Raw genomic sequence first — 144,179 nt, forward strand, 5'->3', positions numbered from 1 at the left:
CTAACTTGGTTCTGATTAAGTTGGTTGATGTTTGTAATATATAACACGATTGATTTAGAGTCTAGGTTTCGGGAAAATTAAGTGTCTTAGATCCACAATGAAAAGTTATTGAGTAGCTTCAAGGAGCCATCATCTTTGTTCAAAGAGAGGATTTTCTCTTTAAGCAGTTTTGGGATCCTTCATTATTAAAGGGGAAAGTTTTTTTATTATTATTATTATTATTTTTTTTTTTTTTTGGCCTGTCCTGCCAGATAATGGAGATACTTGACTGTAAGCAGGCAAGATAGAAGATGTTGCCATTTAGGAGCCAACATTTGTTGACTGCTCCAGCAGTGGCCACAACATATGCTTCAATGCCAGAGTAAAAGCAGCTACGGTGGGTGCTGATGTGCCAATGACAAAGGCATTTCTTCCAAAGCAAGGAATGCCACTGATTGGTCTGCGTCATGAAGCATGAAGGACTTCAACTGGTGTTCTAGGTAACGATAACCTTAAGAGAAAACTTGGGAAGTTCTGCTTATCTTTGGTGGTATTCTCTCTGTCTTTCCCCTTGTATACATCTTTCACTGAATCCCTTGTTTCTATTTCTTGTTGCTTCGAAATGCGTGGGAACAGTGCTTCATTGGCAAACATGCAAGGAGATAGGAACAGAAATAAAAATTGCCAGGTCAGGATCATCCTAAAATATAGGGTGTGTGTCACTACAGATGGTGACATCCCCAGACACCTGGTTGGCTCTGCCCACACTGGGTATGTGTAGCAGGGAAGAGGGATGCATGAAAAGTGACTTGGTCATCAGCTGCCACCATGTTTGGGTGTATACAACGTTGGACCTCATCAGGAAGAAATCTCTAAAGTCCTGTGAACTGTCTGGTGCTCTAACAGCACCTAAAAGCCAGTGAGGTTGTGGGTCTGGCTGGGATAGAGTTAATTTCCCAAACGCCCCAGAGCCAGCAGGTTGGGAGTGGGCAGGAGGTGGGGAGGGGACATCACCAGGGCAGCTGACCTAAACTGACCAAAGGGATATTCCATGCCATGGGGTGTCACACTCAGCAATAACAGGTGGGAAAAGGAAGGAGAGGGGGGTCTCTCGCTATGAAAATGTCATTTCATACCACTCAGAACAGCCCAGGCTGGCTTTGGCCTCTTTTCTCCTTGCAGTGACAAAACTGAGTTTTTGCCTGTGTTGCTGAGAAGCTTTGTGGTGGCTCTGGATATATAACATCAGCCTTTCTTCCTGCAAACTGTAAATGCTAACGAGTAGGGAAGGACATCATGGAAATCAGCCTGATGAGCTTTGGGGTTATTTTGGTCCCCTTTTCTCTAAGTGTACTAATTGTGTGAAGGGTTGCATCAGAAAAGTTTTTAACCAGAGCTCAGACTTCTAGGTGGAACTAATATGTTCCTGGGGTGCATCAAGCACGGCATTGCTAGTCAGTTGGGGAAAGTGATTGTCCCGCTCTGCTCTGCGCTGGTGCGGCCTCACCTCGAGTACTGTGTGCAGTTCTGGGCACCACAGTACAAAAAGGACATTAAACTGTTGGAGAGTGTCCAGAGGAGGGCAACGAAGATGGTGAAGGGCCTAGAGGGGAAGACATATGAGGAGCGACTGAGGTCACTGGGCCTGTTCAGCCTGGAGAAGAGGAGGCTGAGGGGGGACCTCATCGCGGTCTACAGCTTCCTCAGGAGGGGGAGTGGAGGGGCAAGCGCCGACCTATTTTCCTTAATCACCAGTGATAGGACCCGCGGTAATGGTGTCAAGCTGAGGCAGGGGAGGTTTAGGCTGGACATCAGGAAGAGGTTCTTCACCGAGAGGGTGATTGCACACTGGAACAGGCTCCCCAGTGAAGCAGTCACTGCACCAAGCCTGTCTGAATTTAAGAAGCGATTGGACTGTGGACTTAGTCACATGGTCTGAATTTTTGGGTAGACCTGTGTGGTGCCAGGAGTTGGACTTGACGATCCTTATGGGTCTCTTCCAACTCGGGATATTCTATGATTCTATGAATATCTTCTGGACATTTTGCACTGATTTTTGGGTTGTTCAAGGAGAACATATTTTTAAAGTAGGATTTGATCATTTTGAAACAGGTATTAGAGTTTTTCAATTTGAAAAGAATTTTGGAATTCCTTTTGGAATTTCTTTGACTATGACTAAAACCTGTTGTATCCAATTAGTTTAGGAAATACAATCACTTGAAGACAAAATAAAATGTTTTGTTTTACTTCAGTGGATTTTGTTTTTGTTTTCAAACTTCAGTCAGGACTTTAAAAGAAACACCTCTCCTACCTAATAATAATAAAAAAAGAACACCACCACCACCACCAAAAACAAATCTCTTTACTTCAGATCGACCTGTGATGATATTTTTTGTCTTATTTCTCTGTTCAAGCAATAACTACAACATGATCAGTTATTCAGACATTTCTGCACAGACCTTTATGATTTGTATCAGTGAGCTAAGGTGCTGTAAGATTTTGTCTTTTGAATGAGAAATGAAACTTGTCTGCAGCCTCCGTAGGCACCACAGACACTGGGTTAAGCCTCACTCTCATCCCCAGCGTTTCCCCCTGCTCAGAGCCAAAGTGCCTGGGGATCCCATGGGCTCTGTAAGGAACCAGGGCAGGTCCCTTCTGACCCAAACCATTCTGAGATTCTTTGATGGGAACACTAAAGAGACCAAAAGGGTTTTATACTATAAAATGAGGTTTTTATATAAATGGAAACAAAAAATGGATATTGTTTAAAATAGACAAACTCAAATGATGGCGTGAAACAACAGAAATAATAACAATAATAAAAGCAATAATAATAACAATAACAGCAATAATAAGAATAAAATTGCCCTTTCAGGACATCTCCTTTCAGGAGATTTTGATGCCAGTGCAGTGTGCAAAGGTTTTGCCAGACTTTGATGTTTTCCTTTTTTTTCTCTGGGTTTTGAAACTGGATTATTTGAAGCATCGGGCAATATCACATAACCTGCAACTGTGGACATCCAACAGAAAGCTGTAAAAAGCTTTCAAAAAACAAACCAAGTGAAATACAGGAATATCTGGAACATTAAATGGGGCTGGAACTCTGGAAGGCCACGTGCTTTTTTTTTTTTTGTGTGTGTGTGTGTGTGTGTGAAAAACCCACAAGCAAGTGGCTTTCAAACCCCCTTAGTATTCATAACATGTTCTGACACAGACATTAGGTCATTTTCTCAATAGTGCTATTGAAATGAATGAAAACTCAGGGACAATAAGATCCTCACCTGCTATAAATTAGCTTCAGTGATGCCAATTTAGATTTTAGGGGTGTGGTTCATCTGACACAATGCCTTTATTTTTGGTGTAAATTTTGTGATCTGAACTAGCTGTGTTAGACCTTGCTTAGAGAGATTTATCTCAGTCTAAAGTAGCAATCCAAGGTAAGTTAGGGGACTTGAGCCCACTTCTGTCCACAAAGGGAGGTTGACTGTCTCATAGGTAGTTATCTATATTCTAGGCAGTGGGTGTTAGGTGAAGTAGATCTGACCCTGATTGTTGCTTCCCATAAAAACTGAGAAGAAATTCTCTCTGCCTTGGGCATTTTTAAGATGCTCATAAAGATGATGTTGATGCAAGCACATTATGATCAGACACTTTGACCTTTTGCCGTACTGTGAACTGCCTCTTAGTCTAAAAAACAGCATACAAAACTCCCATGAATGCCACTGCCCAAGACATCCTCACTGGTGAACACATGGGTATGCAAAAGAATTATTCATCTACCTGTGAGTAGGAATTTTAAGAACCTCTGTGTTTAATTTTTGCATTCAAAATAATGACTATTTTCTTTGCTGGTTCAGCCCTTAAGACTTGCACCGTTCCAGAAATGTGTAAAAACCTCTGAAAATAAAGGAGAATTGGGCTCCAGAGAACTTCTGCATCCAACACCATGTATCTCTAGTCTCTGCCTTTCAAGCCTGAGTGGTGTTGCCTTTGAAGTCAATGCGACTTTTGCTATTGACCTTAGCTGGAATGAGATCAACGGGAACAAGCCCTTAGGTAAATATGCCCAGACACATTAATCAAAGGTGTGTTTGTTTCCTTAATGACTTACTGGACCCAGCAGAATGGGGGACTTCAGATTGTTTCAATAGAGTGAGCGTGGCTTGCAGAGAGCAGCTATAAAAGCCAGACTTTAAGCGTATTTTGCAGTCCTCTCAGTAGCCACTGTGTGTGTGTGTGTGTGTGTGTGTCTTGAATTGTTTGGTTTGAATGCAAAGGTCACCCCAGAGACATGTGCAAATGTCTCCTACATTTCTCTTTTGTAACTTTTTGTGGTCTCCGTAGCGCTCCAATTAACTTTCACAGCACCGGTGATGCAGGCAAACGGAACCAGCTTTGTTTTGGCTGGAGGTATAAAACAGTCTTAGGTAATTTTCTGACAGATTTTCTTCTCTCTCTTTGCCAACCTAATCTAAAATCTCTCTGCTTTTTCTATGCTACCAGTCTACTCTGTGCATAACGGATTTAAATCATGCCAAATGGGTGAACCAGTAATCAAAATTTTTTTTTGCTGATACCTCACTGAGATGCAATTAGACATTTTCACTTTTGGAAATTATCCTGCATTTTAAAAACAAGAGAAGCACTTGAGATGCTTTAATAATGTGCTTTTTTATTACTATATGTTTTTAAGGAGAGGAAATTTGTACTTGGCCCTGACAAAGCATCCATCACAAGCACAGATTATGTGCAGTGGATTTAGTAACACAGGCACACACTCATACCCACCTAAGTGTACACATACATGCTTAAACTGTAGGCTTTTTATCCTTTCTACCTCCCCTGGTGTTTAGGGAGGACCCCTCAGGTGCGTGATGACCTTGAGGGAGGAAGAAACAAAAATGAAACCATGCTGAAAAACTTTTATCTCTTTATTATTGGTGCCTTTACATTAATACTGCTGTTTTGTGCTGAGAAAACCAACCTGTTACACGTAAGGTAACTGTAATATACAACATAGAAATGCAGTCTAAGTTAATTACAACAAGGAGCTACAAAAAAATTTTGTAGGAAAGAAGTCACCTAACATTGCAACTGTGCTTGCAACAAATCACTCCCTTACTGCAGGACTATGCACATTGTGAACCATGGCTATTTACACGTCCCTTACAACCGTTAACAACAGAAGGGCTAAAATCAGTCTAAAAAGTTCCAGAACATCACTATATACTGTACAATCCTCAAAAATAATTTATTACACTGTTTCTAAAAAAAGGTACTAGTCTTGTTTTGTTTTCTTTTGTCTTCTGGTGTTTCTGGAGTGCACAACATGTGCAAAATTTTGCCTAACAGTCTAAAAACTCAAGAACTGAACCGCAAGTCACAATCACAGAGATGAGGTGGTGGAGTCCAGGACTTCCCTTCCGTTGCAGACGGTTGGTACGTACATACTAGCAGATGCTGAAAGAGAAAGAGAGGAGAAAATCAACTGACTTTGGGGGCGACAGAGGATCACAACGCATAGGATTAGGATCTGGACCATCTGGACCATCTCACCCAATTTAACCAAGATGACCATGACAAGTCATGGGCAGAGGTGACTGTGTCAGCCGTGGGGCTGCTGGAGGTGTGCTTGCACCTCTACGAGGTAATTCAGATCTGAGGCTGAGGCACCCTCTGGAGGAACCTGATTCCTCTCTGCTGAGTGTTGAGAGAGCTTAGGGTGACTAAGCTTCACTAAGAAGTGTCTGAATAAGATGCATGAAGTTTTTTTTTTTTTTTCCTTTTTTTTTTTATGATTCTGGGCCACCAGGTCTCACATTACAGCATGTTGCATGGTAATGTGAGCTAATGTAGCTTGAGTGGTGCAAAGGTGTCTTTGTAGAGTAAAATGTGAGCCTGTGGATTTTTCATTTCTTCTTGGCACGAAATTATAAAGTCTGATCCTACATTCCTGAAATAAAACGTATGCATTTTTAAATCCAGGAGAGAATCCACCTCTACACATTAGGGCTGTGTGTTAATCTATTTTTTAATAACAACAACAACAACAAAAATTCTATGTGCATATTGGATGGAATAAAGAAATTTTTGAATACCTGAATTTGAAAGCATAATTATTTCTCACTTAGTTCCAGAATATTTTGTGGCCATAATCCCCTTGATTTCTAGGATCTCTGGATCAGGCTCCAATGTGCATCCAGAGGTAAGGGCTAAATTCTGTTTCCCTTATCTATCTATATTGCCTAATGCTTTTTTCAACAAATTTTCATTGCTTCAGTGATATGACAATTGAATCTGAGTAGCAGAATCTATTTCTAAATGTAGTTGTATTTTGACTGTAGGATATATTACCATTCTGCCAAAGACAGGTGGTTTTTAATTCAAAAGCAAGCTGGTTTGTCCATCTTTGTAAAAATTATCCACTGGGCATCAGGAATGTGTTTTCCAATGCTCTGTGACATCTCTGCTTACAGCACCTTAAAGCTGTTTTTTGAAAGATACATTAGGTTAATGACAACAGTGACCCCGAGAAATGTGATGCCTTCATCAAAGAAAACACACAGCAAGCAATGACTTAGTAAACTCAATCATCCAGTGTAAAAAGCAATTTACGTAGCTGACAAGGGCATGCTCACTCTTCCAAAACTGGTGCTGGCTGCAGTCTTGGTTGCAGACTGGTTCTCTAAATACTGTCAGCATCGTTTTCAGAATAGATCATTATTTCTTCAAATAAACTCCTATTTCTAATTCTTTCATCGATGGAGTAAATATTTCATGGAAAATAGAACTGCTTTAACATGACAAATTTAGAGGCACCCCTGGACTAATCTGTTACTCAGAGAGTGGGGCATGCCCCTAATAAGCAGAAGAAGCAAGAATGAGCCCTGGCTCTGAAGCAGGTAGATGGAATTTCATCTTTCACAACTTGTATCTATGCTGAAATCTGTAGGTAGAAGGGGACAGGACATCAAGTCCAGGATTTTATGATAATTAGCTATCAGGTTCTATATTCAGTTTTTAACTGGAGGTATTCTGGCAGTACACTGACCTGAAGTTTTTCTTATTGTTATTTTTATTACCGCTTACTGTAGGCAAACAGAAAAATCCGTACTACTTAGGAGACTTGTTTCAAACCCTAATTCTTCTCCAGTACGACTACAGGCAAAAACATTTAGCTTCTATCAACATCAGTCGCCCACCCAGAACTTTTTTAGCTTCAGGGGTTCTTTGAAGTCCAGCCCACTAAAGAGTATGAATAGCACAGTAAGTGGGTCAGGAGGATGCCAAAACTGGACGGAGAAATATGGTGGTAGGCGAGGAACAAGTGGCCTTGCTTTTTCAGTCCCCAGGCTTTCACAGCATGTGAAAGCGCTTCTCTTGTAGTGCCGGCAGGCAGGTATTAACTCTGCCAGGTGGAGTAAAGGGTTCACACTGAGTGTCCAGCTCTCTCAGTTGTCTGAACAAAAGATTTTACTTTTCCTTACAAACCCTGGCGATCTTAAGCACTGGCACTGTAGAGTTCTGAGCTTCATGCCACATAGCAAGTGAGGGGTCTCCTGAAAGATCGGTGAACCTGCTAGGGACTCCTCAGCTCCATTTTGCCTTGTGTTCAGGCCATGCAGAAATGTAAGACAAGACCAGAAGTCTTGATGCGCCTGCATTTCATGCTTTTCATAGAATCCCAGAATGGTTTGGGTTGGAAGGGACCTCAAAGCCCACCCAATGCCACCCCCTGCCATGGGCAGGGACACCTCCCACCAGCCAGGCTGCCCAAAGCCCCATCCAGCCTGGCCTTGGGCACTGCCAGGGATGGGGCAGCCACAGCTCCTCTGGGCAGCCTGGGACAGGGCCTCACCGCCCTCTGAGTGAAGAATTTCTTCCTTATAGCTAATCTACATCCACCCTCTTTTAGTTTAAAGCCATTCCCCCTTGTCCTATCACTATCTGCCCAAGTAAAAAGTTGTTCTCTTTTGATCTCCTCTTTTCCAGAAGTCCTTCAATTTTGATTAGATAATCCAAGAAAAAGACTCAGAGCAAAACCACAAGAGCTCAGCACCACCATAGGCACCTTGCACCATACCTATACAGTCAGGCAGACTCAAACTTGCTGGGTGCAACTTCCTCTACTTATGCTCATAAATGGACAGCTGTGAGTTAATTATGTATAAAAGCCATATATTAGTGCTCGTTTGGAGCTAGGGCTGGGCAAAGAAGTTATGAGAGAGAAAATTTACCAGCTTGGCTGTAAACAGTAGTTTCAGTTCTTCTTCTGACCCCTGTGGAGGACACCTGGAGGAGCTGACATCTGCGTGCAGCTCTCCATGGGGACATAAATGGAGGTAATGACACCTTCTGGCTGTAAAAGCTCAGCCCCCACCATGTAGGTGCTTAAATCAGTCCTGAGTTCTCTAGGAAGGTTTATGAGTGCTGATCGCCTACCTTATGGAAACACCTTTCCTGTGCCCCATAAAACAGTCCCCAGGAAAACTGGGCAAAACTCTGGATGGGGGAAGCAGAATTTGTGCTCTGCCAAAGGTGAAATTCCAGATCCAAATAAATGTGTATGGATATAAATAAACATTTCAGAGCATGTCATGTACCTACGTACACATATATCCTACTTCTTAAAAGTCTCAGCGAGTCACTTGCTGTTCGTGGCCCCCTCAGCTCATGGCATTAATGACTGATAGAGTGAGGAGGTGGTGGCAGCCCCTAGCCAGCAGAGATGGGAGGCCATGGGGGTAAGAAACACACTACCTGTTCAGGCAACTGAGCTGCATAAGGGTGTAGGGGAACCTCCTGTTCTCTGAAGCTCTGATAATGAACAAGAACTGGCTGTTTGGACGTTGCTGACACCAGAATGCCCTGCAGCTAATTTTGATCAGCCTCATATTAAGCAGTTTCTGACTGAAGAAAACACCATCAAGACCAAAGGAAAAACAAGCTGACAGCTCTGGGACTGATGAGAGGAATATTTCAGATTCCTTTTTTTTTGAATAGATGCTGTGTGGTTATTGATGTTGTCTCACTCTCCTCCTGCTGCCGCTGAAGGAACGTACCCAGTGATGAACGGGGTGCAGATAGAAGTAGGCTCGTAACAGGCATGGAAAGGGCCGTGGTATGGATTAGAATCCATTTGGAAGACAATAGTTTTGGAGGTTTATGAATGACTACACAGTTAAAAAAATGCATTAAAAACTTAAATAAATGGAAAGGTGTGAGTGCAAAAGTTTTTAAGGCTTGATCTTTATACTTCCATTAATGTCTTAAAGATATTTACAAACTTGAAAAAGTGAGCTCTTAATCTAAAGGTATACACTGAGGATCTCTCAGTTGCATTCATGCACACATACATACCCATATTATCCAGCCATTGCCATAATAAAAAAAAAATCAAATTCCAAAATGCAGTCCTGTGCAAAATTGTCCATGAATCAAAATGGTTTCTGACTTATCTTATTTAATAATATGAGGGAGTTAAATATATATATGTCAGAAAAAAAAAAAATCTTTACAAAATCTGTAAGGGACAAAAATAACCACACGAGACTTACCATTTTGTCAGAGGGCCAAACTTCTAAAGGTTTTTGGGAAACCATGGGTCTTGCAAGTCCAGCCCCTTTTGGAGTGCTCTGCACTTTGGACACTTAGGGTCATTTCATCTCTCTTTATTTAAGTTTTCAGAAACAGTAAATAAATTTAGTTTCTGGAGCCTGGGCTGGATGAGATGGAGGACGTGCAGGGCCACAGGGCTGCTATCTCTTGTTAAGGGACCCCGGGCATGCCTGGCACAGAGTGGTTTGGGAAGGGAGAGGCAGGGATGGCTGGGTTCCCTTTACCTCCTCACCCCTGCCCACCTGACACACTGCAGGGTCTATAGCTCCTTCCACATTCTGTCTGAAGCTTGTTATACCAAATATTTCTAGAAAATTTTGAAATTTAAGTCACACTCAAAAACCTGAGGCTAGATTAGCGTGAACTTCCTGGCAAGCCTTGCTCTGTGCATCCCCACTTTCTTCTCTCTCTTATACCTCGCCTCTCTCTAGCTGCAGTGTGTTTTTCAACAAGCTCTCCAGGTTAGGCATGCTGTCTGCAGAGCTCTGTTAACAAGGTGCTGTGTGCTCCCATCCTTGCCTCGTTAAGTTTGACAAGGAAAAAAAGACACACATATATGTGACCTATTTTTTTTAAACCCTAAAAATCTCTGAATAACACACCCAGAAGAAGAGTGACAGCCTCATAACAAAATCACAGACATGAATCTACTTGGGATGAAGGCACAGGGAAGGAGGGAGGCCGAGCAGGTGAGCTCTCCTTGCAGCCCAGCACCAGTTGCTTTTCCCTTCTGTGGCATTTACAAAGGGTGTTGCTTACACTCAGCATACAGAAATGGTTTCTGGCATTCCTCGTATGCGCTTGCTGCAGAATTGGAGATTTTCCTTTTTAAGTCAGGTGATAAAAAGCATCGAGAGAGAGCTGCATTGTGGCCCGGGTCCTGCCAGAGTGTCATTTTGATGGGAATACTCCAGGGTAATCTGTTCCTGGTGCTGCCGCCAGAGTGACAGTGACAGCAAGCAATGGAGCCTCCTTGCTTTGTGCTGAACAGGCTGAAGTCAGAGCCCGCTGCAAGCTCTCTGCTGGCTTCAGTAAGCTTTAGATCAGGCTCCGAGCTCATTCCCATGGGAGGAGGAGGAGTTTTTCTCTCCAGACACAAACAAAGAGATGCTTCCATGGGGTACACAGCCATGCCTACAAAAGACTTTTTGTTGCTGGTGAAAAAGCATCCTCTGCCTTTACCCCAACCCACTGCAACCCAGATCCTTACAGAAAGGCAGCAGTTTTGCTACTTACACTGGGAGTAGGTGGTCCCGGTCCCACTGACACTGAATCTGTTGAGGTGGAGTCTGTGAGTGACCACATTCTTCTGGGGCTGGAAGAGGATGATGTGCACCTTGGGCGCGAACAGACAGCCCAGCACAACGAAGCCGCTCAGACTCACGGAGATGCACATGGTGGTGGTCTGCACCTGGGAGAGAGCGGGGGGGCAAAGGGCCAGGTTTCAGTGTGGAAAGCTCGGAGATTCAGAGTGTTAGAAGCATCATCATCATACAACAGTAGGAATCACAATCAGCACTGGTACAGGCTGGCTTGAACATCTGTTTCATCCCTATCTTCCACAATCCTAGGATTGTACAACAGAGCTGCATGGTGCTGATGGTGCTCTGTGTCTCTGCATATTATCAAGGGGTGCTTGACCAAGTGTGCTCTCCGTCAGCTAAGCACAAGATTGAGAACAGTCTCTTTCTTTTACCCCCATACCGTTGATTCCTAACTTGATCAGGAAGTCCTCTGTAAAGCCTGTAATGCTACAACTGAGCAAAGCCAGCTACACTGGAAACCAGGCTGCAGGCACAGTGCTTCATGTGGGGTAACATTTGATGCTTCATGAGAAACATCCATTTGAAACCCTTTTATCCTCCAGTTTCCATCCTAATCAGAGAACCTGATCAATCCCTTACTGAGACATAGGTATGAATTTGAGTAAGCCTAAGAACTGGTGACATTTGCCAGGCTGACCCTGAAAGGTGCCCTGACTTTGAGGCAGGAACCCTTGGGCTGAGAAATGAATTGTTTGGAAGGCTACAGGATTTCGGAGTAGTTGTCTTGGGCCATTTGTTAGCATAGCTTTTCTGTCACTGTCTATCTTCCTTTTTTTCACAACTAGGTGCCAGTTTACTGCCTCATTTTCAGTTTATATTTTTTTCTTCCAAGCAGATTCCTTAATTAAGATGTTGAATTAAACTGCCATAAACTCTACTGCTTAATTTGAATGATCATACATCCATGACTCGTTTTGCCTTAGTCACACTCCTGCAGTCCTTGGAGATTAGCCTTCCTCCATGGGAATGCTTCTCACGTCTCCTCGTCAGAAATAGTTGTTGCAAAATGAAAATTGGAGTAGTGAATGGACTTTGTTGCTTTATATATCCACAGAGCGCCAAGTGTGTTGTCAGCAGTGAGTATAATTTGTGTGATCATATAATTAATTATCACATATAATTAATAATCACCAAAGGTGGATGTGGCAAGTATAATGGAAAGATGCTCGGATCTCATGAGGGGAGGGATCATGGAAGACCCTATAGGGACAGCAAGAGAAAGGGACACCTTAACATTCCCAATTGCACTTTCTAGGTCACCAGTCTGTCTTTGGTCCCCAGGCCTCTGCCATCACTTCTGAGCAGGTCTTGAACCATGCACTGTACAGGTGAAATAGGACTAGGAGTTTTCTAATAAAACAAACATCCATCCAGTATTTTCAAGATATGGTCTGTGCCTTCGGGGGTAGCTCAGCTGTGCGGACACAATTACACACCTGATCAGTGAAATGGTTTGGGATAAAAATAGTTCCCCCAGGGTGTCTTGTAACCCGTGTCATTCAGAGGCTCCAGGTGTAACCTGGCCCCACAGACCCCAGTGCTGGCAGAGCCAAGGCAATCCTGCTAGAGCAGGCAGGATCTCCCAGGCAGGGGAGTGAGAAAGTGAAGAAAAGGCAGGGAGAAACTGTCTATACAATAGCAACTTCTGACACACGATTTCATTATAACCAATCTAACTCCCAGACTTTTCTCTTCCTGTGTATCTGCATTTCTTTAGGTTTTGTCTGAGGTAATTGAGTGAAAAAAAAATCCCTCAAGTGTGCTAGGTATTGGAGCTGCTGTGAAATATGTGTGCTTATTAGTCACATCAGGTTTCTTTTTATCTTTGATTCTGAAGGATAACGCCTCAATGAAATCAATGTGGACCTCTGCATAAAAAAAAAAAAAAAAAATAATCTTTTCCAGAAGCTCTCATTTAAATTTCTGAGAGTGCAGCCACCAAATGCAGCAGTTTCTGGGTTCTGCTTCTGGGACTTTCTGGGAACTAGTTCCGGGATCATTGAGGGAAGAATCCCTCCAAGTCCTCCCTTGGGAAGTCTCCAAGGAACATCAGGGTGTCTTGATGCTGCTGGGAAAACGATTCTTGTAGGAAGCTGTGACTTCTACCAACCTCCAGCAGCTCCTAAGGAGCTGTCAGCTGCCCTTGATCAAAGAGTGCTGGAGTTTGTGCCCCAGGAAGGTTGGGCACTTGTGTTGCAGGTGCTGGGAGGAGCCCTCTGTAAGAGCTGGGCAGCTAACAGGTTCAGCATGCAGAAGTGTGCACAGAAGAGGGTTAGAAATGATGCTGAAGGCTATATTTGTGTGCTGAGTGATGGTGATGTGCCGCAGGGCATGGTCCCCAGCTGGGACAACTAAACCTGGCACATCAGAGGGCTCAAACCAGACTGAGCTCCTGAGGGAGGATGCAACTCTGCAGTGCTGGAGCTGCAGGGATGCCTGGGGAGGACTGGGGAAGACTGGGAGGTGGTCTTCTTCCCCGCAGAAGGTGGAGGATTTCTGCTTAACCAACCTGATCTCCTTCTACAACAAAATGACTGGCAGTGTGTGTGATGAGAAAGTAGCTGGTAGTTGTCAATGTCTCCCATAACTTCCTCATTGACAAGCTAATGCAGGAAGAACTAGAAAAGTGGGCAATGAGGTGGACTGAAAACTGACTGGGCTGCTGGCTCAAAGGCTTTTGATTGGTGGCACAAAATCCAGCCAGAGGTCAGTCAATAGTGTCATACCCAAGGGGATGATACCAGGGCCAATGCAGCTTAACACCTTCATTAACAGCTGGGATGATGGGACAGAGTGCGAGTGCACCCTTAATAAGTTTGGAAATGAAACAGAACTGGGAGGAGTGGTTGATACATGAGATAGCTGTGATTCAGTAGGACCTCAGCAAGCTGGAGAAATGGGCTGGTAGGAAACTCATGAAGTTCACTGAAGTGAAAAGCAGAGTCCTGCAGCTTGAGTGGAATAACTCCATGTACCAGTATGAACTGTGAGCCAACTAACTGAAAAGGAGCTTTGCAGAGGAGGTACTGAGGGCTGTGGTGGACAGCAAGTTGATCATGAACAAGCAAAGTGTCCTTGCAGCTCTGGGTAGGTCAATGGCCTCCTGGGCTGCATTAGGCAGAGTGTTGGCAGCAGGTCAAGAGAAGCATTCCTTTCCCTCTTCTCAATGCTAGTGAGACACTAGTGAGATGGAGTTGCTCAGCCTCAGAGAAGAGAAGGCTGAGATGGATCTTATCAGTGTGTATATGTACCTCATGGTGGGAGAAAAGAAGAGGGAGCCAGACCCTTCCCAGTAGTGCCCAGTGACAGGACATAAGGCCATTGGCACAAAATGAAATAAGGGAAATTCTGTTTAAATATAAGGAACTATGAAGATGGTCAAACGTTGGTACAGATTGCCCACAGAGGCTGTGGAGTCTTCATCCTTGGAGATATTCAACACCTGACTGGCCACAGTCCTGAGCAACCCACTGAACGTAACTCTGCTCTGAGCAGGGAAGGTTGGTTGAGACGATCTTGAGAGGTCCTCTCCAACCTTGGTGCTTATGGGAAGACAAATTTTGTGTGGAAAAATCCCAAAGCTGACCTCATGATTGAATCACCATGAGTTCAACTGTAAACTCTTCTCTCAGAATTTCATTTGCTGGTAAAATTTATTTTATTCTGGGAAAAAAGAATATTGGTCTAGAAAATATAAGCAAGCTTAGTCTAGAAATAAAAAACACAGCTATACCATAAACCCTTCTCAAAGTAGAGGAGGCCTTAACTAAATAGCAGGACTTTCTGGTGGATAGATCTGTAAGACATAAAGATGTATGCCATCCCAGCACATCTAACATGCTGTCTGGTGCTTCTCATACAGGGTTCATACAGGGACATTTCCACATCATTACTGGTAGGGATTAGTACTATATCTATCTATCTATCTATCTATCTATCTATCTATCTATCTATCTTTATTGTTATTTTTGAACTACAGTGAGGCCAACACCAAGGATACGTTTCTAGGAGTTCTCCCTCTTTTTTCCAGAAGGGTGAGTCCTAGTAATGAATCTCACGCCAGTCAGCATTTACTTTTTTCTTTGCTAATATTATGTTTCTAAGACTGGTCATTAGTGATACCACCAGTATCAGTATACATTAGGATGGCACAGGTTAATTTGTAGTCTACATGTGATACTTCATGGAAAGTAAACGAAAGATTTTCAAAGGAAAGCTAAAAATGTAGGCATAAGGAATGGGATTTTCAAAAAGTTCCTGACATGTCATGAAAGTATCAAAAAGGTGTCAAATTAATTTTCTGTTATCTCAGTAGGACCCAAGTTGGCTTATTTGGAACCTTTTATTTAAATTAAATCCCCATGGGTGCTGCTGAAAAATCCCACTCAGGAGACGAGGCTAAAAATATTGCTTGAACAATCATCATTCTCCTCTTGACCATTAGTGCCTGTGCTGCCCACTTGTGTGACAGTCTGCACCAATATTACCCTCCTTCTGTGTCTATCTTTCTGATTACTTTGAGTGTCAGGAGCTTTTCCCCAGTGCCCACCTTAAACTTTTCTTTCATTAGCTTCAAGTCATTACTCTCCATTCTAACTTCTCCTGAGACTGAATAATTCTTTTCTCTCTTTTTGTTGCCTTGAAATTATTTATAGTCTATGATCATGTCTCCCTGGGTTTACTCTTGTCTAGACTAAATATATTTAGCTCTTTTACTGTCACTCTGCATGTCTTACTGTGGTCGTTTGTTATCTACCCTTGTTTTCTCGAGGTTTTCAGTACCTAAGCTGAGAAAAATAGTACTAAATATACTGGTTCAGGATGGTCACACTAAAAGCATGTTAAGTGACATTATTAAGTCTCCAGTTTTACATGCTATTTCTTGTACATACTACTGTTAATAATTGCACCCTAAGTTAGTCTCCTACCCTTCTTCTGGACAGAAAGTTGAATTAATTCAGTATAATTTGTTGTAGGGGCCAACTCCATCAGTCACTTCTCACATCATAATAACTGTGAGATTTCCAGTGGAGCAGATCAGAATCTTTTTCTGAGACAATTTCCTTCTGTCCAAAAATACAATTTTATTGAACCTGAAACTTTGCAAGAATATGTGACAATTTAAACAATTTAGTATTTTTTAAGGTTGTTGGTGAAGTCTGACCAATATTTTCTGCTCAGTGAGGTATGTGTTTGATCTTCCACAAAGTGGAGAGAAACTAAAAAGTTCTATATTAAAGCATAAAATCTGTTAGAAATTAAAAACAAAAAATAAAACAAAACAACAACAAAAAAAGAAGGGGACTAGTTGCTTCAGTTTTTAATTTAAGGCCCACCTCCACCAAATAACTCATTATGACTCACTCTAGCTTGTGATCTTGTTTTTTCTGGTGAGACTATAGCTTCACATACTGATGTACTAGTATGAATATTTAATTCCTATGTTATGTCTCTATCACAATCAGACTGATAGTATTAATCACGTCCATCCCCAGACATACATACACAGTTCAAAATGAGACCATCTTTCTTAGAAATAAGCTAAAATTTTGTAATATTATTGGGTGGACATTAACATTGAAACAGAGTTTGTTTGTGAGGGATCCAGGGAACAAAGGATGTTGAGAGAAGCTATTAGTGAATGAATGATGACAGGGTCCTCTAAAGTGGTGCACATGATTTATGGAAACACATATCCAAAGACTTACTCTGTAGTCACTGGATGTCACATAAAATATGGGGAGAAAGGCCAGCCAAATGATGCACGTTGTATACATTGTGAAACCGATAAACTTGGCTTCGTTGAAGTTCTCTGGGCATTTCCTTGTTTTGAAGGCATACACAGTGCATAAAACTACGAGGATTACATCATATGTTAAGGAGATTAACATACTGGAATCTTTAACATTGCATTTCAATATGACAGTCTCTCTCTTCTCAGGAAGAGTGTACCTCCTGGTGCCAGGGGCCTCCAAGATGAGCCACACAGACACCACCACAATCTGTACCAAAATGAGACTCAGGCATATGAAGACCTGAGAGCTGGGGCTGATGAACTTAGGCCTTTGGGCACCGTTCTTAACACCATCAAATATTCTGGCTATGCAGTTTGTTTTTGTCAGGAGGGCAGAGTAGCAGACAGCAAAAGAACTTCCTAGCCCCAGACGACGCAGGGTGCAGATAGCTGGAGAAGGCTTGGCTATGAAGAAGAAAGTCATGCTGTATGACAGGAAGACCCCAAAAAGCAATATGTAGCATAGTTCACGGCCAGAGGCTTTGACAAGGGGAGTATTGTTGTGCTTGATAAACACTGCAATGACCATAAAAGTACAGATAAAGCCCAGGCATGCAATGGTAACAGGACCTATTGCCCAAGCATCTTCCCACTTGATGTAGTCTTCTGGTAGGTCATAGCAGCCAGTCAGGTCAGCTGTGGGCCATTTTCCTGGCCCGCAGTCTGCACAGGTAAATTCATCAGCCAGGTACTCATATGTTTCACAGGGAATGCAAATCCAGCAGCAAACGTCTCCTGGTTGCATATTCTTCATCTCGTTAGGAGCACAGGGATCACTGCACTGCGAGACAGGGACAGAGCTCCTCGACCAGTGGATGGAGTCCACCTCAAGTGACAAGGTTTCTGCCCAGTGACCAACCTTCACGTAGGAGTATCTGTCTCCAGTGTACTGGAAGTTGAACACGTTGTATCGGCCTATCCCATCTCCGTAGGCATCAAATTTGACCATACTGTCTGCAGCATTGGGCGGGTTGAATGGAGCTGTGAAGGAAAAAAAAATGAGAAAAGAAAAAAAAAAAAGAGAATATTAGTGTCAAAACAGCAGCTGACTTTTTTATCTCTTTGGGAAGCATAGCCACCAGGCTGCTTACAGAGTCCAACTCAACTGCCAACAGGTAAGGCAAGAGGTCTGTATCTGTCAGATTTTTTTTTTTTTTGCATTGTTTGAACTTGGAAGAAACAAAGAACTCAAATAATAGAACTCTATTTCACTTGATTGAATGAGAAATAGTTGTGCATGTGGAGAGTTATGTTAGATTATCAATGTCCTTATCTTTTTATTGGGTACAAATAAATTATCCAATGTTTTCCCCCCAGCATGCACAATCATGACCTTTCACATTATTTCTTGAAACAAAGAGGTCTGCTTCTAACTCAGACTCAGAGTTATTTGGTGAAATTCAGCTATCATAGAATAAGAAATATTAAATGGTCAGATCCATAAACATCAGTTTTTAGACCAACAGTTTGAAACGAAGTTGAATAGTGTATTAGTGATGATGATGATGAACTAACTATGAAGTCCTCAACAATTTCTTATTATGTCTTCTTAACTTCTCCCTATGTTGTAGGAATTCAAGAATCCCTTCTACTTTGCTTCAGTTTTCCCGTCTTTTGTCATTTCTTGTCTGGTCTGAACTTCCCAGCATGTGCTGCTTTGGTCTTATATCTTGTTTTGGGAATAGGCGATAAAAACACAAACTGGATCTGTGACCTTCTGTGGGAAGTCAATATTGTAACACTTCCAACTGGTAAGCTCTGTAGAGTTTTTATTTTTCCTCCAGCTGAGGTTCATGCAGAGAATGAAGAATTATTAAAAATGTAGGAGGAAATTGCATTTACCATGTGATTTATTGGTTGTTTTCTGTAGCATCAAAGGTGAATGGCTTTATAGGCAGGAAGCAAAAGGGTGTTGTGTTTTTTTTTGCCATTGATGAGCAATAAAGGTGATTTCATTCCCAGTGTCTTTGGTTACAGAAGTGGTTCCACTGTCATTGCTGGAATAAATCTTTTTCCCTGCATCTGTGCCCATGCTGTGCTTGAGCACCAGCAATATTGTATATGGATGTAATATATTCCTCCATTTCAACCTCCAGATACTCTGGATTTGTTGCAGTAGATTTATTTAGCTTCTATAAACCACTGAGGCCAAATTCTTTCACCTTTTTATCCTACAGAGCATTACCTTACTTTGCGGCACTCCTACTAAAGTCAGCGAAAGGGACAGTGATTTTTTGGCACAGAAGCCCTGGTTAGAGGGTTCATACACAAGCTGGACCTCCCCAGGAGCTATATCTGGAAGTGTGCTTCTTCCTCAACCTTCTTTTTACCTTAGGGCAAGGTAGGAAAATAATTTATTTCTATGTATAGTCTTCTGGTTTTGAGCCAAGACTCAAGACTTTAAGTTCCAGTTCTTATCCCTGCTCTCTGTTGCATTTTGCCCCCTCACTTGTATCCACTGCAGTGGTGGACAGCCTTGGTTTGCAGGATTACAAAATAAGTCTGGGTAACCCAGGAATATGTAAGTGGACTTTTTTTTCTCTCTCTTTTTCTTCACTCTTGGCATCAAGTTGTACCACAGTCTTGCCCAACAAGACCTCTGAGTACATAAAAATTAAGGACAGCATAATACTCCTCCAAATGGCCAGTCCTCCTGGAAATAACATGCTCTAAATTAAACAAGTAGCTAAATTAAAAATATAGGTCAACAAGAAGAATACTAAGCAGCCTCCCTTCAGTCCCTCCTCCTCCTCACACATACGCACGCAAGCTCTCTCAGCCAAAAGCAGCATTAAATGAAATCATAATGCAGCACTTAACAGCTCTTCAATAATGTGTTGTCATTGCCAGTGTCTTATTTCATTATTCATAACACTTACATAGATTGTAGAAATTGTTAACACAGCAGCCCAGTTTTAAGAGGCAATTTATTCACTTCGGTGTCATACAGGCCACGTCCTGAGGTGTGCTGAGAAGTGGTGACTTCTGCTGGAACCAGTGGAGCTGCAGGTAACTCTGCTAGAGTATTTGTCATTTATACAGAACTAAGTATTTGCCTTCGATTTTGCAGGTAGGTCCAGAAGGCAAAGCAGGTAATCTCACATACAGTTAGCTCGAAGCTCCCATATATTCACTTTCCATGAGGCTGTTTCCACACTAGAAATACGATGAAAAGATTTTTGTAGGACAATTTGTTTTAGATCAACCACAGCTTGTAGCTGGAAATGTTCATTTTTAGTGGCTGCTGATAGAGGAAAATAAATGGCACTCTCTCAAATGGAGAGGATGAAGTCATTTACCCAAACAACGATGTATTAAATTATATTATGGTGAACCAAAGCATACAAATGAGCCCACTGGGTGGCAGCAATTAATATACCTACTGATTTTATGTAAAATCATTCAGGCATTTTAACTGATATTTATCAACATATTCTAGATCCTGTAACACCTCTTCCAAAAAGACATGTTTTCAGAAAAGTGGATCTAAAAATTATAATAAAAATAAGATGTTTATATGCAAGAATACAAATCCATAAGAAAATAAGATTTTATTTTCTAGGTTAAAAGAATATTTTTTTGTGTGTATTGGCAGATGATCTTCCCAGAGATGAAACGTCAAGGCTATGTCACATATCACTCAGATTTTTTTCATAGCTAGATTTCAGTTTTGTAAGTAAACCTGTGATCTTTAAAACAGACATTTCTGCCAGAACTTTTTCAGAGTTCTGGCTAAGGTGTTTTGTTTTCTTCCCTTGGGAGATGAGAGGCAAGACCCTCTGGGTCTATCCATGCTATCTGATTGACAATACAAGCTTCAACTCCTTTGAGCAGTATCTTGGAGTCTTCTCCTCCCCATGCAGTTCTTGAAGTGAATTATCCTTAAGTAAAACAAGTTATCCAGGAGAAATTATATAAAAGAAGTTGTCAGGGAAAAGAAAGGGTAATTAAAAATGACTTAAAGGTAAACCAGTGATGCTTTGTACTCCAGCTTGCGGCAGTTTTGCAATGAAGGTATAAGAGCAGTGACATTTATGAGAACAGGAGAAAAAGGTACACATAGTGCAGAAGACAGAAACCTATGGAGCCATGGTGCAGGCAGCCCACATCTGTCGGCTCAGTGAAGAAATCCTATCAGAGGAGAAAGATGCAATTATAGAAGTGGGGGACAAAACTCCTTCAGGTTCAAATAACAGAGGAAAGACTGTGCAGCTTTATGACTATTTCAGTATCAGGTATGGATAAGAACATGGCATAGCTTTTATATAGTAAATTATATAATTTCATTTCTATCTTCCTACGTTGGGATCATCTTTTCTATCACATAACTCACGAGTATAAAATCATTATGTTTTTGCTTATGTGCAGTTAGAAGCAAGTCAGTCACTTTCATTTGGAAACCTTTATAATTTTTCATGTCTGTGCTGTACAGCTCTTGGTGACATGAAATAATTTGGAAGGAAAGTTTGAAGGGAGGATTAATTTAATTATTGAGTAAAACATTGTTTTAAGAGGCAGTATGGGAAATCTTTTCTGAAATGTATCTGAATGCAGTCATTTGTGTCAGTTGCAATGCAGAATGTGTCAGTTAGTTGAAAAATACTTCAGGATCTTTCAAGCAGCGATGAGTAGGTGAAAAAAAGCAAAGCAGTTTAAATCCTAATTAGGCACAAGGAAACTGTTGAGGGACAGGGCAGCCTAGGAAAAAATGAGCGTCATCTTAATGGGTTTGGAATCAGACAGAGCTTTGTTTGCCAGCGACGTCTTTGGGCCAGGAAGGATGTTTTGCATACAGGCTCTTGCATGTGTCTGGCACAGAGCTGAGTGTATAGATGTTGTCTTATAGAAAATAACATCTGTAACGCTTCCTGGTAGAACGAAGACACGTATGCCTACATCTGAGAACATCTTTCATAGCCGATAAAACACGCATCTGTTCCGTGCTTGCAGAGTGCATCCTTTCAAAGCAAGGTGCAGATCAGAGGCACAGCTCAGTAGCTAGGAGGCAGTTCATTAATAACAAGCCTTGATGAAGGCTCTGCAGTTTTTCAGCTCGACAGCTTGCAAAGCTGTGGGATTTCACAAGGTACAGAAAGAAATGTAGGAAGGAATATTTTGTGCACCGAAGGCACCTTCTTCAACAGCCTGTTGGCCCCAAAGACTTTCAGCCAATAGACTCTAAGGAGATAGTGGGATTAAAAACAAGTGCAAATGTAAAGAGGGAACAGATGGGAGTTTCTGGAAAGTTGAGTAAAATCTTTTCACTCTCACTAGAAAGTGCTGCAAAAACTCTGAACTTCTGATTTAAGACAGCAAAACAAGACGTTTATGTATTCAATGGAAAAATAGTTTTGCTGCTCTTTGCCCCTTCCTGTTGCATATTCTGGGCAATGCCTTATTAAAACGCTGTAAGAAAAAAAAAAAAAACATAGTAATAATATAACAACAGGATATGGTGTGTTTGTTCAACAGACTCATCTGCATGTATGATGCCTTATCTTGAAAAGTATCACAAAGGACCACAAGAATCCATATATCTTTTAATTTTCTTTTAATTTTAGCTAGATGTTGTTTGCTGAGGTCAAAGTGACTTATTCCTTCTTGGCTGAACATTCAGACCGAGTAATGGAGACCTGATCCGCCCACTCCCGTTTCTATCTCAGCATAATGCAGCTGGTTTCACACCTGATTGGCAGGACAGACACTGAAATTTGGCAATTGGAAAGTTAGTGTAAGGAATACTCAGAGTGAGGTGTCACTGGGTTGTACCTCTCCGCAATTAATAATGAATGGGCTTAAAATATCAGCTTTCACACAGACGAGCAGTCACTTATAACCTCCACACCATCATTTCTGGATATGTTTGGGTCATGTGTAGTATTGATTTTTCTCATTCAAAAAAAAAGATGCATAAGCATTTGAATGCCTTATCTCTTGGCTCAGCTTTACTCAGAAACAGCTTAGGCAGGATGGAAAGGTCTGGTACATGAAAATGTGTAGAGACATGAGCAATGTCAGGATATATTGTGAGAGGGGCATAGGATTGCAGCTGGTTACAACCACCCCTGATTAGTCTTCTGCAAATGTAATTTTCCTTTCTATGTCTACCTGTTTTCCATTCAGCTCTATTGCTCCTCCCTTGGGTTAGAAAATCACTTGCTGTAGGGACTTCTAACACATCATAGACCCTGCTAGGGTTTGCAGCAGTTAGACACAGAAATGTTTCTCCGGTACTAGTTGCAAAGGTCTACCACTCAGACATCTTCACATGAATTAGGTATCCCAAGTTCCTATCCTAGAAAAGAGAGGTATTTCTAGGGTTCATCTAGAGTCAGCTGAACTGTACCTTTTTTTTTTTTTAATGATTATTATTATTTTTTCCTGCAAACCATGAGAGTGACTAGTTCAGATACACCCACAGTAAAGGTGTCCAGGTGAGATGTTGGGTTGAGTGAGTAGGGTGAGATGAATATCACCCAGTCAGTTGGACCAGAAAGGCCTACAGCTGGTCGAGCCAAGTGACAGCAGCTTGTATGAGCTCTCTGCAAAGTACCTGGGAAGATGTATCTCCTGCAAGCTATCCCCACAGGCTGCTGTGACTGCTGCGGGGACTATCAGAGAGAACAGTCCAGGAGAAAAGTAAAGTGGAGATTGGCAAAAGAAACTAAGAAGGGTCTGAAAGATTAGAGGAATTCATTTACCTTGTCATTCTCCTCAGTTTGGCTAAAGGTGAAATTCCCTAGCTACCTTTCTTATGAAACACTTCCCCTGAGTGTAATGCTTTACAGCTTCAGGTATGTGTTGTGCCCTTGCTTGTGCAGCCCTTGGGCATAAGATTTGTCCTTAAGTCTCAGGGAAAACGAATTTGATGTTAAGTTACAACCCTTCATTGAGGAGATGTTTTTCATTGGTAAATCACTCTTGTTTTTTAGAGAATTAAAAAGGGGATTTCTGCTTAATTAAAGGATTTGTGTTTCACTGTTTTGAGACACAGAAGGCAAAAACTTATGAATACTTAACAACCGCTATATTTCTCCATTAAAAATACAAAATATATCCCCTGAAATTAAAATTTCTTGAAGTTCTTTCATTAAAGTTGCATTAGAAACTAGAAAATAAATCAAGAATTTGAAAAACAAAACAAAACAAAAAAACAACATCCAAGCTGTCTTTTTTTTTTTTTTCCCCCTTATGTGTACTTGGTTGATAACTGATATGAATGAATTTTGAGATTCCAACATAGCAATGCCTTTTGATTGATACCACTCTTTTAATTTTTAATTTAAGATTATCCACTTTAGGAAATGGCTGGCACGAGAGGCAAAACGCATGCAGGGTAATTTATACTAGCAATCAACTTGTAATTACAAAGGAAATTAAACCATGACTTTAAACTGTCTAACTCCTCCCTCAGGCCAACTAGTTATTTTGTAAACATAAGCAAGAGGAACCCAATCCCATTATGAAGAATTATGACCATGGTTAGGGTGACAGAACAAAAGCTTGGGAGCTGGAACCACAAGTTCTGGGCTGGCCTCTGGTATCTTTTGAAATGCCCTGGCAGTTATCTGGCACTTACTAGAACATTAACATTGCATTCAGACCTTGAGATTATGGTTGAGACTTTCTACATTCTAGGGGTTAGGAGTTCCCTGCGCTTGATGTGGACTTTTGGGTGAAGCACATTCTCATTTAACCTGAGCAATGGGAAGTTGTGATGTGCCTTACACTTTGCTTCTCAGTGACTCTCTGGTGTGGCTGGAGGAGTTTGAGGCTGCATTTTTATTTATTTATTTATTTATTTATTTATTTTAAATTCACTTGCTTTTGGACAAACTGAGGTATTTGGTTAAGTTACAGGGACGTGAATCTTACTGGTTTTGGAGGAACCATTCTGTAACGTGCTAATTGCACCCCCCGGATTGCATACAGTAGCTGGTGGATAAGGAAGTGTTGAATAGCTAACAAATTTTTTTTTGTCCTTCTTTGTCAGCCTGAAGGAAACATGAATAGATTCAGTTTTTAAAATATTAAAGGAAGGTGGTTAAAACATTCACTCCTCTGTGGGGATTTGAGGATTAGAGAGGTGCTTCTAGACAGTGCTCTGAATAATTCAGCTAGATATTTTGCCCTTAGAGATCAGAACCAAATGAACCTTGAAATAGACCCTCTGGCAGTTTTTTCCTAATTGACGCGATATGAAAACACTCCCAAATCAGGTGGGTTGACATAAATTTAATTACTAATAATGCTATAATTGTATTTAGTAGTAGTAATGCTGTAGATGTGACGGTCTAAAATTCAAGAAATTTCAAGCTTGTAATAAAAGGCAGTGTTTTTTCATTAGACCAGTCTATAGATGGAAGAAATGCACAAGCTTTCATCCACAAGGTAACTCCATTAGGTCATCAGAAAAATTGCTCAATAAATTTGAGCAATAAATTTGAGCAAATATTTTGAAGGAACAGCTCTGCTTGGACTTCAGTATATCAGGTTTTTATTTTGTTTTTGGAAACACAATTTCACTTTGCAAAATGTCTCATTACTATCTATTTGGAAAGTGATTGCTTATAGCTTTTTGTTTGCTTCTTTAAAAATATATAGTTTGGAAACACAAGGCCCTGATGAAGATGCAAGACAAGACACAACAAAGATACAGTATGCCAAAAGCTTTTTTTTTTTTTTTTTTTTTACAGCTATGTGTGCAGTCTAATAAGAGTATTGCCTCTTCCTACAAATCTTATGGCTCTATGCTATTATTTTTGTTAAAAAGCTGCTGAAAACTCTCAGCAATCACCCTACAAATTGCTAATAATGAGGCAATTTGCCAAATGAAATTGTATTTCCAGTAGGAAGATAAAACCATGAAGCAGTGAATTCTAAGGAGAGCATCTTTTTGAAATAACTGAAGCTCAAATTTATTGAACCTTTTGTGGAAATAAAGGAGTGGTAGGATTGTTAAAAGCTTGAATAAAGAAGCAATGCTATAGTGAAACACAAATAGCAACCTTTATGCTCAGATATGTTATGCAGCTCAGGTATAACATTTGGCACATCTGGTGGAAGACCAACAAAGAAAACTTGGAGTTCAGCTGGAAATGTAAATGTTTCATGCATCCTATGGTTAAGATTCTGCAGAGGATCAGATATTTCTCTGTGAATGTAATATGCATGTGAAAAAAGTGGCTTATATTTATTTAATTTAAACTTAATCAGGATGTTTACATCGTATGTGTAGTTTTACAGAGCTCCTAGAATCAGTGGGGAGAAATAGGCACTTCCAAAGGCGAGCTCTGGCTAAACTGAGTTACCATTAGGAAAGTGGGGAGCTTTCTCCATTAATATTTCTCTTATTAGGGCAAAAAACTAGATATGTTAGGGAAGATATGAAAGCTGGCTGAGCTGAATTTTGGTCAGTGATGGAGAAATCATCCAAGTAATGCTTTTGGTTAAGCCCCCTATGTACATCAAATGTGATTTATCTCCCTTTGTAAAATTTGATTCTGGATTTTTCTTTTTTCTGATTTCCATATAATAATGCAATAACTAGAAATGCACATCTAATAAAAATGACAGGTTAAGTCAGCATTCAACAGAGTGTGTCTCATGAATGGACAAATGCTGACTCAGCCAATCTAGATGTGAAAGCGGGTGCTCAAAACAATGAATTTCAGTAAAGATAGTGAGATAAAGGATAAGAACAGCTGGATTTTGATGTTATTCATGCATATCACACACCAACTATGCAGGAACCACATCACCTCTCCCAGCATCATCAGTGTTCACTGACGTGCATTACCCTATAACATGCAAGCTGCATGTCCTATTAATACTTGCAAATTCTTCTGCTTTCAGGAAGAAAAGGTAAAACTGAGAGCACAGAATCATTTTTGCTAATGTTTTGCTCCACTGAAGCAGTTTAGCAACAGCAATCACTGGACCTCAGGGGAAAATGTAAAAAGAAAATGTTGATTTATTTGCCTGTTTAATGGTTGAAGCAGAGACACATTGATAGGCTTAGACTGATAAAGTGTTTCCAAGGTCTAGAAAGAATACTAACAGCACTGCCTCAAACCCTCATCTGACTAGAGATATTTTCCTTTCTAAAGAACCTTTAAGATTTTTTTTTTTTAATTATTCTGTCAGTTACTGGACTGGACTTTCAGTTAGTAGCCACTACCTATTTATTCAAATACATGTGTAAATGTAATAGAGGAAGTTTAGCATAGTTTTTTCAGTACTTTTTTTTAATTATTATTTTTTAATCAGTTCCCAATAGCAGCTTCATAACAGTGTCTAATTTGCCACTGTCTGGTGGAGGTCTATCATTGCCCAGTGGAAAAATCTACTGAACTGATATCAAGATTTGGAGCAACGATCAGCTGCTCCATCCATCAGGGCCATACATAAACGCCATGGAAAAAAATTAACTTTTGGAGATTCTGTAGGTAAAATTTGCTTGTTGCCATATCTTTCATCCTCAGGAGCATGAGGGCCACATAATGTATGGTTACTTACATCAGTGGAACATTGGAAGGGATCACAAGAGCCCAACTTTCTGCTGGTGCAAGCAGCTATGTCATTGCTGCCTAGACTGGAAGAGTTCAGCATGCCCAGCTGCATTTTCATACAATCAAGCATTTTCTAATGTTTTGTAGTAAATTTAAGATTAACTGTAAAAGGTAAAGAATCACAAAGAAAGTTTTCCCAAAGGAAGAGAGTAGGAGAATTCTGTAGCTGAAGCACAGGTAGATGCCTGAGGCTCCAGATGTACACACAGAAAGGATCTGTTGCTGCTCACTAAATGAATTCAAGCTTGGAAACAAGACAGGATTTTTTTTAGGATAATCAAGAGAAAGAAGAACATATATACAGCATATGCAAAACATCCTGTGTATGGTGAAAAGACAAAGACAAGAAGAAAACAAGAAGTTACAAGGACTTTAAAGTCTTCTGGAAGAAAGGGAGCAAAGGAAAAGTGGAGAGAAGAATTACTCTATCTCTTGGGACCATCTCCTGGTCATGGATGCCCCAACTCACCAGTGTTGCTACTGAAAACTAGGAGGTTCTCTCCTCCCCTTCTGTAGGAAAAGATTGCTGCTTTTGGATTTTCTGTTTACTACATTTTGCTAATACAAGATCAGCAATCATACATGAAGTAATACTAATTGGGTTAAGTAAATTAGAATTTTAAAGAAAAGTAAGTGAGCGTGTCTGTCTCCTGATGCAACCTTCCCATATGAGAATGTGGTTGATAATGTGGCACGGAGTCAAAATGACATCAGATGCAGCTAACACAAATCACTTTCCACCCCAAAAGTCCGTACGCTCTCAGCTGCAGGATTACACGGGATTTCTGGGACACATTCTGTGTGAAGACTTTGTTCAGGGCTGTGCTTCACCCAGTTTTCTCGCACTAACAGATTCCCTGTTTCCTCTGAGCACAGAGCTTTTCTTTCCCTGGCTAAGACTAATGTGTCTTAGCTGAGATTCGCATTTCAGCCACAGAAGTGGTAAATATTTCATATGTACAAAGGAATTGCTGCATTAGCTTATTCTGTTGTCCAGCAAATTGTCTGGAATCTGTGTGTAGCAGCAAATAGGAAAATGTACAGCATGAAACCTCTGTTGAACTGAGGACTGATAGCACATACACATTTAGAGATTGTCTCTCAGCTTTCAGAAGTACTTTTGAATTTCTTCAGCAGGGAAAATGATAGATATATATGTGCCATTAGACTAAGATGAGATGATTCATGAATTGGCAAGTAGAAAGACGGGCTTGTAACGAGAAAAGCAAAACTGTAGGAAATGAAAAGTGGATGTGAGACTGGGGTGGATGGGTCCTTCAGAGTGGGAGGCACACAAACCTCTGCTTTCTGTTTACTGGGTGTTGGCAGCCACTCTTCACATCACCACTGCTTCTGGCTCTGTGCTGTTCTTATGGACTGAAGAATTAGTGAATTTGAGTGCGTAGACCCTACAAGACAACTTAATGATCTTAGTATTTATATGCCTCAAGATTAAAGACTTATATCTGGAGAAATCACCACTGTGGCTTACCACTGAACCCCTTTGCATCCCTATGGTGAACAGCTGAATTGCTTTTGACTTACTGCTCTGTGGCTGGAGCAAGAGGCGAGAAAACGAATCAAAGGATGTTTTCTGTGACTGAGCCATGCTCCAGCTGCGGTTTTGTGGCCAGTTTTTTAGAAGCTTCTCTGCTCTGATACCCCTGTGCATGAGTATGTGTGTTCTTCCTGCTGCCTTGAAGAATTTTAGCATTCTTTAGTATTCACTTGTTACATCCTCAGACAAAATGTGTTTTCATGGCAGGAAGAAGAAAACACAAGGAAATGACTCACCCAGATAATAGCAATGAAATATCTTTTTACATTATATCCTGTATCTGCTAACAAAATACCCATAAATATTGCAGTGATGCCAAAGCAGACATTCTCTGAAATGGTTTTAGAGGTGTTTAGAAATGTGGATCTAACAGATGAGGAAATGAATGAAAGTGACCCTTGAACACATTTCTCTGCCAGCTCCATCGAGTTTGCAGTTGATGGGAATCATGTGGAAGGTCAGTTTGTGAAGAGTGTTCTTACAGAAAAGGAGTTTCTGCCCCATGAAAGTGCAGAGATGGTTGCTTTTAAGAATTCAGTTTTAGAAGGTAGGTGGGATATATTGGCCTGAGTGATTTTTTTTTTTTTTGGTAAAAATGTTTGCATGAATAAGAAAGGTAAATTTGTGTTAGGATCTGCAAATCCCTTCAGTCATTCCTCTGAAACTAAGTAGTTCTTTTGATTCACTAGATCATTTACACAAAGGGAAAGGGTATATAAATTATATAAAATAAAAATTTTTGAGAAAAAAATATGTGTTAGTGCAACAAAATCCCAAAACAATGCACAAGGGATGTTTTGGGGTTGGGTTGAGTTCTTTTCTCCCTTTTTAAATGATTTTGTCTTGCAGACAAAGAAAAACGACTGTATCACTAAGCCAATTATTTCTGTACTGAGTTGGAAATAGGCAGAGACAAGCTTGAGGTGAATAGCTCAGGCTTTGCAGAAAGCCAGAATAGATTTGCGTGCTCATCTGGGCTGTAGTTTAACGAGGACAAGTACAGCAGTCAGGTTGTGGCAGGTTTACCTGGAAACGTGCTATGTGAAAGTGATGTAGGATTCAGGATCTATGTCTAGATTGCAGCACCAGGCTACTCTGAAGGTTAGTGTCACATTAATGTAGCTGTGATGGTTTGGTACCAGATCCCCTTTAGTCAGTTGAGCCTCAGAGTATCTTTGTAATGTACTCTAACAGGTGATGCAAAAGTCTTCCAGGAAAGAAGTGATAATAAGTTATCGTAGGAGAAAAAATATTTTTCTGTACAAGATGCTTTCAATTCTGCCTTTCTAGCACAATTATTAGCTGTCAAAAATAGAGTTTTGGTAAAAAAATAATGTAACATTTAGTTATTTTTGGGACTAGTCATCTGAGTTTGTGACTTTCTGTGGTTTTCTGCATCATCTTTTGAAAAGACCTTTTTCTATGGGACAGTGGAAGTCCAGGACACACCTGGATTGCCCAAAAGAGCAGTTTGTCACATTCCAGTGTGTCACATTGTCCTGTTGTGTCCCTATGCAATTTACTTATGTCCTTGTCCTTGTCCTCATCCTCATTAATACTGTCATTGTCATGTTCTGAGTGCAGCCCCTGCCTTTTCTAGCCACTACAACAGCACCTTACCATGAGAGTAATACTAACTGAGATTACCTCTGGAAGTGCTAAAGTACTCTTCTATAGGAGGTAACAACAGAATGTGGTCATCCTCTGAGCTTTTCAGAGCCAAATTACATATTAAAATGTAAGGAGCAGGAATCCTGAACCAGACTTTTTTCTCACGTGATACCTCGCTCTTCCAGGTCACAAGAAGCAGCCCCGACAGCTTGAACATGTGAATTCTTGCACAGGCAAATCTGTATGAAGAATAATATCATAATCCTATGGTATTTCCAGGGCTGTGGAGACATGTGGGACTGGAAAAGTGAGTGTGTTTGGCTGGGGGATGAAAAGGCTGCCTGAGCCCTCCTGCTCCTCTGAGCACTTTTGCTGTGCAAGGCCCAGGTGCTTGGGATTCATATGGCATTTTCCAGTGAAACAAAAGATGAAATAATAACTATTATAAAAGAGACAGCAGGCAAACACATAAAGTCTGTGATTTAGAGAAATTAGGTTACTGAGCCTTCTGTCTCTCAAATGTGTGATCTGAAAGAAAAGCACTGCTCAGTTTTCAGTCATGCATTCCTCTATAAGCACAGGATGTTTAATCTGATTCTCATTTACACGCCGGGGCATCCTATAGATTTATAAGATGTTCAATAATATGAACAAAGCTGACTATAAGTTGCATGCAAAGCAGGGGCTAGTTAACTTCTTGTTCATTTTTTTTCATAGTTCAGCTTAACTGGTGGCTTTTATAAATATTGGATTAGAAGAAACCGAAATGGAGAACTGCTTGTTATTTTAGGGATGTCAAGACACCTTCACCTAAATATGCTGCTATAAGAATCCTGGGGCCAATGCTGGACTGTGGCTTCTGCAGACTTTCCAGGAACGACACCCAGCTGGGTTGAAGGCCAACGGCAACATCCTCCCAGTCTTCCTGAGGACTGCAACAAGTTATTGCTGCTCTGCACCTTGCCAACACTGCATTTCCCATCTTCTTGTCCATGGGAGCTCAGTGCCCAGGTCTGACAGCAGAGTGGTGGCAGGAGGCAGAAATACCTCGTGCTTGGGAAGCAATGTCCTGGCACACCTCAGCCTCTGCTGCTGGAGCTTGTCTCAGGAGGCGAGAGCAGAATTCCACCTCTGCTCCTGCTCACTCAGGCCAATTAGTGTTAAGTGGCACCAAATGAAATCATGAACAGGCCACATTTTATGATGGTCTCTGACTACTGACACCATTAACAGGTAGGTTGCAGACCTACTGTCATAGCAAGAGAAATTATAATGGAAGTTTTATTTGGGAGTTGTGCCCTAGAGGTGGCAATGTCTGCATCCTGCTGGCAGTTCACCAAGTACACAGCTTACATGCTATGGTGCATGGCACAGAAGGTATGTGGAGTGCAGATCTGATTGTTTGCTATTGTGATACCTCCAGTCCAAGCTAGAGGACTAAATGTTTCCCTGGCAAAATGGTTAAATTTTATTTTCAGCCAGTTTACATCTGTAAAGTCCTGAGCAATTTGGTCTGATCTTTCAATCAACCTTGTTTTTAGAGGGAGGCTGGACTAAAGACCTCCTGAGGTCCCTTCCAACCTGATTTATTCTTCAACTTTATGCTTCTATAAATTACGAGTCTACAGTATGCATACATAAATATATATGCAAGTTAATACACATGTATATAAACAAATACATATATATATATATGAATATACACACATATTGAAAGCTTTAGGAAGAGTTAAGCAAAAGATTTCTGCACAGATTCCTCTTGGAGGAGTAAATTAGCAAAAAGAAAACACAGCAGATCCACATGGACTGACTGACTGTGTGAGAGGCAAAGGGGATCTGACCTGATGAGCAGGAGCTCCTTGGGCGAGATGATGGAGCAGCAGGGCTGTCTGCTGCAGAGTCTGGGATTGTGCTCTAGCTTTAGTCTGTGTGTCTATCAGCGGGTATTCTGTGCTGTAAACACGCATCTGGCCTTTGAAGTTTGTGCATATGTAACTGCATTCATATAATTTGTTCATCTGTACTTCATGCAAGCCTTGTAGGACACCGAGCTTCAGAGGGGACTTCTGACAGAACATATTTAAGGCTAAATCCCAGAGCAGGGACCTTTGCAGTGTCCTTGCGCTCTGAAGTAAGGTGACATCTGCCTGTTGCAGAACATGACTTTTAAGCTCTTTCCTATTTAAGTGGAAGGATTACCAGAGAAATGGCCTGTGAAAGTATTTTCCCACCACAGAAGTCAGAAGTGTTCAAGAGAAAACAAGAAGGCAAGTTTGTGTTTCAATTTCATGACATTTGTATGTGAGTGGGGAGGCAGAAAAGAAAATAAACCTCACAGAGAAATGTAGGGTCAGGCAGGAATAAAAAAATTGTCATAAAGTCCAGTGGGTGAAAGGGGACAAATCAGACCTGACTTTTACAACACTTTTCTCATTTTAAGTGATCATTCTGGTTACCCACAGGAGAGGATGTTGCCTGATATGAGCAAGGTTTGACCATGTAGCCTTTGTCCTGGAGGAGCAGCTAGACCAGGAGCAACAGGCAGAGCACATCTATACAGTTCCCTGTCCCTTTTTCCTAAGCAGTGACACCTCTTTCACACTGCCTGTGCTAATGTTCCATGTCCTGGCACGCATCAAATACTGAGGTTCACTATAGTAGCTGTGGGCAATGATAATACTGCTTTTCTGTTTCATTCTGGTGGCTTAAAGGAGTTAAAAAAATTAGTGGAGCTGGTTTCTGCTTATGCCTCTCCATCTCTCAGAGGGAAGGGGATTTCTAGATGCTTGGAGCTCTGCCGTGTTTTGGTGCTCATCCCTGGATCACAGACCTCTCAAGAGCCCCCTGTGCACTCCTCTCCACCAAGAAGTGTCTGGGCACCTGTGAGAATTTGAGTTTACTCCATGCTCTCTCCTGTGGAGCCCTTTGCTTTTGTTCAGCACTTCTTTGTTGTTCTGGTAATACAAGCTAACAGCCTCTTGAACCAGCATCTCTCTATCAGCAGAAGAGCATCATGATTCAGAACATCAAGTGCTGCACTTGTGCCCTTAGGAGGGAACAAAGAGCATAGGAAGATCAAGTAGATAAACCAGCCTACATCTCTTTGAAAGTCCAAACAGGCAGAGAAGGAGTGAGTATGTTTATCCATGGGCTGGGCTTTGTGTTCTCAGGTCCTGCTGCGGGAACTGGGGATCAGGCATACACAGCTTATATGGAAAATAAGCTGTATAATAATAAATTACAGCTGTATAATAATAATATACATCTGTATAATAATAAATTACAGAAAATATTCAGGATCTCATATTTGTCACATGCATCTTATTGACTTGCAAGAAAAATAAGTGCTGAGTATATCTTACAAACAACAAGGAATGAAATCTCAGCGTGCCTTTGTGCCACATTTCAGTTCCATGGAGTTACTTCAATTTAAGGAAAAGGGAGAAATAAGTAGGACCCCAGAGATATTCGTGAAATACCTGTCACACAGCATGTCAGTGGTAGCAGTGGCATGGGAGTGCACAGCTCCTGACCAGTCCTATTCTCCAATCAGCTATTAGCTGATGCTGAGTATTTCTCTACAGATCCCATTATTGCTGTGCCTGAGAGGCTTACCTCAGGCTTTCAGCTAAACAGTAAGTGGGAATCTCAGTTGCTCTAAGCTCCTTCTGTAGTCAGTTGAAAGAGATATAGGGGCAAATCATATTTCATGTGGGCCGAATCTCCCTCTGTGAGTGCTGATCCTCTCCGAAACCTATAATTGGAAAATGACTAAAACTAGTTAAAGTGTGGAAGGTTAAAAAATGTCTAAAATTGCACAGTCTCACACCAGTCATATAATTGCAACCTGTTATTTGCCCAGACCGGTGTGTTTGAAATGCACCATCACATTGGGAAGCAAGAACATATTCAGTGACTCTTAAATGTCAGATGTTGTCATGTTAAGTTGCAAGGTGATACCTGCTGCAGGTTTATGCATGTGAGGCTCATCTATCTGTACCTGTTGTTTTCAGCACAGGAGACATTTGTTAAATAGTTATTTGTGGGTGAGCAAACACGGTTATCACTTTTGTTCTGTTTATTGCCTGATTCCTTGTGGTGAGTGTGCAGTAACCTGTTTTAAAGAAGTGAGAAAAACTGCAATCTCATTTGGTTGTAGTGTAGCTGATGGGCTGGTAGCATCCATGCCGTCCTCTCTCTGCACTGATCATTTGATCGTTGACCAAATGTAGCATGCAGGAGGATCCTGAAATTGCATTAACAACACACGCAGAGACTTTCTTCAACCAGAAAAGAGCAAAAGTGAATTCTTGGTCTCATGGAAATTAATGACAAAACTTGTGTGGACTGAAATTTCACACCTTACTGAAAAGAAGTCTTTGGAAATTTGCTGATTCTTTCACTACTTGAAAATCAGTCACCTGGTTTCAAAAACTGCAGATATTAAAAACATGGATTCACATTATAATGGGAGAACTGATAAAAAAGAAAAAGGAGATGAGCAAACCATGTTCTAAGCTAGCAATAATACATATGGAACAGGGTCATTAGAAAATAACTCACTGGGATTTTAACATTTTAATTTGGATATGAAAATTAATAGAAACCAAATCTTTTCAGAGTTTCAAAGACTTCCATGTTGACTTTTAAAATATTTCACTTGATTCCAAATAGTATTCTGTTTCCAAAGTTGCAAAATGATAGATTTTGAATTGTTGTTATTATTTATTTAGCTTGGACAGCTTCAACTTCTAATTCATAAAAAGTATAAAATATATTTTAGTCAAAATTAAAATGAAAATTTCTGACTGCATCTAAATGAATTTTTGCCTGGAGTTTTGGTCAATCACAAACATGGATGTAGATATTTTGACTTTATTTCTAAATGCTGAGTGGGAAAATTCTTGGGTGTTAAAGAAGTGCATGATAGAAAAATTATTAGCAATTATGTACTGTAACCAAGATTGTTTAGCAACAGACTAAAGCTTAAGTCTTTTGAGAAGGTATGCATCTAAACTCATTAAGATGCCAGAGAATGTTTCAAAATTATAAACATTTAAGTTACTTAATTGACTGAACGTACTGAATGGGTAGGCTGCTACTATCCTTACTGTCTCTGGCAGGGGCAGAACTGCTGAGGCATTGCTCACCACTGCCATCCCTTCTAAGCAATCTGCTAGTACCTAGCCCCTGTAAATTGCGGCGCTCCTAAATCCTTTTTGTTTCAGCAACTTCAGGACATTTAAGTATCTTTGAGGATAAGTGTAAGCAAATAAGAAAATATTTCCTATGTATTGTGTGGTATGGAAGGGGAGGAGAAACGGTGCTTACTTATTTTCCATAAAGTCTAAAAGGTTGATTCTTTAGTCTAAAGACTATTCCTTAGTCTAAGGTCTAAAAGGTTGTCCCTTGCTGTATTCTTTGACACATGAAGTTAATAAATGAATGAAATACAATTACAGTACTTCACATGGTATATGTACATTGGCTATGCATCTATATATGAGATGGTATACAACTATTCTTTCTCATATAGCAGTCTTTAGGAGTAGACAAAACATAAGCATCATGTTGCTTGGGCCAGTTGTTGCTGTGCCTTGCATGCAACACTCAAATGAGGGTTTTGAAACATCATTACCAGATCACCCAATCCCTCTCCACAACTCATCTGTGAACCTTTAATCTAGCTTTTTGTACTTGGTCATAAAGCTTAAAGATCATGGAGATCTGTAACATAGGTAATGGCTCTGTCCCACATACTTAAATATTTTATAATAATCTGATTCTGTGGCAGGAATTGTTGTTTTACTGTTGCAAGGACATTGGTCATTGATCAGGGTCCAATTATTATGTAAATTCTCATAACAAATGAGGAAGAGAAGGCCAACTCTTGGCATAGGCATAGCAGGCTGTTGCCCAGCTTAGCAGGTGGTGAAATGGTCACTGGCCTCCAGACATGCCTAGAAAAAGACAAATTGGCTATGAATGAAACGGAGGTTGGTGTACAGAAGTGTAGAGGATGGAGAGTAACATTTCCAAGACCAGCTGTTGCCATCTCCACCTCTTCCTTCTGCTGGAAGCTGCAAGAAACCTATTTTCTTTTTGTAGGGCCCTCATCATGCTCCCTATCCCTCTTCTTTCTCTCTTGTGACAGGAGTGGTCCTGACTGGATATGGCCCTGGCTTGAACTCTGATATTAGGGGCTACTGGGAATTCAGCTGGCTTTTACTGTGACCAATGAACATTTCATTAATTACAATGACATTCCGTACGTACTGAAAGCGTAGTTATTACCTGTAAAGTTCACTTTCAAGAGGTAATCTTTGTACAGCTTCTTGCCATCCAGATGTTTCATGGCATCACAGAGCTTGGTGGTGTTTGGACACAGAGTCCGCTGCATCTTATGCAAGGCATGGGCCATCGCGTACACAGCATTCACAACAAACATGATCTTGGATTCTTGCTCGTAATTGGAACTGTTGATGGTGAAGTGCTTGTCACAAGTCTTTTTATGTGGTTTTCTGTTCTGGAGATTACACTGGAATTTTTGCTCCCAGAAGTCCTTGAACCAGGGGTTACGCCTGTTATTGTAAGGACTGAGGCTTTGGAAATACCTGTCAAACTCTTTAACTGGATGGGAAGCAAGTTCCAGGGTTATTGCCCCAGAAGCTATGTGCTCATTACCTTTGACAATACTCTCTTGTGCTCCCCATCCATCGCTGGCAATCCAAGTAAAAGAAACGTTGAAGCGGTTGGCAGCTGCAATGAGCTCCCGAGAGTCATCACCTCGCATGAAGAGCACCACCACTCTGGCATTGGGCTTCTGGAGCAACTCTCTGATCACGCCGTCGTAGGATTTCCTGATGTTGGACCGTCCCACTTTCTCAGAGGTGGCAATGCAGATGTTGCGGAGGCGAGCTTCCTGCTCGAAGGCTTCGATCCCTGTCTCCCCGTAGTCTCCTTCCGAGGCAACCGTTGACACGTAGGTCCAGTTGAAGAACCGTAGGATCTCAGCCATGGCTTTTGCTTGGTAGAAGTCGGGCGGCACCGTCCGTGCGAAATAGTCGTAGCGGGATTTGTCGCTCAGCTTGGCACTGGTGGAGGCATAGCTTATCTGGGGGATCTGGAAGAGTCTGAGCAAATTTGCCACCTGGAAGGAAGGACAAGAACATGGAATTTTAAAGGTGGTATTTATAAAAACATATAGAAAAATCTAGGGAAAGTCAGAAAATAGTGTTTTTTAATAAGAGGTGTTGGGACAATCAAAGATTAAGGATGTTGATAGAGGATGTTGATAACATTCTTCAGTGAGAGCAGTGCACTGTGGATGTGCAGAATAGCTGTTCTGCTGCCCACCTAATTCCCAGAATCCTTCTGGGACTGCAATGGCTATTTTACTTCTGTCAAACTGAGTCTGTTTAAACCAACAGAGAATTTAACAAAAATGGCTGATATATTCAGGCTCATCCTGTGCTCTTTACTAAGGTCTGGGGATTTGCGTGCCTTTTCCTCTTCATAATGTGGTTCTTCTTCTCCAAGAGTCAAGGTGGTTGATAACCAGATGCCCGTAAAATATGCAAATTTTATGCAAATATAACAGATACACATGTACAAGCCTCTTCTTTCACAGAGTTTTCTGACCTCACTTATTCATATGCTTAGTCCCCACTTCTCCTACTTACTTTTTTTTTACTCTGATTTCTGGACTGTTCTGACTGCTCTCCTCCTGAGATGGCAAATATCTTGCATGCTAGTACTCCTCTTGAGCTGCACAATGTCATCAACAGTTTTTCACAAATAATAAAACTTTCTAAAAATCTCTAATTGTCCTTCTTGTGTAATTTATATTGTCCAAATTATTCTTTTTTATATGTCCCTTGTTTAACCATTCCCAAATCTACTTTGTTATTCTCATAGCACTCAAGCCCCTGGAAATTAATGAAAAAAAGCTATGGCATTTTTTCTCTATATTTGCTTCTTAAATGACAAAGGGAAGATTTTGGAGGTCTGCTCTCGGTGCATGGAAATTGTGTCCAGTAAATTAAATTTAAAGCTAATTTTGGAGTACAGCCTGACAAAATCATTTGAAAAGCAACAGTATACTTGAGATTCTGAAAGGAAACATTGAAAGTTGCCCAATCATTTAATTTTTCACTTTTCCCCCAAATAGTTCCCTGACCACAGACTACAGAATTCAAAGGCAAAGGACTTTTCTTTTTGTGAAAGAAGTTTATGAAACAAGACAATTTTTAAAGACTAATGCGTCAGTAGCAACATAGACAATGGTAAAAACAACCCAAATAATTTTATTGCTTTTCAGTGACCCATATCTCTTGGGATTTTATGGAGTCAGATTTTGTCTTTTCTTTAATGCAGACACTGAACCAGCCAAACTCTTGCTGTGGCTTAGACTCCCACTGAACCCTGGTGCTGTCTGGACCAGCATCTGCTGCCTTTCCATATGTGCCCAGTGACTTCCACAACCCCCTGGGCTGTCTGAAACATGGGACCTAGGGACACTCCGTCCTCCTGTCCTTCTGGGACACCAGCAAGAAGCTGGCATCTTAGGTCTCTAGATGTCTGTATGTGGGGAGCTGAGCCATGCTTGGTAAAAAAGACATCTGGGAGTAGTTTGCTTTAGTTTAAATGAAAGTAAAGCCTTGTCTATACTGCTTGGATGGTGTGTCCTGATGGGAAGCTTGGGATAATGCCCTGTGGTGTTGCCTAAGGGTGTAGGTACATGGCTGGGAAATGTTGTGGCTGAACAAGTTACTGTCCTTCAGAAAACAGCTGATACATTCCTAACCACCCTGCCAAATGGTAACATGCATTAAACTGCTTTTTTTTTTTTTTTTTTTTTTTTTTTTTTTTTTTTTTTTTTCCTGGAACTGAGGGATTTGATTTTCATTGTGGTCATTTAAACTAACAGACATAAAGCAATGGGTTGGGCTGAGAGTCTTGTTTTGTCACCAGGGTGCAATGGATGGTCTGGGAGCATCATTCAGCCTCTGTGGCTCTGTAACTTTTGATTGCATCCATATATTCACATGTTCACATCTGCTAACTCAAAAAGAGCACTTTGATTTGGTGATAAGAATGTCCTCAGTGTAGCTATTCCAGAACATTTCTTGCAGAACTGTGTGGGCTGGTATTGCTATTCTTGTCTCAGTTTATTCTAGCAGGAATTATTTTATTTGAGCTAGACCATAACAAGGATATGCACACATATCATTCTGCAGTTTTTCCCCCGATTTGTCTAAAAAAGAATTCAATTTTCTACGTAAAGTAGTGTTATTTAGTGTGTATAAGCCTTCAGCACCCCTGAAAAGATAGTCCTAACAAATATAGCAGTTTTTCTATTTTTATTTATTATTATTTATTTATTAGTTAGTTTAGTTTAGTTCAAACAACAAAACTACCCCAATACAGGGAAACAGAACTACTTCCTGATTTCATATGAGGCCGTGTGCCATGAAGGTCATTATACTTTCAGGGCCACTGCATACTGCTTGCAATTCTGCTTCCTGTGCTACAGGGAGAAGTAAGCTTTCCTAATGCAATGTTGTTTGCTGCAATGCTCTTTAGGGCTGTCTGGATAGTAGGTTCTTCCATAGCCAAATAAAAAATAAATAAAATAAAGAGCCTGATTAATCACAGAGGATAGTGACCCAGAGCTACAACTGATGATGGAGCTCAGGTAAGCTGTATCTGGTATTAATTGCAATCAAGAAACTCCTCTGGAAATTTTGATATATTTTTTTTTCCCTGCAATATTTTAACATTTTGATTTTAAGGACTGATTTTTCAAAAGAGCCCTGGTCACAGGTTTTTTGGTGACGCAGCCAGTTCCAGAACGGTCCCACCTTTCCAGCCATTTCCATGCTGATCTGAACGTCTGATTCTGAAAATCAGACCCAGATAAAATGACTAGCAAGATAAAGACAGAGGCAACAGGTTCAGAGGAGAGCTGATGCCTAAGGCTATGTCTATTCTGCAGAGTATCGTTGTAGTACAGGACAGCATAATATGAACTAGAATTACCTGTACTAAGCCTGAACCACTGCAGGCATACCTACCCTGTAGCTCCACGTTGCCTCGGGTTGCGTGCTACAGAACTGCAGTGCACATCTAGCTTTTGTTAAGTGAAATAATCCATTTTGGCAAACCTCCAGGCAGCAATTTAATCAACCCATGGTGCATGAAATGCATGCGTTGGCATTTAAATAAGCAATAGTAGCTTTTATATATATGTGTATAATATATATATTGCTGTTGAAAAACTGGTGGGTTTTGCAGGTGCTTAGCACCTTTGAAAATAAGGTTGGATCTCTGTAGCTGCAATCTTAAAGCAACTGATTTGTGCAGTTTGCTGTGAACAAAGCATGCTGATACAGTCAGCTTCCAGAGTGATGGGAAAACTTTATGATATCATGCTGCTGGATTTATTAGTATGGATGCTCTTCTATGTTAACGCATCCACTTCCCAAGCAAATATGTTTGTTCAACCAGCTGTCATAAAGAACTGCCCAACATGTGCAGGGCAGAAAGTCCAGTGGGATCCATGTCCCTTGGTAGGAACAGGCTGTGTTGGAGCCACATCTATATCATGGTAAACTGTCAGTGTAGTTTACAGCGCTGAATATGGCTTCATGATAACTGCCTGCAAGGGGCAGTGAATTAGGTACAGCACTCAAGCACATGAATCTGTTTTCCCAGTGTACTTCCAGCCATTCCATAGTCCTGATGATAGATGGCATCAGGTAGGTAACATCCATGTGTATCAGAAACCTTGGTTTGTCTTCTGATTTGTTGAAGATTTGTTGAATCTCATCAAGCACTTTGCCTATCCTGTGTAGGACTTTTTTTTTTTTTTTTTTTTTTTTTTTCCCCAGTAATAAGATTTATTCCATTGTTTCTGGTTAAAAATCCCCATCGTCTTAACAGCCCAGAGGCTGCTACATGGGCTGCTTGAATGTGTGTAGGTTTGAGGAATACATAATACACTTTGGAAAAAAGAAAAAAATCTCATAAATGTAAGAACAGATAAGGTTTCTTTGACACGATACACAAGTGGGCATCGCACACTGGTTGGACAGAGGAGTGCCCTTGTTACATCACAGTGCTCTGCACTTCTGAAACATTTTCCATGTGAGAATCTCATGGTACTTAACATGGCTTAATGAATCTAATTTCACAGAACTCCTTTGAGACAGAGAAGTACTGCTGTGGTTGTTTTGAACAGACAGTAAATTAGGCTGCTGAGCAGAATGGGAGAGAGGTAAAGGAGGACTGTCTCCACTGAGAAACTGGAGAAATCCCTGTCCCAGTAAGCTGCAATCTGTCCTAAAAGACAGACAGCAGAGATTCAGTTGCTGCCTTTGGTTTCCCCCCAAGAAATCTTTGTATTCCTGAGGATAAGTTGCTGGCCCAGTTTCCTACAGTGAGAGCATGGCAAAGCCATGTCTCAAGGATTTGCTAATGGCTAGATCATTGCTGTAACCCATGAGCTGATCTCCTGCTTTGAAGAAATGTGTGCTGCTGCGAGTATGCATTGCATCTAATTTCTAAATGATGGTAATTAGAGTGCTTTTTTATTTATTTTATTTTATTTTATTTATTTTATTTTATTTTATTTTATTTATTTATTATTTTTATTTATTTTTAATTTATTCTTTGGGCAGTTGCAGGTCAAACTATAGCTAAAACATTTATTAAAATGTAAATATTTTTTATCTTATCTGAATTTTCCCTTTTTTCAAAAAATATATCACCCAAATGAAAGCAGAAAGTGCAATTCTAGAAAGGCAGGAGGGGAACATTGTTTCTGAATGGGCTGGAGAGTGGTTGTATGATAAGTGGTGGGCATAAACCTAGTGCAAAAATAAACCATGTACCTCTCTCTAGTCAACTGCCTACACTGGCCTTTATCACAGAACCACAGAATTGTAGGGGTTGGAAGGGACCTCGAGAGATCATTGGGTCCAACCCCCCTGCCAAAGCAGGTTCCCTAGAGCAGGCTGCCCAGGTAGGCATCCAGACGAGCCTTGAATATCTCCAGAGAAGGAGACTCCACAACCTCCCTGGGCAGCCTGTCCCAGGGCTCTGTCGCCCTCACCGTGAAGAAGTTCTTTTGCATGTTGGGGCGGAACTTCCTGGGCTCCATTTTGTGGCCACTGCCCCTTGTCCTGTCCCCACAGACCACTGAAAAGAGGTTGGCCAAATCCCTCTGTCTCCCACACCTCAGGTATTTATACACATTGATGAGATCCCCTCTCAGTCTTCTCTTCTCAAGGCAGAACAGACCCAGGTCTCTCAGCCTCTCCTCATAGGGAAGATGCTCCAGGCCCAGTATCATCTTTGTGGCCCTCCGCTGGACTCTTTCCAGGAGATCCCTGTCTTTTTGTACTGGGGAGCCCAGAACTGGACACAGAAATACATTTATACACTCCCCATACTCCTAGCTCCTCTCTTGTAAATTTTATGTCCAGTTAGAACCTCTCTTCTTTCCATTTATAAACATTTTCTTCCATCTTCTTGTCACGCGTCTCGGTAAAGACCCAGTAAAACTCAGTAATAGGCTTTGTTTTCTTGAGGACCAACCCTTACTTACATAAAGGCTGATATCAGGTTCCCTAAAAGCCTTCTATTCTCCAGGCTAAACACACCTAGCTCCCTCTTTTTATTTATTTATTTATTTATTTATTTATTTATTTAATTTGTAGCGTATGTGCTTCAGACTCTCCTTCCCCTCATCCTCCCTTATTTATTAAATCTTTCTTTTATTGAGGGACCAAAAGTTAGTCATAGTATTCCAGATATCATCTAATGTGTACAAAAGGGAATAATAATTTCCATCTATCTACTGGTTGTGTTTCTGTAGGTACAGCCAAGTACACAGCAAGCCTCACTGACAGATTGCACTGTCAGCAACAAATATGAATGGTACTGAAGAGATCAAAGACATCTAGGTTGGAAAAGTCCTTCAACATCATTGAGTCCAACTATCAGCCTGACCTACCAAGTCCCATCACTAAAACTTGTCCCCACTTCATATCCTCCTGGATTACCTGAATTAGCCCATTTCTCACCATACCTGAATTGCTGCAAGGAAAGGTTAATGTTCATGGCCTCTACCATAACTTTTCCTGTCCTTTTGGGATTCAGTAGGCTCAAAGATATGGCTCTCACCTTGGGGATGGTGTGACGCATCCACATCAAAACTTTTTAAGCCTTGCTAAAACATTTCATAGTCCTATTTCCTTGTGCTAAGTGTGGGCAGTGCACACTGTACCACAACATGCTCTAACAGGCTATGACACCCAGGAAGGGGATCCCAGCAGCTAAAAAAACATTGCAGGTGCAACTCGATACACAGATTTTCGGCACTGGTTAGAGGACAGACAAGGTGGTGATCTCCTTTAGCGTAACAGCCTGGGAGCTCACCCTGCTGAGGTCAGTAGACAGGAACTAAGCCAGAAGCACTGAACTTATTTAGGAGTGCCAGCCCAGCTTGTACTTTGTGTAATCTTCTGGCACGTTGCAGGACTGAGGCAGTAATTTTCATCACCTTCCTCTTTTTTTGGTATCAAGAGAGCTGTTTATTTGTGTTTGTGTTGTCCTTCCAAATAATAAATAACTCAGGAAAAAAAAAATACCAAACATATGTATATTTAAATTGATTAACAGGAGAGGGGAGAAGAAAGCAGTATTTTCAGCCTAGATCTTCTCCTGAAAATTTTGCCAAGAAAGATGGAAAAATGTAGCTCAGTATTTGTAGAGGACTCAATAGCTGTCACATCTAGAGAAGCACTGTTTGAACAGTGAAGTACTCGCATCTATGAAATGAAACACCAGAAGTTGGGAGAACTCTGACAGAATGATATCTAGGATTTCTATGTAGGACCCAGCAATTTCTTTTTATATGCATATCCTGTGTAATCAAAACTAAACCAAAAAGGACATGCAGAGAAATGTCATACTCTGAGAGCAGAATTGTTTGGAAATCTTTTTAATGTTGTTGTTGTTTTTTCTGCAGGGGACAGCACAATGAGCTCCCACATATGCACTCTGCCTCCATGCAGCATTAATTGTTGAAACGAAGTATAAGCTTAGAGCTAAGCCAGCACACTGAGAAGAGACCTGTGCAGAAGACCTTGCTTTGTGCATGGGGAGTGAGACTTCTACTCTGAGACTTCCTAAATCTGACTACGAGTGACCCATGCCACGTTTACACCTGCTGACAGGCTTTGAAAAAAAAGGAATAAAACTGCAGTTGATGGTTCTAAAAGCATGAAATAGTTCTTGAAGTTAAAAGAGCCATCATTGATAAATACGGTTGTTTCAGACTCATTAACTGCTGCATAAGTCCTCATCAGAAGGGACAGAATGAGTGTAGGTGGTGCCAAGATGTCCCTAGCTAGTTCCTATTCTTGGACAGTTTCTCTTGTAGTTACATCCTTTCTCACTTGGAACATGATAGGGCTCCCTTCTCCTTACCTGTGAGCTCAGGGGATGGCTACCCACCCCTGTAGAATCATATCATTTCCATGTGGCAAGAAGAGAAAATGCTCACAGAGAAGGAAAAAAAAATCCCAAACAAACAAGCAAACCAAACTGCAAAAGCATCAGTTAGCTTGAGATTTTCAAAGAAACCAGCCAGGAGGAGGTATACCTAGATTTCTTTGAAGCCTTTAGGAAACACATGTCCTATGCTGTTTGGGCACTTTGAAAACCTCAGCCTAGTGGATGCTCAGTTTCTGAATGTGGAACAGAAACAAAGAGAGGAACAAACAGCAAGGACCTGGCTCGGGGGTAGAGGAGGGAGGTAAAGAACTGAGATGAAAGGGAGAAGGAGCTTGAAGGAGACACCAAGAAGTCAGAAAGAACATATGTAACTAAATATTAGTGGCAGATGGCCCATCTCACAGAATGGACCTTTCAGTAAGGATCTGGTTAATGTTATAAACCCCCAAATTACCTGAGGCTGTTGCACAGTTCAATGCAAAACTCTTCTACACAGTATAACACAAATGGCATTTATGCTCTGTGCTTATGCTCTATGCCTTGGTGAACCCCGGCAGCCCCTCACACATGTATCTTGTCCATTTCTCTATGGGGTATCCCTATTGCAGGGGGGCAGGACCACTTATGTTACAGCGTCTTCTTGCATGTAGTCCTTCTAAGAGGATTTTCCATTTGTTTCAGTGGGCATGGAAATCACAGGCTATTGTTTAGGCTCTGTGGATGGAAGATGGTTAATTCCTGGAGAACGGAAAATGTAGGTGGTTAGTTTTCAGGCTCAACAAGCCCTTGGCCAACTTGTGTGACTAAAGAGAAATGACAGCCAGGAAAAGATTGCCAGTAAATGAGTACATACTCCAAATTCCACACCAGATGGTCACTCACTTAGAGAGACCTTAGCTTTTGTCATAGCAGTAGTGTAACTTTAAACCTTCTCCAATGTTTGTTGCTATGGTTTACTTGAGACACAGAGAGGAATTCAAGAGAAGTCATGTGGACAATGGTTTGTACTCTGCATTTTTTCTGGATGAGGCTCTAAATTGGAAATAACCTTCCATGACTGTCGTCTAGAGATCTTTTTTTCTAGGGTCTAGTTTTCAGAAACAGAGAAGATAATGGGTGAACAAATCCAGCACTTGAATAGTCATATTCCTGCTTACACAGGCTTATTCCTGACAGAGCTGATCTGAGTATTTTAAACATGGCATTTGGATTATCTGTGCAGGTGCTCCTCTATGCAAATGAGCAATGCTTTTTTCTTATCCTTTTTACAATGTCATTAAACTTCTCCAAGGGAAATATGTTTGACATTTGTGTTGTAAACTAGGAGACAGTGGACAATCTGGCTTGGCTGGAAAACCACTATCCCAAAATAAAGTCCTCCAAACTTTGGAGAATTCACCTTCTGATCCCAGAATCAGTTCCGGTCAGAATTTTTTATCACGAAAAAACCTTTTTAAATAAGCTTTTCCACTGACTGAGAATCTAGACTTGGGTTTTGAGGGATCAAATGCTGTGCAGATTGGGCCCACTGCTAATTTAAACACACCATCTAAAAACTAATTATCCAGATCGTCATTAATGATAATAGCCTAGTCTGACCAGAAAATAATTAAGCATTCTGCATTCTCTTGTTTTTCTCTCTGCAAAAAGTGCCTATCGTGCACACTGACTCAGTGGGGAAGGTGTTCGTTGCTGATTTACCAGCAAATTCTTTTTTCCTTGGTGGAAGGATAATGAAAGAAGCAGAAATCTGACAGCAGGAGCATCATGAGGTGATTTGGCAGACAGCTGTCCGGACAGAAATCTGGAGAGGGAAGGTGAATGGAGGTGAAGAGGACGTATTGAAATATAATGACAAATTCATAGGAGGAAAAAAAAGAAAAAAAAAAAAGAAGAAATAATTTCTTGTCTTAAGGGCTCAGCATGGTTTATTTTAAGGCTGAGAAACTGTGCTGTGGACTTTATGCTGGTTATAGCTCTCAGGCAAAAAAGAAACACTTGTCAGGGCTCCATGGGAAAGCCCCCAGCACCCCGAGGGCTGTTTGGAAGCAGGGGCCCAGGGGGTGCTCAGCCTCGTACCTGCACCTACCGAAGTGCTCTCACGTTCAGCAGGGAAAGGATTCCAGCTGCTGCTGCAGCTACAGTGTACAGGTGACAGTCTTTGTAAATTTGACAGCCTCTTCTTCTGGTGTGGCACCAAAATGTTTGGTTTTAGTGCTCTGAAGTCCTTATGTCTTCAGGCTTGAGCCGGCAGTGCCCTTTTTTCTCGAAAGAGATTTTCATTTGAGAAAGAAGCTACATCTATCTATCTTAGCTATATGAGCAGAAGGAATTAATGTCTTTATTAAATATTTTCTAGATAATTTGAAATCTAGAGGAAAACTAGAAGAGAGAGACTGGAGAACGGCTAACCTAATCTATGTCAAGGGGAAGTAATCTACTGAGTAGTTCTTTTCTAGATGGAAAATAGACTCAATGACACACGACATGATTTGTGAACCTATTTTTTTTTTCTGAAGAGCTGTGTGAGAAAGATCTTATGTTTGAACAACTATTGGCAACTAAAGGGAAACTATGTATAGAGTACTCTCAGATATTCCTATTGTTTCATCATTATTCATAATTTTTGAAAATTGGGTGCATATACAGATATGCATGCAGTTTTATTGCCATTTTTCACACATACAAAATGAGAGAATCTCTTATCAGGACTTCTGATTTCCATCTGACAGCTGCTCCAACCCCAAGCTTTTGGAATTTGAGATATTGGTATGTATAATATATTCAATGTGTATTGCATCCAATCTGCCTCTTCACATATGGATTTAATCTTGTGTCAGTCAGAGACTGGCTTCAAAGGGACAGACTGACAGATGTTGTAGAAGAAGCCCTAGGACATTTTAGGAGCATGGTGTGACTGCCTCAGGGTGTCTGGGAGGGAAGGAAATGCTTGTACCGTTCCCTCCATGGTAAATACTTCTATGGATATGCCTTTTAGGCTACTTTATGTCCTTTGGACATGCTTGAATTTAGAGAGGACTGAAAAACAGGCTGACTGCAAACAGCCAGACCAAAGGTACAGTGAAGTCATTACTGCCAGTGGGATCAGGCAAACATATAATATTTCTTCCTCAAAATATTTTACCAGCATTGAGATACTTGCATTTCTGGGAACTGATGAGCCAAGGGTGGTATCTACACAGAATGTCCTGTTTTTTCCCTGTCGCTTCTTAAAGTAGGTTAATTTTTAGCATTCACAATAGCCTACCATTTGCTGCTTTCACTTGATGTACCCTTTGTCTGACTGGAAGACACAATGAATAATGATTTCCTTAACACTCTTTGTTACTCAGGATTTTGTAGCTATCATTTCTCTGCTTCAGATGTCTTTTCCAGACCTGGAACTTGTTCTTTGAACTTAAAGTGATCATATCCACATAACTTCTGATGGATACTTCCCTGCCGCCCCAGCTGGTCCATAGTAGGACAAAACCACTTCTCTGAGAGATGGCTGAGCATTTTCTCTGCCAAAGCTATTCTCCTGTGGTATGGGTAACCATTTGCCCGCTCGCTCCCTTATGTGGCTACATAGACAAGACATGCACTATATCAAAAAAGAGAAAAAAAAAGTGATCTGTTGAAACAAATCCATGCTTATGCACAATGTGCCAGAAGAAGAAAGCAAGAAATACTGAGGGCATCTGCCTTCTGTTCTGGACTTCTGACAGTGCTTGCACTGGACTCTGACAGGCAACATTTCCTGGCAAAATCTTTCTTCGTACGAACAGTATATTAAAACTAAAGGAAAGAGAGCAAATTTAGAATCCATTCAGAAACAGTATTTTCTGCATGCGATATTTGAGACCTCGCTCGTTGAAGTCAGCAGAATAATTTTCACTGACTTCAGTGTGCTTAATTAGATGGTAAATGCTTGTAATCCCTTGGGTCAAGTGTAATTCTAGTTTCTGGCTAGTGTGCCTTTTTTGCTTTATTACACCCTGGAAGTAAGACAAAGATTTCTTCTTTCATTTTAAATCTCTACTGTTTACATGACAAATAGCATGTAAACATAGCATGACAGGCATACATATACCCAGAAATATAGATGTTATTATTTATTATTGATGTGAAAGCAGAGATCTAAGCATGAGTTTGTAGAAGTCTCATGAAATCCAAAGTTCAAAATAAATACTAAGACTTGTGGAAACTTCAAATGCTCTCAGGATTCATCATGACTAGAGGAAGTGAGCAGCTGGCAGAGATGTTACAGAGATGTAAAGTGTTAAAACACTTTAAAGTGTTTTAAAGAATAAATCAAACTAAAACAAATTCAGTAAAGGATTATACACTAGATTGAACCCTAGGGTAAACTGATTGATCTCAGACTTGATTTTTGTCCATCCTATATAAGCAGAAATTCTCTCACAGGAATGGCAGACAAAAGATTCTCAACTGATAGGGCTACTGGGTCTTACCTGTATGGAGACGCTGCTGTAGGAACCACCTATGACTCCTGCAATGAGTAAAGGTAAATTCTCTTGAATGGCGTATGAGCCATCTGGGCACATATACTCTGTTTCGTCCACTTTAGTCAAAGATGCCCTGACAAACTCCAAAGACTGTTCTAAGGCATATGTATCCCTGGAACACGTGTCCAAGATGTGGACTCCAAGCTTAATTCCTGGCAGCAAGTAGTTGTCTCTGTTGATTTCATCAATGGCAAACAGCATGGCCTCCAAGCGCTGTATGCCTCGGTCTTCATTGATTCTCCCACATTCTTCTATCCCGGTGCCTTTTTCGTTGATTGGGAATAAGCCACCTAAGACCAGGTCTCCTTCTATCTTGATTTCCTTCCTTACAAAGCTGTGGTCACTTAGGGAAAGGAAAACTCCTTTGGAAAACAAAGCTAGCGCAAGGACTTGGAGTCTGGTGAACATCTTCGCTGGTCTTGTTTTAGCAACTCTGAGAAACATGGGTGGGAGCAAAAGTGCTCTTCAGTCCTTCTGGTCCATTGCCAAAGTTGAAGCACTGTCCCACAAGCCAGTGAAGAACAAGCCAGCAAGACTTTCTGGTGCACCTCTAAAGAAGAGATGAAAGTAATTAGAAAAGGCAAAAGGAGAAGTGAGCTGTTACAAAACCTTTATTAATAAACCATTCAAGAGCAGTGTTAAGAGAATGCTGGACAGCACAGGTGATAAGAAATATATTTGTCTTGTGCTCTCATACAGCACCTTATTCCACACTCCATAAATGATTGCAGACTAAGCATCTACTATGACAGCCATGCACAAAGACCACAGGCACATGGGGTGATATATCTGATGTTGACCACTGCTCAACAATGTTTTATATTTTACAAAGACAGAGACCACACTTGGTATTTTTCTCATGCTCTCTTATTTCATCCTCTCTCTCTTCTGGACTCAGAGTCTTATGCATTATTATTCACTGTATCTTCAGCTGCTCAGCTGCTCCTAGATTTCCCTTAGTAAGTTTTTTTTTTTTTTCTCTCCATTTATTTATTCATTTATTTATTTATTTTTTGTTGATTGTACTCTACTTACAATTCCTTCAGCTATAGCACTGCCACAGTGCTATCTCCTATCTCCTTGCTGGTAGCTTTTGCTGTGCTCAGCACTTGGCCTTCAGATCAAAAGTCTCTGGCTGAAGTCCACCTGCCCTGCCCTCCTTTACCAGCCTGCTTGAGCAATGAGAGGGTGGAAGAAATCCTCCTCTTGTGGTTTCACCTCTATTTTTGGGCTGCATGAGTTGTCTGAAACACAGGAGAAGCCCTGTTTTACCAGGTGGGAAATGAGGGCTGGATATTAGACAGACAAACAAAGCCATGTTGTGCCATTATACTGTCAGCATGCTCCCTGGCAGGGGTTTGACTCAGGTCAACCAACACTTTTCTAAATGCTGCCTGGACATGCTACATGGGCAAGCAGAGACCAGACACCATTCCCAAGGAACAGTTTGGATGTGGCCACAGACTTTTGTCCCTTTAATGCTGGTTTGTCTCAGCAACAGAGAGTGGTTTGTGGTCCGTTTTTGTTATTAGCATTGTAGTTCTGCAAGGCACTGTACTAAGTGACCTACCAAGGTTAATTATTGTGTGGAAGGCCTGGAAATAGAACCTGAATCTTCATCAAATGCCTTAATCACAAAATTATCCCTCCTTAAGGCACAAAAGAATTTCTTGCAAGCAAATTAAGTCAAAAAAGAAAAAAAAAAAGAGATGAAAGAGAAAAAGAGGAGACATGACAAGGAGGAATCTTGTACTTGATGCTTGCTTAGGGCGTGAAAATGCCTACAGCTGGACTTGCTCTCTTTAATGTTAATCACAGATCAGTGCTTGGATCACAGGGAGAACAGAGCAGTGATGTATGTACTTAGGATATAATTTTACTCTCACTAAGGTCGAGATATTTTGCCAAAGACCTTAAAAGGAGAAAAATCAAGCTTTAGAGTGAAGATAATTTTGCAACAATTCTGTAACTCATACACAAAATCTATTTATGCAATATAGATGCATGATTTATCTCTGGACTCCTTGTCAATATCTCTTCAAATATGTCAATGTGGCTCCAACTCCGCAGATACATCAGGTATGGTAATATCTAAATAGATCACTTTAATAATTTATTTCTGTACTTACCTTTTTATTAGAAGAATATATATTACTACAACACTTGCATGGTTATTTATAATTTAGAAATGTTTAACACAAAAGAATTGAAATAAGCAACTATTAAGATTTAACAGTGAATGATGGATGAGCAAGCTTATTCCAAGGCAGTTGTTTATCCAGGTACAATTTCAATGTTGCTGTACCAAATTGTGTGAAAGATTGTGTTTTATTCATATTTCCTCCAACAAAGTTCTCTCTTAAAGGTATCATGCACAATTAAAGGTCTTTCTCTCCAATCCTTGTAATATGTGTGTAGTCTGAGCTGCAGGTTGTCTCAGCAGCTTTTTCCATTCAGAAATAAGTGATATATCAATGGAAAACAAGCTTCATCATCTCCCAGTGATCTATAAGCAAGCCAGATTGCTGATCACATGTGGTTTATTAACCAATTTAAGAAAATATCTTTTCTCTGTAATGTTAGGAAGAGTAATGAAGTAACTGTGTTCAGTAGTCATTTCTGTTTCAGACTTAGTACTATAATTTGTCAAATAATATTCAAGCGTATACAGGACATATAAACATGGTGACAATATCCAATTGCAAATAATTAACAGACAAAAGGGTAACATTTGTCATATACTTTTTTGTGTGCTTAATAATTCAGTTGGACCAACTTCCACTGTTCTCAGTCATTAATACACCATATGGATAAAAACAGACCTTTTTATTTTTTTCCCTTGTAATATTCATCCTATTTACTTCTGTAGCTTCTATCATCACTGTAACTCAGCAAATATTCATATATTTATCCTTGCAACACTCATAAAATATTTTTCCCTGTTTAACACTTGGGGAAAAAGAGGCACAGAAAGATGAAATGAGATTCTCAGAAGAGTCTAAGTCCAGATTTTCATTTGATTGGCACTCACAATCACTATCAAATTTTGAAAAGAGCTCTGCTTCCCTTTAGGCATTGAAAAACATGATTTTGAGTGCCCTGCACCCCATGGTTCCTGGAAAACCTATAAGGTATTCTAAAACCTCTCAAAGACATGCCTAGAGCACAGATTTACCATGAATGACAAGGAGGTTGTTTTCGTCCCCCTGCCTCCTTCATAGGTGCTAATTGATTCAAATGGTGTCACCATTCAGCTTGCATCATATTTGTGTCTGAGGGGTCTGTGTTTCAGGTAAGTCAGTGGTAAATATTAGAAAGGGACCTCAAAATATTTGTACATTGCACATAAAGAGGGTGTATATGAAATGAATGCTGCTGTGGTTTGGAGAAATGGTTTTCCCTACAGATAATGCAAAGGATTTCTATATTTTCTATATTTTACCAATGAAGCTTGCCCTGCTGAGGGAAATGCATAAATCATGGCAGAGCAGAGGATCATTCCCAGCAGAAGTCAAGGAGCAACTGGAGAAGCTGAGAGCTGGGAATAGGCACGACCATTTCTCTGTTTCCTTGACACTTTGTGTTGAGGAATGCTGAAGATGTCCAGGGATGGGAAGGGAGGAGGTAGTGGGAAGCCCACGGGGGCTGGAGAACAGGGATGGCTCAGCCCCAGGATCCTGCTCTAGCTGGGGACACGCCGCTTGGTGCCCATGGGTGGGGTCTGCCACCTTAGCCTTCTGCTTGGCAATGCCTATGAAGATCTACACCAGACATACAAGCCAGGGACTTTCATCTTTTTTTCTTTAATCTGAAAGAATCTCTACAATCAAAACAAACTACTCTGTCTTGACACTGTAGGGAGACACCAGGAAAATTTCCAGGAAAACATGATCATCCTGTCTTATGTGTTTAAATTCTTCATTTATAAACAGGAGGCAGTTACCAAGAACGCTGTGCTGAGCACCAGATATGTTTCTCTCTTTATGCAGGCTTGGTAGCCTGCGTCCTGCTGCCTGTGTAGAGGCATTGCAGCATCCTGTAGAAGAGCAAAGGTGCTGTATGTGGGTCAGGGAGTGGAAGCGTTAGTGCAAAGGCTGCTTGGTTCAGGGGGCTTCCCCTCGGGGCTCTCAAGGAGTGGTGCTTCCAGGGGCAATGGTTTCTCGTTGGGGTGACACCTGAAGGAAGATGCGAGATTTGGGTGGCCGGTGAGTGGAGTCATTATGGTGACACCGAACAGACAGCTTGATGTGAAGAAGGGAGGTTATTTTAAAGCAGCTCGCAAAGATGGGCTAGCATCGCAGTTTCTCTCCTTTTCTCTCAGGCATGCACCTCCCACATGCCTTCTCTGCAGCTTACATAATTCACAAATGTATATACAGACATTTTGTACCTATTACAGGCTAATACAGGTCATATTCCTGCCCTGAACTATTCTACTCAGTTAGCACCCTGAGCTGACCCTTGCCATTTCACCACACTGACAATACCAGCTGGGCTTTGCAATAACAGCCCTCTAAAAGCATGCTTTGGGGATGGCAAGTTAACATTTCAAAAAGGAGTGCCTGTTGATCATACTGCAATTCTCTCGTTTTTCATTTGTGTTTAATGTTTTAACTCCAGCTGTGGGCAGGGTTATGTTGTTCTAGGTGTTCCCTTAATATCAAAAATATTAAAAATACGTACAGCCCAATAGACTGTGGATCCCTGGTGGAAATAGATGTAAAGCCTAGGCGTAGAAGCAATCCAAATATCAAAATGAAAAATAAACAGAAACAGGCGGGAAGAGAAAGGTTTCTATGTCTGGATCAGCAAGTTTCTGCCAGCACTTCCCTACATGAATTTCAGCCAGCAGCACTCGGCTTGTGAGACACCTACCTTCACTGGGCACTCTGCCTTTGGAGCCCCTTCTCTTTCCACCATAAAGGTCCCCAGGGGAGAGTGACATCTGTTCTTGGGGGACTCTGTCAGCACTTCCCTCAGAAAAACTGACTCACTTGTGTTAAGAAAGCAGCTGTGTCGCTTTTGTTGAAAATAACCTTGTCTCTTGGTCTGTAATATTCTCTCTCTCTCTCTTTTTTTTTTTTTTTCATACTATTTCCGTGCTTGTAAAAAGCTGATTGCACAAATTCAGCACTGGCTGCCAGTTTGCTTATTTACTATAGATATGCACATACTTCTTTCCATGAAAGCAACAAGAATGAGAAAAAGGATGTCTGGGTTTTCCACGTTCAGTATCCCAGCGATATCATCTACAAAACAAAATCTCTTTCATGGCTTTCTTCCAGGGCTATATCCACATGACAGCTCTGGTCTTCTGCAGGCTTTTTGCTTTGAGCTCAGAGAGCAGATCCACCTGTGCTATCAGTTCAGGAGTGAATCCTTGTTAGGCTTAGTGCCTTGGGCGCTGCAGTCTATTTTTCTTAGTGTCAAACTCTGAAAAGAAATGCAATTCCATCTTTCGTTTAGCCTGATGACTTGTAAGTGGAGTATGATTGTTCATAGAGCGGTGACAAATTTTCTGACACCTTCCACCATATCAGTACCAATGCCTGGCATTGGCAGGCTATCCAACAGCTGTAGACTTTCCAGTTCTCCACTTATAAGGCTAAGGACAGGACAAGAAACTTTACTGATTGCACCTCAGATCTCCTACCTGGTTTTTAATGCCATTAACTAACTAGCAAATGTGTCAGTCTCCATGAATGGGCTAAAATTTTGGATGTTTTTTTTTTTTTTCCTCATCCCTACCCTGTGCTATCTAAATTCCCCCACATCTTTTCCCCCTTGCAGTGTTTTGCAAGGCTTATCTGTTTACCCGTCTTCCTGAGAAACGATGCAACAAGAGCTGAAGTGGGTGCTGGAGAAGATTATGTTTAGATTTATTGTGGGTGGCTCCCTCTTGGCAGTCGTGGATTTTTACTGCATTATTCAGGACCATAATGTGATATTATGGTGCTGGAGCCATATGTCAACTTGGTATCACCTACCACCCTCAATAAACTTTCTTTAGAGGAGGGCTATGCCCGGTGGAAGGTCGCAGGGGAGGCTCCCCATGCCTGTGCTCTTGTTGCACATTGTAACACTGAAGCTAGTAGTTCCACCAATATATCTGTCTCCAAGGGCACCCCAAAGGAGATGTATCTTTCCCTCAGCCCTTGCTGTGCCCTACAAATCTCAGCCTAGGGAAGCACATTTCTAAAACAATCCCAATTCTGCCTCAAAATTCTGGGGTGTCTTTAAGGACTGACACAATAAGTTAAACGCCACGATGTCTTTCTCCCGGAGATCATGGATAACTTGCATAGCAGCATTGCTCATCAAACACATTTGGCACATTTATATGTGCTCTGCCAGAACTTGACCTTAACGCCTGATGAGAACTGCTCTGAAAGATAAGATGTCTCATTTCATCGGAAAAGAGTGATAGAAAAGATTGAGTCTCCTTACCAATTATAATTAGGGGTGTCATCACCTCTGGAAAAAAATAATATTTTTAAAGGAACCCAAGGCTTACAGTGGCAGATATGTGCCAGGTACACAAATTGCTCACATCCTGATTCTGGCTGGCTGAAATTTGATAGCTTGAATCAGGAAGTGAAAAGAAGAGGAAAAAAAGTTGCAGAAAGGATAGTGAGATAGAGAAAACAAGTAAATTTCTTCCATGAAAATGAAGATATTTCCTTCATAAAATGTTAATCAGGTGCTGACGCATAAATTTGCTGAAAATAAATCAAAGTGATTTTCACTTTCTGGCTGTTATATCTATAATTATTTATTTATTTTATTTTATTTCCTTGAGAAAAAAAAATGATAAAAATGGCTTTATAGCTAGGTGATTTTGTTCCTTGCATTTCAACTTGGAGATCCGTGCTTGAAAAAGATTAATTAATACAATTACCACTGCCAGTAGTGTAAATACACAAGCGATACTAGTTTATACCATGCATGGCATATTGTAGAATTGTTGTTGATCTATTTGAAAAACCTTAACATTTTTGGGGGTGATTTCGATATAAGGAATGACATCCAAAGCAGGACTTAAAATGTCAGTGTAGAAGGAGATTATTCCTCTTAAAATACAAATTTATATTCTGTTATGTTAGAGGAAAAGTGAAAAAGAAATCAGAACACCGCATTACTGTTTGTGCTGTGTTAGCATCAACAAGAGATGCTTTATGGTTTCTACAATGTCAACATACAACAGATGCCCAGCCCCTGCCTCAGAAATCTATGGCATATTCATCCCGTTTCAAAAATAGAATTTAAAATATTCAGTTCACAGGAAAACAAATGTCTCTGATGTGATATTCTTGAAGTTTCTAGATATTAGAGGACTCTGTAGATTACAACAGGACCTATTAATTTAGCCTAGCGAGGAACAAGGAGCCAGTGGAGATTACAGGACATTAATGTGATGTGGAAATATGGGTCTTTGCTTCTTATTAAATCAAGTGAATGCGTTTGGCACTGGCTGAGCCCTTCATAGTGAATTTGGTCTCAGAAGACAGAGCTGCAGTAAGCAGACCCCCACAGCTAAAGATCTGGGTCAGGCCATGCAGTCTCCTAACTCGTCTGAGTTTCTTCAGTACTTTGACAATAAGTATATTCAAGTGTATTGGGAAGCCCAGCCATGAGCCTGAGGCTTTGCACCATCTGGACAATTTGTGGTGTAATAATCTTGATGTAATGCAGGGTTAGACCTTTGCAAGTCCCACCATCTTCCCGTCTGTCTTTTTTGGACTGAGCTGAATCCTACTGCTTTTTATCCATCTGCTTATTTCTTCCAGGCATTGGCGACAGCTGAAAGCACATCAGCAGAGACGGCGATGAACAGACAAGTGCTGTCTGCTTATTGATTGTGTGTTATTCGACTTTAGACTCAGTCTTCCTGTGTGGTCCCAGAAACACATGGAATAGGAAAAGTGGGAATACAGAGACTTTGGGGACAAAGGAGCAGCTGACTTCAGTGACCTGTGGATGTCACGGCAATTGTTCCTGCTGGGTGTTGCGGGGATGCCATCACCATGCTAAGGTCAGCTATGACAAAGGCTGGGTGAGAGAGTTAATAAATGTATGGCACAAATGTAGAGTTGTTGTGAACCATTCAGCATCATGTCCTTTGATGTAGCTTTTAGCTAAGAGGAGCTTAAATACCTGTGCTTGATGAAAGTGAAGATTAGCTGGTGAGGTTAATGTCTGCTTAAGGGATACCTGTGCATTTAGTCTCTGGACAAGTGTGTAGCCTTTCTCTCTCACTTGATTCTTAAGTATGACTTTTTTTTTTTTCCTGCCCTCACAGAGCTCATTTCTGTCTTGGGCTCCTAACCACCTGTCATCACTCTGGAACATCTGCAGAGTTTTTCCAGGGCCCAGATCTCTTGGTGAGCATCTCCAGCTGATGTGCTCTGCCTGTGCATTCTTGGCTCCCTCCGAATGGCATCAGTACGAGCTGCCAGATTTCACTCTCATCGCTCCTCTGCCAAGACATTTCCATCACATTGTGGCAGCGGGGCCAAAATACAGCTGAACCTCTGCATATGTGGAGGGCAGAGTCCTTTCTCACTAGTGCTTCTGTTGAGATTCAGTTTGGCTGCTAGCACTGCCAGGGTTAGTCATGCAGGCCTGGTAAAGTTGTCTGTACCCTTTCTCTTTACCTGCATGAGGGATGATTTTTGCTGTCACCTAAGGTGACAGTGGGACCTAATCCTGGCCTGGAGCCCCAGGTAGCTGCATTCAGATATGGTCCAGTACACTCCACCTCACCATCAGGTCCGGAGAAACTTTCCTGGTATAGCGAAGGCGAAGGCCGCAAGTAGGCCAAGCCGCCTCCATGGCTCATCCTCACCCACCTGTGACTTCGTTACAAGTTAAAGAAAAGCCTTCCGAGGTTGGTGATCCCAACACTGTCTGACCTGAGCTGTGTCTCCCTGGTTGCCACAGCAGTACAAAACACTCAGCTGTGAATTTTCCAAGATGGTTTCTCTCCTTTGTCAGATCAGGCAATATTTCTCCCTCTGACACATGCACTGGGAGCTCTTCAGAGCAGGAGCTGTTGCCTTGCCCGTGGCTGTTCAGTGCTGTGCTCTGTCTCACCACCAACAACCATTTACTGATGAGAATCAATCTGCCTAACTTGCATACTTAGCATATGGCAACATTTTAGGCACCTTTGACCTCCCTCAGGAGAATCTCCTGATTATTCTGACTTCGGGACCCTGTTAAGAAATACATCTCTCTGGATGTCTCTGCAGACCTTCAAAGGCCACAGAAATATTTTTAATGAAAACTCAGATACTTGCTTTGGGAGGATTACATGAATAGGGTATCACCTGCTGGTCGTATGTTTTGCTATGCTCTTGATAAAATCAAAGAACTATAGAAAAGAATCAAAATGGTGAAAGACTCTGTTCAGGTTTATGAGGAAAGGAAAGAATTGAAGAGTTTAGCAGTGGATTGTAGCTTTTTTTGCTGCTGATGTGTGTGTTGTGTGTGGGGTGTGTTGTTTATGTTAGTTTTTTTTTTTTTTTTTTTTTTCAGAATGAAAGGATTAAAAATTTAACAACAGTAGCCTCTCTCTAAATGATCCCTTCCCCCTCATCCCTTCCCCCTCATATGAAGGCACCAGAGCCCAGACTGGTAACTTGTCCATCACATGAATGTTACCTCCAGGCTACAGTATTCAGTGGAGTGTGAAATCACAATTAACGGAGCAAGTGTTTTGTAAGTGAACAGAGACTGCTGCAAATTACATCCTGCTATTAGCTGATTTCAGAACAACACTGTTGAGCAGCCTCATGATTACTGGGCTGTGGCGTGTATTAAGAAAACATTAATAAAACATAATTGATTGTGAATTGTGCTTACTTGCTTTATAATTTTAATCACAAATGTCACAGAAGTTTACTGGAAACAAAAGCTTCATTCAGCTATTGTGAGGAACTGGATTGTTCTAAAAATTTTAGTGAACTTGATTCACAGCTGTTGTAGATCAGTAAACTACAGAAACCTATGGGTTCTGATGACTTAAGAGTTCTGCTTTGTGTTTTTATTCCCCAGTCAACAAAGAAAGGTGTGAGATTGCCTTGTCTCTGCCAGAAAGTACCACTGGGAACTTGATGGAAAAAATATCCTCAGTCTCTCAGAGCTGCCATTCACTTGACTTGCCCTTAGAAGCAGGTAATGTCACCGAGAGGGAACCGGGTCTGGTGGTTTCTTTTTTACTGAGAAACAAGCAACAATACAGAACTGTGCTTAGAAATTCACTTTTATTTCTCTCTTTTGAGCTCAAATTATTTTCAAATCCTAAATCGTGTACACTTACGGGAACCCAATAGCATTTAATTCTGATCCATGACCCTGTCTCGTCTCATGGGCAGACAAGTTATGCCACAGTAGGTTTATGGCTATATTTTTCAAACTTGGATGCTCTGGTATGAATATATGGATTTTAAAAAGACCATCCACAAGCAGATTAATCTGGGACTTTGACAGAATTTGGTTCCCAGCCAGTGATGCAAACTGCCTGCTCTTCTGTACCACTTAATGCTGGTCACTCTTAGGCTGAGAATCCCCAAAACATTTAACTTCAGGCACTGCCTGCACTTGCTGGTCAAGGGAGAGTGACACTTATCTCCACTTATCAGCCAGATTTAGTCAGAGGGAGTCTGAACTGTGCCAAAGTCCCCAGAGAAACATGCTCAGGTATGCGGGCTGCACTTTGTCCTAACTGTTTTGTTATGGGTATGTAAGCTCTATGAATTTTCATAAAGTTTTCTCACTTTACAAAGAGGTGTCTTAAATCAAAAAAAAAAAAAGATAGGAGTTCTAATCATAGCCATCAGAAATGCTAGTGCTAGCAGTGAAGAAAAATCTTAGAAGATGACTCGAAATGCAGTAATACAATACCTGCATTATTGATTGACTTTTTGGCAGCCTGTGCCTTGGCAAATAATCTAATATAAACAAGGAGTAGATTGCTGAAAAGCATTTCCAACTAAAGAGCTAGCAGTACATTTTTTAATTCTTATTTTTATAAAAATAAAAATAAACCCACGAAAGCCAATTTTTCCTGTTTCTGGAAAGTTATATCCCACAAAAGCGGTAGCAAACATGCCTCATGCTGACTAAGGGAGTGACTTCTACTGGCACGAGACCAAATATAATGCCAATATTATGCAGGCTTTTTTCCTTTTCTGACCCAGCTCTTAGGTGAAAGTGTACCCTGGACAAAACACCTCCAGACTGCATCGAGCTGCTCCTCTTTCTGTCTCCTCTGTCCATCCCTCAGACCTCACATAAGCCATTTGCTTGGTCCTTTCATGTGGCTTCACAACAAAAGATATACACACATATATATTTTTATGTGAAGAGCCAGATCAGATCCTCATGTCCCCAACACACTTGCTGCCTTCTCTCACTGTAAATGGCTATTGCTATGGCAACAACTGTTTAATTCAAAATGTATAGGGGCACTTAGCACAAATTATAAATGGTGAGATACAGCAGTGTGCTATGTGCAACCACAGATTTATAGCCCACCATGGACCTAACCACCATTTGTTCCAGGACACCCTGAGGACCTTGCCACCTGTGGTATGGCACCTTCAGTTCAGTGTAGCACAAGGAACAGCTTTCTCTAGCCCTGGCTTTGTCTTTATTCTTCTGTGCACAGGCAGTAAATGGCATTTCAGCCATCCGATCAGCCACAGAACTGAGTTTGTTGGCATATCAGGCAGGTCCTTCATACCTTTGCCAAAATACTTAATGGTAGGAAAGTGTGAGGGGGGAACTCCTTGGTAATGAAGGCAGGGAAAGACACAGGCCCTATGCAGTGTTTCTCAAATGTTATTAGTGTTCTCCACCAGCATGCCTGGTAGCTGGTGAAGGGACCAGCTGTGCTGCAGGACAAAGCACACCTTGTGTCTGTGACACTTCTTGTGAGGATCTTCTCTGTGGTGCCAAATCTCAGACATGAGAATTGTATGGTTTATAGAGCAGAGGAGGAGCCAACACGAATAATTTTAAGAATTCCTGGTGAATTTAGGAGATAGCTGGTAATTCAATCATTTATTTGCTTCTTTCTAAACCTGACTAAAATTGACCTCTGTTCTCATGTATGGCAACATCTTACAAAAGGCCAGATGAAAATATCCCTACTCATCCTTTACTCTTTCAAAGAATCATGTTAATTGTTTAAAACCATTCAGAGGGAGACATTTTGGCTAATGAGATCCTTCTACATAAAAAGACCTTGGGAAATCCTAGTCAGAGTCAAAACTCTATCATCCTGACTCATCCTAGTCAAAACTCTAGTCAGAGAACTAGTGCACAAGAATGCCAAACTGACTAGGACCAAAAAAAGGTTTTCTGGCACCATACGGACTGCTGCATGATGTGGGACAGCCACTGGAGCTCTCTGTACCTCGTAGTGACTGTTTACAGGAAATGAGCTTTTACTGCATTTACACTACTTCTGTGGTTTGCACAAATCAGTGTCTCCTGCTTGGTTTCTGTAGGAAGACATGAGTGCACCAGCAGAGAGAATCTAGATCTTAATTTGTAGGTGGACTGTGAACAGTGAACCTTCCCTGTAGGCTTCTCTGGCAGTGGTTAAAGCTGGTGCCTAGGAAAGACAGCAAAAATCAAACAAGTACATATTGCTGCCTCCCAGGAACATGCTCGCAACCTCCAACAATTTACAGCTCAGAGGGTTTCTGTGCTGGGGGTAATTTCTTTGGATTTATTAGCTGTCAGTAGATTTGTCTTCTGCAAAAAAGTGTATTTGCCCTTTGAGCCCATGAAACTGTTCGCATCTACCAAACTACCTTCAGAATTTTGAAATGAGGTTCTGGAGGTCACCAAGGAAAAACACCTCTAACACCTCTAGGCAGACAAAGTGAGATTCCTGTTTGGTTTCCTTTACAGTCAGTGGAGGAAGACAGGAACTTCCAAATGGCAGTTCATGTCCTGGTTGGGTTGAAATACACTCTGAAGGTGCTGCCACCACTACAGAAAACCCCATGGTGGATTTTGGTCAAGGAAGAGTTAAAACTCTTTTTGCATTTCGTTTTGTATAGAGGTTTATTATTTCTTGAAAGATACAGTCCACATTAGGGATGTACTCCTCTCTCACTCCAGGAGGAGTTAGATCTGATTTATTTTGGGAGGGCCAGTGCTGAATATTCTGCTTTCTGTGTGGCCTGGGTGCCTTGTAATAACAAGCTGTCTTGTTATTACAGTTCTTATTGCAATTTAAGATTAATACTTTTATGCTAAATTTCACTGAAGCCAGCATGAATGAATAATAATCTCATTAAAGAATTCAGGAACCGGCCAAGAGTCACTGCATGTGTTTGTTAACAAAACTGAACCAGACGCAGGGATTTCTTTTCTTTCCTTGCACTTCCTTGCTTTGATCAGGGAGAAGCTCCACATCTGCCAAAATTTCTCCTGACCACAGGAACATCATCAGCACTGTCTATGCTGCAGCAGGAGCGCAAAGAATGCTATTCTCTGATAGTTGCCCCAGATTCTTCTGTCAAACACTGATTGAAAAATGTGAGCTGGAAAACCACAAGGCCAGGTGCACACACACAAAAAAAAAAAAAAAAAAAAAAAAAAAAAGTAGGTTAGGAATCGTACATGCCAGATTGTGATCCAGACTGCATTCCCCTCAAGGGCATATCCTTCTAAATCCACAGCTTGCTTCATGGGGCAGGAACATGGCAGAGGAGAGCAGGAGACCTTCTTCTGCCCCTTGTACAGATGTGCGGGGAGCAAATGGAGGGAGGGAGGCTTGGGCTGTGGCACTCCACCCTACACCAGCCTCACAGCTATAAGAGGAGAAGAATCCTACATCGCAGGTGATGAACTGCAGAGATCTCTTTGGTGGAGCAAGGAGAGAAATCAGGAGGCAAACGGGAGCCCTGGGAGTTGCTCTGCTCCAGCACTAGTGCAGCAAAAGGTTTGTAGTCAAGCCATTGCTGAACCTCAGGACAAATTTTGGGAGTCTCATTAATGGTGCCTGGGCAGAGGAGAATTGTGGGAGGAGAGCAAGCATGGAAAATGAAGCAATTTTAAGGGGAAACTGAAATTTGTTTACTTTCTAGGGCTTTGGCAAAATCCTATACCTTTGAGCTACACGGTGGTTTGCAGGCGAGAACTGTAGGTTACAGAGTTTTAAATCAGACAATGCTATGTGCTTCTAAGACCACCAGGCTCAGTTTGGCAACCCTTCAGGTCTCCGACCCAGCTGCCATGAAGGGTGCTGGCATAGTTTTTCTTAGGAAATCAGAATCAGTGTGGCCAAAATCCTCAGCCTTTTCCTACTCCACACAGGAATGAAAAACCTACATTCAGGGTGAATGAATGCTGTGAAAGCAGGTGACAGTACTGAAATGGTTAATCCTATGACCTCTCTCCAATACAAAACAAACAAATTATGTAAGAAAGAGCCCACATTTGTCTTCTCACAGGCTGCAGTTTTTAATCCATGCTAGTGGGTTGCAGAACAGACACCTCCATCTGCAATATGAAGCTATCTCATGCAGAGGTAACAAGTGCCAGAGATGGTCTGTTGGCCTGACTTAAGGATTTCTCACTGGTTTGAAAACCCTACCAAACTGTTACGTGTGCTTCTCCTGTTAGGCTTTCCTCTCTAAAACAAAGCTACAAGGTATGAAATCAAGGCTTACTGAAATCAGAGCCAAAGTTCCATGAATTTCACTCACACCCAAGCTACACTGAGTCTCAGCTTGTGTTTTTTCTTTCTGATGTGCTATAAGGCCAGGGCATTTTATTTTATTTCCAGGACTGATACATTGTCTGGCAGTTTCCAGCTGATGTAAGACAAGTTACAACAGTGACATACCCCAAAGGAGGTTTATGGAAAGTCTATTTTCCTGTAGCTTTCTCCGTGGAGGATTCTCAGGTGTCTGATATTGTGGCTGAGCTCACTCTCTAGCCTTTCTTTTTCAGTGGGATTTTAATCTTGTTCTGATTCTCTTACTCACTCACCTTCCCTTCCTCAAAAGGAAGCCTGTAAAAAATGAATATCTTTGAGGTCTACATTTTGACCATTTTTGATGAAACTAGCTAGCATTCAAACTTTATTAGAATTGACCATTAGTGTAATTGCATAAGCTGTATCTCCTTAGGGACCTGGTTGGCACCTGGGTGCCACTGACAGTGAAGAGGTCCTGTGGACCCAGCCAATGGAGTTTTCTACATCAAGTGAACTCATTAGATTCCCATTTATTCAGTGAGGTCAGTGTAGCCAAAACAGTTGGGCGTGCAATTTGTTTAATCAAATATTGGCATCCATTTTAGGCTGAATCACACCCTCCGCTCTGTTGACTATATTGATTTAATCCACATTAAGTCAAGACAGCTAGTTCACATGCAGACATCTACAACAAAGATGTCCAGATAAGATGGATTCCCCCTTCAGCAAATCAGCAAATTTACCTTTTTGATATAGCTAAAGACCAGCCCCTCTGTCACATTATTTGTATACTATCAGACTCCTGTGTGCCTTAATACTGAAAAGCACCCCACTGTGATAAGAGCCATATGAAATAGGAAGAATTCACATTTTGCAAATCCATTCTCTCTATGGGTAGTGTCTTAGCTGAACTCTGAAATCATTGATTTGCTGGCTTTGAGCTGTTTTGTTCCTTGAGCCCAGAGGATAAGCTTTTTTTTTTTTTTTTTTTGCACAGCACATTTCTCTCTTGTATGGCTAATGCTAGTTTATTCTCCTTCAAAACTTACATAATGCTTTTACAGAAGAATGCACCTGTGATATGCTTTCAGTTTTTTTTTTTTGTTGTTTTTTTTTAGAAAAATATGAATAAACCAGAATAAACTGGAAGATTGTCAGTATCTTTTGCGGCTTATCTGTATTCCAGCTCTACTCACGGAAAATGCAGAGTCAATTAAAACCAACCAAGTGTAATAAATATGTTTTTTGATTCTGTCAGCATGGCTAAAGATGAAAGCTAATGGCAAATCCATAATAGAGTCACAGAGATCAAATGATCTATCAATCTATAAGCTTACATTCATGACAGATAAATGCTTTTATTATCTTTACAGCATGCCCAAGTTTGTCCAGCATGAACTCGGTGAGTTAACTTGGTACCCTGTAGCTAGGAGGCTTGTATGTACGATGTTTACTTTTTACAATAGATTTGCAGATGCTAAGAGTTTCATTTCTTCAATCTGTCAACTGCTCCCTGCATTGATCACTGCTCAGCTCCATCCTTCATCAGCTCTCAGCCTTTTCCCACTCCTTGTTCCCAGTCATAATCCTCTCGAGCTCCTCTTTCAAGTCTTTCTGCTCCTCGTGTCTGCAGCCTTTTTCTCTCAAGCTATTCATCCATTCTAAGACACTTTGGGTGCCCTTATCATTCCAGTGGCATGTTTTTTTGGTGTTCCTTTTCTTTCTTTCCTTATTTTTTTTTTTCCTTTTCTTTCAATCTACCTGATTACATTGACAACAGAGACATGACCCTTCTGGTTGTCGCCCCCAGTATGGCTGGTAGCCGAGAACACCAATTGCACTGAAATCCTGACTTTGCCTCTGTGCTCTTGTCATTCTTTGAATGGACAAAGTGGTCCCAAGCAGACACTGTGAAGCAATGCAGGCTCCTCCTCTGTTGTGTGGGATTATTCTAGATGGCACTAGAAGAGCTGAGAGGCTCAAGTGCATTGAATGAGGACAGACTCTTTAAAGTCTTTAGCTATTGGTCTCTTAAGAGGGTTTTCCTGAGTACGTGTAAGCAGTGATTTTTTTGAAGGGCTGGTAACAGACCAGCTTCAGGATATTCTCAGAGGTTTAGCAAAAGTCTTGATCAAATGCCTCTTGTCCTCACTCTCAGTGCCCTGTTTTAAAGCATAAGCAACTGCAATTGCTTTTGGAATAAAAGCTTGCTAGACACTTTTAAAATGACAAAACAACAGTACTCTTACGTAAACCCTGTCTGAAACCTCACCCTCAGCCCACTCTCAACTCACCTTAAACTGAACCTCACGTAGACCACATCCTGCATTTCCATTCAAGTCATGCTCTTTAGAGAATCATGTGATGGAAACGTTTGACAAATTTAGGAACAGGCACCACTGAAAGGGTCTCTTAGGTTGGGATAAAACTCATAATTTTTTAATGCTGAATTTAAGAATTTGTATCTGTTGCTGATTCAGTGTTCATTAGAGTCAATATGAGACCTTTGACTGACTCCTCTGGTTCATTGAGTCAGAAGTATTATAGGCTTGAAATATGCATTCTCTTGTACCCACAGCCTGTTTTAAGCTAGGAACGTAATCATGCTCACTAGAAGCTGGTGAAGCATTCCTTTTGTGTCATTGTAGTTATTTTGTTATGGATCTAGCCCATTGTTAACATTAAAATCATTTTGTTCTCTCGTTCCAGATATTCAGAATAATTCATTCATCCTGAATGAATAACAACATTTTGTACTTTAACTGAATCTTAGTACCTTATTTAAAACCAGTTACTATCTTAAATTAAACATGAGTGTAATGTGGGAAGAGAGAGGAATGAAATACAGATCTATAATTTTTCAAGTGGAAAAATTAAATTCTTTCCTCCTTCCCTCTCTTATTTGATGGATCTAGTGCAAAGCGTATTGAATTAGAATAGGTATAGTAAGAAAGCCTTTCTCTGAAGAGGATCTAAGAGATTTTCATATGTGCAGGTGTTATAGAACTGGATCTTGTCTTCAGGAATATGGACACAACTGCTTTTACTGTCTGGGACAACAGTTTACCTGACATATATACAAGTGAAAAAATAATTTTTGACAGATCCATGTTGATGTCCCCTGCAGCAAGTGTGGGTGGGTCCTCATTGTAAACACCTTCAATAAAGAGAAAAATAGATCTGCAAAATGAGTACATGTACCATGTTAAAATGACTGTTAGAGCTCCATATAAGTACACCAACTGATTATTTCCATTTCTGGCAGAAGGTGCAAATTTTCTCCATTAATACATAAAGGTCAACAGGAGTAGCTTCCAAATTTGTCCCTGCTTGTCTGTTGCATCTCAGGAGCCACAGAGAAGGAATTAAAAACTCATCAGCTGGTCAGCATGGAGGCTGGGAGCTTTGATGCTTTCAGCTGTTAAGCCTGCTGTTTCACATAACCCATTTTCAACTCCTAGATCTGTTGCTCAAATCAATGTGTTGATGTTTGGTTGCAGACAATACTGTTTCAGACAGGGTAAGCAATTCATAAAATTTCCATCAGGCTAAGAGTAGCAATGAGCATATATAAGTATGCATGCATGTGGGCTTTCTGGCTGCTTTCAACATTCAGGAAACAATTACAGTAGAGCATTAGCTGTGCTTCAGTGCATGCTGTGAGTTTAAAGCAATGGCATGATTTTCACTCAGGGACTGCTAGTTTCCCAGGTGGCTCAGCAAGACAACATGGAAGGAAACCTGCCACACACCTCATTTTCCTTTCATTACTTCTGTATTAAACACCTAACATTTCCATTCAGAAATATTGTTTTAAGGAGCTTTAGACAGTTCTCTCCGCTCCACTACCTGAACTAATAAACAGTAATATTTTTTATTTCTTCACTTCTTAAAAATCACCTTATTGCTGAGGATAAGTACCATCCCTTATGTTTTAACAATGAGAAGCTGAGGAGAAAAAGCATGGCTGTGAATCAATGGCAGAAGAAGCAAAGAAAAAAGCACTTCTTTCCCAGTGCCACGATCTAATTCTCAGTGAACACTGACATTGAAGAACAATGAAGAGACCAAAGAGCTAGGGACAGAGAGGTGTTACCTTTAGTACAGCCATGTCCATCTGCAGTACAGGAGTGTAGGAAGAAGTGGTTCCTGTTATGAGGCCACTATGGTTGGGGAAAGTAGACACTGTTTTGTGTACTGAGATTCTTTTTTAGGTCTTCATTATCTCATGTTTCTTTTTCTCCCCAGAAACAGTGATTTATCTCCCATCGCTCTTTACAAATGTTGTTTCACTTAATCACATCACCTTGGGCCACTTCACCAGTGCTTCATAAAGCTGTTTTTTTTTTTTTTTTTCCTAGAAAGATGCTGAATTCCACTGGGATAGTGATTGCAAAGCCCATAGCAGAACCAAGAGGAGAGAGCTCTACAACGTTAGACCAGAACAAAAGTGCCCTGAACATTCATTTTCCTTTTGTGAGAAAGAGAACATCCTGGCATTTTATATGAAGGTGCCCTTCAGTATTTTCTGACTCTGTGACAATCTCTACTTTAAAGACTGACTTCTCCATATTTCTTAGGAAAGCTCATGTACACCCCATATTTTTTGCAGTCAAGTCATTAAAATCCATGAGAATCTTTCTATGGGCTTTGGGCTTTAGCTCACAATGTGACATATAAATTCCTCCTCCTTTCTTTGGAAGGGGTCCAGTCTATCGGAAACTTGGTTCCAGGCTCAACTCTGTCTTTGGCTCACCGCTCTGTGCCTATATAAAACAGGGATAATATTACTTTTTGACTTTGTGGATGTGTCCTAAGAGTTAATGCTTGTAATGTGCTATAGACTATATACAGTATATAGTATATATATAGTATATATAGTATATATATGAGTACACAACCTAGCCATCTTCCCAGGGCTCCCTCTCCTTTCTGGGCACAGGCAGGTTCCTTCACAGGATTTTCAGAGCTCCTGGATTTGGCTTCTGTTCCAAAGTGCTTTCTGGACAGCCTTTCTAATGGCTGTGGGGGAGCTTAGGGTGGCTAAGCTGAAATATGAGGGTGTCAATAACCTCTGTTGAGTTGAGTTTAAATTACCCTGGGATAGAGCCACTGGCATAGACAGACAGCATGTAGACAGTGGTGCTTGGCAGGCTGACACTGCTTTCTATAAACAGCCTTCATCTTGCAGCTGTAAGCAGAGGGTTGCTGGAAAGTCCTCCCCAGAGCCCTGAAAAAAGCCAGACTAGAGCTCGAGGTGCAGTTCCTAATATGCAGGGGCTATCAGGGCACCGAGGAAACCCTCTCTGCAAACAACTCTATCTGTGACCCCAAATCATGACAAGCATCAACTAAAGCCTCAGCACACACCATTCTGGCAAGCACCAGTTATTATTGCTATTCACTGTTCATATATTTCACTTTTATGTAATAATTGCCTTACAGCTATGTTCACATTACCTTCCCTTGCTCCAGCACTTACACGCACTCAAAGGGCAGACTATAAATATGGGTAATACCTCTGCAAATGTAAACGTTTTTGTTTGTTCTTTGATGTTCACTTGCTTGACTGGAGCGTTCCACTTGAGCCTCATACCCTAGCTGGTTCTAACAGATTGTGAAGTGGGATTCAAGCCTGGGTAATGACAGTTTGCTTGCTTTACAACACCAAGACAAACGCTGGTCTGAAGCACTGTCGTGAGGTCAATCAGGTCTAAGAATTTAAATGCTGAAAGATTTACAATTCCATTTTGACAGCCCCCTCTGCTCTTCATGACCTTTCCCCCAGCAATAGGATTCATTTAAAGCTTTAAAATATGGGAAGCAGAAAAAGAATCATTAATTTTACTTACACAACAGCATTCACACTTGTAAGGTTTTGACAGCTTCACTAAACCCAAAGGAATTCAGATAGCTGGAGCAAATGAATGCGTACTGATACTCATATTGAAAGGAGGTAGTTTTAGGGCTGAACACATATTTTCTTCCTGCAGGAAGCTGACAGTGATGAGAGTATGTAGGATGATTTACTACTGCATTCACATGATGCTATTTAATGTTTTTTTCCTCCTGTTCAACATATTCTCTTTGTGTTTCTGAAATCAATAGAACTGCAGCAAGTCAACAGATTATTTCAATATTTCTTAGGATGTTCTCCCCTTATCAACATGCTTAGTGCCTATTGTTTTTGATAAGGAAAATAGAGTCCCTAAATGTTATGTTTGCTGCCTAGGAAGTTCAGATGATGACTGTATCTTTGGGGATAAGAAATCCAACTGTGGAAAGATAAACATGTATGTACGGAACCAAATACTTTTGGAAAAAAATACAGTGGGATTTTTTTATTATTATTATTTTTATCACTGTCACGATTTTGCTTGGAAAATATAAATCTTGCAGTGAGTTCATAGGAATGTGCTTACTCGTTCAGAAGGGTAGACAGATGAAGAAACGCAAACTGCAGAATAAAACATGAATTAAATGATAGCCACTTGCTGATCATTGTTCTGCTGTCTGTCCATTATCTGTCTGGGTGTACGTAGTAAATGCCACATGAATTTAAATAAAACCCATTACTCACACTCACTTAGAGACGGGATGATAGGAGTTGCTTGACAGATCTTACACAGGAAACTTGGATGTAATTGAGCCCGTTGCTGTGCTGATTCTCCTCCAGCAAAATTCTCTACCTGTGCAGGAATATTTTAAGACCTCACTAAATTTGAAATGGTGACAGAGCATTAGGGGTTTTTGCTTATTTGTTTTTTCTCTCATTATTGGTTCTCTAAAATAACAGATGGTGAAATCTCTCCTGAGTAAGCCAAATGCCAGCGTTTTCTCTTACAGGATGTCATGCAAAGGCACTAACAGCTCGGCTCCTACTAGCTCTATAAATTGATGGGCCTGCTCCAGTGCCTTTTAGAGTTCCTGGGTGTCATTAAAATACTTTGGATCAGCTCCTTGAGACATCTGAATGAGGCAGGCAAACTGTTTTAAATACTTCCTTATTATTCCCACAGTTTCATGTGGACATGCTGGTAAACAAGCTAATAATCTCTGCTTTAACAACACTTTATTTTTATAATACTGAGCCCCCCTTACACACGCATGTAAGGTCAGGACATTTTGCAGGTAGGTTTAAAACATTTTTTTTTGGCCTTTCTTTCTTGAATGAGGGGCTTTCTATTTCTGAGAGGGCCATTGCTGTGGGTGAACACCTGTATGGTTACAGCTGACAGAGGGTAGATGATGAAAATGATCTCGATTGTATTTATATTTCCTTGGTCATCTTGCTGTGCTGTACTGAAGGAACATGGATAGTCTGATGGCTGCCAAGGGACATTTAGAGCTATTTCATGCTCCTAGAGCAGTCCTAATTCACTCTCTTCTCTCATCATTGTTAACTTATGAGCTGATGATCAGGAAATCTCAGCTGAATTCACGGTTCCGTACCAAGTGTGACTGTGGGGACATTTCTTCATCCCTCTAAGTCCCATATTCCCCACTGGTGATGTGAGACTAGTTGGAGTGCTTTCATCCCAGTGATGGGCTGTGAGGCTAAGCTGGGCTATATTTATAAAGGCAAAGAAAAGCTCATAAACTCAGATGTTGTTCTATTCATATTTGCCTTGTATTTCTTGTTAAACTTCTATCTTGCTTTCAAGCATATATATCTATTTATGATCACCTGTTTTACTAGATTGCTTTTGTGATTTATTATTCAAGAGGTCTTAGAACATACACTGATTGAACACAACCACAAAATGAATGAATCGAGGAGTATACAGATATCTCAAAATTGTAAAAATTAGAAACATTTGGCACCTGGGGTTTGTAGGCTTGTGTGAGATGCTAGCTACTAATAGTGGCTAGTGGTTTGGGAAGAGAAGACTCTTTTTGCATTCTGATATGTTGCTTAACACTTCCTGCTAGCTTGTTCTGCACTGATTTGGGAATTCTGAGTGTAAGTATGAAAGAGGATAAATAAACATGTTTGAGAAGTACCTGTAACAAAACTCCTAGGTCACTGGCTCCTGGTTCACAGTGCTCAACATGTCACTGCACATACACACAGCAAAAATCAGGACTCTCAGAAAAGAGGCCAGACTGGCTTTGTACAGGTGGGAGTGCCTGCAGCTGAATATGTCCCAAACTGGAGACCAGGTTTGAGTCTTTCTTTTGCACTTAAAGAAAAGGCAGGTAGGTGCTCCTCAGCCATTCCCTGACTCCACAGATAAAATACCTGAATCTATCAGAAATGCTGTGGTTTAAGCCTGATGTAACTTAAAGTTGGAGTCCTAACCTGGCAAAACACTCACTGCACTAGGCTTTATACAAACATCCAGAGAACAAATCCTTCCCTCGTCATCTGTTTTGGATAAGAGTCAATAGCAGGCGATGAACACTTAGTGACACAGTAGCAACAAGGACCAGATATCTGCAAACCTGATATGACCCTGGTTATGTACAGATGTTTGTGGGTTTGGTCTTTCGTTACTCTAGGCCACTTTATATTTCAGAGGGATAAGCCCTGAATTTATCCATGTTGGCACTCTCCTTGAGACAGGAAACAGCAGAGGGATAGAGGAAAGAATGGCATTCATATGAAATGTCTTGAAGGAGAGTAAATTTCTTTTGACTGCTGCCTGTGGAGTTTTCATATTTATTGGGAAGGAAATAATGCTCAACAATTGTCATCGCCTCCCAGAGAAGCAATGTATCCGTTTGAAGGTGAATATTGTGTCAAAGCTCACTGTCTCTCAGATAACATGGCCTACGACAGCTGAAGTCATTTGGGATGTTCCAGTTAAAGGAATCCAGGACCAAATTCCCAGGGGCTATGTACAGTTTCTGTACATAAAACTGTCTTTGAGTATAAAGGGGAATTTTCGAAAGCATTCAAAATCTCTTTTACCTTCTTTCACGGAATTAATTCTGCATTCCCTTGAACAACCAAATAGACCTTTTCTGCATTTGATCTAGTTTGACTGCAAATATATTAGCAAATAGGATGGGTCAGGAACCACTCTCTGGACAGGATGTCACCTGGCATAGCAGTGCTGTGCCCTTACAGCCAGAATCTCTGGCACTCCAGAACTGGATGGTCACATCCCAGCAGTCTGTTGTGAACGCTGCTGTCTCTAGCCCCTTTCCAGGAGTTGTCTTGGGAAAGTTTTCTTGGCAAAAACTCAAGTGCCAGGGCCTCTGTTAGCAATTAAGTGATATAGATGATCACATTCAGGTGGATGCTCTGTCACTCTTTGCTTAGAGCTATAGTTGCAACCTTAGAGCTCCTCTGACATGAATACAGATGATCAGAACTGCGTGCCATTGGTCTTTCAGATGAGGAGCTGTACGCTAGCATCAATAACTATGTCTAGTCTCATAAATTAAATTTATCTGTGGAAGTTCTGAGGCAATGAGATCAGTAGGCACACAGTGGTGCATCCCCATACAGCTAGCCTCTCTCAGCCACTAAAACAGGGTGCCCACATTGAAAAATACTTGTGGTGAATGGTCTCCACCATTTGCCAAGTCCCAAGCCAAGTCTAGGAATTATTTAGGACAGTGAATATCCCAAGAGAACTCAGTGACTGTTATCAGAAACATGTCATGGACCATTCCAATTTTTCTGTATGGGCAGCCAGCTTATATCATCTAGGTCATTTCACTGGCACTGTTTAGCTTATTAGTAATACAGAAAGACAGTCCTCTGCTGGAGAAATCTTGCCTGCTGTATCGTAGTACTGAATTTGCTTTGCTGATAGCTGCATCAAGATTGTTCTTGGGCATCCTCTCCTGGATGAAAACACTGCCATGCATCTCTTCCTAAGAGGTTTTCAGTGTTAATCTTCCAGGTGCTAGCAAAAATTCTTCATGTTTTCGACAAGCTGAAAGCTTCTTAGCTGAAAACAACAGAGGAGACTGGGTACATGAAGCAAAGAAATCGATGAATGCAAATTCTTGGGTGTAGACAGAGAGGGTATTTTCTGTAGATGCAAAGGGATGCTGGTGCCATTGCACAAGATATTTTAAGCTTGCACATAACCTGTGTATAAATACGAAAAAAAAAATCTAATAGGAATAGGTGCAGAAAAAGGCAAGTACAATAATCAGGAGACTGGTGAGCCTGGTTTAAGGGAGGAGAGTAACATGGCTTCACTTATTTAGATGAGTAAAAGAAAAGCTGAAGTTTTTGATAGCCCTCTCTACATCTCAGGGGGCTGACTACTCAGGAGGGAGAACAGACTTTAAAGATATTTCTGGTACAAGAACATGTGAGTACAATCTGGGTCTGATTAAACAGAGATTAGAAATTATGAAGAAGGTTCTAAACAGTAAAGGAATGAGGTTTTGGAAAAGCCTTCTGACAGCAGGAATAATAGCCAAAAAAAAAAAAAAAAGGTCAAAATTGAAGAGGGAGCTAAGGGCCCGATGGCTCTTGACAGAAGGAACTGAACTCAGTGACCAAAGAGGTTCCGTCAAGTCCTATCTCTGATAATCTGATCTCTGATGATCTGAAAAGCATCTCAGGAGACCATGATCTGATCTGCAAAGACAGAGAAGGTGGAAACTGAGTCTCAGTTTCTTCAGGGCTAAATGTGGGATGATGTCCTTGAGCAACAGCCTTTCCTCTTAATAGCAAAAGAGAGCAGGAGTAGCTCCTGCAGAAATACACAAAGCTGGGGAAGAATGGACTGGAAGAGTTATTTATCCTAATCTGTGTTTGCAGTATCTTCCATCCTGGGTATGCTACAAACATGAAAAAAAATAGGAAGATATCTAGATACTAACTTTAAAATCAGGATATATTAAATTTAAGAGCTTTTATATCCAAATGGCTGCTCCATGCCCTAAATTCTCTGAGCTGTGCTTGATTCTTTCAGCACATGTAAAAACCACCCACCCACTACTTCAGAGCCATTTTTCTTTATCTAAATGAAATTTCTTTAGTTCCATTCATCTTTACAGCTCATTCAACAGGTCCCTCTGCAGCAGTGAAGGGAAGCATGTTTCAATGTGCTAATCCAGCTCAGAGATGGATTAATTGACTCACAGGTCCCTCTGATCACTAGCCAGATGTCTCTCCCCAGCTGGCAAGCCTTACTAATTTTCTTGTTGTTGTTGTAATTCTGGGTTTCCAGCCAGCGGGGGCCCTTCTCCACTCAATCAAGGGCAACATGCCCTCTGCCGACATTTTGTATTCTTTGGCCTGCTTTCCCTGGGGCAAAGGCATTCAGCTATAAACCTTCTCTCCTGGCTCTTTTTCATCTGGATGGTGGCCCCTGGGCCACCATGGGATGGTGCTGTGCATGCTCAAGGTGGGTGGTGGAGGGTTATGGTGCCTGGACCATAATTTTCAAGAAATTTCAGGTCTGTGTGTTGAATTTTGGGGAGGAAAAAAAAAAAAAGGAAAGAAAAGAAAAAGAGTCACAGGAGGTAGAAGATTTTCTTCACCAGGCTGTGTGTTATGAAATGATATACTCAAACACTCAAGAGTGCTTAGAAGGACTGAGAAAGACTTGATCTGTTAGGAAAGTAAATTGTGAAGCAATATAACATAAGAGATGCTTCAAAGATAGGATGTGTGAGGACTCCACGCTCCACTGCTGATTCTGTCACTGGTCCTGATGACTTGAGCAAAGCACTTCAATTGTCTGGCACTTCTACTTCCTTGCATCTAACAGAGATTTAATGATAACATTCTTTTAAAGATATCTGCTAGTAAGCAAGACACTTTGTGAATTAAGTACCACTTGTATCACTGAACATAGAGCCATGTAAGGTCCGTGTGAAGGCTTCTGCAGTGACTTTCTGTGATTTGGCTAAAACCCTGTTGATGCCGACTGTAAGGTGTCAGTTTTGGCCACACTGTAAAACATTGCGTGTTGTTTCCCAGTGTTTTAGGACGTTATTGTGATTACATTGAGTAGAAATTTAATCTACAAGGATTCATCTGGATGGCGCAACCTTTATTTACCTCTGCAGTGACTTCCTCACAGATGTCATGGAGGGTAAGTGGCCACTGAGGGAGCACAGCTGAGAGTAGTGGCAGCCATGGAAATATGTGGAAAGTTGTGCTGTTTAACACTATGGCCCTGGAGCCCGGCTTTATATGTTATCGAATCAGCCTTATGATTTCTGAATTATAAAGGTGTCATCCTATTTTTATTTTTATTCTCACTAATGGGGGTAGTTTATCCAAAATATTAAGAGGATGTTAAGGTCCTTGAAAGTATCCAGAGGTGGGCAACAAAGCTGGTACAGGGCAGGAAGGCACGTGCTGTGAGGAGAGGCTGAGGGCACTTGGGTTTCTGGTCTGGAGAAGAAAAGACCAAGAGATGACCTCTCTGCTCTCTACAGCTTCCTGAGGAAGGGAACCAGAGAGGGGGGGTGCTGGCCGCTTTCCCTGGTAATTGATGATAGGACACACAGGAACAGCACAAAGCTGTGCCAGGGAGGTTCAGCCTGGACACTGGGAAAAATGTCTTTAATGTGAGGGTGGTCAAAATTTGGAACAGATTCGCTAGTGAGGTATTTATTGCCTAATCCCTGTCATGTTCAAAAGGCACTTGGACAATGCCCCCAGTGATACGCTTTAACTTCTGGTTAGTCCTGAAGAGGTCAGGCAGTTGGACTAGATAATATTTGTATGTCCCTTCCAAATGAACTATTCTATTCTATGTATGAAACTGGAAAATAAATAATAATAATAATAAACAACAACAACAAAAACTGGATAATAGGAATCTTTCCTTTCCATTCCTTTCTTCCACCTATAATGATCTGACATTAAAAAAAAAAAAAAAAAAGTTCCCCAGAATACAAAAAACAAAAACACTTCTTGACTGCACAATTTTTTTTTCCCATTAGAAAAGAAGCTGCAAAATATTCTTTCATGACAAGATCAAGAAGAACACAGCTTGAAGAGAGAGAAGTAAGAAGTTCATCTAAGGTGTGAAAGCAGAGTTCAGCTGCGTTTGTTATGGACCAGATTCTTCCTGCTCCATCTAAAACCAGGGAGGAGGTCATTTGTTTAGCATCAGAGTAATTGCTTACAGTTTATAGGGATGTAAATAAGAAGTGTCTCACTCTTGTAATTTAGCCTCTTTGGTCTGTTTTAGCTTAGTTATGTGCCTGGTATAAATCTCACCGCTAATTTCTTTTCACATTAAGCATAGCCCTGAGGAACTTGTTTTACAGGGAACTTAAGGCTTCGACCTTTGATCACCGCAACCCGACTTCTCACAACCCTGAGAACAAGTGTCTGAAAAAATGAAATGCGAACAATGTGCACCATCAATATCAATTACTGCGTTGTTATGTGGTAAATTTCCCCCACAGGGGGTGAGCAATTCACTTGATGCGCTTGGCAAAGGGCTCGATTCTTCTCCCTGCCAGCAGCGAGGCGGTGCTGGCATCTCTCTGTATGTTTCAGTGGAGTAAGGGAGTGCAGCGTCAGACCCAAAGCCTCCGTGAGCGCAGGGAAAAGCGATCTCTGTCAGGAGAAGCTCTCTGCAGCCTGAACAGCAAGCTGCAATCTTTGAAGGGAAGACTTCAAAGAGAACAAGAGAAAAGAAACAATGTCTAATCTTCATACAAATGTGCTCTGGGGGCTCTGAAACTCAGACGCTTCTGAGATTTAAGAATTAATTATCATTTGCCAGAAGCAAGCTTTATGCACAGGTAACTGGGACGGTAATCTGAGACCTTCAGGTGCAAAATTCATGGAATTATATTGAACTGATTAAAGCTTGATAAATCACCAGAATTCCATTTGGTGTACTTGCACATTTTTCAAATGTTTGATGTTACCTTCATATTGTTTATGTGGGATATGACAGCAGCTCCCAAAATTTCATCTTTCAAAGGAGATAATCAGAAATATTTTGGTACAAGAATTGTGACTTGCCGGTTCTCATTAAAACAAGCAGTGTAGCAGGCTGGATCTTTGGTTCCCATAGAGCAATACAGCTCTGTTGACTTCTATTTACTGCAGCAAAAGAGAAGAGACTAAAACATTTGTCAGCTCCACAGCTGTATAAATAGTGAGGAGCACTGTGAACGACCAAAAGCAAAGCAGGGCTATTCTTATTCCTCTTTGCAGAAAGGTGTGTGTAAAACATCCCTCAGACCAGCTGACGTGTCTGGGATATCTCCACACCTCACAGGCTTTATTGCATTTGTCCTTTACAACACCCTTTTGACTGAGCGTTCCTGTTACATCCATTTTACACCTGAAGTTTAAAGCATAAAGAGGTAGTATGACCCTTGGTTGCAAGGCAAGCTAGTGGTGAAATAAGGAATTAAACATTTAAGTATCTGGAGGACTCGGTTATGTGATGGAGTTATTGTGCTCAAGAAAGTGGATGATTTATTGTGAATACCTGGCCAGAAACCTTGGTGACGTGTGTAGCTGAAATCCTCTGTTTACCACAAGCTGAAGGTGTGAACTCAGCCGGCTCGTGTGGCTCAGCTGCTGCACAGAAACACATTAAACCCCAATAACTTGTTTGCGCATCCCAGCCCTCTCTTCTGTAAAGCACTATCTGCCTCTCGCCTTTAAAACTTCAATGAAAACAGTTGCTGCAGAAGCTTATGACAGCTGTACACTAAAAGGAACCAGTTCCCTGACATAAGCAAGGGTTTTCAGATGTGAACAGCTATATCTGGTTTACAATGAGAAAATGTCTCTTCTCTTATAAAGCCAGTGAGCCAAGTTACCTGTACAGCAGAGAAAAGGGATGAAAGGCAGAGATCAGGTCAAATGCAACCACTTTGAGGGAATGAGTCTCCCAGGCAGGATTGCAATTGCTTCATTTTGTGGTTATAGCAGTATGACTTTCGAGGTTAGATGGAATTTGTCTTGATATTTGCCCACCAGCAACCAGAAGGCATCATTGACTGTTGTCTCCTGATACATACAAATGCTTTGCACCCAGGTAATTCACAGGTGCATTCACTGTGCACTGCCAGAGTTGCTGCTGCCTGGGAGTCACTGGCCACCACAGAGGCTCAAAATAACACAGGGGCACTGCGTTACCCCATATTAGCATCCAGGAGTATGCAAAAGGACAGAGCTTGACCCCGGTGCTGTGTTACAGCAGGGCCATGTGTGTTTGTTTTCCAAAGAAATTTTCTTCTGCAAACATTCAGAAAAAATCCCAGGCAGGCTCCTCTTACTGGCTGTTGCAGCTCCCAGGACAACAAAACCAAAGGTAACGGGTGCTGCCTCTCCCCACCGAAATGGGAAATGTTGACATTTCAAGTATTTGTCTAACTGCAGATAGTTGACACAGCTTGTGAGAAATTACCCTGGGAGGAAAGGAGCCCTCCCAAACTCCTCTGCTTCCTTCGTGCTTCTCTCGGCTCCTGCTGGGTGCTCCAAGTGACCCCACCAGGAATGTCCCTGCCCCAGAGCAGGTCCTCCACCTTTCCTCAGGGTTAACGTCCCGCACACCTTCCAGAGCAGGGGACCAAGGGACATGCAGTGATGGGACCCATGGGGGCTCAAAAAGGGTTCAGCTCTCCTGGCATCAGTGGGGCCCAGGTGGGATAAAGCAGACAGATGCTGGTACCCAAAGAGGAAACCTGGCTCCGAGTTATTTTTGCCCACAGATGTTTTGCTGTGTTTGTTGTAAGATTTTGGTGTCACTTATCGTGTGTCTGCTATAATGCATTGCCTGAGACATAATTAAATTCAAAGGGCATGTCTGTGTTGAAAAGGAGGGTTGCAATTTGTTGGTGCTCAGATTTTTCATTAAAAACCAAGCAGCTTTTTTGACTGGCAGGGACAATGGTTATAGAACAAAAATGATATTAAAAAAGAGAAGGGAAATGCTCTGCCTGCCTGCCTGCCTTCCTTCCTTCCTTCCTTCCTTCCTTCCTTTTTTCTTCCTTCATTTTTTATTTTTTTTTATTTTTATTTTTTTTGACAGCTACCTACCTGACATTCCCACACTGACTTGGAATAAAGCCCAGCATTTAAAAATAGCAGGATTGTAACAGAAACATAAGGCAAAGAAAAGAGCCTTGATGTAGAGAAAGGTGTGGCAGGTGTTAGGTAGGGTTTATATATATATCTGTGTCTCTATGCACACAAAATCTACTTCTTTACAGAGGGGAAATATGCGTGAATGTATTTGCATCATCATCACATGAGAAATTTGCCTTTTCTGTTGAAGTTTCCCTGAAAGCTCAGTTAATTAGTTTTCATAACACCCATGGAGGCAGACATTAGTATCATCCTTATCTGCAGATGAGGGGATAGCAAAGAGCACAGAGGGAAGGGACCACAGAGAGATTAAGGGATTTCTACTACAGCAAATTCAGTGTAGAGCTGGGAATTCATTCTAGCAGGCAAAACCCTAACCCCATTAAAAGCAATGGGAGTCTTGCTTAAGAGATGCCTGTATTTGGCAATTTTGCCTGCTTTGTTCAAACCAATCTGTTCTGTTCACAGTTATGTGTGTCCTGACGGTGCTTTCTGATGAAAACTGCACCTCTGACTGTCCAAAGCTCCTGAAGAAACCCCAGCTGTGTCCCTCAGTCTCAGAGCTTCAAAGCAGGGTCTGAAGCTTTCTTTGAGGGACTCTGTACCATACATTTACATAGCTTGAAAAATAGTCTGGAGTTATAAGTGGAGTAATTTAAAATCTCTCTAAACGGAGTACTATATTCTTCCAGGCCAGCAGGGTCACAGGAACTGAAATTTTACATCCCAAATTGCTATATTTCACAGCACAGTACTATCAAAAAAATGGCTGGGAGGGCTGAGCTTAACAGATGAGCTAGATTTAAATAGATTGGGCAAAACGATAGGATAGGATAGGATAGGATAGGATAGGATAGGATAGGAAAGGAGCGGAAAGGAAAGGAAAGGAAAGGAAAGGAAAGGAAAGGAAAGGAAAGAAAAAGGAAAGGAAAGGAAAGGAAAGTACAGGAAGGAAAGGAAAGGAAAGCACAGGAAAGGAAAGGACAGGCAATGAAATGAAAGGAAAGCAAAGGACAGGAAAGGAAAGGCACCGAAAGGAAAGGAAAGGACACTCTTCATTTTATAATGGCATCCTTGTCTTCTTGTTTATATTTTCATTCCAGGGCAACATTTTCATGTTATTAGGGTGTTTTCAGCTCTTTTTTTAAGCTCACTTCATTAATGTTGGTAGAACACTTTGAAGTCAAAAATCTAAGTGCTAAGTGGTATCACTGACACACTTTCCAGGCAATGCTTTTGCCTTCCCAGAGGTCATGTAAAGCAAATGTGTCACACCTGCAAATGTGCACAAATTGCTGCTGGCAGCAGAGGGCCAGATTTCCCTTGAAACTTGCAGCAGCTGTGTGCAGGCTGCAAATGCCTAGAAGAGGATTCCTCCTGGTGGCAGAGAGCTGGTTTGTTGAGCAGGGCTCACCACCTAGACCCCGACTCCTAGGCCCTGCTGTGATGAGCCTGGCAGTGAAGCAGCTGTAGGACACAACTTTGTCTGGTATTTCTTGTCTGCAGGATCGAAGTCTCTAAAGATCACCCACTGGCTTGCTGTTTGGTTCCAAGTCTTCAAAGCTTCTTATTTCCCAATGAATGTCGTGGTCTGAGAGCTGCTGTGAGGAGTACAACACATGCAGGCTTACGTGGGGTGGGCAGCTGGTGGAGCTGCTGGAGTGTCTTTGAACATGAGACCTGCTTCATGGGGTTGTCCACTGCTGCTCTGCAGTGTTACTGAGCATCAGGCTTTGCTGCTTACTTGCCTCCAGCCTGCAGGATTGCGGGGCAGGTCACCGAGGCCTTATCCATAGAGGATGGTGTCTACAGGCTGAAGGCCTGTTTGGGAAGTCTGTGACATCCAGCCTAATTTTGAAAACCTGTTGCTGCAACTGTGTCCCTGCCACTTGTGTCCCTTCCCCATCATCCCCAGGGCTCGTGAACACGGGAAGGAACCTGTCTATTGGCCTCAGGGCACAATTTGGACATGCACACGTCTGCCTGAGGAGAGCTGTCAATGCACTGTATGGCAGGCTTCCTGCTAAACCACAGTTACACAGATGCCCCGCTCTCCCCCAGATGTGATTTATTACCTTGTCACATTTCAAAAGCTAAAGCAGGTTGAGCTCAATCAGTGTTTAGATGGAGAAGCCTCCAAGGAAAACACAGGAGTTAGAGGAAATGTTCCCTGAGTCAGAGCTGGGGCAATAATCCAGTGTGGTGTTAAAGATGTTGCTTTTGGACTGATTGTAAAATCAATGTATTGGCCACTGGTGGTCTGTGGGGAGGGAACGTAATGCCTAACGTGACTGGACGATAGCTGCCAGGCATTTCTTTGATACAAGGGTCAGCCCTACAGCAAGTGTAAATTGGACGAATGAGAGATGATGAATCTGGCTGATTGCTTTCTCCACTGTCTTGTTAAAGGGACTTGGAGGCTTGGCTGTTTTTCTTTGTCCTCTCCCTTTGTATTTTACATAATTCCTTAAATTGTACAAAAACATATGAAATACAAGAACAGGGAAATATTTAGTGGTACAAATTTGTTTTTAAAAAAGCTCCCAGCTTCTGGAAATCATAGTTTAAGGATTACCGTAAGGCTGTTTCTGCTTAACATTATGTGGATTTGATTTTTCCCTCATCATTCACACGGAGGTATCTGAAAGCTCAGGCTGTTCAGCACTGTTTGCAAGGTTGGATTTATTATCTACTAGGTTCTTATACAGGGCAAGTGCTCTGTGTCTGACCCTCAAAAGACAGCCAGCCACATCTGTTCCCAGTAGCTGTGTAGATGTTGTGGTTAAGATCCTGGATTCTGCTCGCTGGAGCCCTGTGACACTGCATTTTTCCCCAGTGAAGTGCACATGCTGATTATTTGTTATGTAGTCTGTTTGAAACAGTTCCAGCCAAGGAACATAGATGTTTCCCTTCTGCTACACAAGATGCACACATGTATCCCTTTTTTATTCCAAAAAAAATAAATTGAAAGAACACTGATGTGAATTTAAAGAGATAAGAAAATAAACAACTTCCTCCATACACCAATCTTGTCCCCTGGTTTCTAAATAAATAGCTTTCCTTTATCTATCATTCATTTGTAGCACATTTTCTGATGGGACCATGGAATTCAGATTCAAGTGGTCTGTCTTCCTCTTCTGTTTTGTGTCCCTGGTTTAAAAACCTGAAATTTGAAGTAGGAAGGGTGATACATAATCCCATAGTAAGATCAACAATGCATTTGGAGCATCTCTACCAACTTTGTTATTTGAGGTGGCCATTTCAAGAACGAACCGATTGCACACCTTTGAGGACAGCAGGGTGTTTAAGAACCACTGCTGCAAATGCTCTGTGACTGTAGTAATTAACTGTGCCTCTCAGCTGGGAAAGCAAGGCCAAGATAAGCACATTACAAACCATTGTTGAGAATACAAGTGCTTTGAAGAGAGCATTGAAAGGAATTTTTCTTTAGAATACAAGAAAGTATGTAATGTGAGATTTCTTGAAGGGGAAGATTATGATTTACTTGGGCATCTCTATACAGGCTTAGAAGCAGTATGTGGGAATATTTCAAATTATTTAGGAACACAGACATTTGCAGGCAGGACTGCACCCAAGTCCAATATTGACCAGCAATTTGTCTCAGAGAGAGGCCAACACAAGATACTACAGAGGATGTTACAAGAGAATTTGTGGAGGCTGTTATGTTTTCACAAGTGGGGGAAATATCTTCCTAATTTCTGGTTATTGTTGTTGCTGCTATTATGTGTAGATTTAATTTCTATCATTAGGACAAAAAAATGAACAAAGAAGTACCTAGTTCAGGCTCTAGATATCCTTGTCCAAAGTACAAAATGCTTCTTCCTAATCATACACTGAATGACCAGAACCAAGCCAAAAAAATCTGAATTCCACCCATGCTGTTAGTTATTCCAGTCCAAATAGATTCCCACAGTCTGCTTCAGCTCACTGATGTAAAAATTACCACCTTTTTTCTGGCCACACAGCAGTCAAGCCACACGGGAGTCTGCCTGGTGGTTTTAAATGAGGTGCAGGCCTTTCTCTGTCTGTCATGCCAGCACATCAACACCAAAGCTCCCAGCAAGTTGTTTCTCCTCTCTGTGCTGCTGCGCTGCCTCTACAGAGCAGAGACACTGACACTTGCCTGCTTTGAAAAGCAATCTGATTGATAGCCGTGGCTAAAAAAATCAACCATAGAACATAGCAGAAGAGATTGTTTTGTAGGATTATCAGCTACACCACTGAAATTGCATGAAACCACCCACAAATCTCTTCCTTAGACAGAGTAGAACACAGTCACCGCTATGCAAAACTTCTTATGTTCCTCCTGCAGAATTAAACTGAGCCTTTTCGTTATTATTATTACACAAAAAAGACCCCCCCCCCCCCAAAAAAAAAAAAAAAAAAAAAAAAAAACCTAAAAAACCCACAGCCACCTAAAATTTACTGTGGTCAAATCCCTGCTGAGCTGCAGTGGAGGCAGGGCATTTGCACTGGAAATTACTATGGCTGGCATGTCTGCCTTGGTTTTGAGGATAGTGTTTTCATGTTCTTTTTCCTTTCTTCACCAGCTTTCTTCTCTTTCCCATTTCTTTCACAGTCGCTATTTTTGCTCTGAGCAAAGAACTGAGTTGTGCTCTCACCCTCTCATGGGCTCTGTATACGCTTGAGGTCAGGCTAGCAAACCTGGAGCCAAACTTTGGATCCTTCCCTTGCCCTTTTTATACCCTTCTGCCCCATCACAGTTTTCTATCTCCCCCTTCCCAGGCATTCCCCACTGCATCTTGCCATGCTCCCAGAGCAGTACCCAGCAGCTAGCACATCTGGCTGGAGCTAGCTCGGGTGCTGTTGGTGGCTCCAATGCAGAGCTCCTCATGGACACTGCGTCAGTCATTCCTCTCCCCTCTGAAGTATTTCATCCATTCCAACCACATGATTTTCAGGGAAAGGGACAGTCTGTCACTCTGTGTCATTACCCACTGTAGCACAACACGGGTCCCTTGTGGCTCAAGGCACCATATGCTTCTTTGATATACACAGTCATTCTGATGTGCCCTCACATTTCTCTGAATTTGCTTTGTTCTTCTGTCCCTCTTCTTCCTCTACCTATTGTTCTTTTAATGCTGTCTTCCACTGTGGTCCTTCTTCCCTTTCCCCACGCTCTCCTTGCCCTCCTCCAGGGCCATGCTGCCAAGCCTTTGGCAGCTGTCCGGGTGCAGGGCTGGGGCTGGGGGCCAGAAAGGCGCTGCCAAGAGGGTTTCAGGCCACTTTGGTCCCTCTCCCTTTGGATGGAGCGGGGTTTTCTATGCCTGATCCTAAGTGGGCAGGGAGATAAACAGAAAGAATAGGCAGAGCTTTCTAAGGAGCTTGACAGAGGTGACATGTTTTGTAGAAAAGGCTGCGTGAGCAACAGGGAACAAACCTTGCTGGAAGGAGTATTTAACATCTGGCTTGCACGCTCTCATTCCTTGGAGGTCTACAGTTATTTTGTCACTTTTTCTGGCTTGCATTTTCATATCTGCCCTAATATGTGTATTTATTTGTTTATACCTTTCTGCATTTCTGTTCAACCCTCAGTCCTACCATTCCCATCAGCATGGTCTATAGGCTGCTTCAGTTCAACCAGTGTTCCTAAAATCCCTTGATTGGGGTGCTCCAATGAGGCAACAATTAATTCCTGTATCTGTATTTGTTTATCTTCTTCTATAGAGTCTTAGAACAAGCCTCGGGAGAGAGATATAAATGATGAATGCAGGTTAATAACACGGGAGTCTGAGGAAAATTGCATTACGATGGCACAGCAATAATGGGTATAAAAAACAACTGAAGCATGTGGTGAAGCCCCTGATATATCATAATATTTTCACTGGTAATATACATCGTAGTTTGTGCTAAAAATCTGAAACTTAGAAGTGCAAAAAGATCTCCAAACTGCTACTGAGAAGAAAGACGGTTAGGCAAATTATTCCCAGTTGTTACAACAGGTGAAAAATATAAGCAAAATGGGTGAATGTAATTCCATTTAGTTTTAATCATGCAAAGAAGTGTAACCTAATGACCTATGCCATCTGGGCTCCCTCTCTCATCAGTGCAGAGAGGCAGGGACCTTAGGGGAAAGAGATTCACCCCCTCCCAGCAGAAGTATTTAAAATTAGGATAGCTGAAGACCCTGCCTCTCCCCTAACTGGAGAAGTCTAATTTCATGTAGGTAAGATATCTAATCCTTCCAACAGCTACACTTTGGAGCTTCCTCCTTTTCTGAGACATTTTTTAAAAATTGACCTAAGATCACCATGGCATGACTAGGATTATTACAGTTATTTGTGGTTTCTGGTATGATGAAGTGCAGATGAGACCATTTTTATTTGTTTAATAGAGGTAGCTGATAGATTTTGCTAGATGCACTATAAAATTTCTGACAGATATGAGATGTTGGAAGCAGGCTGACACAGTTATAGCAGCTGCTCAAAATGCTCAGGATGCTCAGAAACCTATATATCATATTTGTAAACATTGTGTGTACCTGCATGAGCCTAAGGGGAAGTTAGCCGTGTGAGCTAATATCACATAGGGGTTTGAGAATAGCTGACACAAATCTTCCAGCAGGCAAATGGGAGAAGCCTTGTCTCATGATCAGTTTATCATTCTGCTTTAATATGCCAAAAAGAACTGAAAAGAAGTGAAGTGGTAAGTGGTCATGCCAATATGAAGAGGGAGATCTTTGTCCAACAAGCCAACAGAATAAGAGCTGGACATCATCTTTGGAATATAAATTGGACAAGTGCATAGGGCATCGCATCCAGTAGTCACAAACCAGAATACCATATGTGTCAGGTGTTGTGGAGATGTAGGGTTTATTATCATCGTGGGATATGTTTCTACGAACGTATTTTAGCACAGATAGTGTTGATGTTGTATTTGGGAAAGATAGCATAAAGATGAATTGGGTAAATTCTGGGGTGAGAGGTGCTTTCCTAGGAAGTCAAAAGTGCAACCCCCCCCGCTTCAATGAGCTTACATGAAATAATGAAAAAGAAGGCACTGTAAAAACACTTAATTGAAGAAAAATTCTTAATCCATATCACTGTTTGCTCTTCCAAAGCCTTAGTCAGAAATCTGTCTGAAACTTTGCTTGGAAGACTGCTTTTCTTTCTTCTTGCTTGCTTGCTTGATAATTCTCAACAACACTAAGATTACAATTTTCAAACAGTGGTCTCTGAATCCACCTAGGTATGAGAACTGATTTCCTAAGATTCATGCTTTTCTGCTTTTATGAGAAAAGCAACCCTAAAGCCAACAGACTTACAGCAGAATCTGCATCCACAGTGGTCAATAGGAACGGTTTAGTGAAGAGAAAAAAGACTGACAATGGCTGGTGTAAAAGTAACATTTCTTAGCACAAGAGAAAAGGATCAAGGTTCCCATGGCCTTTTTTCGATTTAAATGGAAACACCCTGGTTGATGGAGGAGCACCTACACTTACGTCAAGAAAGATTGAAAGGCAAAGAAGCTCGATGACAACAGGCTGACACTGTCATTGCCCAAAGAAAGTAGCACAGAAAGTGCTGAACTGAAGTCAGACTTGCTAAATTGATCACTGGGAATTGGAGATTTAGACTGTGGCCTAAATCTCTAACCTGGTGCATGAGTCATGGCTCTTCGCTCTGGGAAGTGGGAGACCTGAAATCCTATCATTAGCCTTGATGACAGGGAAAGAAGCTGGGGGCTGGTGAGGGACAGGTAAAGAGGGGAAAGTGCTGATTGTCTTTTTTTTTTTTATTGCAACAATAAATACAGCAGGAGCCTTTGCAAATTGCTAGCCAGCTGTTTTTAGATTACCACGGCACCTATTTTAGCGTAATGTAAATTTTGGGATATTTTATTATACAGCAGGATGACTGGCCCATTGAAGGAGTTCTGTTAGATTTGCTACAGCAATGTCAGATACGACATCGCCAGCCAAGTATTAAAAATATGAGCACATTAAAGGTATTGAGAATTCTGATTGATCCAGTGCTCTATGCAGATAAGCCTGCAAAGTGCATTTTCTTTTACCTGACTTGAGTTTGCTCAGTGGAATAACAGTCTGTGAGCTAAAAATAGCCTGTCAACAGCAAACAACAGCCAGCTTTCTGTGAGGCATTGTCTGTACTCCTCACTCGCTCTGCACATTGAACTGCTGTTCGTTTCTATGGCAGGTCTGTGCAAGGAATTTGTGTAAAATATCCAATGGAGAGTTAACAGGTGGATAGGAGATCAAAGGTTGTCTGCTCTGCTTAATATCTATGGCATTTCTCAACTCACGCAACTGATCCAAACCAAGCCAAATCATCCAGAAAAAAAAAAAACAACAAAAAACAAAAACAAACAAAAAAAAACAACAAGAAAAACATTGATCGTTCAGATGAAACGTATGATCTGTGGGAACAATTAGGCAAAATCCATATCTTTGAGTAAATCATGGATGGGGGCATTGGAACCACAGAGCTCAGATGTATGGTACAAGCCGAAGATAAAACTTTACAAAATGACAGTCTTTGACATCATCTTAATAATGTTCAGCTGCTTGTTCATCTGTATATTGTGGAAAATATGACCTTAACTCTTTCAATTCATTACACTTGCCTCTTTTTAAAAATATCAGTAAAATCCTTAATGTTCTCCCAGACTTGATTTGGTTGAGTGTGACATATTTGTCAAAGAGAGATGCCCAGTATCATGAAATGTCTAGCCTAATATTCACACACTATTTTAAACACAACTTGATATTAGAAATGAATTTTTAGACATGAGTTCTGTACCTGTATAGTCATCCACTGATAGTTGGGATTTATTCTGAAACTATGTTAACTTTAGACTGGAGCAGTTTAGGAACTGTTTGGACCTAGTAATATATGAATCATGAAGAGAGTTGTTTCACTGTTCTGTAAGTATTTTTGATGGATTTAAGCAGTAAATATGCAGACTGAGGAGACACTAAAATTTTATGTACGGAACCAGCTCCTTTGGTCTATATAGACACATCTGTGACCACAAGACGGTTAGCATTGGTGGATTTGAGAATTCAAAGGATACAAAAGGATAAGTTGGTCTGCTTTCCTGCTGTTTGAGGTGCTGTAACTCAAAAATTATTCAGTGAAAATCAGCAGAGATCCCTCAACTTTATGCTGGAGAGACATTTTGAGTTGTAAAGACGTTAACAAAAATGAACACTCCGAAACACAGCAGGAATCTGCTAATACTAAATTCCAATTTTGGTAATGCAGTCGCAGAGAAGGAAAATTAAATCATCAAACCGACCAGTGCAACAGCATCATCCATAAAAGTTGGTACTGGGAACCACTACTACTGAGGCAGGGCTATGTACAGTCCCAGTGCAGGTCCAGTGGCTGTCTGTAATGTAAATTGTTGTCTGCCCTCTTAATATAGATGTTGATTGAAAGGTGTGTGTGTGTATGTATTACAGTCCCTTGATACAAGTACAGAACATAGGTTAAAGTAGTTAAAAGGGGGAAAAGTCAACCACAAACTTGAACCCTAAAATACAACTATAACCCAGTCCATGAGGGCTGGAAGATTGCACATCCTCTTGATGTTCAGCAGGGAATTCACTTGCGATTGTTGCTAATACCTGGTTATGCTACCAGGTATTCTACCAGGTATTATGCTAGTCAGAAGGACCATTTTGAACTAATAAGTGGTAGAATTTGAATATGTAAAAAACGAACCATATTAACCCAAACCCAAGGAAGTGATTCTATTTTTGACTGGGTGAAGACACATTTAGCAGATGATATATGTTATAATGCCCCGGGCCTGATCCTGCTGATAACTTTGTCGTCGTGGGTTTAAAGTTAGCTGGCTTAGTTAGAGGAGAAAATCAAGTGGGTGGTGAAACCTCTGCAAGATTATGGTACATGGGAATCTCCAAGAAGCCTTGACAGTCCCCAGAAAGACTTCTGCTAGCTCTAGATGAGCCAACCTTAGAATGAGAGACACTGAGAAGTGCAGCAGAGGAGGAATAATAAAAGGTAGCTTTGAGAAGAGGAAAGGGGCATACAAGGGAAATCATGAGAATCTACTCCTGGGGTCTATAAGACTCAGATTCATGCTGTTTTATGCAGAAGGGGCAATGTATAGCCTTTTATCAGAGAGCTTCAAATGCACAACAGTTTTTAACAGAGAAGACAGCAAAGGCTAAAGAAAGAAAAGAAAGAACTCAACCCACCAGTTGCTGAATTTAAACTAAACTAAACTCTGGTGAACCCTGTCAGGGAATCTGTGTTCAAAAATGAAAACAAGAGTCCTGAGGTCTCAGGATCTCCTGACTCAGGGAGGAAGAACAGGTATTTATGATACTGCAAACGCCTCTATACAAAAACCTTGAGTCTCACAGAAGTCATTTTCTGACAACATCACTTGGAGGGAAGTGTATTTGCTTTAATTTGTGCAGTGTAACCTCCTCCACACTCAAATCACAGAAGCTCTGAGCCTAATTCAGCTTTATGAACAGGAAGCAATGTTTTAGTTTAAGAATGTTAAGTTTTTGGCTTAGTAAATCACTAGTTCAGTCCTTATTATAACTAAGATGAAAGTTATCACATACGCGTGGTATGTAAACTGAGAAGAGATTTCACATTTACATACTTTAATGTTGGACCAGAGTGTTGACAGCGTGAGGTTATTGGAAGAATAATTTAGTATTTTCAGAAAATTTTGAAATGATAATCTTTCAAATTAACAAGATCAAGACGAACAGTGTGCCTAGGCTTGAATACTTGCCAGGTTTTCTAATATTTTTTTCCCTCACTTCAACACAGTTTTAATTTGTCATTCCTGAAGATTATGAATATGTAATTCAGAGACCTACTGATTTTAAAGGCATACGGGCCTAATGACCTTCCAGCTTGATTGCTTGCATAAGGCAAGCAAAAACTTATCTGGATTAATTCCCACTCCAAATCTAACAGTTTATCACTAAGAATTTAAGAACCATTGGACTAAGTTAAAGCAAACGTCCCTGAAGCCCATGTCTGAGTATTCAGCCTCTGACAGAGGTCATCAGTGTACACTTAGAGAAGCACAGGTGTAACAATGGACATATAGAGTGATCCTTTTAGTAACATCCTTTTCATGATGTTTTAAGAAACATACCATATCTAGTTAGAAGTTTCAGATGGTAGAAAATCCCCATGACCTTATGTATTGGGTTTACGTGGCAAGTTTTGGTAATGGGGGGCTGCAGGGGTGACCTCTGTGAGAAGAATCCAGAAGCTGCCCCATGTCAGATCAGAGCCAGCTCCAGACAAGCTCCAAAAGGGACCTGCAGCTGGCCAGAGCTGAGCCAGGGAACGACGCTGGCTGTGCCTTTCGGAAAAAAGATTTAAGAAAGCGAAAAAAATTGCTGCACAACAGCATCTGTGAGAGAGGAGGGAGAACCAGCCCTGCAGCCCTAAGGTCAGTGCAGAGGGAGGGCAGGAGGTGCTCCAGACACGCAGCAGCAGTTCCCCTGTGGCCTGTGGAGAGGCCCCTGGTGGAGCAGGCTGTCCCCCTGCAGCCCATGGGTCCCACACGGAGCAGATCTCCACGCTGCAGCCCGTGGAGGAGCCCGCGGTGGAGCAGGTGGATGTGGCCTGGAGGGAGGCTGCGGCCCATGGAGAGCCCCCGCAGGAGCAGGCCCCGGGCCAGAGCTGCAGCCTGTGGAGAGGAGCCCACGCAGGAGCAGGGGGCCTGGGGGGAGCTGCCACCCGTGGGGGACCCGTGCTGGAGCAGTTTGCTCCTGGGAGATGGACCCCGTGGTACGGAGCCGTGTGGGAGCAGTTCTTGAAGAGCTGCTGCCTGTGGGCACCCCTGCAGGCTCAGTTCGGGAAGGACGGCATCCCGTGGGAGGGACCCCATGTGGAGCAGAGGCACAGTGACCATGAAGGAGCATCAGTGACTAAGCATCAGGGACTGATCACAGCCCCCATTCCCCTGTGCCACCTGGGGGGAGGACATAGAAGAGGGTGGATGGGGATAGGTGTTTTTAGTTTGCTTTTAGTTTCTCAGTGCTCTAATCTGTTAGTAGTAGGCAATAAATTAATTTAATCTACCTATACTGAGCCTGTTTTACCTATGACAATAAGTGTTGAGTGATCTCCCTGTCTTTACCTCAACTTGTGAGCCCTCTCCCCCCATTTTTTTTTTTTCCTTTTTCATCGTAGTTTCTCCCCCTTTCCTTTTTAGGAGGGGGAGTGAGAGAGCAGTTGTGGAGTTCAGCTTTCCAGCTGGGACAAACCACCACACCTTAATCAATCTGTTGCTTACACATGTGGTAAAAGTTCAGTCTCAGTGGAAAGGCAAACTCTGAATTCTGGAGAGATAATTCCTTTTGCAGGATAAACATCGCCAAATACTAAAACCAATTTCTTAGGGTATCAGACACACTTTGCCTTCCTCCTACGGAGGATTTTACATTGCAGAGAGATTTGCCTTTTGAAAGAGATGCAGAGCTGTCTTCTGTGGAAATAAATGAGGGAGGACAAACTAGCAAAGACCAGAGAAAAAAACCAGCACCAAGTTTTCCTCTCTTGCTGATGTGGCAATTTGTACAAGGTCAGTTACAGAGCAGGCTCTGACCAAAGTTTCAGTCATGCAAGAAACATGGATAAAACTGAGGCTGGTCTGCAAGAATCCTGCAACAGACATTTAGGTGGGATTCTTTTAGCCACACAGCCACATTATATGTACCTATATCTGATCTGCTTATTCAAATGTCCCTTTACAGTCAGTTTATAGACAAAAAAAAGATACAAAAAAATCTTTTTTTTTTTTCCTCACAAAGTTGAAAACTTGATGAAAGAGGAGGCAGTGGAAAGACTGCTTCTTTTTCCAGATATCTGAGTAGAACTCAAGGCAATTCTGGTCTTTATGTGGTTTGTGAAGCAAATGAAATATTACCTTCATTGTTGGTATTAATCACAAGCATAAAGATTAAAAATAAATACATGTGTCTGCTTTGAAGTGGAAAGGACCACTTGACTTCTTAGAAAAACTTTTAATGTGATGTAGGTCTGAAGTATCTGAGATGAAATGCAACTATTTGTTTAACTGCTAGGAATTCATAGGAACACTGAATGACGTGAAGTTCAGACCTAAAGGCAAAATAATTAGCATAGTTGTGCAATCAGCTGAGACTTTACAGTCACTCTCCACACACTTGCCTGGGCTGGAGTCACACATGACCCCAAGGGCTCAGGGCACAAGGTTCCCAGCACTACAGACAGCGGGAAGCTTGTGGGCAAGAACAAGGAGACAACTGCCTACGTGCCAGGCACAGATCCAGATCATATTGTACTCTCTACAGGCCTAAATATCCCCCAGCACAGTAGTTTTACTCCAGAGGAATGTATCTGAGCTGAGAAAATAAGCCTGTTTTTAGTTTCAGGTATTCTTTTCTGGATGTCACTCTGAAAGTTGACATGGGTGCTAGGAACTAGAGAGGACCAGCTCCTGAAGATGATGGAGACTGAAAAGAACAAGGTAAGCAATCTGTCCATAGACTGGAAGTTACTATAAAATTTGTGATAGGCAAGTGCTTTGAAAACATCTGAAGGATGTCAGTAAGCTGTGTGCATAGATTCTGCAATGAAATAAGAGGATTAGACAGAGGAAGAGTTTCAGGCCCTAAAGCATTGCTGGCCCTATCAACCAGCAATGGTACCATAGTTATAGAAAAATCTGCACATATCCATGTCCATCAAGCAGGCAAAGGTCGTTCCCTTCCTCTCAGCAGGAAGAAAATGACACAGATACCAAATAGAGGCTGAACATGGGCCAGAAAAGTACTGTAGAGCTCTTAAGGAAGAGATGCCCACCCGCCTGAGGTTTAGCCGAAGCTGCCTCCAAGTATTACAGGATCACAGAATGGTTGAGGTTGGAAGGGACCTCTGCAGGTCATCTGGTCCAACCCCAGCTCAAGCATGGCCACCTAGAAGAGGTTATCCGAGGACCAAGGCCAAGCCTTAGTGAAGAACGATGAACAAGGAGGATGAAGTGTTACCAGTAACTGTATACTCAAGAAAGGATGTGAGCTGATTGTTTTTCTTTTCAATAATCAATTTAGGAAGCACAGTGACTGTTAAATCATCTGAATCAATCTGAGGGATTTAACTACATTTCTTCTTCTTATATGATCATAGCATAAAAATCCATTCATAGAGAAAAGATTATCAGAGAAAAATAGATGTTTCTATCATTCTCAAGACCTTTTTTATCACCCCCTTTTCACCAGCAATAGCTTTTTACTACCTTTCAATTTTCTTTTCAAGTACTATTATTTCTTTCAACAAACATTGAGTCCTTTACTCTAATAAAATCTAAATATTTTCCTTAATGAGCATAAGAGAAAACAATGAATCATGCTAATCATTAGTTGGAACCATCACACAGCTAGAATTCAGTACCATCTAAAAAGCACTTAACGCACAGGCTAAAGTTCATCATCTCATGAAGGAGCACACAAGATTATTTGGTTCTACAGCCACCAAATCCTTTTCTCTCTTTCAGAAAGGACTAAGCTACCTATGATTGTGCCAACAAACAAAGAAAAAACAGAGAATCAAGTGCTTTCTTTTGGAACACTTACTCTTATAACACACTGCACTAATTGCACAAGTGGTCTAAAATGTGTCTTGGTCTCAGATTTTTATTTCTTATACTAAAAGACATAACAGAATATCCCTGCAATTGGTGATAAAGAAACAAACAAACAAAAAAAAAAAACAAAAAAAAAAACACACCACACTTAGGACTCTTGTTCCATAAGCATTATTTGGAGTCTTTTCAGGATCCAGTGACAATGAGTGTTTCATGGCTTAGTGGCTGATTCAGCTGACTGGAAATTCAAAATGAGAAGTTGTCCAGTTTCAGAAAACTGCCTGAAACTCTCAGTTTTCCAGATCATATAATCAGTTTCAGTTTCATCGCAGATGTGACCAGAAGAGATTGTAACTAAGCTGCATCAAGTTCAGGAGGTGAGAAATTAATAGGGATGAAAGGAGAACTTTGACTGCAGTCATTAACTAAGAGGCAATTAACTTTAACTGTAAAAATAAATGTTATGGGTAGATGTTATGGAAAACTTTCTGCTCATAAACATAACGTGACACTAGGACATTTTGCCTGGACAAGTTGTAGAGTCTCCTCCACCAGAAGTTTTCCAGAAAATATTCATCAATCTTCTGCCAGAAATAACACTCTACTCTACTTTGGGGCAGGAGATAGATGGAATGATTTTCTGTTGTCTTTTCCAACCTCATTTCTGTTGCACAACCCCCATATTTCCCATATTTACAAGCTGTCTCTATCCTTGGATCTATAATAGTGCAGTTATATTGATGTACACCACTTGTGGGATTGGGATAACATGTTGGTGACTCATGTTCTCACGCTATCAACTCCTCAGCAGCTTCCCACTGGTGAAGACCAAGGTCAAGAGTCAGAGTGCAGTATCCAGTCCCAATTAAACAGGCTTGTGAGCATGTATGAAGGTAACACTTTATTGTAATGCAAGGACTTTGCTGCTAATTCCTCCCTACTGCTTGTGTAAGCGTATGGAAAGCAAGTAGGCTGACATTTGAAAACTTGAAACTGCAAATCTTATTGATCTCTTGAAGCTATTAAATGACTGAAATGCAGTACACCTGACAAATTGAACAGCATTGCCAGTTGGTGTAACGTGGAGCAGCTGCATTGACTTTGTTGCTAATTTATCACAGTCTAGGATTTGACCCACTGAATCCTGAATTAAATTTTATATGTTCATGAACTATTTATACTGCATAACAAATCATTTTTTTTTATTGTTCACCTGATTTAGGATGAATAAAAAATATCTCATGAATATCTCAGTATTCTCCAGGGTCAATGCAGAGGGGACTTAACTAATGAAAGATACAGTAGACTTTGAATAGAAGAAAAATTCCAGGGTAGGAAAGAAAGAGTGTAATTTAGGCTAAATATCTTTTCTATCAATGATATGAATAATGCATATTTTACAAACTGACAACAAAACATAATGTCTTTTCAGAAGAAGACATATAATTCTATATCTCTCTTTAAGAAAGATTTTTTTTTTTTAATTTTGAAAAATCTTCTCTTTCTGATTTCCTTTGCATTTGTATGAACCATAAAACCTCCAAGGAGTTATTTGAATTTCAATACTGTCTCATACTTTTATTGAAATATACTCTAACCCTGCTTCAATAATTAACATGAACATAGGGCCCTTATTTCTAACAACTAAAATCTCTCAGTAATTTCAGGATTTCCTTAAGTATACTTTTGATTAAATAATTACTGGGTAGCAGTATTAACAATTTATTCATGATAGAGAACGTATCAAAATTCCTTACTTATGTTTTTGCAGTTTATGCATTTGCCAGTATGTTTTATGAGTATTTATTACAAGACGCTGCCTTGAGTTAATAATATAAAATACCTACTAGTTTCATAATCATCACTGCAGTGCAGAAAGCTTTAGAGTTACAGTAGTTCTGCATTGACGACGTCAATAGATTTACTGCATTCATTTCCTTATGCAAATTTCCAATAACATGCATTACTTTAGGATCTTATATAGTGTATTGCCTACACATGAGAGTATCAAACCTTATGCAAGCTAGACTTTAAAGTTGAGAGTGCAAGTTGCGTTGTTCCTTTATTTCTTGTTTGTCTGTTCTCCTAATATTAGAGTTCATTTAATGTTGGATTTTGTAGACGTGCACTTCTGCACAGTTCTTATGGTAAGACTTAGGGATAGCTAATGGTCTTTACATAACAGACTAGATTGTCATCTATACTGAAGATAATTCAGAATGCTGCTGCTTCTAGAGGAGAGCAGGGGCTGAATAAACACTCATAATGAGTTTGTGTGCAAATTAAGCAGACTAGGCATGTGTTGTATGCATACATGCATGCTCTGCCTCTTCATGACAGAGCTTGCTTCTCTCCAGCAGAACAGCCTTGCTTGCTTGCTTTCTTAGGGAGATAGATGTTTGCCATAAAGAGTGTACTCATGTAAGATCCTGGAGCAGGAATCCTGGATGATGTTCAGGTCACCTACAGAAGGAGGTTGATCTTTCTGATCTTTCTTTTCTATTACCCAAACAAGGACCAACTTTACTTAAATCTTATCTAACTCATGTCTTGGTTAACTTGTTTTTAAGCACCTTTGGAGATAGGAACTCCGTAGACACCCCATCAATTTATTCTGTTACTTCACTCTCCTTACCATTAAAAGCTTTTCCTGAGGCCTAGTCTTCTGTGTGACAACAGCAGCCTGTGACTTACAGGTGATAAGTCCATTTTTCCACACCTCTAACTCTTTTTCTTGCCATTCTCTGGACTCTGTCTCTGTTCTTTATATTTCTTCTTGAAACAAAATGCTCAGAACGGGCACCATATTCCAAATGTATCCCTAATATTCATGAGTAAAGAATAAGGTTTACATTCCAAATCTTGCAGACAATATTCCTGTTTATTCATACCAGTAGGAAAATTGTCTTTTCCACAACAGTATGATATGGTATAGGGTCATGCTCTGCATCTGATATGCTTTTATCTATTTCTACTGAACTGGTACCTGACCTGTTTCATCTTCCCCTATTTGAGGTATTACCTACGTGAGTAATTTTAGGATGAGTCTACCTTTCTTCAGAATTTATTTTGTGAATTTGACTCTGGCAATCTTGAAGTGTAGCTGATCTGAAAATAAAACACACCAATTCTTTTCTTGAACTTGGGAGACATGATAATCAAGTCAGGTACCAATAGTTCCATGTATCTGGCAAATGGCCAATTACACATCAAAATAATGTAAAAATAATACAAAATAGTAACCAGCTCTCAGCAATGAATTTTAGAACAATTCTTTTGGGTCAGGGGCAATCAGGAGCACTTTCATAGGACAATACATAGAACTATGCATAATTTTGCAGAAGGATTTCAATTAAACATTGAGAGTAGATGGAATCAGTACAGATGGAGAATGCATTCACGTTAATCTGATTGAAAGAGTTTAAATTTTATTTTAGGAAAAGATCAGTACAGAGAGTTCCAATCACATCTTGAATTCCTTCTGCTACTGCTGTCATGGAAGTTTTGCTTGAGAAAGGACTATAGGATTCAAGACATGCATTTCAAGCAAATTCCTTTGTTAATAAGTAAATGTAGGTGAATTAATACAAGCAAAAGAATTTTGGCAGGGATAATAATGGAAACAAATGGAAAAAAATTAAATGGATTAACACATTTAATCGGTCTTAGGTTGTCTAATGAACAATTAGCCTAGTATTTAATCCTCCTCGATTCATTTATTTTTGCAGCTTTTACTCTCTAAAGATAAACATGGATGATTTCAAATGTGCTTTTGTTTTTGAAACTACTGGTATTAGTATTACACTGTAATCATTGGCATGGAAACCACATTATAAATGGGAATTGACAAAAATGGGACATGCTAGAGCACCTTTTACTTGGAACTTTAAAAATGTGGTGCAAAAAAAACTTGCAGAGCTCCAAAATAGGACTGAGATGGCTACTATTGATTAAATACGAATGACTTTTCACACGGAAGCTGTTTCGTAAGGCCTCAGGAACACGCTTGACCATCAATCAATGGCATTACGATGCCAGGTTCTGCTGACCATGATCAGACAGTGAATCTTAGGTTCTTAATTAAAATGATCTAAGTTCAAAAGACAACATATCAAACAATCTTCAGGATTGCTAAACTCTGAAGCCATGTATTTTCAGTGGAGGGAAGGAGCATCAAGCTGCATCCTACTGGTTGTCTGAATGTACCTCTCTGTGTCTCTGTATCCCAGAGTGTAATAAGTTCTCTCTTACAAGGAGAGCAACCTTCCCCTCCGCTCACTGCACCCATGCAGTGTTTATTTAGCATGCCCAGCATGACTAGATTAGACAGAGGGTGGACGAAAAGGACTACTCTTGTGCATAATTGTGGCTTTACTCTGATACAGAGTCACACCAGTTAGACATTCAGAGCAGCTGCTTACCTGTTCAATGGGAACTCAAGGTTTGGAAACTAACAGCCAGGAACTAATGAGATGGAATGAACGTGTTTTAATTTACTGAGGTATATTAAAACATCATGTTTATTGGTTTGAAGGCTAGAGGGGACATTTTTGTTGTAATGTTAAGTTGCTCCATGAATTGCTGCAGATACTTGAGTGAATGCTTATTTTTTTTAACCCCCTTTTTCTTCCTTTTTTTTCCCTTTCTGAGTTTGTTGTTGTTGTTATTTTTTATTTTATTTTTTTTATTTTTTGGTGGTAGTAATAGCTACTCTCATATACGTGAACCTAACAGCTGCAAAGGGTTCTCTAGGGAGCCTTTGGGGCAAATACCTGTGGCAGTTCCATCTGTGATGTTTTTTGTGTCCTGACTGTTTTGCGATATGTTCTAGGTTGGCCAGGGTAAAGTTTGAGTCTTAAAGACGGAAAAGAAATTAAACAAAAGAGGCAGAAAGTGTGCCTAGGGGGCATGAGGTTCTGGATTCTTGCCTAATGCCACACTCATCAGGCTTAATGTAGATGAACTCTGTGTGGGTTTGCCAGGAGCAAAGTCGAACTTCTCATGCGGGACTTTGTGATGCATTGCTCCATAGTCATGATCCTGAAAGCATGAGCATATTCTGCCTTTTCATGGGTCTATAGTTGGAATACCCAAACAAACACTGATCCCATATTTGTATCTATTATTCAGCTCAGCATTCATTGGTATTTGATGCTTGGAGATGGCTTGGCAGCTTCTCTGGTACAAATGTCTGCAAAGACATCCCTGCATAATCACTAAACCTCTCCTTGGGTTTCTGCAGTACAAAGTCCCTGATGACCATGAAACCTGGAGGTGTCAGGCTCCCAAGGATCTAGTCTCTGACTTGTGGACAATCAGCTCATAGATGCAGATAGTGATCATGATTGTCACTTCATGCTAAGCATGCTAAACACCATTAGTGCTAGACAATGCAGTAGTTAAGCGTCCCTCTGCTTAGTAATGATTGCACCAAAAGAAGCCATCGCCCATATAGATACCTATGGCAAAGATAAAGGACCAGGTGGTTCAAACTCTCTAAGTTTTCTTCTGAAATGTAAATGTAGTTGTGAGGGCTGGCAATTGCTTGGTTGGAGTTACATGTGTCTGTCAACTAGAGATGACCAGAAGCAGTCAAGAAAAAATGTAGCAAATTGGAAGATGACAGAACAAAAATCACTATAACCTGAGAGATTTGGAGAGCTCTTCGGACTAAACGTGGGCTGGAGTAAGGCTTGGAGCACAGAACAAAGAAATGACACAGAGGATTTCTTTGAGGAAGGTTCTGTCCATGACAAGTGAAGTCAAGTCATTCATCAGATATACTCATCTTTTGGGTATGGATCCAAATGGGCAACTGGAAAAGGTCCAAAGAAAAACAATAACAAGATTCTTAAAAAAAGTACAAAACAAACAAACAAAAAAGCAGTTATTTCATTGAGTCAAGAGGCAAGACTGAGAGGGGAACATTGTATAAATGAAATTTTAAAAGCCAAGCCCCAAACACTTGCTGTGTAAAAAGCTGGAGTGGAAGGGAAAGCACTAAACTGCTTCCAATTTCCATGGCAGACAGGACAAGAGAGTCAGACTCAGTTGCAAAAAGTGGGATTTAGTTAAATTTTAAAGTCTTTCTGATAATAACGACAGTGAAGCACTGGCATGTGCTATTGCAGAAGGCTGTGAAATCTCTTGCTGTAGATTTGAAGGGAAAGGTTCAACAAATACCAGTTGGGAAAGACATAGAGTTAGTTTATGCTGTCTTTGGAGGATGAGATGTATTAGGTGAAGTCCCTACCAATGTCATCATCTGGGGAACTATGAATGTAAAATTTTCCTCTGTTCAGGAAAATGGAACATGATGTACAAGTCTTTGAAAATGAAGAAGCTTACATCAAAAAGACCTTTTTCTATCCATTTCTACTGTAATGGATACTGCACCAGTTCAGGGTGGGTTCTAATTGGGACCTTGTGCCCTTGCCAGGAAATCGTAGGGACTAAGAAACTCCATTACTCTTTGCAGCCGCTCCCTGGACATTGATTTAAGGTATCTCAGTCTAAAAGGAGCTATTTGTCTGTTTCCTTCCTTAAAACTGATGAATGTGAAATAGGCAGGTTGAAAGGAGTTTGTGGAGTCTTGTCTCTACGTCTTTACCTACTGCCCGAAATACCAAGATCAGTGACATTTTAAGGAGCAGAAATGTGTCCCACACATAAGGCATTACTGGGTCACACCACTTCCCAGTGCTATGTCTGGATGCCACAAATCACATTTCACCCTTTGGTCAAGAAATCTGTGCTTCAAGTCGTTCCCTAGTTCCCAGGAGGTGGCGTTACTTCCAGACTAGATTCTGCTTCCTTTCATCCTAATGAATAATGCCACTAGGAAGTGTTTATCTGAGCTCGATACCCAAGTCATTAAATCTTCACCCCTGAGCTTTATCCTGGGTATCTGCTTCTGGGAAAAATCTTGGTCAGGTTGACTGATATCATTGAGAAATTCATAGTTTTCAGAAATCTTGAAAATGCTGATAAAACAATGAAAAGAAATCAATTTTCCCTATTCATCAGAGGGCTCTAATGCTGGTGAAGTGCCTGATATTTCAAATAACCTTTCAAATAGTCTCTGAATCTGCTGAAATAAAGACACTTTTCCCACATTTTCCTTCTCTGCCTTTCACAAATGATGGTTCTTTTAACATCCTTCTCTCCACTTTGTTTGCTTAGAGGATCAAAGCTTTTTTATTTATTTCTTTTTCCTCCAAACTGTTTCTGGAGTGTTAAAAAACACCACCAGTATACTGAGTTTACATTACAAACAAGTTAAAATTCCCAGTCTGTCAGAGCTTTTCTCCTAGGATACCAAGGAAAGCAAAGTTCAGCTAAACTGCACAATTAATCTGAGATCACTTCTGAGTGAAAAAGAAAAGGTTGTTTAAAGCAGGGCTGTTCTCTTCTTGGAGATTTAAAGTCCACTTCAGTAAGAAAAATTATTATTCCCTGAAAGTTATCTTGCTTTATTTGTATTCCAGGAGCTATCCCATTAGATCATTGTCCCTTTTCACTCATAAAATCATCTTAATGAGTCAACTGTGGGATTAGCCATATGTAAATAGATCTTTATTGACAGCCGCATTGACAAGCAAACGGATGAAAAAGGGCACGGACTGCATGTTGCTTTTGCTAGAACAGCAGTCACTTTTGTCCTGCCATGAAGACCTTAAGGCAGACAGCTTATTTTTGGGGTAGAAAGAAAATGCTCTTCTTCAAGGTAAATGTACCCTGTAATAATGGTAAGATAAAGAAGTGACTGAAGCAGACTTTTGTGCTGACATACCATTCCCATACAGGCAACCACTGCCCTTGTCTCAACTTTTGAAAGCAAAGAGAGTCGCCAGATAACTCAGGCTAGTGCAGCAGTCCCATGTAGGATGGATGGGCTTGCACCTTTTTTAGAAAATGCATTGTCTGTTGTTCTTTCTGTTTGTCATTGTCATTGTCAGGGCTCTTCTAAAACCCCCGATGGCTGCAAGGAAGAAAGTGAGCAAACACAATTAAGAGAGCTTGGAGGCATACACTGAAAACAGTCAAAGGGTAGATTTGACAAGGGTTTTCTTACAGTATTTAGAGAAATATGATAAAAGAATTCCTATAAAACTTTGTAAATTTTCCAGTAAAATGTCATTTTCTGGTAGTATTTTTTGACAAGTATTTCAAAATGAGGAAAACCAGCCCATTATTACTGTATATGCAAACAATGTGCTGTACAAATCAGCAGTATAAGATATTCTTTTCACACCACTTTGCTAAATTTTATTCCAGTATTATTACACTGATATCAGAGGGTGGTTTTTTGTTGCTGTTGTTTGTTGATTTTGTTTTGTTTTTGTTTTTCCTTTTTACTTTTAAAAAGGAGAAGTTTAGAACACTGGCAAAAAGCATCTGTTAGCAGGTAAAAGTTTTCATCTGTTGTGTACTGAAACATCTGGAATCTTTTACAATGGAACAAATTTGGTGTCAGTTGAAATACAGTGAAAATGTCTTTTTGACTGACTGAACACTAGTAAAAATGCAGTTGAAAGTATGACAAAAAGCCAGAAAGTCTATGGCTATTTTCCTAGCTGCTAGCACTAATTACTCAAATAAAAACAAAATCTCACCAAAAGTTATAAAGAGGTAGGTTTTTTGTTGTGTTGTTTATTTTTTAAAAAACTGCCTCATCATAGCAGAATCAATTATGTTTTTGTATAAAATATCAAATTTTTAAATACTCTTACAGATAAAGATGATTTTTGGCATTCCTTAACCATGTAAGCAGATCCAAGCAACCAAACTATGTTAACACCTCAGAACTGAACTCTCTATGTTTTACTGCACAATATTTTTTTCTTTTTATTCTCTGCTTCCATCATTTTGTCTGTTTATCTGTCCTCTCTTCTCAAAAAATATGTAGAAGCAGTGAGAAGAAAAAAAAAAAAGTCTGAGTTCTGGAAACATCCCCAGAAATTACTTTTCTTTTTTTTTTCTTTAAGTCAGATCTCTTTGGGTGTGTGATCCTAACAGCAGGACAACCAATTTCTGCTAAGCTTCACTATATATTTAACTCACAGTTATGGATATGTGACATTTTCATATGCTATCAGAGCAATTTCTTCTCATGCTTTCCTAATAATTTCTTCACTGGTTGATGCAACCACCATGAATAAAATTAATAATAACAATATAAATACATAATAATAAAAATTACATAGAAATTGCTAGGCAGGAAGTATCAGATCAGGAAACAGCTCAGCCATAACTGCCTTATAAAACATACAGGTAGAAATGTTCATTCAAGTTCCACTGCAAGTTTCCCACCAGGTAGACGTGGCCCATACAAGCAGGAGCCAGTATGGGGTGTAGGGAGCCCTAACCACAACTCCATTACATAAAAGATGGCAACCATCCCAGCACTGTGAGTCGAATATTGAAATGATCAGGAGCTGCTGTGTGTACCCTACACAAATTAGTCAAGGACAGCAAGGTCAGTGATGATCTAGGAGCCTCTCAGGGCATACACTAGCTTTACATAGGGTTGTATTCCTCACCAGAGAAGAGGAGTGTACCTGGCTCACAGTGCCCTTTCTTCCCACAGTAGAAGATTGGGGGTTCCCCAACAGCTCCTGCATCTACTCACACTTACTGTTAGTTAGGTATTGGTGGAGCGGGGAGCTACACATGAATTACTCCTGACAAAAGCCACAGGTGGGTAAAAAAAAATCAGAATATTGTATCTTTTCACCCTCCACTGATTAAACAATATTTAGGAACAGATTTAAAACAATCTTATCTCCCAGCCAGTGATGATGTAACTATTGTAAGCAATTTCCAGTAGCGATTTACTTCTGCCAATTTAGCAATTGATTTAGATGTTGAAATAGGGGGTTGTAAGGTTTCCAAGCCCTTTTCAAATGGTGTACCATACTACACTCCATAGATTGCTTAAGGAGGTAGCCTAAGCTAACTATTCATTTTTATTCTATTCTATTCATTAGAATATAATAGTTCATTGAGAACAAACCTGCAAAGATTATCAAGTCCAAATGCCCTTTATCTTTCTTCTCATGGATACCTTAATTTTAACACACTAATTCTCCTAACACAGTTCTGATTCATGAATTTACTGACTTTGTGGTCACCCAAAGAGCTTTTGACTTCATTCTCCCACAGGTGTGCTTGCTTTGTTTTTCTCTGGACCCTGACTACTTTTTCCTTGACTTCCTAAGTGACTCATCAACCTGCTTTTACTTCCTTTGTTTTTATTGCACTGTCTCTGGATTTTACCCAGAGCTTGTACAAGACTACGTTTCCCCTCCCTCTTCTCAAGGGTATCCTGATTTGTTGATGTGTTTCACCTATGGTCACTGTATACCTGTCACTGTATACACTGTATACCTTGTAAGACTTCTTGGTTATCGGACTTTAAAAATCTTTTACCTTTCTCCTCTCCACCTAGCTTCTTTATCTTCTTTCTCTCTTATGACTTCAAATTACTGTGGAAAAAAAAATAAATCAGTTTTACATTTCTCTACTAGCTTGCCGTACCATCTCCAATGCTGTTCCCTACTTTAGTCAATATGCCTGAATGCAATCCTTTTCCTTACAAAATTTTGCAGTTATTGGTTCCACAACACATGCAATATTTTAGTCCTGCTATTTGGACGACAGGGTAATTTCTGATCTCATCAATGTCAGTTTCTTCTTTGTCGCCTTCATCTGCTTTTACATCTCCTCAGCCCACAACTGACTTACCAGTCCATTTACTTTTCTCTCAGCTTGAATAGTCATCTGAGTGTCTTTACTGCTCTTTCTTTCCTTTCCTATCAAGCTATTTTATCTCTTTATTTTTTCCCATTTTGTCTCCTACAGCTCTTTCCATTTTCCTGAAACATATTTTTGGTCTTCATGACTGTTCTCTATTCACCTTTCTAATGGAGCATTTCAGAGTCTAAGAGCATCCACCAAAAGTCTTCCCCAAGTTCCCATTTCATTTATGAAGTGTTTATAATCCATTCTCTCTGTACACTCTGTCCTCGATGCATATTTAATATAGTTTTATACATGGTCATCATCCTATATTCCTTTGGATTCCTTTGAAAATGACTTTCAAGGTCAAGGTCATCAGTACCATCAAGGTCAAGTCACATGCTAGATGTAAAGTGCTCTGAGGGAAGGCTGCCTCTGTAATTGGGGTTAAAACCATGCATGTGGATAAGCTGGGTCTTAGAAGGTTTGGAAAAGCTGCCGCACTGCTACATAGGTTTTTGATACAACCTATTGATTTACGCAAGGAGCCCATAAGTTCTTACAAAAGCAGTACAGTCACTAACTACCTAAACACTCCCATAATCTCAGCAGAGCTATAAACAATAGCATGATAATGGTTCCAGCTACATCATTTTGTATTTGAGAGGGCCAATATGAGATGAAAGCAATATAGTTCTACAGCCTTTATTTTTGTGTAATTTGGTAAAGCTCTAGTAAATTCTCTTCTCTTTGACTTTAATAGGTTCATTGCGATTTACCCCCATATGAAAATCTGCTGCATTGCTTTAGAAACACAGCTAGGTAGATATTCCTTGGAGTATGTTGTTAAAAATGAACATCCCTGAAACAAAACACTGGAGAACCTTGTTGGACAATAGATAAGCCAGAAAATTCATTTAGGTCACCCTGGATTCTGGGTTTACTTGAAAAAAAAAGAACAAATTGCACTAATCCGTAACAGTTAAAACACATCTAACAAAGAACTGTATTTTTGTCTCAGTGGAAATATCTGACAATTGCACTGAGGCTGTTACCAGGCACCATTATACTCAGGAGAAATTCCTATATTTTTTTTTTTTGTCATTTTACTCCTACTACTAATTAAACTCATGATTTTCAAGCCAATTTGTATTTTCATAAAACGAAATATGTGCCAGATTTTTCTTCCAGTTTAGGGCTAGATTATCACAGTGAAAGTTGGCTTAATGTTCATAGTCAGAGACAGTGACAGTCAGAGATGTAGGAAGATGACATCAGCTGAATACTATGCTCCTTTCCTTCCATCTTTGGAGCATGTCTTCACCACCGTCGGGCTCTGGACATCCAGTGCAGGGTGCAGGGACAGGGTGGCATCACCCTTCTGCTCACCCTTGTCTCTGGCTGCATTGCAAATGCAGGGGTTAAAAGTACAAACTTACTCTGTGCACTAAAGTGGAGAGTGAGAAGATAATCATCTCTAACCTAGACTAAGTTCTAGATTGCTTAAGACCAACTGTCAGTTTTATATCAGCAAGCAGAAAGAAAAGCTGGTCAATATTGCATGATCTTCACGAGAGCTTATGTAGCTTATTGTAGTTACACTTATTCACACACCAACTATAATGCTCTCTGATCCTGGAGCGTGTCAAACGTCTCTGTTTGTTCAGTGGCTTTCTAAGAGTGATAGTATGCCTACAATTTTACCAACTTGAAAAATTCATACTAGTTGATCAATAACTACAATACAAGTTGTAAGAAATGAGCGGCAGAAATCCTGACAAACATTTTACAGGGCTTGGGAAAGAGCTTTCTGAAACTGAACAGAGTGAAGTCCTTTCTGCAGGATGCTAGTGGCAAGTTCAGCATCCTCTTAGGGAGGATCTTGTGCCCCATGAAAGCTTTAGGCTTGATTCTGAAATCACACTGCTAAACCAGGCTGTACAGCTAATAGAGAATTTAGTCCACCAGATTCAAAGTAAAAAATGCAGATTGACCCCAGCATAAATGAGAACTGGGTCACTCAGGTCTTACAGTATTCTACATGGGACTCTGTGAAGCTCAGGATAATTTACTTTCTGTGGGACACTTCTGTGACAGAAGTGCATTTGCATGGAACATCTGTAGAGCTCTTCATTTAAATGCTGGCATGCCTTCTTACACCTTTTCATTTCCATATTCAGCTCTACTTAAGTAATCACTGAATTGAATTATGCCACTATTTCTAGTGCATTTCTTTTCTTTTGTCTTTCCAGTCTAATTAACTAAATTTCTTCCTTACTTTTCAGTTAAGTGTAAAAACATCAAGTGAATACAGAAAGATATTTTACCCCTGCATCTCGCTTTACATTCACTCCTTCAATGATAAAATTAGAATCCTACTCTTAGACGAGGTGTCAACATTTGCCTAACTTTATTCATAGAAGCATATAAGTAGGTCACCAGCACAAGTCACCCAGACAAAGATCAATTGCAATTACAGAAGTGTCTTAGCTCTGGGATGAAATTCTCATTTTAGTGTATTTGATAACAATGCAATTTTGTTTAATTTACAGAACAGTAAAACAACTGGTGCATTTCAATGTTAAAGCACTTTTCATTTTATATACATAATGCAAGACTCTAGAAATAGAGAGAGCAACGGTGCACGGTGTCATTCTCAAAAGAAGCAACAATCAAAAGAGCTACAGAAATTAAAGTATGAATTATTCTAACAGAAGACAAATTAACTTGCATTGTTCCTTAAGTAAGCCGTTTATTAAGAAGGATTTGCAAGGATTGTTAATGATTTCACCCAAAGAGTGAACAGAAACATTACAAAAGTACAATCGTTCCCTTACCCTAAGTGTGAATAAAGCTGGCTTAAAGTGCATTTTTTCCCAGTGTAACTGAGAAAGTTACATTCTCTCGTATTACTTGCATTTATCAACATAAACAACAGCAGAAGATGTCATGATGATCTAGGTGTATTTGGAGAAAATGAAAAAAGGTCTCCTAAAATATGCAGTTAATCAGGTGGGCTGTGTGCTTTTCAAATTGTTTTCATGCATATTTAATCAACCTGAGGCATATACTTATGCAAGATGAAATAGGTACCAGTCTGTGTCCCAGGCTGCTCTGTTTCACAGTCTTCCAATACAGATTTTTTAACACTTGAATTAATTATTTAAAAAAATGCTCAAAAAACATTTTCAGCAGGTGACATAAACCAAGAAAAAGCCAAAGAACTCACAAACTAGCAACAAATCCTTAGCTCAGTTCAATAGTTCAATGCAGTATCAGTAAGATGACTAGATTTTCTATAATTGCTTGTGTTTTTATCTTTTTTACTCAAGATTGCTGAAATACAGGGATGTATGCATTAAGCATGGAAGCACTGAAATAACAGGGGGAAAAAGTCTCCCAAATATTCTCCATTCCCCAAAACCCTACCTACATGCTAGCGTGGAGATACACTTTCTCACACCCACATGTGTATCTCTGTAGAAATGTGAGCCTGACACACACACATAGGTGAAACATATGTAGCCACACACCTACAGGACTACACACAGATAAATATCACCTAGGAATAAACACACATTCCTATGAATCTATACACATATACACCTATATGCACCTAAGCACACACAAGCATAGGTATACACAAACATACATCCAGAGACATGGGAACATAGGCAAGGTGCATACATAAGCACAAACAACTCTAGAAGCACCCACATATACCTATACAGCTAGATGCATACTCACATGGACAGATAGATATACAAGCACATATGAAGGAGAATTTACATTAGCTCTATGATCCCTGCAATTTTCTCCTTTCTTTTTGAAGCCTTCCAATTTTAGGACCCTGGGGTGAACTGGGTCCCTGGGAGACACCTCTGCAGGAGCAAAGCCCTTCCACTTTCTTTAAGGTTCCCCACCTCTCTCCCAGCAGCAGATCCAGGGAGATAAGCTGGGTACCCAGCACAGCTCTCCCAGCTGCTGGCTCGGCACTTTCCAGCCCAGCTTAAGGAACGGGAGAGGACAGCATGCTTAAGATCTCCTCCCTCCACCCCCAAAGCCTGCCTCTATGGGAGCAGGTACCTCTGGGCAACATCTGGACACAGCTGCTTTGCCCAGGGCAAGCCAGCCTCTTTATGCCCACCTCCCCCCATCCAGCTGTGAAGCACTGGGGTCTCCCTGCACCCTACCTCCCCACCACAGGAGTGACAGCCTGAGCCCCCCAGAACCACCCTCTTCTGGCCCCTGGCTCCCATCAGCAAACCTCTTTGCAAAACGCCGCTCTAAACTTTTTTTTTTTTTCCCCATGGCTGCACAGCCTGCAGTCCTCCGGGCAGAGGCTGCATCTCCTCGGGAGAGCAGGATGCAGGGTGCGGGTTGCAGGGACCCGGGATGCAGGGACCCGGGATGCAAGGTGAGGGATGTGAGGACTGGGATGCGGGATGCAGGGATGGATGTGAGGACTGGGATGCAGAGATCCGAGATATGGGATGCAGGGATCAGGATGTGGGATGCAAGGACCAGGACGTGGGCTAGCAGTGCCCAGCTCCTTACCGTGCCGTGAAGGTAGGTCCCGGTGAGTGTCTCCAGCTGCTCTCGGGCATCGCGGGCCTCCTGATGTGCTCGTTAAACATCCACCGGGGAGTCTCACCCCCCAAACTTGCGTGAGCTGCTTCCTCTGGGAACAGTCACGGTCTCTCCCCCCCCTTTGGATCAGATCCCGATGGAAACTCATCAAGGCCTCCCAAGCGGTCGGGGGTAAGGCTGGGAGGGAGGAGGAGAGAGGGACAACGGGAGGGAGACACTACGATCACCAAGTAATCGTCCCCTTCCCTTCCCCTCCCCTCTGGAGCACCCGCTTCCCGTTCCTCCGAGCAACTTTGCCTCTCCTTGGCCAGGCAGCAGCGCCGGTACCAGCGCTGCTAATTGGGGTCCCCTTTCGCAGCCTGGCATCTTTCTAGATCTCCTCTCCTTCCCGGGCAAAGGGGATTGGCGCAAAGCTTTAAATTAGGAGGCGACCTAGAGTTGCAAAGACAAGGAGGGAGAGCCGGCTGGCGTTCGCAGGCTGCCTCTCCCGGCACTCGGGGCGTGCGGTAGCTCTGCGGAGGGCTGCCTGAGGCTTATTCCTACCATTTATTCATTCACTGCGTTCCTACGTCTAACTTGGGAGCTGCCTATTGCTCCTGGCACGGCCGGGAGCGGGGCTGTGGCAGGGAGCCCTTGGAAGGGGACCCGCCGCCGTCCCCATGCTGCGGGGCTGTTTAACGGCACGGGCAGAAGAGCAGTGGGGTCCCGGGGGGGCGGGGGGGGGGGGGGGGAGGCACGGAGGAGGTAAAGGGAGGGGGGGAGAAAAGACACGGGGACGCTGCTGTCGCCTGGCAACCCTGCATCCCTGCCCCGAGCATCCTTCCCTCAGCCGCCTGATTGGACGTGGCCGGGGGTGCCGCCCCTCCGAGGATGCTGCGCCCCAGCACTGCGCCTTGGCGCATCCTCAAAAAGCCGGGAGCGGGCAGGGGACCGCGAGCAGAAGCGAGAGCCGAGGCAGCTCAGGGTGCTGTGTCGCCGTCCTCTGCCTCCCCTCTTCCAGCTTTGCTTCTGCTCTACATCTCCTAGAAAAAGAATAATTTGTATGCATATAGATCCAAATATACAAACGTATCTGTTTATAGATAGATAAGGAAACACATATCCTACATATTCTCCTTGCATTATCTATATATTCTCTATGTTGTCTCTCTATATTCTCTATTTCTAATGCTCCCATAAGGGAAGACAAAAGAGAAATTGTTCCTGGGGAAAGAGCACTCCAGAGTGCAGCAAAGCTGTATGCGAAAGCAAAACAAAACAAAACAAAACAAACAAAAACTACGTTTTGTGGTATATAAGTTTGAAAACCAAAGGGTTACACCACCCAAAATGTTAACGGGAGGTCGTGGTCCTAAAGAGAGAATTAAACACCATGAGGTGAGTGCAACATCAGGGAGGGTGGATGGATTGACTTGCTGCATGGGGCACTCACCGCTGGAATGAGATGTGGCTGCACTGCTCATTCTCTGCTAGGGGGGACGGTGAGCAGCTGCTTCCTGCTGGTACAGTGTGGCATGGAGATGGTGTCTGTAAAATCCCACTACCTCCCTCTCCGTTACAGCTTCTGTCGGGACACGGTGCATTTCTCACCTCTGTTCAGTGGGGAAAAAAACCCATCCAGTTCTCCTGGAGTGCTTCCCCCACTCTCAGGCTTGCCCCCAGCCCAGCTCCCCACTTGCTCACCGTGAGTGCTCAGGTACGACAAAGAAAGAGGCACTGCAGTCAGGAGCTGCAATCCAGCAACTCACGTGGGGCCACTATTGTTCCAGCAGCCCCAGTTCCAGTGAGAAATTAAGCCAATTCAAAGAAAAATGAAATAAAACAACAAAATCTATCCCTTGTTTTTAATATTTTGTGTTAAGTTATTTAACATCTCTTTACTTTTGTGATCTTCCCATTACGTTTCAGCTGCTTGGCTAATTTTATAAGAGTATTTTTCTTGGAAGCCAAGGACATTTGCTAAGATGTGCATGTTAAACTGTTTCCTTAAGGACTTCAAAGTTAAGCTGGAAGCAAAATGAAGTAGTCCAGTTCCTCTCAGGGTTACTCCACTGTAAATTGGATTAAAAGTACATAAGACATTGCAGTAAGATCAGGGTAAACTGGAATAAGTAGGAAATCAGTCTCCTGTCCTTTAAATCACAGCACAGTGTGACAAACAAGTCTGCAATACTTTTTTTTTTTTTTTTTTTTTTTTTTTTTTTTTCACACTCTTGCAGGCTGATTGCCAGGAAAGTCTAGTGGAAAGGAGGATCTGATTCTGCATTGTCTTGTACACAGTAGTCAGGGCTCGAAGTGAGTAGGAAAGTAACTTTTTGGTTGGATAGGATATAAAACCCACTGTGTATGAAATTGGTCACCATAGGCACCAAGTGGAATTTGGCTCAGAGATATTGTAAAATTTTCGGCAGGCAACTTTTGCAGGGGCAAGGCAACCTGGTCACTCATGTCTGTGCTTCGAGACAGATGGCTTATTCTTTTTCCATACTTGCTGCTATGCAATATCTTGTAACAGTCCCTAATGCTGCTACCCCTTGCATTTCCATCTGATTTATGGCTACTGAGAAGCAGGGGAGTAAACCCACCCAGCTGGCCAAGCTGCAGGTGAAGACACGTGGGTTTCAGTCCTACTTTCTGCCAATGCTCTTCCTCTGCTGGTTCTCCTGGCACAGTGGGGTCACTTTTCATCCATCAGAGCACCTATACCAGTCATCCCCAAAACAGATTCTGGTGATCTTATCCAGTGTATGATGGGCAGAACCACCTTTATTTTTTGCAGGGAAAATATCTGTGCTGCTGTTCTTTCTGGGGACAGCACGTGCTATGCGCAAAAGGTGCTGTGAAGATGCAGTCCCCGCTAAGCATGTATTTTCAGACAGTCAGTTACTGAGACGAGTACACACAGTGGTACGACGCAAGGCAATCCAGAGCTCTAATAAGCTGTGCTTGGGTGTTACTAGGCAAATTGCTCACTTGAAGCTAAATTGTGCACCTTACGATACACTTGAATGTAGATATACCCATGGTCAGACACAGCAATCAGACAGCGTAAGGTCTGTCCAGGGACAGCTCTGAGAAAATAATCAACAGCCCTCAATGTCTTTGACCTGGATCCAGAGAAGGAGTCTTAATATGCTAGTTATTTATTTATTTTCTTTCAGACACAATAAAGTAAAAGCAGAATTAAAAGTTTCTGAAATAGAGATATTTTGCTTTTGTGAATTACCTCTTACTGAAATAATAGCTCTAGCAATTTAAAAGAGAGATTCCTTTCAAAGTGAGTTACCACATCATATTATACTGAGCTCACAGGAAGGTTTGATGAGCAGAAGAGTTTGTTTTTATAAAACTCTTGAATGTAATTAATTAACAGGCTTACCACCACAATTAAACAGGTGCATATCTTTTTCTTAAATGGAACTTCAGCATGAGTTTCAAGATTGTACACCTGGGAACTTTCCAATTTTACATTTGATGGCAAGATACTGTTCCAGAAGAGCACTTCGTAGGGTTCCCTAACTTGCTATAAACAGCTGTTTTGAGACACGCTCAAGTTATTTGCAGATTAAAGCCTAAAGCAATGCTTTAGGAAAATTGCAAGTGTGCATGTACAGTCAGTGAGTGATCTATGGATTGGACCCATCCTGCCTGAATAATTCATGAGATCTATGATCTTTCCTCCTTTTCTGGGGACCTTACAGAAATGGACAGGGAATAGGGCCATGGATCAATGAGTTGTTCTGGCAAATTCCCCCCTGCTACTTGATTTCCAACAGCTCTGCAGCTGCTTCCTTTGTGTGTGACTGGGCATAATCCTATCCTGTGGCCAGTTAACCTGAGCTGACAGTGGTGGTCATCTCTACAAGATGAAGCCTGACGTAGCTCAGTGGCTTGGGTCGTCGCACATCAGCTAGAAAAGATACGGCGTTCTCCTGAGAGTCTGCCAATCCCAGGATGCAAAACACCAGTTTGGTGAAAGAGGCAAGTTATTCTCCCATTTCTGGGTAGCCACAGGGATCCAAATGGATCTTCACAACACTGTGGCCAAGGCAGTCTCCATCTCTGGAGATTCATGGGCAGCAAGCTTGTGGTGGCTGACGTGGAGATCTTCAAAGCCCCACACTGTCTGGCTCATCCCTCCCTGCCAATCTTAGGTGACACTGACATAATGCAGAGGAACAGCCCAACAGCACAAGGCTTTCAGAGGAACATGTAACTGTAATTAGTAATTCCAAGGGGAGAGCCACAGTTATGAAAAGTGTGCAGGGTCACTCTGTCATTCCTAAGGGCCTCATGGATCACCACGGACAGTTATGCACCATGCCAAGAAGTGACAATCTAGTGAGTTCTTTTCCTGGGACACACATGAACTTTCTTCTCACTTAACTACACTGGTGGTGGATGAACTTCATCATGAAGCTTGTCATCAAAATGTAATATCTTCTTTTCTTATTGTTAAGTGGTTTTGAAGGGATTTTAGGTTAATACGCATGCTGCTAAAAGCACCCATGTACTTTCCTACCAACAACACTTATCCTCTTGCAGCTGATTAGCATGTGACATGCTAATGTGACATTGTTATTTCCTGTTATTTTCTGGGGTATTGGCCTGACACCAACATGCCTTAAGAATAAGCAATGACATACTCAGGCACTTCTTGGGCAGCATGAGCCTTTTTCAGCCAAAAGGAAGCTCTAACTACAAGGCTCAACCCAGCAAAAACCTGCACATGGCAGAAAGCTGTGCTCCATATCGTCTGTGTAAATGCAACAGCATCATCCCTTTTTCCTCTAAATCCTAGGACCATCAATGCCTCTACCTATCCCTCTCCTCAGCTTCCTTTTCTCCAGCCAAATTTCCCGTCTCTTTCAAAGAGTGTTTCTCTGCCTTTCTTACCTTCTTCCCTCCTACACTTTAGACAGTTGTCCTCACTTATCTGCTGCCAGCGAGGATGTTCAAGTCCATGCTAGTGCACACATCCTACTTTTACACCCCAGCCGTTCCCAAGCCAAAATCCTACAGAAGTTTGTACAGGTGCAGAGGTAAGCACAACTCAGGCTCTGCCTGGTGTATGCCTGGTATGTGCAGCATGCTTCAAACCACCTCTGATGTCCATTGCTCTGGAGCCAAGTTCCACTGTCCTCCCTCAGTCTTCCCTTATCTCTGTGGTATAGGAGGCAATATTTGACTTTTGAGAGGATGCTAGCCTTTCCCAGAAGGAGCAGAGGTCTTCCTCATAGCGGGACAGGACATGGCACAGTAGCACGTTCTAGTCTCTATTATATTCTTTAAATTAATGCAGACAGACGATCCCATTCTACAAAATCCTGCCTGATATGTTTTCCTACCATGAGTAACAGGGTACCAGATACCAGAATCACCTTACACATTTTGCTTTTGACATAAATCTCCTTTACATTCCTCTGCATTATTATTTTCTTTATTAGTATTTGAGCAGTTAGCAATCTGGCTTCTTCAAACTATTGCTTCCTCCCACCCCAAAATCCCCTAACAGCATCTCCAGTCTTTGGAAACATTCTCCCTTCCCCCATCTCCCTTCTCTGTAGGAATTACTGCATTTACATATTTTGTTTAAGGTGCTTAGGAATTATTGACAAGTTTGCTTTGCCCCTAGGGGGTTATGCGACGCTATCAAGCTGTGAGCCACTTAAAGCATCGACTGGCTGGTAGAAGGGATTGCTTGTGACTCTGAATTAGGGCACGGGCCAAGGAATGTAGCACAGTGCTGTCAGGGACTGTGGCACACAGATCCATTTCCTTTATAATCCTATCATATCTCTGACCTACCACATACAGAGCAAGGCAAAAGATCTACATTTTCCCTTTAGCTCAAGAGATGGGCTTCCTGCAAAATAATTTACTCACAGCCCCTGTGCCACTGTTTTGCAAGCCTGAAAACCTTGATTTTATTATGTTGGTGAGTGTATTTCAGACACCCTTCACACTGAGAATCCATCTGGATATACTACTGTCTAAATGTCCTGCTGAGATTCTTCTTTGCCACTAGTTAAAAATGAATGGCTAAATTTATAAACAGGAAGTTTATTGTGTTTGTCTATTGAAAGACATTTTGGATTTTATCTTGGCTGGGATATCTGTTGATAGCATTTATTTTTCTTTTATTTTACTTTCTTTTTTTTTTTTCTTTTTTTTTTTTTTTCCCAACCATTTGATTTTACTAGCACTCCTGAAAGGAACAGCGAGTCCATAGTTAGAAAGCTAAAATAAAAGGACTGAAGTTCCTGGAAATGAGACTGGGAAAAAAAAAGTAAAAATCAGAGGCTAAGGACCTTGACTATCCATTAACAAAGACAAAACACTTTCCAACAAGGAAGGTGTACCTGTATTTGGAAAACTGCTGCTAGCACAAAAATATAATAGAGCAGGTAATGAGTAAAATAGCATTTGGGCTGTTTTAAAACCTTTTTTGAACACTTTTTTTTTTTTTTTTTTCCTGACAAAAAGTCAGAACTCTGTTGTCCTCTTGGATTTAAAAAAGAGGAAATACAGGCAAATTGAGGGAGCTGTATGTTTTTCTTCATCTAGTTCTATTTAAATTGCACACCAGTAAATGTGGTTAGGAGAATAACTTAAGGTTGTAAAGCAATCCAAATTTAGCAAATATGAGAATTAATATGACAGTGGAAACTTAATCCATCTCCCTTGTGCATATGCAAGTTGATACACTCTTTAATTGGTTTAATAGTCTTTTTTCTTTTGCAAAGAATCCCGACACATTCAGCACCTTGAAGAAATAGGACTTTTTGTCACTTATTTGATTTCTCTGCATTATTCTGTGACTCTGCCTTGTATTCTGTGTACTGTTTCATACCCTCAATTAGAATAATACAATCTCCATAAAACATTCAAGTGTTTTTTTGAACTTTTTTCCCCCCATTTACTTCTACTTCATTCCTGAGGTAAGGGTAGGTGGGATGTTGGTGGCTTTTCTTTTACTGGCCTTTTACAAACTCTTTTCCAAAGATGTTATTTTCAAACTTCATAAGGACATATATCTATGGGTCTTTCCTCCCTGCTTCCCATATAGTAAGGGAAGGTGAAATCACCTCCAGATAGATGCTAGAGACGGTGGGCTTTGCTCAGACTTCCTGTTAGAGGGGCCTGACAGAGCTGGCTCTGTGGAAGAATTGGAGAAGAAACACCTCTTCCTTCCTCCCTCCCTCCCTCCCTCCCTCCCTCCCTCCCTTCCTTCCTTCCTTCCTTCCTTCCTTCCTTCCTTCCTTCCTTCCTTCCTTCCTTCCTTCTCTCTTTCTCTCTTTCCCATTCCTTCCTAATAATTCCTAACATCTTCTTTGTCATTTTGTCAGCTGAGTTGGCATTTTCAGAGAACTATCCTAAGCAATAATAGTTAGAGTCCATTGTATCATATGCATAGCTGGAGTTACTTTTTCCTCATCTGCGCTGTTTTACCTTCATTGACAATGACTTTCATCTGCAATTTTATTGTACAGCCAGTCAATTGTAAGCTTCTTTTGTATCTTGTAGCTGTTAGTCTGGCTTTTTACTATTCTGAACACCTCTCTTATGAACAAGTGTCATCTCTCATTAGTCAATCATTTTCAAGATCTTTCCAGACTATGTTTCCTAGACATGTTACTATGTCTAGGTCCTAAAACAGACATTGAGGAACACACTGGGAGTCTTCCTTTATGGTGAAAATTTAACATGAATTCCTATCCTTTGCTTCTTCATTTTTTCAGCTGCTTCCTACACACTCTTGTCATTGCTAAGTATCCTTGAGAGTCTTTTACAAGGAGATTTGTCAAAAAGGTTGCAAAGATTCAAATAGTGTATTCTTTGCTTATGGGCTCCAAAGTGCTCTTCAGACTTGGCTGTCTCCATATCAAGAACCTGTTCTCAACAGATTGTTGTGCACATTAATTAATACTATTCCTTGCCATAGTTTCCTTAGCACTTTTTTGGTCTGACAGACATATTTATTGGTCCGTATTTCTTCAGATTACCCCCAAAATGCTTTTAAACACACTTGACATGCTCTACTCCTTTGGTAACAGAGATGATTTAGGAAATAGCTTACAGACCACAGGCAGTAGGTCAGAAGTTTCATATCTCAATTTCTTTATCACTCGGGTCTGACAACATTTTATTGTTCATTTTATATTATTATTATTATTATTAGTATTATTATTATTATTATTATTAATTTTAATATCTCTGCTCTTGACATCTGGATTTGAGACAGTTCCTCAGACTTGTCACCTGTAAAGTAATGCTTTGGTGACATTGATGCAAAAACCTTCATTTAAGTTTCCTATTATAGCCTTACCATCCTTGAGTGCGTGTCTTCTATGTCTTTGACTATTTATTGTCCTCTTACCCTAGGAGCTTTTACCTGATGTAGTAAAGAAAGAAAAAATACTATGTTCCCTTTATGTTTTTTTGCACCTTAGAACATTTTTTGGCTTAGTGCATGACACTGAAGATTTAAGCATCTTAAAATAATAACTTAAGATACTATCTGTAAGACCAGCAGGCACGCACTACAGAAGAAGGAAAATGTAATAACTAGGGTAAAGATGAATTTCACAACTATTTTTGTAGGCATGAATATTTTGTGGTCATGGGATGGAACCTGAAGTGACTTGTATGAGTACGAGGTGGATGCCAGGACTCCTAAGGTCAATTAAGTAGAATCCCAAAGTATGCTTCCATCTGCCTCTTCCACCCAGTCAGCGATACGGGATTACTTCATCAACTGTTATCATGTTGTCAAAGCTTATTGTAGGAGAGCCTTGCGGAGAATTAAATGGGAAATACTTTGCTGACCCTGCTCAAAAGAATGCTCATTCTCGGATGGGCTATTTCATTTCTGACTCTCCTGACCTTTCTGGTCATACTTATAACATTAAGAGTGTTAGAGATATTACACTACCAGTAAAAAAGACTTTTTTTTCTTTCTCTTCTTTCTGTGCCTGTTTCATATTTCCTGAATTGTTTTTATGAGAGCAGAGAGAGAGTTCAACTTATTTCACCAGAACAGATCAATATATGTCTTTTTTCTTGCACTACAGTAGAAAGATGAAGTTGGATTAGTTGGTTTTATAGCTTACAACTAACTTCCTTTACTTGAGGCTAGGTAGACCCGAAGGAAAACCTGTGCATGTTAATGAATGAAAAGGCTTAAGGATGTCTGCAGAGAAAAGGCACTTTTCCAGCACAACATGGGTCTTATTGACATTATTCAACAAGAGAAAGAGGAAACTAGGTGCTTGCAAAAAGACCTGGCATTATTATTGGCAAACAGTAAGTTACAACTACCTGCACACACATATACAAACACATCCTACTAAGTGCTTGAGATGGGCCTGTGTTGAGAGGTGATTGTCAGAATAACTCTGAGTTTCCTAACCTGCTAGTCACACACAAAGTAATAAAACACTTGTTAAATGTATAAATGCAAATAAACACAAGGACATTTAGAAAAGTCGTTTCTGAAGAATAAGATGATGCTTCTACAGCAGACTGGAATACCTCCAGGTAAAAATGTATGTCAAAAAGCATTATTTTTGAAGAAAAGCATTTGGAAGGACAAAGCTGAAGTTAGAGCTTCAGCTAATACAATCCTGGCTAAGGCTCATAATAGTTCTCAAGCTTATGTAATTAAAAGCATTGTTAAATGATTTATAGATATATACATAATGCATATTACATAAATGTGGTGCATAGTAACCTTAGCTTAGATATGGTGTCACTGCAACAAATACTTTGTGTATATCTTTTCTACAGTTATTGTCAGTCAAAAACATACAAATACTATTGCTTTAAAGCATTAGTGTTGTTTTTCAAGTTCCATGGCCCCACAGAGGACAGGCTTGCAAAATGTGAGTGCAACTCCGTAAGTGATATCACAGCCTCTCAGTAGGCACTGGCGTACTCAGTGTAGACACTGGCTTGTACTGCTGAAGCCAGTCAAGATAATACTCCATTTCCTTTCCAAGGTTCCCTTCCACTGCTCCTAAAAAGTGCATCACAATTTCAGTGCTGAGAAGCACAGCTTTGGCTTCTGAAGTGATTAGTGCATCACATAAGGAAGCACAATGTGAAAATGTAGGTATCCAATCATGTGTGGCATCTCCCATCTGAGTGTGGCAAAGGCAAGGAGCAGTTGTGTCAGGTTGGTGCTGCATAAGCCACAGCAATAAATCCCTCCTACTGGTGAAGCAGATGAGACAGGCAAAGGAAAGATTTGATTTGCCATAGATTATAATGTTAAGTGGTTGATTCACCATCCCTGGAGGTCTTTAAAAGACGTTTCAATGTAGAGCTTAGTGATATGGTTTAGCAGAGGACTTGTTAGTGTTAGGTCAGAGGTTGGACTCTGTGATCTTGGAGGTCTCTTCCAACGTAGATGATTCTGTGATTCTGTGACAATCTGAGGAACTGAGATGGAATGAAAAAGGTCAGAATCCCAGTTGACAGACTAGCTCTAAATTATACTTGCTGAGAATTAGACCTCAAGATTGTGAAGCTCCTATGGTGTAAGTGGGTACAAAGGACAAATCACTTTCAGACCACTATATAGTCAATGGAGAGAACCAACACATTTATTTATATATTTTATAGCAGTATAATTGATGCAATTTTAGGCATATCTCTTAGATGTAGGATGTTAGATGATTCACATTTTTAAACTGCCTTTTTCCTCTGATAATTGTAAAACGAGTCTTGGGGGCCAACTGAAACAGAGCAACACTCTGGGCATTTGACCAGGTGTATACCTCTGTAAATGCTGCAGTTGATGTCCGTGTCTGAACCCTGAAGTAAGCTCTGACACAGGTGGGAATGAATGTAGCAAGGTAGTTGGGGAGGTCTGCAGCCTCCCTGCAGCAATGCTCATCCTCTCTTCCTATCATGAGACTGCACCGTGGCTGGGTCCAGGGGCACGGCCACAGCACAGCCACAAAATCATCCCCTTCTTTGCAGTGTTACTAATACTGACACTGAAGCTGAGAGGATTAGAAAAATTGAAAGAAAGAAGGAAAGAAGGAAAAAAAGAAGGAAAGAAGGAAGGAAAGGAAGGGAAGGAAGAGGAAGGAAGGAAGGAAGGGAAGGAAGGAAGGAAGGAAGGAAGGAAAGGAGAGGAAAGAGGAAGAAGAGAGAAGAGAGAGAGAAGAGAGAGAGAGAAAGAAAGAAAGAAAGAAAGAAATAAAGAAAGAAAAGAAAAGAAAGAAAGAAAGAAAGAAGAAAGAAAAGAAAGAAGAAGAAAGAAAAGAAGAAAAGCAAAGAAAGAAAGAAAGAAGAAAGAAAGAAAAGAAAATCCCTAGTGCTTTTTTTGACTTGGGGCAGCAGAGGACCACAGTAATGGACGCACCTGGTTCACCTTCATTTATACAGTAGCTTCCCAGTCACTCTCATGTATTTAATCCTTTTCTGCCAGTTGGAAGTTGAAAAGTCTGGACTGCAAAAAGTTTAATTACATATTCTAATTAAAAGAAGTAGCAAAACAAAGCAAAACAAAACAAAAGAATGGTATTAATCTTAAGATTTATAAAAACTTACTAAGCCTAAAATTCATTCCTATGTGAGTAAAAGCATTCCTTTAGCAAATGTGAAGAAATAACACTGAAGGCGGGGATAAAACCAACAGATCATAAGTTTTCTATTTTACAGTTATGTGCTATTTGCCTTAGAGACAAAGCAACAAATATTTTTGTAACAGACAAGTATACTGTTTTGCCCTGAATGATGCATTCATGTTTTTCAAATTTTAATGTTGCTAACAGCTATTCTTTCAGTAAAGACACATTTCTGTAAACAAATTCTGTTTACCTTATGTTATTTCCTACAGTGCAAAAACTTCTGCATATATAACTATATTAAATACAGACCTGCAACATGATATGAATGGGATATATTGCAAAGCCTTTTGGTGACTGAATATAAAATGAACTTTGCAGTCTATCACTTGCACTGTTTCTTAATCCATTGCTCTCAGACATTCTATTACCATAAAGCCCTAAGATGCTCCTAATAAAATCATAACAAACACAGCAAGATAAAACCCAAGTCATCTCAAAAACGAGACACACTCTAGGCCAGTTATGTTTTTTTTTAATATATACTTTACTCCCCAAAACCTTCAGTTTTCATAGTTGATGTCTCTTTTTAATGTGGAAGGGAAGTTTATACCATGAGAATGAGGTTTTCAGCTTTTTGAGAAGATTTACCACTTAGTATAGGAGATTTCTGTGTTTCAGCTTTCAATGCCTTCATTATCCAGTCAAAGAAAATTTATTTTAGGTATTTTGTGGGGTTTGGAGATCAGATTCACATATAGAAATTAAGTGCATGAAGACATATTAAGATGCTATCTAATTCAGATTGCCCTTGTATTAATAGAAACTCCATCTCACTGCACCTTTAAAGACCTTGTTTTTGGTGGTTCTGCAAGGAACTTGGGAGCCTGCCTTAGTTTTTCTGCATGGTGTGGAACAACCCAGCACCCACCTCATGACTAAGCCATATTGGCACCAATGAAATGGTTAGGTTTCCTAACCATTGCTTGCCTTAGCTGTGAAGCATGATCCTAACCTACTATGCTTGTGACCTTTTGCAAATACATTTCTTCAGAGCCTACCAGACACAGACACAGACACAGATTTCTAGGTTGGAAGAGACCTCAAGATCATCGAGTCCAACCTCCGACCTAACACTAAGCACTCCACTAAACCATATCGCTAAGCTCTACATCTAAATGTCTCTTAAAGACCTCCAGGGATGGTGACTCCACCACCTCCCTGGGCAGCCCGTTCCAATGCTTAATAACCCTTTCGGTAAAGAAGTACTTCCTAACATCCAACCTAAAACTCCCCTGTCGCAACTTTCGCCCATTCCCCCTCGTCCTGTCACCAGGCACGTGGGAGAACAGACCAATCCCCACCTCACTACAGCCTCCTTTAAGGTAACTGTAGAGAGCGATAAGGTCGCCCCTGAGCCTCCTCTTCTCCAGGCTGAACAAGCCCAGCTCCCTCAGCCGCTCCTCGTAAGACTTGTTCTCCAGACCCCTCACCAGCTTGGTCGCCCTTCTCTGGACTCGCTCGAGCACGTCCATGTCCTTCCTGTAGCGAGGGGCCCAAAACTGAACACAGTACTCGAGGTGCGGCCTCACCAGAGCCGAGTACAGGGGGACAATCACTTCCCTAGACCTGCTGGCCACACTGCTTCTTATACAGGCCAGGATGCTGTTGGCCTTCTTGGCCACCTGAGCACACTGCTGGCTCATATTCAGCCGACTATCAACCAATACTCCCAGGTCCTTCTTGGCCAGGCAGCTTTCCAACCACTCATCTCCCAGCCTGTAACTCTGCTTGGGGTTGTTGCGCCCCAGGTGCAGGACCCGGCACTTGGCCTTGTTGAACTTCATACAGTTGACCTCAGCCCATCGCTCCAGCCTATCCAGATCCTCCTGCAGAGCCTTCCTGCCCTCGAGCAGATCGACACACGCACTTAGCTTGGTGTCATCTGCAAACTTACTGAGGGTGCACTGGACGCCCTCATCCAGATCATCGATAAAGATATTAAAGAGGACCGGCCCCAGTACCGAGCCCTGGGGGACACCACTTGTGACCAGCCTCCAACCAGATTTGACTCCATTCACCACAACTCTCTGGTTGTGTGTGGTCTCTACCACACACAAAATATGTCACAGGGAGTTTGTGATGTGCTTTTTCTGCACCTGAAATCCTGCAGATATTGAGACAGCAGCTCTTGCATCATTTTTAGGGGAAATGCTGATGATTTCCCCTTGGATCTCTCATTTGTGAGCTTCTTTTTAAAGACACTGACAGAATATGCAAGATTCATCTGATGAAAGACAGATATTGATAATGTAGATGTACTCCTGTGAGCTACCCATCCTGAACTCGCTTATTACATGCCTACCTTAGGATGAGGTGAATTGGTATCTGAAGATGCCTTTTCCTCTCCATTGACTCAGGCAACCAGCTCAAGTGAAGGTGACTACCCTGTAAGATTAAGAGAAATGGTTCCTATTCCCAGTAACAATTCTATATTCCTTCAAATGCTTATGTAGAGGACACACTGTGGGGCCACTCATATTTGTAGGGTTACTCATATGCACCAGTGCTTCCTATATGGGTACAACTTGCAAGAGACAGGCAATCAGATCTGGCCCTCTTCATAAAAATGGGCTCACTCATGCTGTTCAGGGATATGATATTTCTACCTTCTTCTGGAAAATACCTGTTATATACCTTTCCTATTGACAGATTATAATTATATATTAATTCATGATAAGATCAGCAAAAGACAAGCAGTGTGAAGTGAATATTTCAGGCCTTGTTGTACTGGAAAATTTGTCTTAGACAGGGTATACAGATCATTCATTTAGAGGACTTGCCGTATTGTTAAGCCCTGTCCTTTTTTCCTTCATCCATCATTTTACCTCTGGTACAGGTCTTTCATATTCCCTCAGCCTCTACCAGACTCTCTCTCCTTTCTAATGACTGCCTTTTCAGTTTCATTGGCGTTTCAATACCATGATTTTAAAGAGCTTCTACCCTTCATTCCCCAAATATTTTTCCTTGAGTGTGTATCTCTTTATGCATCAGTCATTTGCCATATTTTTCTTAAAAATACTTAAATTATTTACCTTCACTCTGTGGATTAACTATATCTTGGTAGCCCTGAGCTGTTCTTTTGGGGACCTATTCGTCATCAAATCAAAATATATTTCCTGCCCCAAAGAACCAACAGAGCAGTAGCAGATGTGGCTTCCTTGTAACTGAGTGCTCCCAGCTGTTTGGATATAAAGTTGTCTATTTTGGGACCTTTTTCATCTCTGAAACTTCATTTAGCAGGATGATGTATTGTCCCACATCTAAGGTGTGAAATGTCTGGAATTCTGAATGAAGACACTGCTGAGAGTTAGTCTTGGTCAGGCATCCAACCTGAAGAGAAATGCCACATAATCATTCATATCTTGACTTTTTTTTTTTTTTTCTTCTTCTTCTTTTGGGTAGCGCCTCCACAATCAGCATATTCATTCTCTGGGTCAGTCATCAGAGTCACCTTCATTGCTCCAAGTGACTGCATAGGAAGCCTAGCTTCCCAGTTAGAATAGCTGTTATATTTATTTTCAGATGTTACCATACTTCAGTGCCTGAATAGATGTCTTGGACCTTGGTGTCCTCTTTAACAGTCCAAACACAAAGAAACAACTGCAAAGGAATCCAGTATTTCTTAATCATAAAATGTTTGAGTTTTGCTTCTCGATTTTGGAAAGCCTGAGGCTGCCAGGTTTGTTATAATATCTTTTTGTTATACTTCTCTGTTCTCCATTAAGCCTTACCTCTTCATGCTTCTCCTCCTGCACAAGGTTTCTTTATCTCATTTTTACAGAGACTACACTGCAACAATTCATTCTGTCCAAGCGCGTATTAAAATCAGCACTCTTCTTCCAGGGTACATTTACTTGTAGACAAAAGGAGATAGAAGAACAGGACTTAGCAAAGGATCTCAGAAGCTTGTTTTGATGCTGGGAACAATTGCTCTTTCTTATGTGACTGTGGAGGAAAAGCTTTTTTTCTTCTTATTTTTTTTCCCATCCCATGCTTTTGAGTGGTGAGATTTTCAGTAACACCACAAATACTTAAAAATGGGACTGCTTTTGAAGTGACACCTCATTTCCTTTTGATTAAAGAGCCAGTGTAATTAATCGATCCTCAGGTACTGAAAGCTTTACTTAATGATATTTGAAAATTCTATGCAACTTGTTTCTCTAAAGTAAGGGTTTGTTTGCTTTGTTGTTTTGTTAACAGCCAAAGAAGGACCAGAGATAACACTGGTCTGTTATTTGATGAGGAAAATCACCTCACAAATAGTGACTTAGATTAACCAGAGATGTTTAATGCCTTCTTTGCCTCTGTCTTTAACACTGATGATGGCCCTGGGGCCCCCAGAGCCCTGAGATAGAGGATCATGAGTGGAGGAACAATAAACTCCTAGCCAACTCTGAACTTGTGTGGGATTTGCTGCTTCAGCTGGATACATATAAGACTATGGGGCCTGATGGGATTCATCCCAGGGTACTCAAAGAGATCACTGATGTAATCATGGGATTTCTCTCAATTATTTTTCAGTGGTTTTGGGAATCTGGAGAGGTTCCAGTCAACCAGAAGTTGGCAAATGTCCCTGTTTTCAAGAAGGGCAAGAAAGAAAATCCTGGTAATTACAGGCCTGTCAGTCTTAGTGTCTGCAATACTTACAGGGCAGATTATTCTGAGTGTTATTGAAAAACACTTGAAAGACAATGCAGTTATTGGTTATAGCCAACAAAGGTTCACAAGGGGAAAGACTTGTTTAACTAAATTAATTTCCTTTTATGACAAGGTTCCCCACCTAGTTGACCAAGGGAAGACAGCTGATCTATTTTGTTTTTTCAGTGGATGTATTTGGATGACGCTTTTTGGATTTCAGCAGGCCTTCAATACCGTTTCTCTAAGGATCCTCCTGGACAAAATGTCCAGCATACAACTAAACATAATGTGATGGGTAAATAACTGGCTGATAGGTTGAGTTCAAAGAATTATAGCAAGTAGGGTTACATCAGGCTTGTGGCTGGTAACTACTGGGGTTCCACAGGGCTCCATTTTCAGGCCAGTTCTCTTTAATGTTTTTATAAATGATCTGGATGCATACTAAGTAAGTTTGCAGATGATGCTAAATTAGGAGGATCTGTTGATTCCCCTGAGAGTAGAGAGGCCTTGCAAAGAGATCTTGACAAATTCAAGGGCTGGGCAATCACCAACAATATGAAGTTGAACAAGGGCAAGTGCTGGATTCTGCACCTGGGAAGGGGGAACCCTGTCTGTACGTACAGACTGGGGTCTGAGAGGCTGGAGAGCAGCCCTGCAGAGAGGGACCTGGGGGTCCTGGTTGACAGCAAGCTGAACATGAGCCATCAGTGTGCCCTGCCAGCCAGGAGGGCCAACCATACCCTGAGGTTTCTCAGGCATGGCACTGCTAGCCAGTTGAGGGAAAGGATTGTCCCACTCTGCTCTGTGCTGGTGTGGCCTCACCTTGAGGTCTGTGTGTGGTTTTGGGCACCACAATATAAGAAGGACATAAAACTGTTAGAGAGTGGCCAAAGGAGGGCTACAAAGGTGGTGTATGCTCTAGAGGGGAGGACGTATGAGGAGCGGCTGAGGTCCCTCGGTTTGTTCAGCCCAGAGCAGAGCAGGCCGAGGGGAGGCCTCATGGCAGCCTGCAGCTCCCTCATGACGGGAGCGGAGGGGCAGGCGCTGAGCTCTGCTCCCTGGGGACTTCGACAGGACCCGAGGGAATGGCATGGAGCTGGGACAGGGGAGGGTCAGGCTGGGTGTTAGGGAAAGGCTCTGCACCAAGAGGGTGGTCGAGCATTGGGACAGGATTCCCAGGGCAGTGGTCGTGGCCCTGAGCCTGCCAGAGTTCAAGGAGTGTTTGGACAATGCTCTCAGACACATGGCTTGATATTTGGGCAGTCCTGTGTGAAGCCAGGAGTTGGATTGTGCGTTGGATCCTTGTGGGTCCCTTCCAACTTGGGATATTCTGTGATTCTGTGATTCCTTTTGATTAATAAACCAGTGTATCTCAATCAGATACCCAAAGCTTTGCTTAATGATATTTGAAAATTCTATGCAACTTGTTTCTCTAAAGTAATAGAGTAAGATGAGACCTTTCTGTTCCCTCCTCTGTTCTGTCCTCCTTTGAAGTGCAATATAAATTCATACACATAAAACATATTTACAAGCTGATATCTTCCCAAACAATTGTGTTTTCCTCAGAAAGAAGTGCATCGAGCTTATTTTCTCTACTGTGTAAGTTCACACTGGTAATCAGCCAGACCACTGATAACAAGCATAGCAGACAGAGAAGTGTAATTTAATATTTGCATTTTGGTATGGTGTAGAGAAGTAATGTTAAAATGACAACTCTTACTGGGTGAAGCATTATATTATGACCGTGTAGAAAAACAAGTGCAGATAACAATTACCTTACAAAATTAACTGGGGTGAGTTTTCCTTTCTTTTCTATTCCAAGATGTTCCAACTTAACTTGTCTTGTGCCTTCAAGCTCTAGTACTTTACACTTAAGCTTTGTAGGTTTGTGATTCAACTCTCTGTGGATTGCCTGAGGGCAAGGAATCAAACCAGGCAACTTAAAGTGACTTCTAATCAACAAATAAGGTAAGGAGGAGGTTATTGCACTCCTTCATCTTATTTTAGTATCTTTATTTGGTCCTAATGATAGAATGGAGGGGTCATACCACCTTCACTCACGCTGCAACTACAAACTGTGCTACATCAAATTACAGAATATTTCTACTTAGTCTTTTCTTCTGCTTCATTTACAGTTAATGGTTTTTAGTGGCAGCTATTCACCACATTGCCCAGCAGAAAAAGGGCTGCACGCAAAAACCAGCACACCAGTTTATGTGTAAAATTGTTTATTGACACTTTTGACTCCAAAATTGTGTATGAATAATCCCTGTTCTGTTAGATGAGATTGCATGCAAAGCCTCTGACAGAGTTAGGACCTGAACCCGTACTTCCTAGGTTTCATTTCAAAGCCTGAATTATTATTTTTCTAAGCACCCACTAATGTGATGTTCCATCATCTCCTTCACTCTTGAGATGAACTGTATGACCAGAGATGGTACTGACTATACGTACAGTCAGCAACATCCCAGGCAGGAAGGGTGGGAGCTTAAAGTGTTTACTGCATGGATGGATATGGATACAGCTGACTGTGCAGTCTGTTTATATGGAGGAGATAAGCTACTGAAAGTTTTTTTTTTTTTTTTTTTTTTTACCTTTTGCAGAACTTAGAATGGAAAGATTCATTCCCTAGGCTTCATAGACTATTTTGATTTTGATTTGACCTCCTTTGACCAGTATGGGAATTTAGATAACTGGCCTGAATGTAGGTGCCTGGGATATGTCAGCTACCTCAACACAGTCATGGAGTGTCATTTGAGATACCCTGGAATATCTGAGCTACGTGCATGCCCGTAAGACACAGTACCTATGAAAGGCCAGTACCTTTTTGAAGCAGGAGCTAGAGGCCAGGCAGGATACTATGGAAACTTGTCTTTAGGCAGCTGATTTGCTCCCCTATATTGCAGCGTCCCCTAGTCTTGCACTGAGTCAAGAAGAATCCTACCACCTCTCTGCAAGATAGCACTGAGATATAAATAATTAAAAATAATAACTTTTGCAGTACTGTTAGTGATGGAAGAGGTGGATATTTCTGCTTTGTGTTTGAAATTTTGCTCCCAAAACCACAGGCAATCAAGGGAAAAAAAGATCTATCCAAGGCCTATCCACTGGCTTCATCTTCAGCTGTTTAAACTGTTATGCCTTTTTTTCAAAAGAAGTGAAATCATGTTAGTTGACTGTGTGTGAATATACCCAAAGCTTAACCTGATCACTTGAAGTATAATAAGAAGATAAAAGCTGCATCTATATCTTTAAACCTGAAGTTTCCCAACTACTAAATTAATGTGTATGTTAGAAAAGTTGTGCCATTAAAACTGTTCAGAGACAGTTAAAGCCTCAGCTGCTACTCATCACCCAAATCCAAAATGACCTTCACATTTATTTGAAATTTCAATGTTATGCTTTTGATCCCTCCTAACACCTCCTTGATCTCTTGTGGAGCAACAATGGAGTTTTGAGTGACTGACAACCCACTCTAGCTTCTACTGGTTTGAAATCAAAAGTAACCCTTAAGACAATCAATGGAATTACACAAGAGTTACATTTACTTGGGAGTATACCCTAGCCAGAGCTATTTCCTAATTCCCACCTGGACAGTTTTTTGGGGGCAAAAAAACTTTGTGATTTTAACAAGGGAGAAGCTGCCTTAATAATTCATAAATAAAATGTGCATGATATACATGATACTGGATTATTTATAAAATAAAAACACAAACAAGAATCCCTCACTTTCATCTCAGGGGGAAGCCCTGTGACACTTAATCTATAATATTTTAAATCTACCGTGTAAACATCTTTTTAAAAGCCTTTAAATTTGGAACGTAATTGCTACCAGCTCTTGATTACACACAGGCTACATAATCTATCACTGAATCAAATAATCACTATTGCTGTTGGGAAATAGGGAATTATACAAGGGCCTAAAGGAGAACACTTCGTAGCTGGCAAGAAACAAACAAATCAGGGTTGGGTAATCAATCTCTGTACCATAAAATGCTAATGTTGTCCTAATAAATAAAAATTCTCTTCCATTGTTTGATATGCTCCCTATGAAGCATGTCACTTAGCTTGTGGTATGCTCTAGTTTAGTTTAAAGTGGCACTACCATTAGTGCTTTAGCAAAATAATAATAGTTTCCTTTCATTTTCATAAAAGTAATTAAACTTATCAGTTTTCTTGTTAATGTAACAAGCCAACCAATAAATGGGCAAAAGAAGTTTTATTCATGGTATTTTCAAATTAGCATCCTATGCACCAGGGATTATGCAGATATGAGGTTCTGAATTAATGATTTTTATTTAAAAAAAAAAAGAGGAAATAAGAATGACATTGAGGGAAAACCATTTTTGTCAACTGCTGTGTTGAGGAAATGGTATTAATTATAGGATACCTACTAACACTTCATTGCAAGCTCACAATTTCTTCAGATCAAGTTAACCTGACAACTCCAAAATGATACAGAAATTTAAATTGCACTTAAATAACTAAATATCTTACTAGGGTGAGAAGTGAATTGCATGTTAGGATGGACTTGGACTTTTCAAGGTACATTGAACCTAGAGGATGCACTGAATGGAAGGATGCATTCTACTCGTGGAACGCAAATTAAAGAGCTCTGAAAGCAACTGCACCATGAAATCTGCTCAGAGATATACTGGTGAGTAAGGAGAGCAAATAACATTCCTGGAGGATTTATAATTTACATCAATCAAATTTCAATCCCCTCATGAATACAAATACTCAATATATTTTAAAACAGAACCTAACATATTACTCACAGACAGGAATAGAAGGCTGTGTTTGATTTAAAAACTTGGAGAAGAGACAGAAAGATGGGCAGTCCCCAAGGTTATTTTGCCCAGTGATACATTCCTCAGTCTCACTTATAATGTTCCTTATGATGAGATTCCCTATACCTTCGACGGTCAGTTATGTCAGAACAAAGCTCCATCAGGGACTTTCTGCTGATCTTCCTGCCATATGCTAGCACACAAAGTGGGACATCTGCAAACTCTTCTGCCTGACTATGTAATCAAGAGAAGAAGAAAACAGAGATGTGTGTTAAACTTTGTGGATTTCACCTCATTACACCACACTGTGGGTTCAAGTGTGTTATGCCTTCTCATCAGCTGGCAGATTGCAGACAGGAACAAGGAAGCTGTCAGAAGGAAACCTACCAAATACAGTATTTCTGGTCTCCAGCTAATAAGAGCCAGGAATGTTGCTCACGTGGATGTTGCCACATGATTTTCTGAGTAGCTTCTTCTAGACTTTCTGGTCCAGGAAGGTGACTAGTGAGGATTTGCCTTATAACAAGAGCTTTATTTTTCCCATTTCTCCATGAACTTTCATTACATCCTTTAAGAAGATATTGTTATTATAGTCATTTTTTGATGGTCCTGTGGGTAAGGTACTTGATGTGACAGAGGAGACATAGAGTTTGGTTCTGCTGCAGACCTGGTCTTAGGCTAGATCTTTAAAGGTGGTCAGACCCATAAAGGTAAGTATACATTCCAGCAAGATTTTCAAGTCTACTAGCTTAAAGTACTTTTCTCTCTTTGATTTTGCTCAGCCTTAGGTGCTTCAGGTGCCTGTACAGAAGTGCAGCTGAAAAATCTCACAAGGTGTCTATCTTTAGCAGCCTGCTTTTCCCTTAATTTCTCTGCATAACAGCTGTCTTTAGCTGATCTCAGTCTTTAGAAAATTAGCAGGGTAGATACTATCTTTCTCTTTTTGCATACATATGCAGCCAGCACAGCACGAGCACTGTAACAACAGTGAATGGTGTTTCTGTGCTTAATTGGATGACCATAAGATTCAGAAGCAAGATTGTCTCCAATCAACACAACTTCTAAACAAGTGTTTTAAATTGGACTCTAAGCCTTCATGAAGTGGAAATTAACAGAAAATTCTCATCTGGAGACCTCTGACCTTAGGAAACGTTGGAGCCAGAATGTGCCAGACCCTTATCTTTTGAAAACACATATGAAATAGGGCTTTATTTTCAGTACCTGGCCCCACCTGATGGCAAACTTGCATTTGTATTCATTTATGTTCTTTAATATCGTGGCCAGGAAGACAAGAAATGATCTCAGTATCTAACCAGTTCTCCAGGAATTAAAATTAACAGATTTCACACCCAGAATTTTTCATTGTGATCACCTAATTTGCGTTCCTACATACAAGAAGTCATGGAATTTCAATCAGTAAAAGATATTGAATTTTCGGTTCAAAATTTGTAGCTAACTTTTAAAGAAAACAGTTACCTTATTTTGGAGAGTTATGGGGCTCAGTGAGATTTAACTTTAAGGTCTCCAAAATTCTTTTAATTTTTCAGTACACTAAAATAGCTGGACCTGCATGACTCATGCAAAGTAGCACACAGGAATCACATCTGCATTTTGGAGTCCTAACTGAGTGTTCTCTCTGAAAGGTGTCTTGACTTCTAGTAAAACAAACATTTGGGTTTTCCCTGCAAGCCTCTGACACCTTCCAGACCAGTCAGAAGAAGGGTGATAACTGTTGCCTATACACTAATTTGAAGTGATAGAGTGAGCTGTCAAATTTGTCAAAGAAACATTCAAACATTTCACAATATTTTAAGAGAGCAAACAAATCTGTTTCCCAACAGCTGAGGTGATTACTCCCCCCACCACAAGTTTTAAGGTCTATTTAAGTGATAATCTCTGCTGCCTTGAAATACACAAAATAATGAACAGCTGCTCTGGCTGATCAAATGCAGAAGTAAAGTTGAGGTACTGATCTCTCATAAAAGCAGTTTATTGCATTTTGAATGTAAAGTCAATAGAGTTCTTGTTGTTGTTGATGCAGAACAAACCATAACAAAGATAAAAATAAACCTAGTTTCATGCTCGAACTTTTGGAAATCTGATGGTGCTGCCTCTTTAACAGATATTTTAAGGATGTGCACATCAGTGTGGTTCTTGGGAAGGATGATTTGTATTCACTTCCCAGGGCTATGTCTGGGTACAGTGCCTTTACCTGTCTGCTTCATTTAGACTAGTATTTATTTATATATTAGTTATGTTTTTGAACTACATGTTCTTTCTTTCTTTTTTCTTTTTTCTACTTTTTCCTTTTTTTTTTTTTTTTTCTTTTTCTCATTAATAATAGCTATTCTAGTAAAAGTTTGCTAAATTGGAAGAAGAGAGTTTATGAAGCATATGAGGAAATGATTTGAAAAGGAGAAAAATGTTTAGAAGGAGTGAGAACCTCTGAACTTATCCTGGCTGGACTTACACAAATATAATAAACCAGGCCTTATTTTGACCTTATCTACCCTGTTTTTGAGTTAGGAGTAACCCCATTTGAAATGGTGGAAGAAGATCTGTCGAAATAACTTTAACATTAAGCAACAGCAATATTTCATAGCACTTAAGATGTGACATTTGCTGAGGTGGGTTAGTAAAAAGAGAGCTTTTTCCTCTCCTGAATCTTTAAATCTTGGATGCCTGGTCTGAAAGTATTTTTTTCTTTCAGGTTCCTTCCCTAGGAGTAATCCATCTTGACTCAGGCTGATAGCTAATCTTTCCTTCCTTTTTTTGGTTTCCTGGGTGAAGGAAGATGTTCATAGATCTACCCGAAATTGGGGATTGCAATTCTCCCATGCCGTCTATCCACATAAGACCAAAATAGAGTCTGACCCATCCTCAGCTGGGGCTTGATCCTGCTGCCCTTATTTTAAGTGGACTGAAATCCCCTGTGGAACTGGGAACCGTGCAGAGAGGAGAGATTACTAAAAATGCAAGTTCTGAAACAGATATGCCAGCTCATAAAGATCTCCAGGCATTTCTTTGCTCAAATGCAGGAACAAAACTAGAGTAATTCTTGCTGACATACAAGAGATTCTCACATTATGAGTATAATATATATCAGAGTTGGTGACTACCCCATGATGGCTTTTTCCCTATGCTGTACTGAGCAGAAACTGGATTTGGAGAAGAATCTGTCTTCTGGGTACCCAGCAAAGGCAGTAGAAGTGAGTTATAAAAGGATGACTTCTTTTATTTGAGAATTGTGAGCCTTTCTGTGCCCACAATTGTTTTTAAGAAGGTATTTCACATATACATCTTTAAAAAGTCATGGATGCCAAATATATCCTCTGCGTATGTGATATCTGTTACATACAGAAACAGATGCTTTCTTTTAAGATTAAAGTGAAAGTTTCATTTAAGAAAGCTCTGTGTGAATATTTTATACCCAATTCCTAATGATTCCATTGAAAACAAAACAGTGTAAGAAAGAGGACGCAATAAAACCATGGCTTCTTAGAATTGTCATTGAATATGGAGAATTGGGCAAGAACGGTCACACTCTAAATTTTAACCAGAGATTCAAATATTTCAGGATATAATGTCTACTTAAGGTGAATGGGAGGGTCAGGAGCAAGATGTTGTTTTTCAATCAGAAGCATGGCCACTGCCAGTTCTCGGTGCAGGTGTGTGAGCACGTCACTTCCTAGAATTGGTCAGAAGTGATGACCATGGAAAAACAGGACTCCATAGCATAGCATAACTGGCTTAAATAGTTGGGCCAGAATCACAGCTGCTGCAAATTTGCAAGCCTCAGTGGAGATTTGCTGAGTTACAGAAACAGGGGATCCGGCTATCAGTACTTGAAATTTTTTAATATATGGATGCAAATGACAGAAGTGTTAAAAGCAGAGTACCTGATTTTCTTCTCACTTATGTCAGTGTTAAACAGGAGTAACTTCACTGAATTTACTTAACACATTTCATTCTGCCCTCTGACTTCCTTGTAGTTAGTCCTAATTAGAAATGTGCAAATAGCTGGTTGGGTAGGTCAGCCAAAAATAAGATAGAGGAAAAAATAAAAAAAAAAAATAAAAAAAATAGATTGAAAAAGCAAATTTAGATGCTATTTGTTGTGCTGAAGCGGTTTTCTCTTGGCTTAGAATAATGAACATCTTTATCCAAGAAGCAAATCTCAAATTTGTTTGAAGCCTGAGTTGTATAAATTAAGATCCAGAGAGATCCTGGTCCTTACTCCAAATCAGGTGAGATCTTTGGACCTTGGTTTTCCACATGCTGAAGGATGTGCCAGTAGTTGAGGTATACACAAAAACTGGGAAAACAGGCTCCACTTTTGCTACTAGTACCTGTTTTTATAAATCTTGCTTCCCACGTAATATTGTGTTATTGTAGAAACACCAAATGAAAATATTTCAGTGTTCTGAATACTTTTTTTTTTTCCAAATAGAATATGTGAATTTTGTAAAAATGATGATTCAGATACCTGAAAACATCTTTCAATAAGTGATTTGCTAGTTGTTTTTTGTTGTTGTTGTTTGTTTGTTTGTTTCTTCTAAGTGGTGCCTGGTGCAAACAAGAGGCAAATGGGAGCTGGTGTGTCTAATGGAACCAGACTGCTCCTCTCAGCTCGTGTGTAAAGGTCCATTATTCCAGGGATGCAGCATCAGCAAAGCAATTAAATTAAGGAGTTCTACAGACTTACAACATAGTTAAAATGAACAAAACCAGATTGAATTTAGAGCATTACACACCAGGGCAACAGAATAAGGAGGGTGCGTTTAGAAGATGGAAATCCTGGAGTACAAAACAAAGAAGTAGAATACTCAGCCATAGAATCTGATTATTGTGATAGTGAAAAAGAAACATATTACTTACTGCAGGATTTTGGTTCCATTTTATGAATCCTGTTTCACATTTATGACCTTTTGACATCTCTGTTAAGATAACTTTGCTCAATTCTCCACGTGTCATGAAGTGTTTTATTAGGCCATTCATGCTTATACTGATTAAATCTGATACTAGTTGTAAGAGAAGAGATACAGAAATATCTAGCTGTTCAACAAATAAATACTGTAAGTGCTGTCTATGAGCTCTGACCGGTATCGGCTTTTGTCTTATAGGTGTGAAGCCACAAGCATATGCCTTGAAGTCGCGTGGCTCCTTCTGGGACTTCTCTGAATCCAAGTAATCTCCTTGAGCTATGGATTCTCTGACTATTCACAGTATTGCTGCCAGGAAGAGATTTGTCATATCTTTACACTAAGAGGACAAATTCTGTGGTACTAGCTAACTCCTCTCCACAGGGGAAATCAACATATTCTGGTTATCCTGCAGTCCTATGATCAATATATTTGCTCAAATTTAACACTACATGTGACAACCAGCATTCTCATTTTGACAAAACATTGCAAGCGAATACTGACCTATATATATGGGATTTGTCTCCTTTCCAACCTCATTCTTAACATAACATAGCTGGAATTAATTGGAAATAGTTAGATTTGAAGGTGTCTTGATTTTTTGTGGGAGAAAGTAGGCCTTTACATTTTATTCTATCTAACTAGTCAGTAACGTTGCTCTTAGCTTCTGAAACTTGGGCAGATTTATAGCTTCAGAATAATCTTCCACACTGTCATTTTTAAATACACGACATATACTTCATAGATCTCAACAATTTTTTAGACCAGTTGGAGTGATTTAGAAGTCTAGAGTATTTTTAAATGTAATTGAAGCATTTAAGATAAACAAACAAAAAAACAGTGACTTTCAGTAGGACTAGACTATCTAGAAGATAATTTCCAAAGTGGTGCAAGTGTCTAGATGCAAAATTATGAGATGTTCTAACGTCTATGACCAAAATATTAACCTTAAAATCCCATGTTCTTGAATCAGTGGGTATTTCAAGTCATTGGTATCTCAATGTTGTAGCAGAAGAGTCTGGCAAACCCATATAATTGTACTACTCAGCATATACAAAACCAGTGAAACATTGCTGTGGAGGTGACTGAATTTCATGCCTAAGCACCACCTGCAGCAACAAGAAAAGCTCCCACTCTCACCTAGCACAGTGTGGCAGCAGTCCTCATACATGCCCAATATACAGAAAAACAGCAAGAGGAGACAGTGTTTATTTTCCCAATAACTTGATTATATTCACATGAGGTTTAGATAGGCTGTTTAGGTTCAAATTCCACTGCTCTCCAAGACAAATAAACATACAGCTGTCATATGAGGAATATATAACCATCACGTTTGTACTTTTGGAGGCAGAGAAGAAAGAAGTATCAGGACAGGGAGATCTGAAGTCCTCCTTCTGAAAGTACTGCACATGGGAACATTAAAGGATGACAGAGATGAAGACAAAAAGTTGTGAGGAGTCTTTGTCCTATATGGGTAAAGCCATTCTCACCTGAACGACTGTCCCTGTTTGCCTCAGAATTGACATTTAAAGCTTACTTTGGGGATGGGGATCAACATACATGAAGTAGAAGGATTTGAGTTTGGACATCTCTCTTATCTCCATATACTGTTTCTAGTCTGCTGGGTAAAACCACCTCCATAGTGGTCTGATTCAGGCCATCAGTCCCACTAGGAAGCACTGCAGCCAGTGAAATTCAGTTTCAGAAGAAGTAACTTTTTTTTCCTGTTTTCATGTTTTTTGTCTTTCTTCTTATTTAGGACTTGGTCAGACTTGAGGTGGGACTAAGCACACAGGGTGTCTGCCTGATGATTTTGTCACTTGCACAGCAGTAGTAGGAGCTGCAAAATGATTAAGAATGTCAGATTTTGTGCTGTCTCCACAAAGGCTCCCATGACTTGCAGCTCTCAAAGGCTTTCAAGGACCTTGGGCGTTGATTCTGGAGATCCTGGGAATACTTGAATGGAATTAGTTCTTTTAGACTGAACTGCAGAAAACTTCAGTTGCCACAAACCTAGTCAAACCTGAAGTGTTTGTTTTTTTTTTTTTTTTTCCTGACTCTCAGACCCTGGGAGCCTGTCTGATGGCCTCAAGCCATAACTCAGCTGTACAGCCCACCTGGAAGGTTTAAAAAAGCTGGCAGCTAAAAAAGTCACAAACTCTGGGAATGATGGCATATTCAGCTCTATAGGCTTCAACGTTACAGCAGGATATCTGGGGCAAAATTTATAGAACTCAATGAGTACTAAAACCTGTTCCAATGCTGGGCCCAAAGTTTTGTAGTAAAACTGGACTGCAAATTATTAAGTTGCAGTCATATTTAGAAATGCTACTCAATGACTTTCAGCATGTTCGCAGAGCAATTAGCCTAAAGGAATTGAAAAGAGAGGAGCTGAAAGAGGTACAATATGGGATGAAACTATTATAAACGCTAAGTCAACATATTCCCTTCAGCTACCTTTATGATATATACTTAGTGCTAATTAGGTCTAACTCTTTCAACTGCAATGTTCTTAAATATGAGGTTTTTTTTGAATTTTCCTTTTCTGTAGATGTTTGAATTGGATGAGTGTTTGAATTACACAGCATGTAAGTCTCTGAATTGCTGTAACTTAATATGAAGGTATGGACAGAACAGTGCACTGTTATGCTTTTGCTCAAAGTTAATTTGTATGGTTTTTAGCTTCCTGAGTTCTTCGCTGAGTTTAGATTTTATGATCACATAACTGATATTAGCTATGAAAGTTGAACTGTCTGATGACCGTTTTGTTAAGCTTTAGGATAACAAAACAGATAATGGTATTTTTACCATCAATATACCAGATTTTATTGAGAACAAGATACTGGAGGAAAAAAAAAAAAGGCAAGATGCTTCATAGTCTGATTCACTAATAGGTCAGTTGTAGTTGTCTGAATCTGTCTTATCTGTCTTGACTGGATTCTGGTCTCAGTCTCATTATATAGCACACCAACATCTGCAGAGATAGTTTTGACTTACACTGATCCAAAGGACAGGAGAATTCATTCAACTGCAAAGAGCAATGTAACAATAGAAAATGCTAATTTTTCATTTCAACCAATTCATTTCAATAATCATTTCAATCCTTAAACAGAACATTACTTCAAATTTCATAAAATAGGGAGACTTAAATCACAGTTCTTGGAATTTCAAGTTCTAAACAGTTTAATGTCATAAAGGATACCAAGTGAATATATTTTATTATCTAGCATTTCCTTATTTTGAAACTTTGGCAATTCCCAGATTATACAAAAGCTGAGTTTCATTCAGCTGTTGGATATTAGTGTGGGCTGGTGACATTAAGGCTGCATACAATAATACTTAGGCAGAATTTTCTCAATCAAATATACTCTCAGTGTGCTAATAAATCAAACTCTTAGTAATTCTCAAAGTGAAGACCTACACAGATTCCATTTAGATATCTATTACCTATCCCACATTTTTCATGATGTAGGTGCAAACTTAGATGACTGAAGGCTATCATTCAGTCTCCAAACTTAGTTAATGCTACTCTTCCTCATGATTACCATACCTAGTTTTCCTGAGTTTGCTGTTAATTCCTCCTAGGAATTATCAGAAGAAATGCCAATTTTTAGTAATAAAATACTGATTTGAAAATGCTTTATAATATTTTGTGGGGCAGGATAATTTCACCTAGGAGTGTTCTAAGGAGACTTGTACTCCAGAGGGAAAAATCATTGTGCAAATCTGTATCATCATCTAAAATCTAAAGACCGTTTACATAAGGATAATCAACAGAAAGGACAGACTGAGCAGGGTTGTAAATGTCTGAAAATAAAGATAAGACCAGATCTGCTGGTATGAGCTTTCTGCGTGGTGCATCTCAGATGATGGAAAGCAGCTGTAAACTGGTCTAAGCTGCATTTGTGATTCTCTGCATCAGTGGAGCAATGCCAAAGAGCTCTGGTGTATCAACAAATCCATGGCAAGTAGCAGCTGCATCTTTCCAGACAAAGCTTCTTCTACTGAATGTAGTCCGAAGAAAACATTTGCATATATACAGCAGTGTATTTGTTTGGATGTGTACGTGCATGTGTATTTACACGTACACACACAACTCTGTGAGTATGTGGTGGGCCTGGATACAGCATTTGGGATTAAATTTAATCATTATCTCTGCTGACAAGAGCAATTGCTTACATATTTCTAAAGGTTAGTCAGAAAGCTTCTCTTCCATACGATCAATAATGAGTTTGGGGTTCAGAATAGTAACAGAAAAGCAAAACCTAAACCAGCCAAACAACTAATCTATATAAATAAATAAATAAATAAAAAATCCCCCAACAAACCAAGAGCTAGGTGAACATATTTGTCCCTATACTTTTTTTCTAATATTGACCAGGAGTATTGTCAGGAAAATCTTAGAGCTGCTTTGGTTCAAACAAGTGAATTCTGAGTCATCCTGGAGAGAACTAGTATGGAAAAAATCCTAATCAAAATGATTAGGAAAGTTATGAGCAACTAATAAAAGATCCTAAAACATGGAGTATCAAGCAACACTAATTACAGGAAATGCTGGAATATTTATAGATACACACAAACATATTTGCAGGACAACTTCCAGGCTTTCAACTTTCATGGATGAATCTCAGCAGAGGGACCCTTTCAAGTGATAACCTAAATATTTTGGTTCAGTATGCTTATAAGCAACCCACAGATTTACTTCAAATGGTGTCTGGTACTTAGTTGGGGTTATGTCTGACTGTGCATCTTATTCACTAAATGGTATGTTTCGCTATAAATGCATTCTCTATTTGTTTGCAGGAAACTGCATTTTGACTTTATGATTTTCTGAAAGATAAGGCTGAAGTAATTGTTTAGAGTCATGTTTTATTGTCTCCTAGCACTTCAACTAGCACATAATACAGTGATTGCTGAATGCATCTTTGGTTCAGAAACAATTTATTTTCTTCTATTACTAGCAATGTGGCACTTCGGTGAGTTCTTTTGTAGCAGAACTCAGGAGAAGCCCCACCAGAACAAAATTAGGTTTGCTTTATGTTTTTCAATATTAGAATCCTTCATACCTTCCAAACAATTATCCAGGATAATGTGTATTGATGAACAAAGTCAAAACACATTCAAAATGTCTGTAATTTCACACTCAGCCATAAAAATTGCAACTACAGTTTGGTGCATGGTATGGAAACACAAATCACTAGCTATGGAAAAGTCAGTGAGACTTGTAATATTGAGTGGTTAATAGGAAAGTCTTTTACAAGCATAGCTCTTATTCACAAGAATTACCTGTAGTTTTCTGATTATAATGGAGCTCTAGTCCTGAACATTAAAGCTTTTTATACATTCCTGGCACTGTGGGTTACAGAGAAAATAGCCTCTGCTTTCTTTCCACGCTCCCTCTGCTATTTGGCGATAAATGGAATAATGTTATTCACAAACACTTAAAACTTGATTATGATGTCCAGCCTGGAAACTCCTACCCAAACACAGGCAGAATCAAACATGCTGTGTTGCATATAGACTTATCTGACTGTGGGAACAGGCTGTGTTGCCTTCTTCTGTATTATGTTAGAGGGCATCCTTTTTGCTATCCTTCACAGTTTCTATCTTGGAAACAAGCACTACTGCATAGGCATATCTTTGGGCAAATACTCAAGAAATGACATTTACTGAGGTGCTACAAGGAAATAAGTACTTGGGACATGAAGTCTAGGGACAGGAAAAAATATCCAAAAGTAACATGACAGCTCCTTGAAAGGTCCTAACCACTCCACTAAACATTATAAAAAAGCTCCTTTACACTCTCTAAAATCTTGGACCAAGATCTTTCAGAGTAGATACCAGTTTTTCTAAATTACTTGTCAAGAGGAAACACACCACTATATTCACTGTTACTTGGCTGGCAAATGTGTATTTATCATGATAGTCTACTTCAACTCTGTCCTGCTGCTGTTAGGTGTCATCTTAATGTTTCTTTTTAGTTAAGAAAAATAGGACTGGTGTCACCTCTGAGATTCAGTTCCGACTCAGGTTGATAGGTGAATAGAGTATACCTTGCAAACAAGCTTCCTAGAAAAAAAATAAGAAAAAAATCACAACAATCTCAAAGTAAAACAAAACAAAACAAAGCAAACAAAACCTCTCCAAAATTAGTAGCTTCAGGAGAAATTTATTAGAAGTGGTTGCAAATAGTAACAATAAAAATATTGGATCTTGAATATATTGCAAGCCCCTCACTAGTCTTTAAGTCAAACAAATCCAGGAAAGAAGCAGGCATTGATATTTCTTTTAGCACTTTCATGAGCCATAAAGCAAACTGTTTGTAAAATATCAGTATTCAATGACAAATGCTGTAATTTAGAGAACAAATGATTTATTTACCAGCAGTGAAATTATACAGCTCAACCCTTCCAACTTCTGTATCAATCTGCCATTTTGTTCCCTGAACGATGGCTTTGGAGTAAATAGAAAAATAAAATATTTACTTTAAAACATTCAAATGATTTATTTCGCGGCTCAGAAACATCTTTATGGGCAACAGTCTTACAACATCTAATGTTAAGTAATAACAGTGGTGTTGTAACTATTCTGGTCTATGGATACCCAAGAAACAATGTTTACAGGGTTTTATTAGACTGAAATAACTGAAATATTACATCAGCTTTGGAGCAGAGAAACCTTGTGAAGCCTGTCTAATTTTCCAAACTGATGTGATGCTATGTTAAACATATCTCTTTGGGAGGCACACAAATGCTGGGGGCATGCAAAAAGTCCTTGGACCTTAAGTCTTATCTTGTTTAGAAATAATGATGTTAAATTATTTAGAGAGAAAAAACTGAAAATGTCCTGAATTAGAGAGGTCAGAGATCCCAGAGTGGTTGATGTTGGAAGGAACCTCTGGAGATATCTTGTCCACTCCACATGCTCAAGCAGGGACACCTAGTGCAGGTTGCCCAGAACCATGCCCATTCTGAATGTCTCCATGGATGGAGACTCCATAACCTCCCTTGGCAGCCTGTGCCAGTGTTTAGTCAATGCCCTCTTTAACAGTGCTGAATACATACCTGGTCACTTACCTGTCCATGTGTTTCAGACTCAGTATAAAGTTTAACATTATAATACATGTCTTAGAAAAAGAAAAGTTGCTGTTATCACTGTTGGGAAGAATGAGGTTCAGAGAAATTAGAGAACTCACCTCAGGTCACAGAAGAAGGTTCTGGTGGAGCAGAGAATCAACTGTGGTTCTCCTTGTTTCCAGGTTAACATATTTAATGAAGTCAGGGGACCTCTCTGACCCGAGGTGAGGCCTGTGAGCTAAAAAAGGGAAGAATGGGAACAAATGAAAGAAAAAACAGTCCATTACTTGCTCAAAAGTTATATTTTCTGATACTATCAAAAATGTTCATCACAAGAAATGCTGAAGCAACCTCCAAGACAGGATATAGAGAGAAGCAGGAGCAAAGTGTGAGAAACTCTCAAAACAGTATTGCCAACAGGCTTGCTTTCTGCTCTATGGATAGTTTGGCTGTCTAGACTTTGTACAGCGAAGCTGCATGTAAGATGAACTAGCATTCAGTGCTATGTGCCCCAAACAAAATGAGTGGAATTTCTGCTTTCAGTTTGGTGTTCTTAGAGATCTGAATGAGCAGGATTGGTAGATCAAGTGCCTTTATACTTGGAAAAATGTTAAGATGCATTTGGGAAGTGGTGTCTGAATGTCTGCAAAGCTACCTTACAATCCTTAAAATTGGCCTCTGTCATGATGCTCACAAAAGTTGACTGCAGTTACATTGCTCATGTATTGTGACAACGTGCCATGATAGTAAGTAATAAGATCTCCTGCTACTTCACATTCTCCTGTCCATCTACTGATTCATGCATTACATTTTGTACTACATACTAATAAGCATCTTTACAGTACTTATCACACTGAGATCATGGTATGTGACTAGGTTTCCTATCGCTAGGAAAAGAAAGAGACCTAGCACTGATATCA

The 144,179-nt window shown here is 40.7% G+C and overlaps 1 protein-coding gene and 1 long non-coding RNA gene across 4 annotated transcripts; one reads left to right on the forward strand and one right to left on the reverse strand.

The window, feature by feature from the left end:
- Positions 1 to 4,776: 4,776 nt before the first annotated feature.
- On the reverse strand, positions 4,777 to 110,880 carry GRM3 (glutamate metabotropic receptor 3). Of its 3 annotated transcripts, XM_040548076.1 has the most exons (8): positions 110,159 to 110,880; positions 105,293 to 105,348; positions 70,811 to 70,919; positions 49,455 to 50,058; positions 36,751 to 37,606; positions 16,631 to 17,697; positions 10,834 to 11,008; positions 4,777 to 5,439 (listed from the first exon to the last, which is right to left on the reverse strand). In XM_040548076.1, exons 4-8 carry the CDS (start codon positions 49,950 to 49,952, stop codon positions 5,366 to 5,368), a joined length of 2,670 nt encoding a protein of 889 aa, XP_040404010.1. In that variant the 5' UTR covers positions 49,953 to 50,058; positions 70,811 to 70,919; positions 105,293 to 105,348; positions 110,159 to 110,880; the 3' UTR covers positions 4,777 to 5,365. The 3 variants fall into 3 exon arrangements, with proteins under 3 accessions (XP_040404010.1, XP_040404018.1, XP_040404029.1); XM_040548084.1 differs by lacking the exon at positions 105,293 to 105,348; XM_040548095.1 differs by lacking the exons at positions 70,811 to 70,919; positions 105,293 to 105,348.
- LOC121065331 lies at positions 75,344 to 80,077 on the forward strand. The gene is made up of 3 exons (XR_005816995.1): positions 75,344 to 75,551; positions 76,130 to 76,244; positions 77,104 to 80,077. It is a non-coding gene; the product is annotated as an uncharacterized LOC121065331 (long non-coding RNA).
- Positions 110,881 to 144,179: the final 33,299 nt, after the last annotated feature.

This window comes from Cygnus olor, chromosome 1, assembly GCF_009769625.2.
Source record: "Cygnus olor isolate bCygOlo1 chromosome 1, bCygOlo1.pri.v2, whole genome shotgun sequence".
Taxonomy (NCBI): domain Eukaryota; kingdom Metazoa; phylum Chordata; class Aves; order Anseriformes; family Anatidae; genus Cygnus; species Cygnus olor.

What these genes read in the sequence shown, in the direction of transcription:
- GRM3 (XM_040548095.1), bottom strand. Translation starts at nt 49,952, where the DNA reads ATGTTTCTCAGAGTTGCTAAAACAAGACCAGCGAAGATGTTCACCAGA. An exon ending in TGACATCCAGTGACTACAGA is followed by an intron (nt 11,009 to 16,630) that starts GTAAGTCTTTGG and finishes GCTCTCTCCCAG; the next exon opens with GTGCAGACCACCACCATGTG. An exon ending in CGGGACCACCTACTCCCAGT is followed by an intron (nt 5,440 to 10,833) that starts GTAAGTAGCAAA and finishes TTTCTCTTTCAG; the next exon opens with CATCTGCTAGTATGTACGTA.